The sequence below is a fragment of the Triturus cristatus genome, chromosome 5_2 (assembly GCF_964204655.1).
Source record: "Triturus cristatus chromosome 5_2, aTriCri1.1, whole genome shotgun sequence".
NCBI lineage: Eukaryota > Metazoa > Chordata > Amphibia > Caudata > Salamandridae > Triturus > Triturus cristatus.
The window spans coordinates 650,066,324-650,210,502 of NC_140588.1; positions in this window are offsets into that span (position 1 = coordinate 650,066,324).

Sequence of the window (144,179 nt, forward strand, 5' to 3'; positions counted from 1 at the left end):
CCAATCAAATCTCTTTTTTTGCAGCTCACATGGGATCCGCGCCCTCTGCGCTTACGCAGCATGCACCCAGCACGCATCCGCGAAATTGAATTAAAAAAAGTATAGGATTAGATGTAAAAATATATTAGTTTTAAGACTAGTTTAGAGTTTGTCTTCAATTAATATTCACATGAAATACATATATATATATATGTTTTTTTAATGTTAAATATTTTGCGGGATCCGTGCACCTACCGCGTCATAGACGCAGATGATGCATCGTGGAAGCGTTTAAACGTCGCGTTACGTACATCGAACATGTCGCGTATAGGCAGGGAGTCGCGTACCTGTCAGATTGCGATCGCGCACTAAACACGTACCCAACGCATACAGTGCGCGGATGCTTTCGCGTAGGGATCGAGAACGGTGCGCATAGGGTGCGCGGATCCAAAAACATTGAAAAAAATATGTAAAATAAAGTTTTGAACATATAGTTAAAGAAATATTTTTAAAAATATAAAAAATATGTTATAAAAACCCAATAAAAACAAATAATATTTTGTATTTTTTTAAAGAATTAATTAAATAAATACATTTTAAAAATGGTTATAAAAAAGAATTTCAAAAAAACATAAGAAATTGACACACTGAAATTGAAAAATATAGGAATCCAATGAAAATCATTAAACATGATATCTTTAGAGATAAGTTATAGATAGGAATTAGCATTTAAAAAACCTTTGAAATTCACTGAAAAAACCATAGGTTTCATGCATGTTATAGTTAGGAATTGGCATTTAAAAAACCTTTGAAATTCACTGAAAAAAACAAAGGTTTCAGGGGCGTTGTAGTTAGGCATTGGCATTTAACAAAACCTTAGAAATTCACTAAAAAAAACATAGGTTTCATTGGCGTTATAGTTAGCTGGACTTTTCACTTGTACAAAACCATTGAAATTCCCCTGTTATAGTTAGTTCAGCTAACTATAACTCGCGCTCCCGCAATGCACTGCTGATGACGTCACATATTACATCACTCATGACATGGTCAGTGACATCACTGATGATACCACTGATGACATCTCAAATGACATCACTGATGACATCACTGATGAAGTCATCCATGTGATAAATTAGTGCATCTTGCCACACCCTAATATAACCTTTGATACACCGACTCAAAATTTCAGATGGCCATTTTGAAAACCATAGATACTCCAATACCAATAACTACATACCCACTCATTGACTCTTAGGTCTACATACACCTCCACTCACTCACCTGTACAGTCACTCATACTTACAGTCACTCAGTACAGGACAATCATATGCATTTATACACCTATATAGACACTCACACACCACCAATCATCCATTGAGGTACTGACACACCTAGTCATTCATGCAAATAATTAATTACAGTCCAATTTACTCACCTATACAGTTAAATACACTCAAGTTCACTTACTCATAAAAATACTAACAAATTCTGACGCTCTTATACAGTTACTGATACAAGCACACATTCATCCATACAGCCACTCCCAAAATCACACATTCTCACATATAAATAGTTATATACTCTTACACACATATACACTGTGTTTCACATATGTAGTTACTGACACATGTAAAACAGAGATATACATTCAATCACTAACACACCCTTACATACAGTCACCCAACCATACAGTCCATCACACATGCACTTTTAAAACCATGCACCCACTGAATCACTCACTCAGACATCTATGCACAGATTCACACACACCCTACCCACACAAACACTCAGGCACCCATACAGATACTCAGACAACCAATCAATAACCCATATAGACACTCATATAGCTATTCACAAAACCATGCAGCCACTTATACACCAACACACAGACACATACAGATATTCACACAGTTTAGTCACTAGTCTGCAGTAAGATACATTTAATGACTCACTTATAGAGTCAGTTACGCACCTAGAAAATCACCCATTCACACGATTATACACCCACTCATTCTTCCATAGGCCTTTCACTATAAATAAATAAAAACGTATTTAAACTTTTCAGAAAAACACACATTCACTGGATGATGTCATCAGTGATGTCATTTGAGATGTCACCAGTGATGTCATCAGTGGTGTCACTGACCATGTCATGAGTGATGTAATATGTGACGTCATCAGCAGTGCATTGCGGGGGCGCGAGTTATAGTTAGCTGAACTAACTATAACAGGGGAATTCCTAGGGTTTTGTATGATGGAAATGTCCAGCTAACCATAATGCCCCTGAAACCTATGTTTTTTTTAGTGAATTTCTAAGGTTTTTAAATGCCAATTCCTAACTATAACGCCCCTGAAACCTTTGTTTTTTTCAGTGAATATATATATATATATATATATATATACATATATATATATTCAAAGAAAAAACCATAGGTTTCAGGCACGTTATAGTTCGGAATTAGCATTTAAAAAACCTCAGAAATTCACTGAAAAAACCATAGGTTTCCGGGGTGTTATAGTTAGCTGAACTTTTCACTTGTACAAAACCATTGAAATTCCCCCGTTATAGTTAGTTCAGCTAACTATAACTCGCGCGCCCGCAATGCACTGCTGATGACGTCACATATTACATTACTCATGACATGGTCAGTGACATCACATATGACATCACTGATGACATCTCAAATGACATCACTGATAACATCACTGATGACATCATCCAGTGAATGTGTGTTTTTCTGAAAATTAAATATGTTTTATATATGTATATCTCAAGGTCGATGGAAGAATAAATGGGTATATAAGTGTCTAAATGGATGATTTGTTTTTGAAAAATTGATTGTGTAACTGACTGATTAAGTGTATCATAGTGAATACATGGCTTAGTGAGTAATGTTTAAATATGTAAATATCTGCATCAGTCTCTCACTTTGTGTATAAGTGGCTGCATGGGTTGGTGAGTAGCTACATGGGTGTCTATATAGGTTATTAGTTGGTTTTTTCAGTATCAGTCTGAGTGTCTGTATGGTTCGGTGGGGGGTATTACGTAGTGCATAGGTGCATGAATGAGTGACTCACTGTTTGTATGTGTTGAAGACAGCATATGTGCAGGACTGTATGGGTGGATGAGTGTGTGTATGGGTGTGTTACTGAGTGAATGACTGTCTCAATAGTGTCTTTATGAGTAACTACATATGTTTTAAACTAGTATATGTGACTATTGGTGTATATAAGTGAGTATATGTGAGAGTGAGAGATTGAAAGAGTTCCTGTATGAATAAGTATGTGTTTCTATAAGTGATTGTTTAAAAGACTAAGTATGTGTAAATTCCCGTAGAAGTAAGTGTGGTGGTGTGTGTATAACTGTATATGCAAGTAAATGTATGTTTCATTCTTTATTAGCATGAGTGACTATGTGTGTGAGTAACTCTATGGATGAGTGGCATTGTGTAACAGGATGTATAGGTGTATAAGTACATATGATGAGTGAGTACATGTATGAGTGACTGTATAGGACTGTTGGTGAATGAGTGTATGTGTATGTGGATCTTACAATTACTGAAGAGGTTGTTGTAACTGGTATTGGTATGTCCATTGTTTTGAAAATTTTAGTCTCTATTTTTGAATGTGTGTATCAAAGGTTATATGAGGGTGAGAGGAGGTCTGCCACTCTATCACAAGGATGATGTCATCAGTGATGTCATCAGTGATGTCATTTGAGATGTCATCAGTGATGTCATGAGTGATGTCACTGACCATGTCATGAGTGATGTAATATGTGACGTCATCAGCAGTGCATTGCGGGCGCGCGAGTTATAGTTAGCTAAACTAACTATAACAGGGGAATTTCAATGGTTTTGTACAAGTGAAAAGTCCAGCTAACTATAACACCCCTGAAACCTATGGTTTTTTCAGTGAATTTCTGAGGTTTTTTAAATGCTAATTCCTAACTATAACGTGCCTGAAACCTATGGTTTTTTCTGTGAATTTCAATGGTTTTTTAAATGCTAATTTCTAACTATGCCTACAGAGATATGACATGTGAAGAAAGAAGAAAAAATGCACAGAAAGAAAAAAAAGAAGTGCAGAAAGAAGCAACAGAAGTCCTCAAAGACGAAGAAAAGTGCAGGAAGAAGGATAACGTGCAGAAAGAACAAAAAGAAAAGCAGAAAGAAGCCTTGTTGCAAAATTATCCTGTACCCTCAACTTTTTCAGACGGATACTGGTGGTAACTGAGTCTGACTAACCAGTCCTAGAGCCAGTGTTATGTTAAAAGACACTTAGAATACAGTGAAAACACCTACATACACTAGGGAACATTATGCGTTGGGGTCCCCCTGTGATTAGCATGACCTCCTCTGTAAGCCCCAAGTATATAATAGGGCAGGGAGATTAAAACTACCTCTTAAAACAGGCCACAGGGCGTTTTTGCACACGTTAACTCAGGCCCCGTCCCCTCCCTTCACCACTGTGTAAACACGCCCTGTGTCCGTTTTTAGTTGGGAGATTAAGTTTATTTGAATCCTGAGGGTCCCTAGGATCCAACTAGCCCACTAGGTACCTCCAGTAAGTGCCACAGAGCTGCGTTGCAGAGAGGTGTAAAAAGTGGCACGGCCTGGACCACCTCTCTGCTATGCAGCTCAGTGGCGCTTACTGGAAGCACTTGGTGGGCTAGTTAGCCCCCAGGGGCCCTCAGTATTGAAGGGAAATTATATCCCTAATTTAAAACGTGCCCTAGTGCGTGTTTGCACACGTCACCTCAGGCCCCATCCCCTCCCTTCACCACTGTGTAAACGCGCCCTGTGGCTGTTCTAAGTTGAGAGATTAAGTCCCCTTGAATCATAAGGGTCCCTAGGGTCAAACTAGACCACTAGGTACCTCCAGTAAGCGCCACAGAGCTGCGTTGCAGAGAGGTGTAAAAAGGGGCTTGGCCTCAGAACACCTGTCTGCAGCGCAGCTCCCTGGCGCATACTGGAGATGCCTGTTGGGCTAGTTGGCCCTCAGGGACCCTCAGTATTGAAGAGGAATTAATTCCCCAACTTACAACTCGCCAGGGGGCGCATTTGCAGAGTGCTGCAAGGAGGGGGCGTGGCCTCCGGCACGATGCCAGTCTTTTATTTATTTTAATTTTTTAAGAAGGGGGGCTGTGTGGTTCCCCTTCTTATTCTAATTTATTGGCCCTGATGACCCCATCCCCCAGGGCCTGTCTCCTAATTATATTTTTTTGACCCCATTCCCCAGGGCCAGCCACTGTGTTTTATTATTTTTAAAAAATATATATTTATAGACACACCTAGGACATGCTGGACAAACCGTACGTACCTATCACCATGACGATTTGCATGATATTCATTAAAAGGCGACTATGCATACAATGAATCCACGTGGAATGTATTTACATCACTAGTGAAGCTCTGACATGTCTGATGCCCTACCGTGCCTAATCCCGGTAGACACCCTTGTCGTTTATTTATACAAACATGGGTAGCTATTGACGGGCACATTTAATACACATGCGCACCAAGCCATTCAAAGGGGATTTGACAAAAATTCGAACAAAACTATCCAAGAAACCCCCCTCACGGTTAATAAAACACACATCCACTGCCGGATGTGTAATACTTTTTATTTTACTCTCTGGAAAGGGGACGAACATCACTTGAGAGTCACAGCACGCTCCTGGCAGAGCCCAATGCTGTGTTATACCCACCATTGCCTGCTGAGTGCCACACACCTCTGTGTTGTATTCCACTAGCTAGTGCATATGCTATGACACTCTCTAGCCCATGTGCACTGTAACACCACCCCGTGAATATGTCATGCCACACTTGTCTTCGCACGGATCATATTGCCCCATCTAACGTGCCTTCCTCGATGCCTATGTTATAACGCACAGTGCTATGCCATACATATTACAATCTGGGATCCATATCTTTGTCACAGTGCATATGCAACGATACACTCCCCAGCACATATTTTATATTACAACTTTAGAGACTAGTTAGGTTACACAACACTGCCCTGTGCATATTACACTCCAAGGCGCATATCGCATAGCACGAGCTAGTGCCTGTGCTATCTCGCGCTCTCCAATGAATCTGTCATTGCGCACAATGTATTGCATATTATATTTCACGCCCGGTTCATCTTATATCACACTTTTTGGTGCATAGTTTATACCATACACTATATCTAGTTTTCATTTTCAATCTTGCTCTCAGGACTATGTTCTATATAACTCTGTGTTCACCTACCCTTTTCACGGGCATTACATTTTGCGATAGGGGGTGGAGGGTCAGGGGGTGTTTCTGCCAAGTGAGCCCGGAGTCACAGTCACAAACGTCCTCTTCTTCCTGAATAAAAGTGAGATTATGCTGCATACTTGTTCATATTTTAAGTAGTTCGCACAGACACACGTTTTAAAAACAATAAAGTTCCTAATACCCGCCTTCTCTGAACAGTTAGCTTGCTGCCCCATCCCCCTCCTCCCTATCCTCTGTTGTGTGAATCCATGGACTAGCCTCCTCCCTCCTGCCATGCATGGTCTGATGTGCTGCCACTGCCCTCAATTTAGTATGATGTACCTTTCCACTCCTCCTGCCCTCCATTGCCCAATTATATGCCCCATCATTGACCTCCTGCTTAAACTCTGTGCTTAGCTTGCTGCCCCTATTCTCCTTCCCCCTGCCCTCCGATGTCTTTGTGCATGCCCCTGCTCCATCCTTTTTGCCCACCATGATCCATGGACCTGCCACTCCTATCTACTCTGAGTGTTCTGTTGAGCTGCCACTCCACTCCCACCTGCCTAGCATTGTCAGATGACTGTAACCTGTCCCTGCCACCTCTACCCTGCCTGTCCACATGCCATGCCCCTATCCTCTTCCTCCTGTCCTACATGGTCCCATGTACTGCCACACCCTTCTGCCCTCCCTGGTCTGTTGTGCTGCAACTGCTCCTCCTGCCTGCCCCGTGTGGTCTTTTGTGAGGCCCCTTTCCCTGAACTTTCTTGTCTGTGCACAGGTCCTGACCCTCCCTTCTATCCTCCATTGTCCTTTGTGCATGCCCCTGCACCCTCCTTCTTGCCCATCATAGCCATTGTGCTGCCACTAACCCTCCCACTTGCCATGCATGGTCTTCTGTGCTGCCATCGCCCCTCCCACATTCCCTGTGTGGTCAGTTAGCTGCCCCTGACCCCCTCCCACCTTCCCTCCATGGTCTGTGTGTATGCCATCACAGTCTCACTGTTGCTCTTCATGGTGTGCCTTGCTTCTAGTGCCCATCCTGCCTGACCTCCATGGCTATCTTGCTGCTCCTGCCCTGCCCCCTTGCCCCCATCCCTCTGTTTACATGTGCAGGCCCCTACTCCCTCCCTCCTGGCTTGTCTGTTCCATTGTAATGCCCCTGATCCATCCCTCCTGCCCTTTATGGTCTGTTATGCTGCAGCTTTCTCTCCTGTCTGTCCATTATGGTCAGCTAGCTACCATTGCCTCTTGCCCCTCTGTTCTCTGTTGTCCATGTGCATGGTCCTGTCCCCTCCCTCTTGCTTTCTATGGATTGTTGTGCTGCACTCCCGTCCCGCATGCCCTGTGTGGTGTATTGTGCTGCTGCAAACCCTGATGCCTGCCCTGCAGGGTCGGTTTGGTGCACCTCTCCATGTCCCTCCTGTCCTCTGTTATCCAAGTCCATGTCCCTACCCCATTTCCTTCCATGATCCAATGTACCATACTTGCGAACATTTTGAACTTGGTAAGAGGGAGATTTTGAAAAAAAACTGGGGTATTGATTTTCCCCTTTGAGTTACATTGAAAAAGAGGAGATTGTAGACAGGAGACAGATCAAATAAAGCCCATTTGAGCTTAAAAACATTGGACGTTTCCTGGCTGAATCGGGTCTGTTGGCATGTATGGTTGTACTACCATTGCCTCTTCCTTCTGCCCACAATGGTCTATTACATTGCCACAGCCTCTCTTGCAAGTCCTGTATTGTTGGTTTGTTGCCCCTGCCCCCCTTTCTACTGCCCTCCATAGTCTGTTGTGCTGCCACGGCCCTTCCTGCCTGCTCAGTGTGGTTAAATTGTTGCCTTGGCACCCTCCTACCTGCCTTCAATTTTCAGAGTCCGTGCCCCTGGCCTCTGCCTCTCAACAGTATCCTAATGAACAACTAGATTGCTAACATTCTATATTTATTACAAAAGTGTGGAACGCCTGACGTCATCTTGATGTAATCAAAACTGTAATACCTAGAGCATTTCCTTTAGAAATTACATATATGAGAGGGTCTTATTGGCATCAAAATTATGGTTAGTGCTCTAAAAGACTAAAATAAGGACATATTTTCTGAGTTTTCAAATAGCGACAAAGCACTTTTAAATTATTTGTTATCTTTATGTTTTTTTATCCAGTTGACCACTTGATTAAATGTTGCACTTAGGGGAGAGGATGTGGTGTTCCTTCCAGAACTGCAGACTTTGCAACTGGGGAACCAGGTTGGAGTTTCTGCTTCAGCTCGACATTCTGTGATTCTGGTCAAATCACTTAGTCTCCCCATGTCTACAACCAAAATGAATTTGTTCTTGTGTGATGTAACCAATGCTCATGTAAAGCACTCCAATACCTGACAAGTCTGCACTATATAACACTGCAAAAACACAAAACAATAAGTGTTTTGCACACTTCTGTCATTGGGCTATATTTGGGCTACATCTGGGTGATTTTGGGCTACATTTGGGCTCTTTTGTCTCCGGTGGCCATCTTGGAAGATTTATTTGTTATGAAGTTTCCTAATTTCCTCATGTACTGCAGTCTCCTCAGTAGGAAATGTTTTCAGTTTTTTACTTTGATTCTATCATGAAGGTATTCAGATATGTCACACATTTGCCATAAATTCTGAATGTTAGCACTCTAGTTGCTCATTAGATCACTGTAGGAAAACTACTGTTCACCATGGAAGTCTGCTCCTTGTATTAAAAGTGCATGTTTCAGTCTGCATGTCAGAATTTTTTAATCAAATAGAAGAGGATTTGAGAAGTCACTCAAAATGTGCCCTCATTTTCTTTCTTCAGCATTAATCATAATTTCTAAGGCAAAATGAACCCCCTCATTGTGTTCCTTTTTAAATTAAATGTTTTAAGTGTTACCAGTTTATTCCAATCAAGATGGCTTCAGGTGTGCCATACTTTTGTCATAATGAAGACAGTAAGCGCTCAAGTTGTTTTTAAGAACACTCTGGGACATTCTGTCATTGGGCTATACTTGGGCTACATCTGGGTGATATTTGGGCTACATTTGGGCTCTTTTGTCTCTGGTGGCCATGTTGGGAGACTTATTTGTTATGAAGTTTCCTAATTTCCTCATTTACTGCAGTCTCCTCAGTAGGAAATACTTTCAGTTTTTTACTTTGATTCCATCAAGAAGGCATTCAGATGTGTCACACATTTTCCTAAAATTCAGAATGTTAGCACTCTTTTTGCTCATTAGATCACTGTAGTAAAGCTACTGCTCACCAGGGGAAACTGCTGCTGGTATTGAAAGTGCATGTTTCAGTCTGCATGTCAGAATATTTTAATGAAATAGAAGAGGATTTAAGAAGTCACTCAAAATGTGCCCTAATTTTTCTTTCTGCAGCACTAATCATACTTTTTATGGAAAAATGAACCCCCTCATTTTGTTCCTTTTTAAATTAAATGTTTTAAGAGTTACCACTTTAATCCAAGCAAGATGGCTTCAGGTGTGCCATACGTTTATCATAAGTAGGACTGTTAGCGCTCTAGTTGTTCTTTGGAACACTCAGGGGAGCTGCAGTAGAACACAAAGGAACCAACTGACAGTCTCTGCCCTTGTTGGATGTACATGTTTTACTGAGAATGTCAGACTTCATTCTCACATGACTGAGAAAGATAATGTGAATTTACAGAACATAAGCTCTCAGTTTAGCTTATAGATCACCTTCCAAACCTCTGTGGGAAAAGCATGAGAAAATATTTTTCTCTCAATCATGATATCCCAGCAGAAGGCTTTTTCACATGGTGAAATCACCTTAGAACATACCACAATTCCTAAAATGAGTATGGTACCATCAACAAATGATTTATTATGTAACTAAAGTCTTAAAACCTTCTATTAACTGCAATGCTTTTTAATGAGGTGCTATCGTGTATATTGGTCCCAAGATGGCAGCCAACACTTCTTGGATGAAGTGCTGACAGCCCATCAGATCTCAGGATGAGATGTGTGGTTAGGCTCCGCCCACATATATAGATGATTTTACTTGTGATTTTCTCTGGAACTACTGAACAGATTGACACCAGACCTGCAAAAGGCACATCCCTGAGCTGAGGACTACCTCTCTGCCAAATTTCAAGTAATTCTGTTCAGCCGTTCGGGCTGTACCTTGAACTAAAGGTCCCTATGGAGAATTGCATGGGGAAAACGTGTTTTTGGACCCGCTTTTTTTCTCAGGCCCCGCTTGATGAATCCCCCCGAGACTTTCAGGGTAGGAGCGGAGCGGAGCGCCCCACCTATTTTGAAAAATTCAAGAGGATTCGTCAACCGGCGCCAAAGTTATTCCAAATAGAATGTTGCGGATTTCCTATGGAAACACGGTCCTAACTATAACTATCTACTGGCGACCGCCAGTAGATAATATATATATATATATTTTTTCACTGAAAAAACCATAGGTTTCACACACGTTATAGTTAGGAATTAACATTTAAAAAATCTTGCAAATTCACTGAAAAAAACATAGGTTTCACACATGTTATAGTTAGCTGGACATTTCGCTCGTAAAAAACCAATGAAATTCCCCTGTTATAGATAGTTCAGCTAACTATAACTCGCGCGCCCGCAATCCACTACTGATGACGTCACATATTACATCACTCATGACATGGTCAGTGACATCACTGATGACATCACTGATGATATCTCAAAGGACATCACTGATGACATCACTGATGACATCATCCATTGAGTATGTGTTTCTGAACAATTTTAATATGTTTAATATATATAGGGAAAGGCCTGTTGAAGAATGAGTGGGTGTACAAGTGTGTAAATGGATGCTTTTCTGTGGTGAGTAACTGACTCTATAAGTGAGTCATTAAATGTATCTTACTGCAGACTAGTGACTAAACTGTGTAAATGTCTGTATGTGTCTGTTTGTTGATGTATAAGTGGCTGCATGGTTTTATGATTAGCTATATGAGTGTCTTTATGGGTTATTGATTGGTTATCTGAGTATCTGTATGGGTGCCTGTGTGTTTGTGTGGGTAGGGTGTGTGTTACTCTGTGCATAGATGTGTTTCAGTGGGTGATTCTATGGGTGCATGGTTTTAAGTGCGCATCTGTGATGGACTGTATGATTGAGTGAGTGTATGTATGGGTGTGTTAGGGATTGAATGTATATCTCAGTGGTACATTTGTGAGTAACTACATATGTGAAAGGCAGTATATATGCGTGTAAGAGTATATAAGTGGGTATATGTGAGAGTGTGTGATTGTGAGATTGGCTGTATGGATGCGTGTGTGCTTGTATCAATTATTGTATAAGAGCGTAAGAATGTGGTACTATTTTTAAAAGTAAGTGAACTTGAGTGTGTTTAACTGTAGGTGAGTAAATTGGACTGTGTTTAATTGCTTGCACGACTGAGTAGGTGTGTTAGTAACTCAATGGATGATTGGCGGTGTGTGAGTGTCTTTATAGGTGTCTAAATACATATGGTAGTCTTGTATGGAGTGACTGTAAGTATGAGTGACTGTACAGGTGAATGAGTGGAGTTGCATGTAGACCTAAGAGTTAATAAGTGAGTATCTAGTTATTGGTATTTGATTACGAATGGTTTTGAGAATGTAACTCTGAAATTTTCAGTCGGTGTTTGAAAGGTTATGTTAGGGTGTGAGAAAATGTGGTAATATATCACATGGATGACGTCATCAGTGATGTCATTTGAGATGTCATCAGTGATGTCATGAGTGATGTCACTGACCATGTCATGAGTGATGTAATATGTGACGTCATCAGCAGTGGATTGCGGGCGCGCGAGTTATAGTTAGCTGAACTAACTATAACAGGGGAATTTCATTGGTTTTTTACAAGCGAAATGTCCAGCTAACTATAACATGTGTGAAACCTATGGTTTTTTCTGTGAATTTGCAAGGTTTTTTTAATGCTAATTCCTAACTATAACATGTGTGAAACCTATGTTTTTTTCTGTGAATTTGCAAGGTTTTTTTAATGCTAATTCCTAACTATAACATGTGTGAAACCTATGGTTTTTTCAGTGAATTTCAAAGGTTTTTTAAATGCTAATTCCTAACTATAACCTGTGTGAAACCTATGGTTTTTTTCAGTGAATTTGCAGGGTTTTTTAAATGCTAATTTTCAAATTTATTAATTTTTTTTTAGATTTGTTTTTTTAACAATATGCTACCTATGTATATAATCATAGATTTACTGTATCCTGCAATATGGAATGGCTCACCTTTTTAAAAAAAATGTTTAGATATAGTTGAACAGCATAGTTAATATCTTCTACAAACCTTTAAACATTTTTAAGGGATTTTTACCGTGCGCGCACCATAAGCTTACGGTGCGCGCACGGTACGGTACAAGTACGGTGCGTGCACGTAGTTTGCATACGTACGTGCTCTGTGTGCGCATGCGTACGCGATTTACGTACACATGCGTACTTCGTCTGCGATGTGTACGCGCGGGCTCCGTATGCGCATGCGCGCGTGTTCTTTTTGCGCATGCTCGCGTGCTCCTTACGCGGGACCGCCATACGCGCATGCGCGCGTGCCCCTAATGCGCATGTGCGCTTGCGTCGTACGCGCGTGCTTCTTACGCGCATGTGCGCGTCTTACGTGCGCGCATGCGTACTTGTACCGTGCGCGCACCGTAAGCGTACAGTGCGCACACGGTAAGTCATGTGATCAAGAAACAACACTTTTCATTGGTCAAAGTTCTTTCATTTCCAGAAACTTCCAACACCACACCCATCCCCTCATTATTTCTTCGGATTCCCTGGGAGAAGGAGCTGAACTGTTTTTGTGATACAATGGCAGAGCAGCAGTCATCTTCTGGGAGTGAGCAGGAGAGCCTTATCAGACAGAGACAGAGGAAACAGAAAGATTCTTTTGTCTGGCAATATTTTACATTTCCAGAGGGGCAGAAGAAAGTCAATGCTCCAAAAGTCACCTGCAACCTTTGTGGGCGTGTCTTATCTAGAGGAGATCCTAAGAAGAAGTACTCTTTTAGTATCTTCACTATGTTCAGGCACATTAGGGATGTACATCCTGCGACTTTTGCTCGAGCTACTAGAGCAACCCCTCCAGCAGCTCAGCTGAGCACATCCGCAGAACCTCATCCGAGTACATCATCGGCAGCTCAGCCGAGCACTTCCTCTGCGGTGGGAGCGTCACCCTCTTCTGCTCCTCTGGACATTTACCCTAGGTTTGAGAGGGTGCATATACGGTGCAATACTTGCTATGCTCTTATTGCTTTTGGGGAGTCCAGTATTCCCCTAATAGATAATAAGATACAGCAGCACAAGTGCGGCACCATATAATATTGCCATTCTTTCCTTCCTCTGTCCCTGTATTAACACAACAGCTCTTTTTAGAGCCACCTTACCTCTTAATTTTTTTATTTTTTTTATAATTCTTTTTTATTTTTTTCCCACCGTGCACTTGTGTTTTTTTAAAAAAATAAAATGTTTTTTTCACCCTTCATGATCCTTGAGGCACCACAAGGGGAATGAGAAAAGCAGAGCGAGGAAAAGTGAAAAAAAGGGAGCATGAAAGTAAAGGGGTGAGAAATATAGATATTTCAAACTTACCTGACCAACAAAATAACTTAATTATAAATGAATGGTTTTTTTTAATTTCTAGAAAAAAGGATTAATTTTCCTAAATTTTCTTTCTCAATCTGAAAAAAAAGAAAAAATTATTAATATTTAATAATACATTTTAGAATACAGTACACATATTTTCATATTTAACAAAGTAATTTTTTGCCCTTTTTTTGCTGTTTTCAGACTATATTGAATTTCACTGCAAATTGTGAAACCAATTGAATTCATCACTTAACAGCGGGCAAAAAAATTTGCAATCTGAAAGATTGTTTAAAAAAAGCCCAGAATCTCTTCTCAGTAAAACATACCTTTATAGAATGTAACATATTTAATAAAAATATCATCTAAGAACAATAACTTTTTGCAATAAATATCGTCTGTAAATCTTGTTGCTTAAGCACATACACCAAAATAATATCTGTCAAAGAAGTCCACAAGATAAATTTTTACTTTTCCATGAGGCCAAATGGTAATTTTAAAATTCTTTTTTGATGAAATATCCAATGGTAATCCAATAAAATCGCAATAATGGTTTGTTCAGATGCTGCAATTTGTATCTAAAATTTTGGTTTCAGAAAAATTAAATAGGAATTTGGTAAGTCTGCAGGAAAACGTTGCTTGAAAATCAATTGAGAATCATTACAGTGTCCAGCCTTTTTCACATTTTAGATAAACTGTGTAATGACCAGAAGTTATAGAAGGTCCATCATGGAAAATGATTGCAACTGCAACAAAAGTTTTTCCAGATATTGATAATTGATGCCCTGTAAACTTATTTATTAAAGTGTCCAATTTTGTACCATCAGCTCTACAACGTTGCATCATTAAAATTAAATACTGTCCATATTTATTTAAAAATAACGTTGAAAACATGTCTGATTTACATTAAGAACATTCCATGTTGTGATTGGCATCTTTAACTAATTTACTAAAAGTCACTGATTTACTCTCTGGTAATGTTCAATATATGAACCTTTCAGAATCAACATTAGAGCTGCATGTGTTGAAACAGGTTTTTACAACTATGTTCCCATTTATAAGAGAGACCAAACATATTTTCTCTTTCTACCCCTTCATCTTCCAGTACCATAAGCATATACATCAAGAATTCCTGTGCATCTTTCTGGACATTTTGAGTAAACTGTGTACATCCTGAACATACATCTAAAACTTTTCTAACATCAGAAGCACTTTCTATTTTAGTTTTATCATTACTCAGCTTCTCAAAAAGAAAACTCAGCAGAGAACAGAATCTTTTTACATGATTTAGTATTATCTGCTCTTGCAAACTTTCAAGATAAAATACAACATTCAGCACTACATTAGCGTAGCAGTTGACACCAGAGCTATTTTCAAAATGACAACCAACAACCTCTTCAACATTGTCCTTTTTCTTTTTGCTTGGAATCACATCACTCTCCTTTTGTTTTCTCTTCTGTACATCCTCATTACAGATATTCTCAATTCTCCTTTTCCGACAAACAACACGTTTTTCAAACACAGGATACTGACCTAAATGAGGAGCATAGCTTCTTCTTAATCTATTATATTCCTTTACACAGTTTGCATCAGCACTAACTTTTGAGTCATCAAAGTCTATCATGAATAAACCAGATCATTTTTTCACTCGTGACAAAGCAACATATGCCATACCTTCTTTAAACACAGTAGATCAAATGTTTACAAAAGCACTATCTACAGTTAATCCTTGAGATTTGTGAATAGTTACAGCATATGCCAGAGAAAATGGAAACTGCTTCCTACGTACATATAAGTCTTTCACAAGCAAGAAACAAACTGAACAACGACAAATGTCTTTAACCTCTTCAATCTGATCAAATTTTATTTTAAAAATTCAATTCCAACTTTTTTCTGGTAATTAACAAAACCCACAACTCTACCCATAGCTCCATTCACGAAACCTTTCTCTACATCCAAATTACGTCTTAAAATTACTCGACAGTTCATACATACATAAAGATTCTTTGCTAAACCAGCTGTTTTCGAGATGTTTTTCTCTAGAGAATCCAATTTACTTGTCAATATGCTTGTCAATATAATAGTTATTCCTTCCTGTTGTATTTTATCCACAGCTTCCAATTTGACAATATCTTCATTTTCCAATTTCAAAAGTTCTTGATTGAATATAGAGCATTCATGTAGTGTTGGCATTAAGCAGATTACAGTATTTTTTCCAGCAATTTCCTTGTATATTTTCTCTGGAACAATTTGTTCTGTTGGGAACAAATTACAAAGCAATCAACTCTGTAAAGCTTTTCTGCCATGTTCTGTGAGTAGTCCAATTCTGATATCTTTGAGAATACTTGCATAATCATCATCATTTGCCTGCCGCATATTGGTAATGAGTTCTTTATACTCAAAGTATGTCCAAATATTCACATTACCTATACTTCCTAACGACATTTTCCTGTCTTCATGTGTAAGGGTTTGAAATACTGGTTGTCCTTTAACTGGAGTGAGCTGCAGAAGATCCCCAAAATCTATAACATGTTTTCCTCCAAATAGCACGTCATAGTTTGTCTTTAGAATTTGCTGCATTCTTAAATGCACAAAGGCAAGCATTAAGTTTGATACCATGCTTACCTCATCAATGATGAGAACTTTCATTTTTTTCAATACTCTTGCAACTTCAAAACATGCTTCTCCTGTTAGCTTGTGGTATTGTATTTTGTTTTCGTGCTCTACTGGTAACATTAGCAAACGATGGAGGGTAATTCCTTTTATGTTATATGCTGCTAACCCAGTTGGAGCAGTAACAACACAAGACAAAGTTGAATCTGTTTTTTGCTGTAGGTAGCTTCTAATTACTTTAATCAGGAAACTTTTTCCAGTTCCGGCTTGTCCACTCACATACATTCTGATTGGTTCAAACGATGTGCATGAGCACTCTTTATTTTCATGTAGTAATCCATGATCAATTTGTTTTATGACTTCGTCATAAATTTGTTTTTGTTCATCATTCAGTTGCTGTTCCAAACTTGGTAAGTTTATTAAATCTTCCTGACCTTGATTCATAGCTGTTTCCACTTCAGTCATGGCTATTGCAGCTTCATTTTCTACGATTTGTTGTCCTAGGGGATCTTGACTGAGCGTCCCAGAACTTTGACTGTCTTGAGAACTGTCTCTAGCTACTTCAGCTGCAATTGTTGCTTCTTGTTCAATTTCTTTATTTAACATTTCTACATAAGTTGTGAAAGTACTGCATTCGATGGTATCTTTGCATGCATTAAGGAATCTTCAGAGATTTGAAAATGTCCAAGTAATTCATCCTCTGAGCGCCATGGTTTAAACAACTGTAAAAGTGCTAAGTGGTAAAATTCCTTCTTGTCAGTAGTGTCGCAACTCAGCTTTCTGTGATTAATCAAACTTCCTTTTGTTTGTTTTACCAAACATCCTTCCTCACCAATGACTTTATATTTTCCATTGTTGATGTCTTCTGTGGCATTCCGTTTATAAATGTAGTTCTGCAGTACTTCATAGAGACACATGTTCTCAAGATGATGACTTCTCTTTGGGTAATATGTGTCCAACATGTTTGTTCTTAAAATGTCTGTACTTTCAGGTTCGTACTCTGCTAAATATTCAATTTCTCTAATAGATTTCAGTACCCGATTTCTCATTCCTGCAAGGCCTAAACTTACCCAAATTATTCTTCTGGATTTGGAGTACAGACTTGCAGATGATAACCTATCTGAGCATTCGTAGGATCCAATTTCTCGATGCGATAACATCTTTAAACTGAAACTGTATAGCTTTTTGCTGACAGTCTTCTCGTGAGAAATCTCTTCCCACATTTCTTTCAATTCCGTTTTCTCAGATTTAGTGATGTAAGATGTGACATATCGAGCAACAGCAATAGAATTGTCAGCTACATACTGTATATCCATGTTAGCATTCCACATGGATAAAATGACTGGGTTGTAGTCATTTATATATTTTGACTCTTCTTTTCTTCTTAGGTTGTAGGTATTCTTAGGTGATTTTCTTGTAATAGTATGTTGCACAGCTGACATAAAACTGTTTACTCTTCCTTTTGAAAGAAAAGGCCGTGGAAATCCAAATCGACATTTTGTGTAGAATTTATCTGTACTCTTGTACTTTCGTCAACAGTATTTCCCACACCGATGACTTTTGGAAACGTAATACTTGCTCTTTTAAGTTTTTTTCTTCTGTGCTTTTAGGCATATCCTTCAATGAAAGATAAAACTGCATTATCAGAATCTGTTCCAAATTTTGGAGCATCCTTGATCCACAACAGCATATGAATATGAGGAGCACCTCTTGCTTGGTACTCTTTTCTCCAAAAGAAATCCACAACTTCTCCAAGAGGTGGATTTTTTTATTGCAGATGAAGGACATCATAGCCTCAAATCTGTGATTAAAATATCTGCAAACATTAACCTGATCCAATGAGCACAATTCTCCTGCTGTCTTGTATTGGATGTTTTCAATATTTGAATTTGCCTCTCGAAGAAAATCCAGTAAATCATCCCAAGCGTACTCTGCACAGCTTAGGGTAAGGAACCATGTAGGAGTTCCTAAATTCCGTAACATACATTTCAATTCTCCATGGCGTCGGTACCAATATTCATTAGTCCCACGCTGACAAGCCATCAGATTTAATAATTGTGATTCCAAATGATCATCTCGCTGTTGCTCTTTGTTCAGAAAATCCTTTGCAGACACATTATGTAGATGTACTCCAGTTTTCAAAATGTGCTGATAAGTCACTTTCAAATAAAAGATGGAACAAATAAGGAATACTTTGACGAAATCTTGGATCTTCTGCATATAACCTTGTAGTCCGATACTCAGAAGCAGGAATCTGTACTGGACGTTCATCATATCGTCCACCTTTTCCTGTAGGAAACAGCTGGGGAAAACAACGAGCTTCCAAGCTCTCCTCCCATACACTCACGGGAGTTCCTTTAGCTTTTTTCATCTGAAAGAGATCAATAGTGTTTCCCATAACTTCTTTAGAATGAAGAGGATGTATGCTGAAATGTTCATAAATGTCTTCTTCTTTTGACTTATCCACTTTTTCAATTTGCCCAGCTGGTATTCCTGAGTGTGCTAGTAAAACGTCTTCATCTTCTTCCATATAAGTTGATTCATACCATTTATTATTTCTTTTCAAATATAAATTTGCTGTTTGTACTTTTCGTACATCCACCAGCTCCTGCCAAATGTTCTTGTTCTTTGTAGGTACACCATTAACCAGAATAACTAATGGTTCACTTTCCAAACTATCTGCATCAATTGTTTCAATATTTTTTTTCAAATCTAATGGCAAATAGACAACTCTTCATTTTAAACCTCTTTGTAAATCTGAAGGAGGTAATTTGCCTGTTTTGGGCTCCATACGAACTATAGTCTGAAAAGGATGGACACATTGAATGAGTATAGACTCATACGTATTTAAATCACTAAGTTCTGCAGGAATTTCAACCAATTCTAAATTATTATGTACAGCTCTTGCTGGCATTTTCTTTTCTTCTAACTTGTTCTAACAGTATTTACAAATACGGTGATATTCACCCAAATCAAAACAATTTTCCAGAAACAAATATGTAGCAAAATCCATCCACTTAGTATTATTTTCTTTTTCACTTTTTTTATAGAGATCAACATACCTTGTTTGATTTTTATAATGGCTTCTCCGGCAACAAATACAAGTAATATTTGGTCTTTCATTAGAGATGATAGTAAATTTTGTCATTTGATCTTCAAATGTTTTACTAACAGTGGGTTCTACATTCTCTTCCACATTTTCTTCAATAACTGTGTCATTTCCTGCACTTTCTTGTTCCGGACCAAAGTAACAAAACTCAATATCCTCACAAACCTTCTTCACATCTGTTACAGATCCACGGAACAAAGCATTATTCAACTCATTTAACTTTAAAGCTGGACTTTTAGCAAAATACAATCTTCTCACAAACTTTCTCATCTCAGTATGATGAACAGCCAGCATCCTAAAATGGTGAAAATCACTTTGGCAAACTTTCCTAGAAAGACAAGCCAGAGAATGTCCTTGCAAACCAGTATTCTCTCTCACTCTGCATGGATCTAGTCTTTGAAGCACCTTAATCTTCTGTTTTACACTTTTTCTTACTATATTCTCTTAGAAAATCACAAAATTTATCAATTGATTCCTGTCGTACAGTACAAATACTACTACAATTCCAAGTGTACACTGGGGCTTTAGGACGTCTCCCCATAACCTCATCAGCTAACACTTCTTTCTCATTTCTTGGAACCATTTTCTCCTTTTCCATTACACAACCATCCTTAACTTCATAAGCTCGACCACTGGTGTCAACTGCATGCAGCAAACTATTACTTTGAAGATAACTCTCTTCATTAAAAAATGGTTCAGTACTTGAACTATGCTTCCATTCTCCTAAGAACACTTTACAAAAGTTTTTTTTTTCACTTCTCTTTTGCTTTTTGACTTCATTACATTCACTAATTTATCTAATGTACGGATCCTGTTCAAAATTAAAATGAATAGTTTTCTTTTTAATTCCAGAGCCTTGACAACAATTGATTCAATATGTTTCCTTTTCTTATAAAATTTGGCTTTCTTCCTATATTTTTTCACATCCTTCAGCAAATTGAACATCACTATTCTCTCAAACATTTTTCTACGAATGTTTTTAAAATCTATTTTTCTTTTTAAATCATTCTTTCTTACTTCTGATTGTACATTAGCATTTAGTATATTCTGTCGATTGTCTGGTTGTTTTCTACTTGAAACACTATTTCCAGTGGATATATTTCCTACATTTTTTCTTTGCTTGAAGATATTTAAAAAAAAATCCTTAGTCTGCTTACCAGAAGGCTTTTTCTTTTTTCCAACATGAGGTTCTTCAACTATTTTTTTTTGTCCAATTATCTTCAAATATACATTGTTGCTGTTCTTTTCTCTTTCTTGATTTTATAGGCATCTTTAATTTATGTCAGTGTTGTTCAGCAATACCTGAAAAAAACAAAAAACAAAAAAAATACCTTTATGTAATTTATATATATTACTATATTTTTTAAGAGCTTTTCAAAACATATAATATGAGCTATCCCTTTCCTACGACTGCAAGTCTTACACAATAAAAGCTACACAAATTAAATCTCTGACAACAAATTCCTGTGTGCACACAGACTCATGGTGTGATTCTAGGCAGAAAACGATTTTTCATTGGCAATTTCAAAGCACATTTACTACTGTGGTAGAGCAAGTGATAATTACTGTAAGAGTCTGACACATTTTCCTTATAGTTTAGAGAGGTAGAAAAGAGCACATGTCCTAACAGCTACTTGAGAGCATGAGCATGTGGAACCTGAGTAAGTGATTAGACTAGAGCAAAGGAAATGAGCCTTGGTGACATTGAATGTGTTAGCGTTACACACTACTATCTGAAATACCACACAGTGCTGAATAGTAAGCATGGGAGTGCAGGAGAAGCACCTGCCTGTGTCCTAAGAGCGTGCTTCTGGAGACTGTGTATTGTCAGGTGCAAGAGAGATCTGCATGGACGCTTGCAGAACTGCATGAAGACTGCACAGATGTATGTAAGAGTAAATGTGGGGTAAGGGTTAATTGCAGTTTGGAACATGTAGGATCTACCTCACCCATGGCAGGTGTGGAAGGAAAATCTACCCTGTTGTTTTCAAATGTGTTAGCATTTGCCTCTCATTTGTGAGATAGTGATTTCTGCTGAATGCAAACCATCATAGTTCAAGAAAACAAGCTGCCCCTTTCCTACGGATGCATGTCTTACAGTACAAGAGCAACACAAATTAAATCTCTGACAACAAATTCCTGTGTGCACACAGACTCATGGTGTGATTCTAGCCAGAAATCGATTTTTCATTGGCAATTTCAAAGCACATTTTCTGCTGTGGTTTTGCATGTGATAATTACTGTAAGGGTCTGACACATTTTCCTTATAGTTTAGAAAGGCAGAAAAGAGCACATGTCCTAACAGCTACTTGAGAGCATGAGCATGTGGAATCTGGGTGAGTGATTAGACTAGAGCATAGGAAATGAGCCTTGGTGATGTTGAATGTGTTAGCGTTACACACTGCTATCTGAAATACCACACAGTGCTGAATACTTAGCATGGGAGTGCAGGAGAAGCTACTGCCTGTGTGATAAGAGCGTGCTTCTGGAGACTGTGTATTGTCAGGTGCAAGAAAGATCTGCATGGACGCTTGCAGAACTGCATGAAGACTGCACAGATGTATGTAAGAGTACATGTGGGGTAAGGGTTAATTGCAGTTTGGAACATGTAGGATCTACCACACCCATGGCAGGTGTGGAAGAAAAATCTACCCTGTTGTTTTCAAATGTGTTAGCATTTGCCTCTCATTTGTGAGATAGTGATTTCTGCTGAATGCAAACCATCATAATTCAAGAAAACAAGCTGCCCCTTTCCTACGGATGCATGTCTTACAGTACTAGAGCAACACAAATTAAATCTCTGACAACGAATTCCTGTGTGCACACAGACTCATGGTGTGATTCTAGGCAGAAATTGATTTTTCATTGGCAATTTCAAAGCACATTTTCTGCTGTGGTTTTGCATGTGATAATTACTGTAAGGGTCTGACACATTTTCCTTATAGTTTAGAAAGGCAGAAAAGAGCACATGTCCTAACAGCTACTTGAGAGCATGAGCATGTGGAACCTGGGTGAGTGATTAGACTAGAGCATAGGAAATGAGCCTTGGTGATGTTGAATGTGTTAGCGTTACACACTACTATCTAAAATACCACACAGTGCTGAATACTTAGCATGGGAGTGCAAGAGAAGCAACTGCCTGTGTTCTAAGAGCGTGCTTCTGGAGACTGTGTACTGTCAGGTGAAAGAGAGATCTACATGGACGCTTGCAGAACTGCATGAAGACTGCACAGATGTATGTAAGCGTACATGTGGGGTAAGGGTTGATTGCAGTTTGGAACATGTAGGATCTACCTCACCCATGGCAGGTGTGGAAGGAAAATCTACCCTGTTTTTTTTAAATGTGTTAGCATTTGCCTCTCATTTGTGAGATAGTGATTTCTGCTGAATGCAAACCATCACAGTTCAAGAAAACAAGCTGCCCCTTTCCTACGGATGCATGTCTTACAGTACAAGAGCAACACAAATTAAATCTCTGACAACAAATTCCTGTGTGCACACAGACTCATGGTGTGATTCTAGGCAGAAATCGATTTTTCATTGGCAATTTCAAAGCACATTTACCGCTGTGGTTTTACAAGTGATATTTACTGTAAGAGCCTGACTCATTTTACTTATAGTTTAGAGAGGTAGAAAAGAGCACATGTCTTAACAGCTACTTGAGAGCATGAGCATATGGAACCTGGGTGAGTGATTAGACTACAGCAAAGGAAATGAGCCTTAGAGACATTAAATGTGTTAGCGTTACACACTGCTATCTGAAATACCACACAGTGCAAACCATCACAGTTCAAGAAAACAAGCTGCCCCTTTCCTACGAATGCAAGTATTACAGAACCAGACCACCACAAATTAAATCTCTGTCAACAAATTCCTGTGTGCACACAGACTCATGGTGTGATTCTAGACAGAAAACAGAATTCCTGGGTGATACCAGTGCACCTTGACCTATTTTGAAGACATACTCCATATTATCTGACAAGTTCATGGCAGTTAAATTTCTTCCAAACCATAAAATGTAAAACACAACTTTAAAACAAGAATCTCATTTACATTTTTTTTATCAATATGCACCACATACATCCTCTTTCAAATTCATAACTCACCTTTAAAAGTAGTTAGTTGAGAAAGAAATGTGGCACAAACACAGCAGATTATCAGAGCCTGAATCTCTGAACTGTACACCTCTCAGCAGAACCAGTAAATGGCAATGTTTCCCTCTCTTTTTTCACAAATATACATGTTAACGTCAAATCATAGTGCTTCCCACATTTTTTCAAATGGGAACACACATTTCTATTGGTTGCAAATTTCAACCCTTTTCCAAATGATTCCTACCCCCAACATGACTTCTGCCTGCGACCATAGCAACAGGTCATGGAACACTGGTGTGAGCAGAGAGGTCAGAAGTTCAGCACACAATGTTTCTAATCCAAAGAGCAAGAGTGCTTGACTTTTCAAACCTAACAACAAATCTTAAGTAATGTTCTATGGGTACACATTTTTCTGAACCAATACAAAACATGCTTTTAAAAATTTAAACTAACAGCCTCGTTTTTTGTGTAGAATGATCTGAAATAGCCAATGAGCTCTTCGTATTTAAAAAAAAGTATGTAAGCCTCCATTTTACAACTATCTTTCTTTTCATACTGCCATTCTACTGATAGACACCTTCTGAGTGCATCCAGATCTCCTTGAAAGATGTTCACAGTGTGGATTGTAGGTCATAGCTATGTATTCTGGAGTGACAAGTATGCAGAAAAAAGAGGTATTTTCAAAGATCTTGCTTTGCCAAATGTAGACATTAAACGGATTGGTCAGAGAGGGTTAAAGTGGCACCAATAATGCCCTTGGTGAAATCCTTTCTACATCTCCCACAGCCTGACCTTTTAATTGTGCACTGTGGTGGAAATGACCTAGGCACTTTAACTGGGGTAGGTCTGGAAATGCTTGTTAAGGACACCTTTGTGCAATTGATGTCACTTTTTCCACAAACTACCTTTGTATATTCTGATATATGCCAAAGGCAAAAGTGGAACTGGTCCAACCAATATTGTCCAAAGATTGACAAAGCAAGAAAGCACATCAATAAGTCTGTTTCTGCTTTCCTCAGAGACTATGGTATGGGTTCTATATACCACAACAACTTGCGTCACAACATGCAAGGCATTTATAGAGGAGACGGTGTTCATTTCACTGATGAAGGCAACAGAGTCTTCCTCTTGAACTTTAGACTCTGCATCGGTACTTACTTGTAGGTACAAAAAACACTCAATAAACACAACGGCTCTTTTTAGAGCCAACCAACATCTAAACACTTATACTTGATTTTTTTATCAATTTTTTTATGGACTTTTTGCCACCGTGCGCGCACCGTGAGCGCACCCCGCGATATTTTTTTAAAATGTATTTTTTTTTTTTGACACCTAAGAGGTCTTTCATGGTCCCCCTGACAAGGCCTAGAGGGTCAGGAACTCTCTACCCTACCCCCTTTTCACGTTTTCCTCTTTTGTTTTTAACTCTCTTCTACCTCTAAAACTCAAAATGGCGGACAGGGGCTCTAAAACTCAAAATGGCGGACGGGGGTGCATTCACCGTGCGTGCACCCCGCGATTTTTTGACAAAAAATAAAAAAAAAATGTCACCCTTCGGGGTCTTTCAGGGACCCCCTGACAAAGGCTAGGGGGTCAGGAAATCTCTACCCTGCCCCCTTTTCACGTTCGCCACCTTCCTTTTCCACTCTCGCACTGAAAACAAACAAAATAGCGGCCAATACTTCCTGATTTCGACCGATTCGAATGTTGACTGACATAAATCCACCAATCAGAATTACGCTCGCGCACGTTAGGGTGCGCGCACCGTGCACGTACCGTGCGCGTACGGTGCGCGCATATAGATATGTATGTGCTTTTAACTGCAATATTCTTAGGAACTACTGAACAGATTGACACCATTTATGCAAAAGGCACATGCCTGACCTGAGGACTACCTTTCTGCCAAATTTCAAGTAATTCTGTTCAGCCGTTCGGGCTGTACCTTCGACTAAAGGTCCTATGGGAAAATGCATGGGGAAAACGCATTTTGTGACCCCCTTTTTTCTCGGCCCCCGCTTGACGAATCCCCCCGAGACTTTCAGGGTAAGAGCTGAGTGGAGCGCCCCATTAGTTTTGAAAATTTCGCGAGGATTCGTCAACCGGCGCCAAATTTATTCAAAATAGAATTTTCAGATTTCCTCTGGAAACATGGTCCTAACTATAACTATCTACTGGCGACCGCCAGTAGATTATATATATATATATATATATATATATATATATATATATATATATATATATATGAGTTTATATGCAACCCAGTAGCGGTCACCACTTCATAATTGAATCAGATCTGAGTTTCCATAGGAAATGCTGTTTTTGTTTTGTTTATAGCTTTGACACCATTTAAAAAATCTTCACAAAACTGTTAGAAAGTGTTTTTTTCACCGAGTTTGTGCATGGGGAGGTTAGGGGTTTTTCCAAAATGCGGGGGCTGAGCAAAGAACGGGTTCCCGAAATGTAAAATCCCCATGCAATTTCCATAGACTTTTGTCCGAAGTATTTTCTCAAAAATTGCTGAACAAAATGACACCAAATTTGACACTACTCTTGTGAAGCCATTCCATAGTTTTTGAACAATTAAGGTACAAAAATATTTGTATATCTAGAAAGTTGGATCTGAGGGAGTCCAGCCTGAGTCTTAAGGGAGTATCAATTAAAAATAGAGCATTTTGATTGACCCTGGGAGCTTTTTCCCTTGGGATAATTCATGCAGGAGTCAGACTCACAATGGAGAGCGTGCTGTGATTGGCAGTCAGCAGCATGCATTTTTTTTGCTGGCTGCCATTGCTGGACTCAAGGACTGCGTACCCTGTCTTGAAGTAAAAAACTAAATATACAAGGAGGCAGGGTAGGGATACCCTAGACCTTTAGGTGTTGTGGGGGGAGGCTCTGAGGGACGCTCCTGGGACCAATAGAAAAAGAAAAGTGGCTGTTTTTCAGAAATCTTGCAGGAAAAACAGAAAATGAAAATGGTTGCTACCAATTTTTAAATTAATTATATAGGGAAGAGGGCTCCCCATAATCCCTTTTGGGCCTTAGGGGCCCTGTCCCCGGTGACGGGTATATTAATGCAGGGGAGGTTAGTTCATGGCTCTCCTCCCAGACCTAATGTTGACTCTGGGTATCCCATCCTCTGGGGCCCGATGTATTAAGGGGAGGGGGCACATGGCCCCCCTCCCCAAATCTTGTTAGCCCCTCAAATCCCAACCTCTAGGCCAAAATTCTAAATGAAAGGGGGGTGGGCAACGAGATCTCTCTCCTCAAGCCTAAAGGGGTCGCAGGGACCCCATGGCACTGGGCTGTATTCAAAAATAAAGAGAAGAGGGGAAACAGAGAGATGGCAATAAAAACTGTTGCTTAATAAACATACTAACAAACACAGTACAAGACAACACATTAATCATTGGCCGTCTGCAATAAGTTGCTCCTTCAGTTCATTGTATAATTAGTTAATTTTATAGATTCAAGAATCTACGTCTTCATCTGCAATTTTGCGCAGATCAGGTTCTTAGTTACACAATTTCATGATCATCAGGATTTGAGTTCAATGTGGTTCTTCCTCTTCTACTCTATCCTCAAATATGAATTGGCAACAGTTTGGTATAATATAGACTTCCACATCAGACTCTTCACCATCTTCTTTGAAACCCAAGGTGATGTATACTTTCTGTTTGGGGTTTTCTTTCTTCTTGGTCTCTTAGCAACAGGTGATTCACATTCACTATTTTCATAATCAACGTGTAATATTTCTGGTACTTCTCTGATTGACTCAGATTTTTTATTCTCCCAATATATGCTTTTGCATGTTCTCCTTGCTGCTTAAGTCCACTTATCACTTGATGCGCTCTTTTGACTCTTGCTTCTTCACTTGTGACTTCTGCTGAATCTTTCCATTCACAGTTGAACTTGTACTATCAGCATCAGCAACTTGACTCACAGTGAATTACTACTTTCCCTTGGGGGCTTTGGAAACTCACATGTCCAGCTGGATTTGTTTATGAACATGGATTAGAGACAGTTTCTTGCTGATCATCACAACGTTGCAACAGTTCTTCACTCTGATTGTAAAATTGAAAGTGGCCACTTGTACCTTCACCAGAATTTTCAATTACATCAGCATCATTAACTTGACCAGTTTCACAATTCACTTCTCCATCTTCCCCATCCTGATCTACACTGCAAACTTGAGCATGACTCTTGAAACAGTGGTTGTGGTCACAAGAACAAGAGGAAGTGCATCTGCCCACTTGGGATTTATGATAGCGCACACCTTAGCCAGATTTCTTTTAATAGTACCCTTATTTTTTTTCCATGATTTCTGAAAATTGTGACCGATAACTGCTGTGGAACCTTTGTTTGATTGAAGTGCCAAACAAAATAAATTAAGGATTTCATTCTTAAAATTACTTCCACAATCTGTCTCAATTAAGTTGGCAGGTCAAATCAGGGTATTACATTTCTCAACAAGAGCTTGTCCACTGTCATACTATTACTTCTCCTGGTTGGGTAGTCCTCTATCCATTTAGAAAACAAGCAGATAATCAGGGGAACATCATTAAGCCCATTACAAACAGGCATTCCAATGAAATCAGCTTGAGGTTCAGTAAATTGTCCTTCTGGTTTCAATATATGTCTCATTACAACTAATGCCTTCTTTACCTGATTATATCTTTGACAAGTAACATAATTCTAGCAACATTTCAGAATTTCAAATTAGACCAGTACTTTTTAAAAGCACAAGACATAGAGTCCTATGCAATGTGTGTATGGCCATGCAACTACCTGGCCATAGAATGTTGCATGGAGTCCAGGAGTACATATTGGTTATAATGAGTAACCCATATATCAATGAAATTTCTCCTACAACCAGTCAATTCCACCTCTTTCTCCGGTACTTACTCTTGGATATCACTCAATTCTCGTAATGTGGTTTATATTGAATTTAAATACAAACAATTGACATAATTAGCATTTTCAGCAGATCTCATGTTCAGTTCAGATTGTTCTGATTCTTGTACTGTAGATTGCTTATTTAATCTCACAGGGTTTTCAAGGGAACAGTGCTTTGACACTTGATCAGCATAATTATTGAAGGACGTGCTTGACTGCGTACATAAAAAATAACAAACAGAGCATGAATATGACGAGACATCCCTTTTGAACAAGATGATGTTGAGGCCTAACTGAGTGCTGGTTAGCAAAAGCCAGGAAAAGGTACTTTAACAGGTGTTGGGCCTGGTCCCTCTGCAGGGTCACCCCAGATGTTTGCCTCCCTCTGCCTACCTTTGCTGTGCCTGTTTTTGCTGGCCCTGAGGACTCTCTGCACTTCTTTACTGCTAACAGGTGGTAAAGGGCTTATGCTCTCCCTAAAACATGACAATATTGGCCTACACCTAATACATGGTAATACATATACCAGGGTCTTCAACTGCTGCTATTGAACAGCAGCACTCATTGTGCCACCCATTAAGATAGCACTATAAAACATGTCTCAGGTCTGCCACTGCAGCTTCTGTGTACAGTTTTAAACTGCCATTTCAACCTGGCATTTTAAACCCTTTGCAAAGCCTAAACCTTACTTTTTAATACTTGTAAGTAACCCCTTAGGCAGACCCTAAACGCACAGGGCAGGGTTAATTCTATGACATATGAGTTTTACATGCTCTGGCAGTGAAACACCCCTAAAGTCATTTTTACTGATGTAAGGCATATATCTCCCATTGACTAACACGGAGATTGTTTATTACATTTATTGCTTGCTAACTTCAGATTGTGAACATATGCTGTTTACACTCAAACTAATGGTAATTTAAAATAAATCAGACTTTAAGTTAAAATTCTAAAACTGTCACTTTTAGACAGTTTATTTTTGTGTCCAATCAACTGTACCTATCTGCCAGAGCCCTGGGTCACATGACTTGTAAAGGCTTTGCTGTTTGGGTTAGTGTATCACTTCCAGACAGTGAGACAAAGGGGGCTTCGGTGTGGACAGAGTATACACTCCTGACTGGATGGGTTGGCAGGGGCTGTACCAAGACTCACTAATACTTCAAAGACTTCCCTACAGCACACACAAAGGCATCCAACACCAAGCCTGCCTGCCTTTTGTCAGCCTAGATAGTTTGGAACTTGGACTAGGTGCAGGGGAAGAACTGACAAGAACCAGGTTTTGGGGGTAGGTCAAGGAATTCTCCAACACAAAGGCTAAAACAGAGTATGAAAGAAGGACCTCCAAAAACCCCTCATAAGGACACTCCTGGAGCTGTGGAAGATTCAGAAGGATTGTCGGAAGAAGGAAGTTTGCATGTGCTTTTCTTGCTCCCAAGCTACTCAAAGTGACTCCAACGGTCAGTTGGTTGACCTCCTGATTGAGTTACAGGGACAGAACAAGCTTCCAGAGGCCTCTATGAAACTGCCCAGGTGACCAAGGGCAACTGGACCTGTCTGGACTTGCCCTGCTTCTGAACTTTGCTATAGTGATTCTTGAACCCCAAGAGGTTCTGGGCCCTTGGATGGCATCAGTGAGAACTCCTCCAAAAGAAAAAGTTGAAATCTTGAGGTTAGGGCTCTTCATGACTGCGACCAGTCATTCATAGCAAAACTCTGCCATCCACAACGACCACCAATGCAAAGCTCCGGTGTGGCCTGCTCTTCCTACCTACTGCAACTGCCACAATGCCTAGCAATGAGAGGCCTGAACTTTGTGCCTTACAGTGACCATCCATGATGATCAACCAATGAGAATCTCCAGCACAAACAGCTTTTCGGGCTACAGCCATGACCATTCGCAACACTTGTCCTGCTCTTCACCCAAAAGCCCAAAAGTCTCCACCTTGCGGCCACCTCCAATTTGAATGGAACTCATCACACTGGACTTGAGAAGGTAATTCTTCTGCTGGACTATCCTGGTCCCTTTACCTGACTCATGCTACTTCCCGGTAGACTTGAAATTGTGACTTTCTCACGCTCTAAAATTCAATCGCTCTGGTTCTGCTGATTGAGTTTTTGTTATCCTGGTATCATTATATTTATTGAAATTTACTTTAAATTGGTTTGACATTTTTTGTGTATTAACATTATTAGGGTTTGTGTGAAACTTAAATATTTTACACATAGCCACTAAGCTAAGCCTGACTGCTTTTGTACACAGCTACCAGAGTGTAAAGACTAGAGTAATTTAGTGACTGTTGTGGTTCATCCTGACTGGGATTGTGGTTGTTGCCTTTTCACCCTCCTTCAACCAATAACCCATTTTTTAGCATCCTGATCCATGGCCTGTGAGGATCCACACTGGCAGCCCATTTTCTTTTTTGTAGAGTTTAATACAGCGCGAACTAGACCCGAAGATATCCGGTATCAGAGCGCTTTACGTAGCACCAGTTTTGTTACATGAGGACACATTCATTTTTGTTAGGCACGGGGAGATTACGTGATTTGCCCAGATTCACAGGATGTTGAGCGTTGTTGCAGAGGCTCAGACCCGGTTACCCAGCTTCGACGTCTACTGCTCTAGCCGTAAGGCAACATCCTCTCCCCGTAAGGGCATCTGATCTATGCCTGAAGAAATATAATCAGATCAACTCCATTCTGATGGAATTCTATTGGCTCCTCTTGCTGGTTTACACAGTCTAAAGAAATCAACTTCATCATTTACGAATACGTCGTGACCAGCAGTCCTATTTAGCTTTCGGACAAACTCACCATCTCAGGAGGTTCTTGGCACACCTGCCGCCGGGACATCATCAGAATAAGAAGTGTCAAAAAATATCTATGCACCCTGGATCCTGGTATCCATCAGGACCACCCCAATTTTGCTCCAATTTAGGAAAGAGTTGAAAACTGGACTCAATCATTGACTTTATACTTACCTTTCACCCTGTACAGCACTCCGCTGTCTTTTGGCTAGACTTATGCTACTAAAAAACATATACTATGTACTATGTACATATATACATACATACATACATTCATACATACATACATACAAACATATTTTCACCACCCACATATTTGATTAAACTGTATGTCTGCATATAACATCATATGCCATGTCTGAATACAGTTTTTAGGTTGCTTCTTTAGCACATGGTAGTGCAAAGTGTTCTGACACATAGAAAGGCTCCTTTTATATATTAGATATGTAACCACCATATGGCCCACATAGTGGGGTGCTTAATGTAGAGGAGAAGGGGGAAGCACCTTGAAGCAAATCTGCCTTTTCTGCATGGTAGCCCGAGATTTATTTTCTTTTTCTGGACCCTTTTATTGCAGGCTACAGTGCTCTTAACCACAGTAGTAAATTGTCTGTGCTTCCACTCTACAATATGTGCAATAATTTAAAACTCCATATTTGGCCTAGTAACCTTCCCTATAAGTCTGTTGTTTATGGTGCCTAAGTGGTGCCTGTGGAATGGACAGTTAAATGTCAGATGTGTGGTTGCAATGTATATTTACACTACCCACTTTTGTCACAAAAATATATTTCTGCAAGGAGCAACACTGGCTCAGCCAACAAAGTTTAAATGGACTATAGTGGCACATGGCAGGGATAAATGCCTTTGCCATGTAGGGAAATCCTGTTTTTATATATTCAGAAATCATCTCTAACGTGTGCCTTGTGAGCCCACAGGGTAGGGTGCTAAAATATACAAATAAGACACACTACATATTGGGGTTAGTGTTGACGCAAATCAAAATAAATCACAAATACTATTTCACTGTGTAGGCCTGGTTAAAAATTCCTTAATAGATTTAGGTGACATTGAAGTAATTATTTTCCATCTCCAAGTAGGAAAGTGATAGAAAAATGTTTCAAAGTTATACCGACTTACTTTTTTTACAACTCAGAATTAGTGGTGAGGCTGGAGGAATGGTTGCTACTGGTTGCAACCATTGGCAATCTCTCCCGCTAGTATTCCAACCAATTATTTTTTATCCACTATCCCTATCTAGACAGAGGCCTACCTTACGCAATTAGTAGTGATCTGCTGTTCATTGAAACAGTATATCCTGAACTGTTGTGCAAGATCACCTCAAGAACGAAACACAAGCAAGCCGAAGCCATAGAATCTTGGTGTCTTTTGCAATGTGTTTTTCAATTTGTGTTCGTCAGGCTTTCATCTCCATTGTTTATGCAGTTTGAATGCCATTTATATTCACTCACATTCTTCAATATGTACTTCATTTCATTGCTGGACTTTGATCAATGTACCAATTCTTAACTCATTAAAAGGCTATTTCAGTCTATTGAAGATGACTTCCAAGTTCATCCTGAAAAGGTTTATTTAATATGGTGTCCATTTCCTGTTCCCATATTGCCTTAAAGACATTTTTTGATTTAAGCTTTGTGCATGTCTTCAGACTCACAGGTAATTGTAAAAAATAATACATATTTTTTGTGAAATTAGAATCCTCACCTGTCATGGAGAGAGAACTACATTATGCCATTGTTTGCTTAAAATTCAGTCAGTCAGTCAGTAAAAACTTTATTTCGATCACTATAGATCAAAAAGTACTAAACAAAACAAACACTTACAAACACAGATAATACAACATGAAACTTTAAAATGCTCATTTATCGGTCCATTACAATAGCAGCAGAGTCAAAAAATAGAAAATATAATTTTAAAAGACCACAGAGATCCACCATACAAGTACTTTTCTTTTTTTTTAAATAAGTATAAAATACAATAAGATGCCGATTCCGATCCTGTAAAACCCGGGTACAAATGGTCGTATGGAGCGTTTTATCCGTACGACTCGTACCCGGGAATTCCACCGTACAAACCAGCAAGTACGATTCGTACAGAAATACCATTTCCGTACGAATCGTAAAAAACACCGTACGGCTAAAAAATACATACAATTCCGATCCTGGACAGCGCGTACGCGACGTCCGCACACAGTCAGGCAGTGTTTTACGGACCAGCAAGTACAATTCGTACCTACAGCACTCCACACGGCTATATTTTTACGGGTGCCAAAAAGCGCCGGAAAAGCTAAGTACACTGCAATGCACGAGGAAAAGGGACCTGCTACGCGACGTACACGCCATCACCCACATCGTACGTGTCATCATGTACGGTGCATACCCCAACATTGCATATGTATGGCCCGTACCCCCCACCCCCCGTATGTACGGCCCGTACCCCCCACCCCCGTATGTATGGCGCGTACCCCCCACCCGCGTATGTACGGCGCGTACACTCCACCCCCATATGTACGGCACGTACCCCCCACCCGCGTATGTTCGCACCGTACCCCAGGCGTACCCCCACCCACGTATGTTCGCACCGTACCCCAGGCGTACCCCAATCGTCGTGTATGTACGGTCCGTACATACGCGAGGATTGGGGTACGCCTGGGGTACGGTGCGAACATACGCGGGTGGTGAGTATGCCTGGGGAACGGTGCGGACATACGCGGGTGGGGGGTACGCCTGGGGTACGGTGCAGACATACGGGGGTGGGGGGTACGCGCCGTACGTACGGGGAGTGGGGGAAACACGCCGTACATACGCGGGGTGGGGGGTACGGAGGGGTGGGAGGCTGGGGGGGCCGTACAACTCGTACCCTGGGCACAAGTGTAGGGCTCGTACAAAGTTCTCTCCGTACGGAGCCTTTTCCATGCGCTTGTGTTTTCGGACGGGCAGTACGGATCGTACTTGCGCGCTCGGAGTTCTGTTTTATGATTTGTATGTAAAACTGTCCGGGGACGTCTCGTAGACTTTTCCCGAGGCAATTCGTATGTATTTTTCACGTACGAATCGTACTTCGCCGTTTGTACGGGACTTGTACGATTCGTACATAAAAAAATACGGATACGAGTCGTATGGGAAGAAAAAAAACAGGATCGGAATCGACCCCTAAATGTTAAAAGACATAGATCAGCTGAAACTTGTCTAGATGGCACAACACATTATAAAGGGACCCTTTCAAATGTAGGCGGCCTGAGGACTACCAAGAGAGCACTTAGCACGCCTGCTCCACATTGCCATTAGGAGCTTGACCATACAGAACACAACATGTATCTGACTGCAGTATTCTGTACGCCTCCTGGTGTTTCCTAACTTCCAGTTTTCTGCAAAGTGAAGATATCCATTTAGCTCGAGACTGTGTATACAGAGGGCAAAAAAATAAAACATGCTCAAGTGACTCGGGTCCTCCCAGGCATAAAGTACAGTTCCCATCCACCATGTCCAATACTTTGAACCACTTCCTTTTAAACGTTTTTACAGGTAGGCACACATACCTGAACTGTAAGTATAACTTCCTTGCTAACGGAGGGACAATTTCATCTATAGTGCTCTCAAATAACAAGGTCGGTTTAATATCAATAACAGCAGCAGAGAGTAATCCTTTGCACTTTTGTTTGTTGTCAATCACAAGACTACCACAGTAAACAGCTTGGACACTGGACTTTTGGATTTGACACAGGGGGCCCGATTCACAAAACTAACTTAGGACTCCTAACTTTACTACTACTAAACTGAGAAAAATCCTAATTTTAAGGCTTTCGGTATTCACAGAAGGCATTTAGGAGTCCTAAAGATAGGAGTCCTAACTATACTACTACTAAACTGAGAAAATCCTAATTTTAGGACTTTTGGTATTCACAGAAAGCATTTAGGTGTCCTAAATAGGGGTGGGCAGAATTTGCGAAAGTGACTTTCGCAAATTATCGCGAAAATGTTACAAATCTCCGCAAACACGCGGAAATATCGCGAAGATGCAGAAGTTTTTTTCCCACCCGTTCGTGGTATTTTCTGCATGGTCGCGGCTCGCCAACTTACCCATGTGGTTGCTTGCAGGCACGGCCATCTTGTTTTCACTCTTCTCGCGGTGCATGATCGCGAGAAGAAAGACGTGATCGCGCGACCAATGACATTACTGCGGGCGCGAACTGTCGCGAGACAGTGCAAATGGCTACCAACAATCCAACATCTTGTGGAGAACGCGACCGGATCGGGAAAACTTGTCGGCAAACGCGGGGATTCAGGTAAGGCGATCGTGCGCGCGCGAGAATGTATTATTTTACAGCGCGAGCAAGAACCAAATTATCGCTAAGCTGCGGAATGCGGAAATTTTGACATTTTCGCGGTCTCCGCAGAACACGAAAATGTCAAATTATCGCAATTTCCGCAAGCGGAACGGAAATTTAGCCCAGGCCTAGTCCTAAAGTTATGACTCCTAACTTCTGTGAATACCGAAATGAGTAAGTGCCTTCTGTGAATACCAAAATGAGTAAGTGCCTTCTGTGAATACCAAAATGGTAGTAAGTTTAGGATTCTGTCTTAAGTTAGTTCTGTGAATCGGGCCCAGGGTCTCTAGAAGATCCCAGTATATGTAGAGGCTTAACTTCTGTAAGAGGGCCTTAGGAGTCCAAAGCCACAGGATCTTACTTACAGATTCTGGAGATATTAAATCACGAAGACCCACCCTACCTGTGGTGCCCAACATAAATTCTTTGTAAGTTTCAAACCAGGATAATTAAACTCAGCCACTACTTCTAAAGGGATGTCACACACAAGCAAACTGCTTCCTACACTGGGTTGTTGGTCTGGAGGAGAAGATCATTCATTTGGTCTTGGAGCCATTAAGCTCCAATCCCCGTACCAGGCAAAATGCCTGGAAGTCATTCAGCAATTGCTGGAGCCCTGAGGCAACCTAGAAATAACCAGGGTATCATCTGCAAAGAGGAGTGCAGGTGCCGTCTGCACTCCAATTTTGGTGTTTCACACCCATCCCTGCTCAAAGACTTTATAACATCATTTATATACAGAATGAACAGTGTGGGTGCTAATACGCACACCTGTCATGCCCCTTTGTTGATGTCGATGTGAATTGTTTCTGTTAATGCCTGAGCCTCCCCCACCTTACTTGGGCCAGGGTGTCAGCATGTAAACTTTTTAAGATGTTCAGAAGGGGTGTCGGAACTCCTGTTCCTTCTAAGACTCCCCATAGCTTATCTCTTGGAACCATGTCAAAGGCGGATCAAAGATCAACAAAGACAACATATAAGTTGCCCCTGTTGATGGTCACTTCCCTTCAGTAAATACAAATAAAGCAAAAAATCTGGTTGATAGTCCTCACGTTTGATCTAAAACCTGCCTGCTACTCTGAGATTATATTCCCCTCACAAATCCAATCCTGAAGATGATAAAGCACCTGCTTACGAAAAAATCTCTGAAGGGAGTCTATGAGAATAATAGGACTGCACTTCACTGGAAGTGAACGATCACCCTTCTTAAAGAGGGTAACAATTTTAGCTAGCTTCCACGAGTGGGGGATGTCCATACCAGCTAGGATACTGTTCGAGAGCAGGTTAATATATGGAACCCAGATTTCTGTGTTTTCTCTATAGAGATCACTAGGTATCCTATCAGGACCTGGGGTACAGCCTGGAATGCAGGAATTGATTGCCTTTAGGGTCTCACTTTACGAAAATTGCAAATTGCTGGGCTCAACGGGGACACCACTATCTAATAAAACACCACTAGCATATACGGTGATAAGATTATTTGAGTACAGGTGACTAAAGTGCATTACCCACTTGTCTAGTTGAATGCAGAAATCAAGTGTTGGCTTGTTTCCACTTGAGGCCACAGCCGCAACTCTCCAAAATGCCTTGCCGTTCTTATTTACCAAAGCTTCATTCAAGTTCAACCATAACAAATCTTCCCACTCCCTCTTTGCATTTATAAGCACTTTCTGATGGTGTGCCCTAGATTTGACGATCTCTACTTGAGATCCTGTTTAGATCGACACAAGGAGCTCATCTTTGGCCATTCTATAAGCACCATTGTACCAAGACTCAAGCTTTGAACGATGTTCCCCTTTTCTTCTTACCTTTCCAAGCACTTCGCTTATTTCCCACCCTAGCTTGTGGTGGCTTTTCACCAGTTCCTCATTTCTCAGCTTTCTGTGTAGTTTGGACAGATACTCACAGTCTGCAATGACAATTATCTTAATGATGTTGAGAGCTGAAGGATTCTTTGTTACCCAGTCCCACCTAATTGATCTAAGATTATTGGTGGGACGGAATTCTCCTATCTCACAGTTCACCCTCCCCCATGATGTGAAGTGGTTTTAATACATAATGTCATACTAAGGGCGTTATGGTCACTGTCTACTCGATCTATCACTTCCATATCCTTGATCGCAGGCTAAAGCTCGACATTTACCAAGAAGTAATCTATTCTGCTACAGTGGCCAAGTCTATTAAAAGTGGTTTTACCTTGCTAATCCAAGGAACATCTGCAATTTGCTGCTCTAAGATCGAAGTTAAGTGTTAGTGATGGCAACTGACCTGGTTTTGGAGTCCATCTTACTTTCAGGAGTTCTAAGTGTGGTATACCCCATTGGTTGTCTATCTCATATGTTAGATCTTATGGGGAAGCAACCATTGGTTCAAAAGTTGAATTAAAATCTCCTGCCACCAAGCTGGGGTCTTTCCCCCCTTGCTTCAAAAGCAGTTGCTTTAAGTGGCTAATGGTTGTTGTTTCCTATATTTTTAGGGATAAGCCAGAAGGAAACAGTAGCCTAATAGCTAAAATATCTTTAGAATCACAAGGCAAAATGTTAATTCTACATTGAAATGCAGTTTTGATCTAGAGGCCCAGGCCCCCTGAGGGCCGACTCTTTGTGGTTTTGGTTGTTTCTACACAGAAAGTTGTATAACCACTTCTATAAAAAGGCAGAAGACACCATGTTTCCTGAAATAGACATATATCGAAAATATCAATTAATTTGCCTCACTCAGCATCAAGCAATAGTTTAGCTATTCCTGCTCCATTCCATGAAGCAATTATTACCAGGGTTCCGACATCTGTTCAACAATCAGTGGAGTATAGTTAGCATTGATATTTCTATCGGTAATCACATTGTGGGATTTCATTGCCAATAGCACCTCCTGCATATTCGAGCAATTGCTATAGCACCCTGAGTTGTCCTCCCAATCCTTAGGGTGTTTCTCTGCTTGTGACAAATGTATCAACAGGCTCCTTGTCCCCCTCTCTGCACCTCTGTACAAACAGTTTAAGGTCATAGGCTCCAGTCATGGAAAAATCTTCCTAGTTTCATTAGTCTCTTCTCATGCCCCCCTATCTGCCTTAGCACACTGGGGTGTCAAAAGTTCAGCCGGGTCACAAAATGTAAGTTGTATGGTAGTGCTTGCAATAGAGATCGTTCGGGATTCAATTGCCATTAGACCCTCCACTAGGTCATTCATTGCAAAAGAAACCCAAATTAAATCTTGCATGCCATCCGGAGATGAAAGCCTCTCTACATTTAAAATATCACACCTGATGATCGACTAACAGTGTTTGATTTCACCCAACCAGTACAGCTGTTTCACGTACACTTCCCCCCCCCTCAGGGCATTATTCCCCTTTTTGGTTGCTTCACCTCTTAGCCACCAGGGATTAGCAGGGAGGGGTGCACAAGGCCCATGTGTCCCCCTCCACTGCTCTTTTCTTTTATCCCAGGGCTTTTCATACCATCTCCCTGCATACGACTACCATGATGGCACTCCTTTGTCACTTATTTTCAAACAATTTTGCATCACAGGTAAATCTAGAGGAGGTTGAAGAACCTTGTTTGGGCAGGGGTGGCACACATCCAATAGACTGTGTGGGTTTTTGACTTTGCGACTGCTAGTATTTGATCTCCTCCTGCCACCTCCTTCCCCGCCCATACAACAGCACATATAGTTTTTGATATTACCCTCTCCAAGCTTTCCCACAGTGGAGAGGATAATTTTAACCTGGACTTTTAGTTCTTCAATACCCCCATCAAACTCTGGAGCATTGTGATAGTCTCAACATTCATACAATCCCTCCTTATAGTTGCATGTCTCTCAGATTCAATGTCATCTGTGCTCAGGATAGAATATCAATTGCTACATTCAATCCCTGGTACCACTTGTGTTACTAACATTCCCTCGGGTCCAACAACGTGTGGTGAACCTTTAATCTCCTTAGGCACAGGGAACTGAGAGTTCAGAAGTGGTTTCTCAAACATTTGTGGACTCGTTTTGCTGTATCACTGGAAGGAACCATTAAAATCAGTTTGGTTGACCCAGGTTTGGATGAAATAATGTCAGTGCACTCTAACAGTAGCAAGTCTATCCTATCTATTCTATCCTATCTATTACACGGCTATCCCCTTTCCTATTTAGGGTTTCTTGTAAAGACATATTGAAGTTTATGATGAAAGTACTGTGAGTAATATACTTGTGGTAGACTTTCTATTTCTAGTTCACAGACAAAGCACCTCATTTACAAAAATATGCCTTTTTGCTGCACAGAGCTGAACCGAGATGCATCATTTTAAAAGCACAGGAATGCGTTGTATTAACATTAACACAATGCATCTGTATGCTTTCCCCTGTGCTGGCGCACATTTGACTGCCAAGCACCAGCATTATGTTGCAAGGGTGCCTGCGTTGTTGGGATGATTTGTTTTTGTGCAGGAATGGACATCTACCTGCACAAAAATAATCATTGATGGCATTTTCTTCTTCCTATGTGTGCTGCAGAATGCAGCATGCTGAGAAAGAGGAAAAAAAAGGAAAAATAAAAGTATTTCTCCTCTCAGAAGTATTCCCAGCTTTACCAAACTTTGTAAATCTGGAAATGTGTCAGGCTCCATGGATGTTCGTGAGGATGAAACTTTCACGCAGAGTAATACGTGAAAGGGGGCCATATTTACATGGCCATAAAAAGTTGCGCAAGGTGGCTTTAAGTGGCCTTGTAAATATGGGCAGGCACACTGCACACCCAGTTCACCAAACACAATCTCACAATGGCCTTGCAAATGTGGCCCTGAGTCTCTAAATATCATTGGCATATTCCAGAGATTTACTGCAAAATCACTGACTTTCTGGTATGCCAAAAGCTTCTGGAGTCTTGCAGCCTGGCAACAGCCAAATATTAAATACATGCCAACCTGAGTAGTCTCAATTGTCTGCACATAGAAATTATTTTTCACAGAAAACACCACCCAATATTGTGCATTTATATAAATGCTATTCAAATTTAACTTTGATCTTTCTTCCCTTTGTAAAATAAAAAAATAGTCAATGGCTAATTAAATTAAAAATGTCATACCTACCTTTGCATGTCTTTTCAGATGCATTCAACCATCCCTAATACAACAATGGGTGCCAAAACACATTTATGTGTTGTATGTCCTCATCTCTTGTTGTGTGCCGTCTTGTTCTGAATACTGCTTTTGTCTATGATCTGCTCCTCACCTTTTCACCACAGTGTTGTCTCTAAGTGTGCTTTCTCTGCACTGAGTGGATCCCTGATATCCTGATTCTTCTTTTGGAGGAAGAGCCAGGCTCAGTGTGGTCAGTGGTGGCTTTGAAATGGCTTGGTGCTCACTGACTTGGTGGAACATCTATACTAATACACTGCTATATACATCACTGCAAATAGTGCACAATGCTGCAGCTCAGACTGTCACCGGTGCCCATAAATTGAACCATACTAAACATACTCATAAAAGCAAATTAGGGTTATCTAGATAGACCTGTTTGAACTACCTACTTTTGTAAACATAATTACGTCATCAGTGTTCCTCACCCTGATTCTTTCATACCTGACATGAGGATTCCCTCCAAAATAGAAAACATGTTATTTCATGATTGGGAAGAGGGCTTGTAATAAGTGGCAAACAACGTCAATGTTGAACATGAAGCTTTATTAAGATAAGCTAATAGTACCCCCGACTGCTCCAGGCAGGAATAGCTCAAACAACAGTCACTTTCTCAAACTCTGTGATTACAGTGTTCCAGAGCAGAATGTACGGGTCATTGAGGCTGCTCAGTGCATAAATAATAGAAGACAATACTACAGGGCTGTTTTCAGTTTTTCACCAAGTGGCTTTAGCCCTTCCTACCCTTCAATAATGCTGGGCTCCCATACTTTACCGATAAACCCACGACCACCACCACCACACCCCGGTCCCATTGGCACTTCCTGTCTGTTTTTCGTCTCAATCCAGGGACAATGACCTTTGCTTTGAGGTGAGCATTTCTATTTCTTATTACTTTTTCTGCTTTCATGGTCATGCGCACTTTACCATTTCCACTGCTTTTAGCTGGCTTCACTCAAATTGTCTTCTGCACAGTTCAGCCTGAGGTCACCCTAACTCATGTGCTCCAGCTGGATTTGTTTGGGAAGTTATGTGGGACCATGGACAAGAGTGATACATTGCTTTAAAGGACTATTCTCTCTTTGCCCCCCTTTTTTGTGTATTTTGTCACATGATTTTGGCATGAACACGGCACCTATCCCAATCATAATTACTCTCAACCAGGCTTACCATGTTTAAGCAAGTTCCAGTTCATCAGATCCAGTCTGTAGCAGGATTGTGTTGTAATTTCCATGAGATAGGGGTGATTGTGAGAAATTGGCCTGATATATGCTGTCCACTAGTTATAGTGGGCACCCTGTATCAGTCCAAACAACCCCTTATTGGTTATAGGTTAAAGGCAACCTTTATTGTAAGCTATCCTAGTGGTAGCTATAGAGAGAAGCCTTCAGGCTAAGTTTTGAAGGAATGTAAAGCATCTTGTTTTACCAGTCTATAATCTTTTCAGTCACTAAATGAAAGATATCCACACCAGGTATATATATAAAATATATGTATTTATTACTAAACACACCCTCCTAGTCTCTTTATGAGACTAGAGGTCAAAACACATAAGTTACACTTCAATCATCACAGTAAAATAGCACAAATACACTTCAGGACCTAGGGGTGAGCCAAACCATATACTAAAATAGTGGTATAAGAACCACTACTTAACTAGACACAAGGTCTAGAGCCTGTAGAATCTCCGGGACCCCAAGCAACCACCCAAGGTAGTGACACAGGGGACCCACGGGGGCCGTGTGCAGTGTGTGAACACAGCCGCGAGCTCCCGTTAGCTTCTATGGGGAAAGTCGTGGTTAGATTTTTAAAGATTAGGGACACTTAGAAATGAGTCAGGACCAAACCCTTTTGGACTTAGGAAGTTCCGGAGTACTTGTGTTACCTCACCCAGGGAAGCTGGGTGCATAGGTGTCTTTTGGTGTCGGGTCGCGTCGTGGATTTCAATGGGAGCTGGCAAAGAAGTGCTGCTGCCGTGAAGATGTGAAGTGGCCAAAGAGATTCAAGTCTGGATCGAAGATGAGAAGAACCTGAAAGCAGAGGGGACAGAGACTGGGTCACTAGCCAGTGACCAGGAAGGCGAGGAGCAGATGCCCACCGATATCGGGTGATTTCAGGTGAAAGAGGTGAAGCTTGACTCTTCAGCCACGAGGACCAGGAGGTGTCAAGGACAAGCAGGAGCTGGATTCAAGCTGTCCCACAAAGGATGTCGAGTGCTGCAGCATTGGTGCCCAGATTGAACACAACAAGCCTTGGCAACAGCAACCCACACAGAAACGAGAAAGATGATTCGGTGCAGACCAGCAAGGTCTGTGGGACTCACCACTTGGTTGGGTATCAGGGCACATCTGGAGCAACCACGGAAGCCCAAGGAACTACAAAGTAACCCCCTCAGGGACCCACGAGTCAACGGACTGGAAATCGCAAAGGGAACTCGAGACAAAACACAAAATGGCGACCCACGGGTCACTCGGAATGACCAGGTCAACAATCTTCTGTGGATTTAGTGCTCGAGCTGGGAGCTACAAGTTAGCCCAAGCACGACTTCAAGAGGCATCGAGAAGTCAATGCACTTGCAAAAGTGCACGGTGACCAGGAGTTCTGGTTCCACGCTACTCACTAGGGCTGCGGGTCTCAGTTTTGCTGGGGACTCGGGTCCACCTCTGAGATGTCTGGAAAGCCTCTTCCTGGGCTGCAAATACTTCGGAGTACGGTGGGATCTTCGATAATGCAGACCAGCAAATTGCTTCTTTGGTGCCTGCCAAGCAGGGGAGTCACTCCTTGGCCCCAAGGGAGATTTCTTCAGTCCTCTGGTCTTGAGCAGAGCGTCGAAGGTCCAGGATTTGGCTTCAGAGTTTTGTCCAGGGTAATCTAAAGTTCTGGTTGCAGATGTTCCTTAATTATACCTAAGGAAGGGGTTGGAATAGCTCTGGGGACCCACCTACGGGAGGGTTTGGAAAGAGAGGTGATTACACCCTTTCCTTTGTCCAGTTTCTTGCCAGAGCTGGGGCTGGAAGCCCCTGAACCGGTTTGAGCTGGACTATGCACAGGGACACCAAATGTGCCCCCAGTGCAGGACTTCAAAGCACTCAGAGAGTGCTCCCACCCAGCCCCAATACACATAAGCCTGGCTGGGAGGTGGTTACACCTCAATGTGACAGGAAACCTACTGTTCAGGCCTCCCCTGCTGGAGTTTCGGTCAGCAGCAGGAGGCCAGACCCGTGTCTGTGGCTGCAGCATCCATTTTGTGATGCCAGGGCTCTATTAAGTTTCTACCGGGTATACCAGTGCTGACATGTTTCTCCCTCTAAAAGGGTGGGATCATACACCCACACCAGTTACTGGTGTGGGGGTAGGATTCCAAGGTGTTTGACACCAAACACGACATGTTTCCGTGCAGCCAGCCCAAAGTTAGCATTTACAGTTTGGTTATAATGCACTTAAGAGTATATGGTCAGGCTGCACTACTGACAACCCCGGAGAAGAGATTCCGAAGGCTGCTGAGGGGATCAGCTCATGCCTGGGCACCCCCTAACATATAACCAAGCACCCTGCCATTCAGGATTGATAAGGCTGCCATAGGGGTGACTGATAGGTTTGTATGTGCAGTATATGGTGAGATATAGTGAACCTATATCTCAGTAAGGGGTGCATGCACCACCTTGCTCAGGCTGCAGTAGCAGACCTGTGGTGTCATTTTGAGTGGTTTTCCAGGGGTGGCATAATACATGCTTCAGCCCCTGGTAGGCCTCTGGGGTACCTATGCCGTGGGTACATATCATACCATATACTAGGGACTTATAAGGGCACCTCAGATCCAATCTGTAATGTACCTAAAGTACATGGAAACATTTTAGAGAGGAAGCAGCTAGGCTGGGGCCCTGAATAGCAGAGTCCCAGCCAGACTAAAGTCAAAAAACAGTGAAACATCAGCAAAAAGTGGGGGAAAACATGTGAAGCAGATCCTACTCTCCTACAGTGATGTTGCTTGCATGCATAACGGTTTTAGGGGCATATTCTCAAGGAGTTTTCTCCGAGTAAACAGCACTTTATCTCAGCCAAAGTTGTGATAGATATACCGCCCTATTCACTAGCTGGTGCTAACAGCCGATATCGCCAGTTTTCCTGCAATAGCAGCCACAAAAAACATCGCCACAGATGACACCAGCAACTAACGCTAATGAGATGCAGAGTAGGTGTTCCTGTGCAAAAGGCCTTGACAAAACCAACTCGCAACATTCTCAATGACCAGCCAGATCTGCGATAAGATCACAAAACATGCGATAAGGCGCGTTAGCAGCAGGGAATTAACACCTGCTCTTTCCTGGTATTAAGTCGGACGATAACCTGCACCAGAAATGGAACCCCATCCCACAGCCACACCTGAAGAACAACAAATGCCATGGAGCTCCTGATCATGCAGCTCGGACACCCAAGAGGGCCACAACACCCACCGCCACCACCTCCAGGACCCCCCCAGACAAAGATATTTTACATCAACTTTACGAAATCATGAACAAAACAATTCGCCTGATGTCGCACAATTACAACAATTACATTCATGTGTGGTCAGAGAAAGGAGAATCATTCATTCATCTTTGAATTTCCAAACAAAATATTTCATTCAAATTTAACTCAAAACAACTATTTGGAATAGTCATGGTGGGTCTTCCCTGGACAATCTGTAAGTCACAGCCTGCAAGACAAAATTCAAGATAAGAAGGTGTGTCATGCGCTCATCAAAGGACAGAGAGAGAGAGAAAGAGAGAGAGAGAGGGAGAAAGAGGGAGAGAGGGAGAGAAAGGGAGAGGGAGAGAAAGAAAGAGAGAGAACGAGAGAGAGAGAGGGAGAGAAAGAGAGAGAGAGAGGGAGAGAGAGAGAGAGAGAGAAAGAGAGAGCGATAGAGAGAGAGAGAGAAAGAGAGAGAAAGAGATAGAGGGAGAGAGATTGTACAAGGAGCGCAAGGCCGCTCAGGCTCTTGTATCATTCATGCCAACTGTTGTGTGTGTATCGCTATTGGTGCACCATAAGCCTAATGTCTAGCCTCAATTGCAGCGCGAAAGCCACATCACATTTCCAGAATGCAAGCAGTAGTCAAACTAACATTAGGGATGCCAACACACTTCCTTAGCACACATGACTTCTCAATGTTGATTAACAAAGTAAAATAATACACGAACAGTTGTAACATGAAAGTAAATCAACAGCACAAAGCAAGTATCTTGGAATCTTTGGTCTTTAATTATTTTGTTGATTCCTTAGTTATTCAATCTTGTGACTGTTTGTGAGCCCAAAGCCAACACGTGTTTCGTTGCTTCTCGTTATATTGACTTGCGACTTTCTCAAGGCTAATTGAGAAATAGACCACAGTCACTATTTGAGTAATAGTTAAGCAATATGTTGACCACTTTACGACATTCCACCTATTATCCTCCACTGTGACTTAGTGCACATCAGAAAATACGGTGATAATTCTATTTGAAAGCAATAAATGCCAAAACCAAACTTATCTACACAATTTGTCCTCCACAGTGACTAGTTAAGCACCAGTGGAATAAGTGCCAACTTGAGATACAAAACTTTTCACAAGAGTTGTTCAGCTTACTTCATATTTGTCTTACGTTCAAGGCATCCTAGTATTGGTGAAACAAATACCTGTGACACGACCTCATTCATTATTATGGTGTATTATGTGTCTGATTATATCTAATATGTAATCTATTCACCCGTATGGACGCTAACCATAATAATGACACCCTAGAACCAACAACTAGATTGACCAAATAAGTGCACTGTCACCCACACATATGTAGATAAACTTAAACAAATCCATTTTCAGATCACAAATATCACCATCATTCTTTGGACAGAATCCTAGTCCCTTTGTTAACAGTGAGAGATCATTGCTAGTCAAGTTCTTATTGGACAAATTCATTACATTGACATCATTTACTTCCTCTGATTTCAATAGAGTGTTCTCATGCCTGGCCTGTCTTCTCCTGTTGCCCCCTCTTTTTCCCCTCATTGTTTTGGGCCTACAGCTGGACGCCTGTTCTGTTCTCTGTTTCCCCGTTTGATGCGCTGTACCTCCTTTAAAAAACAGTTCTCACTGTTTGCAGTGCCTGTCGAGTCCTCCCCTCTATCTGATTCCCCTCCGCTCGCTACTGGTGTGTCTAGGGATGTAGAGCAGGAGCTAAGTGATACCACTTCCTTGGGTTTACTTTGTTTGTCCCTATTAACTAATTCATCATACTTTCTGGCGAACGTAAAGATGAGGAGGAAATCAGTTACCTCAGGATAGATCAACCCAAATACCTGTGCATCTATACACTTCCCAAAGTCCACAAAGAGCTCCCATTCCCACCAGGGAGACCTGTTATTTCAGGTAATGAAGGACCAACTGAAAGATTGTCAGAATATGTTCACATTTTCTTAAAGCCCTTGGTGAATAACTTACCGTCCTTTATTAGAGATACCAAACATGTACTAGGTATATTATCTGATCTTATGTGGGAAGACAACATGACATTAGTAACCTTAGACGTCACTTCTTTGTTCACAAGCAGTAAAAGAGAGGATGGACTTAGGGCCATCAGGAAGATGCTGAGTGTTAGGTCAGCCAGCACTTGGGAACACACTGAAATGATCATTAATATGATCAAACTCATCCTTGACAACAATATTTTCATCTTTAAGGACTCTTGGTATAGACAGAAACAAGGAGCTGCCATGGGCTCTAGCTACTCACCTTCATATGCAAACCTTTTCATGGGTTGGCTAGAGGAGGTGTGGATCTGGGGCAACATGGGCAACCAATGGAATGACTCAATCTTATATTGCGGCGGTACATTGACGATTGTCTAATGGTATGGACGGGTGACCACACTAAACTGGAGGAATTTGTCCAACACCTCAACAGTAACCACTTCAATATCAGATGCACTTATGAAAAGAGCAAAGTTAAGATTTCCTATCTAGATATAGAAATATATACCAAGGAAGGCAAGCTACAGAGTCGGCTTTACAGAAAGGCCACTGCATGCAATTCTATATTACATGCTTCGAGTGCACACCCTTCACATCACATTAAAGCAAACCAATATGAGAGCTTATTCGAGCGAGGCGTAATTGCAGCCAGGATTCTGAAATTGAAGAATGTGCAGAGAATATGGTGAAACGATTCAGAAGGAGAGGATACAACAATCGAGTTCTTGACTCTGCTAGATCACGTATTAGTAAAATCAAAAGATGCGACACACTAGCTGAACGTTCTGAACAACGTTAAAAAAACAAGAATGACACAATAAGAATAGTTACCAACCACAATACTTTATCCAAAGTATTAGTGAAAAGCCTTAACAGACACTGGCACATACTGAAGGGGGACACATCTCTTAACGATTATATCAAAAACAGACCAGACATTACATACAGAAGAGGCACCTGTCTGAGAAATTTATTGAGTCCTAGTTACCGCATCCCTAAAAAAAAAGTGAATGGCTAACGACGAGGACTATATGATTTTATGGATGCGGACACTGTGTAGCGTGTAAATGGGCAAGTAATGGCTAAAAGGAGTTTGGGGGCCCTGGTGACAAATTATACAAGACTCAGACTAACATTAACTGCAACACGAAATATGTAGTATACATAATTGAGTGCAGATGGGAAAGAAAATATGTGGGCAGTACAATATGCACCCTAAGAGAGAGAATGGGGGAACACATCAGGGCGGTTAAACAGTGCTACTTAAGATACCCTTTAGCTGCACACATCTGCCAATGCAAATCACAGGGTAGAAATAAGGACTTCAAGTTCTATGGAATTGAAGAAACACCTAGACACCCTCGGGGGGGGTAATTGTGAACTCATGTTGAGGAGAAATGAAGCAACCTGGATCTTGAGATTACGGAAGACTGAGTTGGGTCTAAATATCGATCAAGAGCTACATTATTTTCTAGGGTCTAGATAATAACATGTAACCTTCTCAACTTTACCAATATACATGATTATCCGGGGTTGCCAGAACAAATTCCCACTGTATACTGTTTAATATATTGATTGCCTGCATAACAATGAAAAGATATAGAAAAAACAATATTATTATTCTCAACCAATATGTTATATATGTACTTTTCAAGCACCTGAAATATACTGAGAATTGGTGGTCTGTAATTAATTTAACTGAAAACGGCAATGTATGGGCTTCTAATGTTAAACCAAATGATGCAATGTAATACGGATGTAATATGAGTGGGGACACTAGACTGATTAATTAATGGGTAAAAATTAGGAGGCGGAGCACTTACACATAATGTAAATTACACCATATGCTAAGACAGAAAGCGATGGGTAGAATTTTTGATTGATAATACTCTTCTTGCTGGACAGAATATAATAAGAGGAATTTACCTTCACTTCAATCATTCAAAGTACTCTTATGGGGAATCTTAATAATGTTATTGGTAGGTAGGGCAAGATTCATATGTATCGATAATGACTTTATTAGTCCACATGGGTATTTTACCATCACAATATGGAGATTGGTTTAGTAGGATTTGCAGGAGCTGTTGTATTGGATGACCTAAATGAATGAAGGGAGGACAGATCTCGCGTTTTTAATCGCACATGGTTTTTAATTGTTTTAAAGTTGAAATACACAAAGTAGGTGGCTACATATAGATAAGAATCTATATTTCGACAATTATTAATTTCGAAAGTAAGTTATTCGATAATTGTTTTTTATTTCACTGGGTTGAGTTCTGTAATCATACGTCCTCTAAGATACATTTTTCGGCAGATTTAGACGATATATATTTTATTCGCTGATTGAATACATGTACTAGTGGGACTTTCAAGATAGTGCCCACTATTCACCTTTTTAGAAGCGATGCATGATACACTTGCGGTCACGTGTTATGGGGGAGATTTAAAAATACGGAAATGGCGTCCGATCAACCTCGTACTCGATTAAGACGGCGTGAGGGGGCGGTTATAACGAGGCTCTTCGAATACATTGCGCTATTAAGATTAAAACGCACATACCCTTTCACCTTAGGACGCACATGTACTCTCATAATTGGATCCTGCTTATTATTCCACATCTTATATTTCGGACGTATGCTTTAATGTGAGATATTTTAGTCTCCGTATCTGAACCATGTTTACGAAGGGTTATTTAGCCCGTACTGCAATAGAATTCTAGTTAGGTGGCATTAATATTACTAACTGGCTTACCCAACTTTCGGTTATCGCATAACAGATGGGCTGAATTATTTTTTCCACCACTTTATATAACACTGGATTGATAAGTAATTAGTAATATACTATGGCAACGCGCTACTTACTTAGATTATGCGAATATGGTCCGATAAGAAATGATTTTGATACTAGAGAGATTAAGATAGCACTTATAGTCGAGATCATAGCCATAGACTGCCTGTTCTTGTTTGTGGAATGAATACTAGCGACTGCTCATATATTTATTTTAGTATGGATACAAGATACTGGATCCAGCGCACAGAATTATAGGTTCGTTCGCCAGCATATACCCACACCTGAGGTCTGTGTGGGTCGGAATTAACACCACACTTAAAGTAGGTACCATGGCAATTTCCCAGAGTATCTGATTTAACTGAATCAATGCACCATACTTTAATAGAGCAAGTATTAATTGCTATTCTCTCTACTCCCTTGTGGTTACACCTAGAGGTTTGAAAAGAAAAGATTAAGGTCTGTGCAATGCTATCCTATCTATCTACATATGTGTGGGTCACAGTGCACTTATTTGGTCAATCTAGTTGTTGGTTCTAGGGTGTTATTATTACGGTCAGCGTCCATACGGGTGAATAGATACATATTAGATATAATCAGACACATAATGCACCATAATAATGAATGAGGTCGGGTCACAGGTATTTGTGTCACCAATACTAGGATGCCTTGAACGTAAGACAAATATGTAGTAAGCTGAATAACTCTTGTGAAAAGTTTTGCATCTCAAGTTGGCACTTATTCCATTGGTGCGTAACTAGTCACGGTGGGGGGAAAATTGTGTAGATAAGTTTGGTTTTGGCATGTATTGCTTTCAAATGGAATTATCACCGTATTTTCTGATGTGCACTAAGTCACAGTGGAGGATAATAGGTGGAATGTCATAGAGCTGTCAACATATTACTTAACTGTTACTCAAATAGTGACTGTGGTCTATTTCTCACTTAGCCTTGAGAAAGTCGCAAGGCAATAGAATGAGAAGCGATGAAACACGTGTTGGCTTTGGGCTCATAAACAGTCACAAGATTGAATAACTAAGGAATCAACAAAAGAATTAAAGACCGAAGATTCCAAGATACTTGCTTTGTGCTGTTGATTTACTTTCATGTTACAACTGTTCGCGTATGATTTTACTTTGTTAATCAACATTGAGAAGTCACGTGTGCTAAGGAAGTTTGTTGGTATTTGTCGCAGCCCAGGCTGCTGATTAGGAGAGGTGGGTGGTTCTCTCCTCCATTTAGCACTGTACTAATTGGTAGAATTTAAAATAACTCCAGTGAATATTTCTAGCAGTGCGCTCCCTATGTCCCATACCACTAATATTCTGTGTAACTAACATTAGGGATGAAAGCTCCTTTGTCTCAATACATAAGGCAGAAGGACATCTGCACCTCCAACCTTGGTCTGGCATGTGGCTGGCACCCCCTGAGAGAGATACTATGTCAGGTGATGATGACTCCCACACCACGCACAGAGCTAATGAAATACCAATGTATCCACACCCCACACACAGAAGTCCTTGCTTGAGGTGCTCCTACATGGGATGCCCTTGACACTTACGTACTCAACAACTCATACTTCCAAACGTTGCACACACATACGACTCATTACTCCGAGCTGTGGCATATCATCCACATAACTGCTGCAGATAAGAAGAGTGCCGGTTCTTTGAGAGCCACCAACGCAATGGCAGGACATCCTGGGCAGATACATAACCCCTGTCAAGTGGAACTGTATCATGCACATGTGCGGCATTTGTTGGGGGCACTGCCACTGGCAGTGTTGTGCATCAGTTACCGTCTGAGCTTCCGTCTTGGGTATGTCACCTGCATCCAGCCCTGATTCAGCTGTTGATCATGCACATTCGAGTGGCCCATGGATGTCTGCCTATCCAACACAACAGTAGCTGAACTGGATTATAACTTGTGTGTGCGTCCCATGTTGGCCCACGACCAGGAGTGGAACCGTGATACCCATGCATGGGATGCCTTGATATCTGGCGTATGTGCTGGCAGTTGGGCATGGGAGATTGCACAAGTCCTCGTGTGCAGTGACCACATTGAGGTGCTCCACTATTGGGCTGTGTTACGGATTGGTGAAACGGCGTGGACAAAGCACATCTGTCCGGATTAGTTAATGAATTGGCTTGCCCTCATTTTCGTTGAACTCGACAACGACGTGCTCTTGGAACTGATTGCCCAGGAAGCTGCGCTCGCATTCATAGACGACTAAGTACGTTCCTCCAGAAACAACTGATTGTAACCCAGAGCACAGGTCCGAACACCTTGTTGTATCTTGGAGGAATGGTCACCTATCCCACCACAACAGTGGTCATGTCTGCATTCGCCTGGACTCAGAATGCATGTGGGTTGACACACACCTGTGCAAGATGAGTTAGTCCCATGGGCGGAGCTGCACAGCGTCGTTTGGCAACGTTCCTAAATCTGACATACTGCTGGAGGGAGAGTACACACATGGCAATGTACTACTACATGTGACCTTGTTGGACCCTTTCACCTGCTCACTGTCAGCAGAGCAGACAGTCAGCACAGTCCGGTGGTACAGCACTATGCAGATCCCATGGGCTGTGAGTCGTGTCCCCTGACACGGGGCAATGAGCATTCGCCAAACATCACATGACTCGTCCAGCAAGGCAAGGTGGGCTAAGACCATTGCCATCCGTAATGATTGGTGTTCATTTTTGCCTCCACATTTCTTACACCTCTACATGTTCCTATGCTGCCTGTTAGTGTCTGAAGCATTGGTCTGCATGTTGTGGCCCTTGTCTTGCCCGTACTCACACACACATGCTAATAAAGTCTACGCAACTTCACTAATGTTCAACTGGGATGAGTGTTGATTAGAATGACAAATCGTGTGCCTCAACGAGCATTGTCCGTACACAGGGAGGGACTGACTGACGTATTTCACTTGGGGGTGAGTCCCTATTGACCGCTCCACCTCTGTGAGCCAGACATTGTGGTTGGGATAGTTGCTGGTAGACCTGTGCTCTTACGTGTCTTCAGCAATGTGAGTATGGTGTTCAACTTCTTGCCATGTGGATCAATGTGATCCATCAAAACAGGCTGTGTCCACACAGTTGAGTGTGAGTAGGTATGCGAAGAGATGTTCTGTTGCCACATGTAATGGGGACACTACTTTGGGCCTGCTACTAAATTTGACATTTTTACACACAGCCCTATACGATACATGGACGTGGGGCTACGTTGGAGGGTTGCGAGATTGTTGTTCATGAGCAATGAGGCCACAGCTAGTTCACACCTTCACAGTCATCTAATTGGCCACGTGGGTCAGGGTCAAACATGTGCATTGATGTCATTTCCCAGGGTGTACCTTTTTGTGCAATCAATGTCCCTACATTCATCCATACTTTTTTATGGGATTGAACATAGACATGACACATCTGTGTGATTTGGAATGTTTTATTCACATTCTGTGGTGTGTCGGAGCTGGTGCAGTACATGGCCATGCAAACCACACATTCCATGGACAACCAGAGTCCTTTGGGGAATGATAAGTTAATCGGAAAAGGAAGAGTTCAGTCCACAGCCTGATTGCTGTGTCATTGGTAACCAGAGCAGATATGGCAGTCCATAACGGGGTCCAGATGAATGTCGCAGAGTGTTTCAGGGAACAGTGGAAGGTGTTGTTCCAGGACATGATGCAGAGGGCTGAACCAAGCAGGAACAGGCCATATGGCGGGAATGAATGCTATAATCTCCTTTTGCACATAGAGTCTTTACCATCCACATCTTAGTCCTCTAATATGTCTTCTGTGTCAGGTGTGTCAAGTGTGTATGGTGGTGTTATGGCTGCATCACTGTGTGCCACATCAGGGGGCAGAGATGTGTGTGTCAAAGTTCCTGCAGCAGTCATCTGGGACAGGCTCTGTGGCAGCAATGTCAAGATGAGGATCTGCATGGCATGGAAGATCCCAGCTCCATCTCGCTGGTGTTCAGCCGTTGTCCTTCGCAGCTGTGCCAACTCTGTCATGTTATCGCTGGAGCCTGTCAGACTAGATAGTTCTTGTATTCGAGTAATGGCTCCAGCGAGGTCAGCCAAGGATTGTTGTAGAGCATGGAACGGACTGTGGGTGTCCGTTAGGGACCGTAAGTGGTCCCTGATGGGACTTATACCCCACGTTTGGAATCTAGTTGGGCTGCCATGAGGTCGAAACCCACCCGCACCTGTTCAGCCAGCTCCTTCTGGCAGTCTAACACACGGCGTTGGAATGCCATGTGTCTTTCTGTGAGGTAGTGGGAGCCAGCCGTGGTGGTGGCTGCTTCCTGCTGTGTGGTCTGTACAGGAGGTGGGGTCACCTCGATGCAGCTGGACTGACTTGCTCCTGGAGGTGGGGTGTGGTGGCTGTCCACAAGCCGTTGGAGGGTGTCGGAGCACATGGTTAGGCGGTCCTCTTCATCATCACTGAAGAGATGTCTGGTCTGCTCTGCAGGAGGTATTGATTGTCCCTCTGCAATGTAAAGGGGAGATGCAGGTTAACAGTGTGCTCCATGTATGTTGACACATTGTACATGTTTACAGACAGACAGCATGACTATGTACATTGTGACTGTTTTCGAGGAGTTGGCTATTTGATGGTAGACAGTGGACATTTCGACTACATGATGGATGTGAGGTTGTACTCGTACATTATCATCTCACAGTTTCCTGCTATGCCAGATGTGCCCGTGGGTTTCCCCTAGCTGCCCCGTTCCCGCCGCTGCTCGCAGCTGTGCCCCTGACCACGAGGCGTGGTCTCAGCTTCTGGATCGCAGCGCCGCCTCCTGCTGCCTGCGTGACCTTTTGCTCGTTGCTCCTGCCTCTGCACTCTCGTCTGTCCCCCCTGTGTTGGGGCTGCTTTCCCCTGCTTTGCCCAGCCTTTCTATCTTTTTGTCAGTCTCTTGCCCAGTCTGCCGTTTTTCCCGCCGTTTTTCCCGCTGTGCCCCCGCCACCTCCCCGCTCCCCGCCGCTGATCCCCTGCGGCCCCGCCGCCCCCCTCCACCTGGAGCCTTCCCATTCGCCGCCCCGCTCCCGCCTCCCAGCTGCCCCTCCCTCGCTCCGCCCCCCCCACTCTCCTCTTATGGCAGAGTGGCGAACGTGCAGCGGGTGCGCCGAATGAGCGCCAAAGGTGCGCCAAAGGTAAGCCCGTCTGCGCCCGTCCGCGCCTGGACCGCGCCCAGTGCCAAGACCTCTGGCCCCCGCAGACCCCAGCCCACCCGCCGGATGTACGACACCGCCACCCTCAACGCACTCAACACCGGCCGAATCCCGGGATGCTACCGAGCCACCCCGAGACGAACCCATGGACCCTTCAGCTGTCACGCCTGCAAGTTCTCCTGCATCCGGACCTGCCCCGCACCAGCACCCGCCAAGCCGACCACCAGCAGCAACCACCTCAAGTGCATCCTACTCAACACCCGCTCCGTCCACAGACACACCATCGAACTCTGGAACCTCCTCGACACCACAGCTCCTGACGTCGCCTTCCTCACGGAAACCTGGATGAACGACTCCTCAGTGCCCGACATCGCCATCGCCATCCCAGACGGCTACAAGATCGCCCGAAGAGACCGAGGCAACCAGACCGGAGGAGGCATCTCCATCATCTACAGGGACACCATCCGCTTCATGACCAACACCGACGACACCCTGACAACCGCCGAACACCTGCACTTCCAGATCCACACAGGCACCCTCATCTACCGACCCCCGGGACCACGCACACGATTCAGCGAAGACATCGCCGACTTCATCAGCCCGCACGCCCTCCCCTCCGCGGACTACATCCTCCTGGGGGACATCAACTTCCACCTGGAGAACAACAACGACCGCAACACCACCACCCTGCTTGACAACCTCGCCAACCTCGGACTCAAGCAGCTGGTGACCACCCCCACCCACCTCACCGGACACACGCTCGACGCTGTCTTCTCATCCAGCAAGGACATCGTCTTCAGCCACGCCACTGGACTCCACTGGACGGACCACAGTTGCATCCACTTCACCTTCAGAAGATCCACGATCCACCACCACCAGCAACAGGTTGCTCGTAGAAACTGGAACAAGATCACAGCAGACCAGCTCGCCGCTTCCCTGAGCCAGCACCCTCCCGCCAGCTCAGCGAACCCCAGCCAGGCCGCCCACAACCTCACGAAGTGGATCAGCAACTGCGCAGATGACCTCGCCCCACTGAGGACCCCGCCTAGCAGACCCGGCAGCAAGAAGGCTCCATGGTTCACCGACGAACTCAAGAGCTCCAAGAAGAACTGCCGAGCCCTCGAGAAAGCCTGGAGAAGGGAGCCAACACCGGACAACATGACCAACCTCAAGCTCGCCACCCGGAAGCACCATCAACTGATCCACGCCAACAAGAAAACAGCATTCAAGGACCGGCTGGACAACAACGCACATAACTGCAAGGAACTTTTCAACATCGTGAAAGAGCTCTCCAACCCCAACGCCGGAAACAATGACATCACCCCATCGCAAGACCTCTGCAACTCCCTCGTCTCCTACTTCCACAACAAGATCGCGGACATACACAACAGCTTCAGCCCACAAACAACGCTCCCAACGACCGCACCAACACCCCCCACCACCACCCTCAGCGCCTGGACCCAGATCAACACAGAAGACACCATCTGCACGATGAACTCTATCCACTCCGGATCTCCGACCGACCCCTGCCCCCACCACGTCTTCAACAAGGCCGACGCTGTCATCGCACCCCACCTGAGGGACATCATCAACACCTCCTTCGACACCGCCACCTTCCCTGAGAGCTGGAAACACGCCGAACTCAGCGCTCTACTAAAGAAACCAACAGCGGACCCCACCGAAATTTGGCTAAGTATTCTTTCACAACTATGGGGCATATTTACAACGAGGCGATAAAAAATTATCGCCGCTTTAGCGGCCGTTTTCGGCCGAAAAGCGGTGATAATTTTATCGCTATATTAGCAAGGTCACGCTAGCGCGTGAAACCTTGCTTTAGCGTGGGGATTTCTAACGCCCAGCTTTGCATCTCTAATGAGATGCAAAGTGGGCGTTCCTGACCTGACATGATAGGAGAAATGTCGCTAAGCGACATTTCTCCTATCATCAAGCCCCACGCTATGAAGCATAGCGTCAGGAAAAGTAGCGATAACACCTGTTATCGCTACTTTCCTAACACCTGCTTTAGGACTGACTTAGCCATGATATCCTATGGAAGGAGTATATCATGGCTAAGTTTGTGAGTCCATATCAACAAGGTAACGTGAGATCATCGCTGGGTTTCCAGCGATAATCTCACGTTAGCCAGTTAGCGCTAGGATTTTTATCGCCGATGAGATAAGCGTTGCTAATAGCACGCTATCTAAGCGATAAAAATCGGCGCTAGGAATTTTCATCTAGGTAAATTTGTTTGCTGCTTGAAATGTAGCATTACAGGATGTGGTAGCTATGAAAGTGCAGCAACAATGTCGGACGTATGCATTTATGGTTATGGGAAAGTATTATAGGTACTTGAACTTAAAAGTACTCCAGTGACTGACAGGAGTAAGTGTGCATGAAGGGCTGAAAGGTAAAGGATTATAAGCACTTTTTATAGGCTGCATATTGCAATATTTTCTTTCTAAAGGGAACATGATTTCTCTGAAGAGAAAAAAAGGTAACGTACAAATGGAAATTGTTCTCAATATCCACTAATTCAATTTCTTATCTGATGGAATATCTGCATCAGTATATTTTGCCATGTAAGTTTAATTGTGAAAGCATAAGATATTCATAAATTGACACACGGTCTCCTGAAATACCTAATGAATCTCCCAAATGTCAGAACTGTACTTCAAATCCGGAAGTAAACCTATAGTGTATTGTGTTTTTTTAACAATGTCTTCTGTATTTAGACCTCTATGTGGGCGCACAAATGTGTCTGAAAATATATTGTGATATCTAACTTTGTGAGTGTTCACTGCCTTCACAAAGGCTTTCCACTTTCCAGGAAACACCGATGTTCACACCCCTTCTGTTCAAACCCCTCAGGCTACTATGCCTATAACCTGGTGAATATTTCCTTTGCTGTATTTCATGTGCCATCACTATAAAGCCCTTGTGAAATGACAAATGGGCTATGCACTACATTTGTGGCTCCCTACATACTGCAGAATATCTCCTGCAATGGTGGATTTTCCATTTGACTAAGTTCCATCTGTGGGTGTGGTTGTCCACTGTTGTTGATATTATCAATCAGGGCCTAGGTATTAAAATCACGTGTGGTATTTCCTGAGCACATAATTTGAAATTAGATGGAAAAAGTTAATCTGTCATCAGGTTGTATTACAGCGATGAGTTTAGAACTATGGCATGTGGATACTTTGATCAGTGAACAGCTAACATGTTCATTCATATTTGCTGTTTGAGGTATAGAAAATTATGCGAATCTATGTTTTTTCATCCGAGCCGAAAATGTCCCTGAGCTAGCCTAAAATCAACATAATCAGTCAATCAAAACATTTGTAGAGCGCACTATTGACCCTTGAGGGTCTCAAGGTGCTGGGGGGAAGGGGTGCTGCTTCTGCTCGAATAGCTAGGTCTTGAGAAGCCTCCTGAAGGTTAGTGGTTCCTGGGTCTGGCGTAGGAGGATGGGGAGGGTGCTCCAGGTCTTGGCGGCGAGCTGGGAAAATGATCTACCATAGGTGGTCGCTCTTCAGATGCGGGGGACAGTGGCAAGGGCGAGGTCGGAGGAGCAGAGCTGTCGGTTCGGGGTGTAGAAGGTGAGTAGTCTGTTGAGGTATGCCGGTCCGGTGTTGTGGAGTGCCTTGTGTGCGTGGGTGAGGAGCTTGAAGGTAATCCTCTTGTTGACGGGAAGCCAGTGTAGGTCTCTCAGGTGTGGTGTTATGTGGCAGTGGCGAGGGATGTCGAGGATCAGGCATGCAGAAGCATTCTGCATGTGTTGTAGTCGTTTCAGGAGTTTGGCCGAGGCTCCTGAGTAGAGGGCATTTTCGTAGTCCAGCTTGCTGCTGATGAGGGCCTGGGTGACTGTTCTTCTTGCTTTGGTGGTGATCCACCTGTAGATCTTGCGGAGCATGTGGAGGGTGTTGAAGCAGGAGGATGAGAAGGCGTTGATTTGCTTGGTAATGGAGAGTGTTGAGTCGAGGATAAACCCCAGGTTGCATGCGTGGTCGGTGGGTGTCGGTGCTGCTCCCAGAGCGGAAGGCCACCAGGAGTTGTCCCAGGCTGAGGGAGTGGAGCCGAGGATGAGGACCTCTGTTTTGTCCGAGTTCAGCTTCAGACGGCTGTTCTTCATCCACTTAGCAACGGCTTTCATTCCTTCATGGAGGTTGGTTTTGGCGGTGAGGGGGTTCTTTGTGAGAGAGAGGATCAGCTGGATGTCGTCGGCATAGGATATGATATTGAGGTCGTGTAGTCGGACGAGGGCGAGCGGTGCCATGTAGATGTTGAACAATGTTGGACTGAGGGATGATCCTTGAGGTACGCCGCGGATGATCTCGGAGGCTTCAGAGCGGAAAGGGGGAGGCAGACGGTTTCACCGATGTCCAGCAGGGTCCTGATGTCATCGGTGGCGGTGATGAGGGCAGTCTCGGTACTGTGGTTGCTGCGGAACCCGGACTGGGACGGGTCCAGGATGTTGTTCTCCTCATGGTAGCGGGTCAGCTGTCTGTTGACGGTCTTCTTGATGACCTTTGCCGGGAAAGGGAGCAGGGAAATAGGCCGGAAGTTCTTGAGGTCCCTCAGGTCTGCCTTGGGATTCTTGAGTAAGGCGGTGATCTCAGCATGCTTCTAGCTCTCCGGGAAGGTCGCGGTCTCGAAGGAGATGTGGTGCGATGGCGGCGCTGGCTTAGTTGAAGATGTGGTGTGGGCATTGGTCTGACGGAGAGCCGGATCAGATGGTGTTCATGATTTTGAAGGTGTGGTTGTCGTTTATGTAGGCAAGCAGGGGATTGATGTGGGTGGTGGCCGCGGGGTCTGAGGTGTCGGTGGGTGTCGGGGAGGTCAGGTTGTTGAAGCTGTCATGGATGTCTGTGATCTTGCGATAGAAGAAGGTGGCAAGGGAGTCGCACAGGTCTTGCGATGGTGGGATGTCGTTGGTGTTGGAGCTGGGGTTGGAGAGTTCCTTCACAATGTTGAAGAGCTCTTTGCTGTTGTGCTTGTTGTTGTCGAGTCGGACCTTGAAGGAGGCCCTTTTGGCGGATCTGGTGAGGTGATGGTTTCTATGGATGACGTTCTTGTGGGCTGCGTAGCTGTCTGGTGTCTGTTCGTGGTGCCATTTCTTCACTAGTGTACAGCAGGTTTGCTTGGAGGCCTGGAGGTCTGCGGTGAACCAGCTGGCTTTCTTGTTGGTGTGTCTGTTGGAGGGTTTCTTGATCGGGACAAGAGTGTTGGTGCAGTTGTCGATCCAACGCCTGAGGTTGCGAGCGGCTGGGTCAGCGTCGGTGGGCTTCGGGCGAGGGTGGTGTTTAGCTGGTCTTCGGTGATTTTGCTCCAGCTGCTATGGGGGTTCTATTGAGTGCGGTGGTGCATGGTGGGTTTCTGGTAGGTGAAGTGGATGCAGTGATGGTGGTTTCAGTGGAGCTCGGTGGTGTGGCTGAAGGTGACACGGGGGCTTGCGGAGAAGATGGGGTCAAGCGTGTGGCTGGCGAAGTGGGTGGGCATTGTGACGAGCTGTCTGAGTCCGAGGTTGGCAAGGTTGTCAATCAGGGTGGTGGAGTTAGTGTCATTGTTGTTCTTGAGGTGGAAGTTCAGGTCTCCAAAGAGGATGTAGTAGAGAGGAGGGCGTGCGTGCTGATGAAGTCAGCGATGGAGTCGCTGAACTGAGGTCGGGGTCCGAGGTTCTGTAGACGAGAGTTCCTCTGAGGGTGGTATTGGGATCGGTGTGGATCTGGAAGTGCAGGTGTTCGGCGGTGCTGAGGGTGTCGTCGGTGTTGGTCGAGACCCTGAGGGTGTTCTTGTGGATGATGGCGATTCCACCTCCTATTCCATTGGTTCGGTCCCTGCGGGAGATCTTATAGCCGTCCGGGATGGCTATGGCGATATCGGGTGCCGAGGAGGTGTTCATCCAGGTCTCTGTCAGGAAGGCGACCTCCGGGGAGGATGTGCCGAGCAGGTCCCAGAGTTCTACGGCGTGTTCGCGTGCGGAGCGGGTGTTCAGTAGTATGCATCTGAGGCGGTTGCATCCTGTCACGTTGGGCGGTGTGGCGGCTCGGAGGCTGGTGAAGCTGCAGCTCTAGCAGGAAAAGGGTCCTTTGGTGTGCTTCGGGGTGGTCAGGAAGCAGGTGTGTGTTTGTCAGGTGTTGAGTGCATGGAGGGTGCTGGCGGCATAGCGGCGTCTTGCGTCGTGGTGTTCGCGGGGGCAAGGGGGTCTGGCACTGGGCCTGGTCCAGGCGAGGACGGGCGCTGACGGGCTTGCCTTAGACACGCCTTTGGGCAGGGCCACAGGGGATGCAGCGGTGGGAAAGCGGGAGGGTAGAGCGGTTGGTGGATACAGAAGGCAAAAAAGGGGTACAAAACAATACAACAATGCAAAAAGAGAGTAAAGGGCAAAATACAATTACTCACAATACAGGAGCAGAAGCACAATTACGGCAGGGCCAACAGAGAGAAAAGGGGCAGATCAAGCGCACGGCCTACCACTGGCCACCAGGGATGAGGCGCAGGTGGTAGCCTGCAGGTGGAGGCGGGCCTCGAACTTCAAGCAGGCAGCAGCAGCGGGCTCAGGTGCATCGACACACAGGTGGTGCTGTGCGGTGTGGGGAGTGACCTGCCTGAGAAGCATTTTATGTATCAAATTTTTAAGTTCTTTTACTGATGAATCAAGCAGATTACTGAATTTGAGCCAGATATGCATCAAACAAACCAATACTAAAGTGAAGATCTAGTTAACATTGGTTACAACACCTCAACAGAATCCACTTAATTCACCCAAGAAAACACTATTAAAGAGCAGTTATGGCTACAGACTAAGACCAACACAGCACTGAAATATGAAAGTTCTAATTGAGAACAAAAGTCATAATACACACAACTGCCATACAACCATAACTCACACTATTCTAATGACCTTATAATAGTTACACAAACAAATACCAACGGCTAAAGTGAAATTTAATTCAACAAAAACACTCTTGTGAGTTTGTTTGAACATACATTGAAGTGTTATAACCTACACTAACCATAATCTTAGTTTAAATGGACTCTACTGTATAACATGGTATTCCAATGCCAATCCAGTCTATGCCACTCCACCATTCACTATTCGACTTTATGCCACTCCACTCTACTGCACTCCACTCTACAGGATTCCACTGTAAGCTACTCTACGGTATTCCACTTCACTTTATGTCACTCCACTCTACACCACCCCAATCTGTGGTATTCCACTGTACACTATTCCACTCTATGACATTCCACTCTGCACCACTCCTGTCTATGCCACTCCACTCTATGATATTCCGCTGCATGCCACTCTACTCTCCGCCACTCTAATGTACACCACACTTTGCAACTACACTACATGCCACTCCACTGTATGTTATTCCACTCCCACAATATTCTCCTGTATGCCACTCCACTGCATGCCACTGTACTGTATGCCATTCCACTCTATGACATTCCAGTGTACAGTATCCCACTATATGCCACTTCATTCTATGCCACTCCAGTATATGCGACTCCACTATAATATGCCACTCCACTGTACGCTATTCCACTGTACATCACTGCACTCTGTCACTCTAATCTATGTCAGTACTCTATAAGCCACTCCACTATACACTATTCCACTCCACGCCACTCCACTCTGTGTCTCTCTACTCTCCACTATTCCGCTTTATGCAACTCCAATCTATGCTATTCTATTCTTTACCATGCCACTATCCCCCACTCCACTCTCTGTCACTCAACTATACGATATTACAGCATATGCCACTCCACTTTACACAACTCCACTCTAAAGTATTCCACTGTATGGCACTCCACTCTACTGTACAACATGCTAATCGACTCTACGGCCCTCCAGTCTAAAGCACTCCTTCGTATGCCACTCCACTGTACTATACAGCATGCCACTCCAATTTATGACACTTTACTTGACTCTGTGCCAAACCACTCCATTCTACTGCACTCCATCTCACTCTACTCTATGACATGCCACTCCAGTCTGACACTTTACTCCATTCTACACTACACCACTCCACTCTACTCCTCTCTACCCAGCTGTTTGACACTTTAGCCCTACTCTATGCCACTGGATGACATTCCAGTCTACCACAAGACTCCATTCTCGACACACCACTCCACTCTACAAAACACCTCTCCACTCTACGATATTCCACTATGCACCACTATACTGTACACCACTCCACTCAATGATATGTCACTGAAGCAAATCCACTGTATGCTACTCCATTGAATGGCACTGCACTGTACTCCACTTCAGTTTACACCACTCCACTCTACACTATGTCTCCATATGCTACTTTCCAAGATACTCTACTGTACGCCACTCCAGTGTATGCCACTCCACTCTAAGCTATTTCTCTCTACGCCACTCCACTCTATGGCACTCCACTCCACACCACTCCTGTGTCTGCCATTACACTCAATGATATTCCACTGTATGTCATTTGACTGTACACCACTCTGTGCAATTCTACTCTACATTATTACACTGTATGTCATTCCTATGTATGCCACTCCACTGTATGCTACTCCACTCTATACTTTTCTTCTCTATGCCACTCCAATGTATGCCATTCCAATCTACACCATTCCACTCTACACCACTCTACTTCACGCCACTCCACTCTATGCCACTCAAATCTATGCCACTCCAATCTACAACATTCCACTTCACACCACTTCTCTCTATGCTATTCTACTCTACTCGACTCCTCTCTATGCCACTGCAGACTACACCTCTGTAGTCTATGCTATTCCACTCTCCATCACTCTACTCTACACTATTCCACTCTTTGCCACTCCACTGCACACCACTCCACTCTACACCACTTCACTTAACAACACTGTACTGTATGACACAACACCCTACAACACTTTACTCCACTGTACTCTATGACCTTCTACCTAATGACACTCCACTCAATGACACTTCAATCTATGATTTTAAAACCATTGTAACTCATGCACCTCCATACACATTGTTGGCAACTCGCTAGCCACACTACATGCACTGTTTATACCCTTTTATATTACATCACTTGTAGCATGTTAAATCATAGCATTCCTAGCAAGACTCATGACATAATTAATTAAATCATTGTTAAAACACTGTGCTTAGTAGAGTGGCAAGTCATAGTTATTGTAGTGTGGCTAATGAGTTGCCAACAGTGTAAACAGGGGTGCATGAGCTATAGAAATTTTAAAGTGATGCGTCAATTATACATTTATGGTAAAACTATATCTTTAGGATTTCTAATGTTTGTGTAGTTTAAGTTTGATTTACATAGAATGAATAAATAAAGGTTTCCTAATTGCAACTAAGCTTTAAACATTGTATTTTCATTGAAAATACATATACATTTATAATCTTAAGTTTACAAGTGAAATTAGTCGGATGAGTGTCAACTTCCTTGATGTAACAGTATATATTGAGAAGGGAAAAGTGGAAACCAAATTGTACAGAAAGCCAACCTCAGGCAATACGCTGCTACACACTCATAGCTTTCACCCGATTAATCTAAAGAGAAGTATTCCTTATGGGGAGAGTTTAAGATTGAGGCGAAATTGTAGTGAACCAGAAGAAACCAAAAAAGATCTTAGTATTTTAACAAAGAGATTCAAAAGCAGAGGATATCCAGATGAATGGATTGATAGCGGAATTAGCAAAGCCTCAAAGGAAAAGAGGGAAGAAATTCTCTTTGATGTTAATAAGTAAAACATAGAGGGCAAGGATCAGTGCAGATTCATTACAACGTTTAGCAAACAACATGATGAAGTAAGAAGAATATTGAAGAAACATTGACATGTTTTTAAAAATGATCCTTTGCTGGGCAAACAGGTTACAAAGAGACCACAGATCACTTTCTGGAAAGTCAGGTCATTTAAGCAAGCACTAGTGAGCAATCTCCTAAAGAAACCACAGGCTAAGGAAACATGGTTAAACAAGAAGCAGGGATTTGTCAAATGCACAAAATGCAAGGCATGCGCACATGGAATCAATACAGAGCAGTATAGAGTAGGATTAACCAACAGAATGATTAAGATCAAAGGAAAATATACATGCAAAACCAATTTTGCTGTTTACGTACTGCAGTGCCCATGTGGCCTGCGTTACGTTGGCAGCACAATCATAGAAGTCCATAAGCGCATCCTACAACATTTGAGGGCAATAAAGAATGGGGATAAGACATATCCGGTGGCCCGGCATTTTGAGAGAGTCCATAACAAAGACACAAGAGGTTTGACCTACTATGTTATCGATTCTATATTGCTGAATGTAAGAGGAGGTAATAGGGAGAAACAGTTGAGGAGACTGGAATCTCGCTATATCATACAATTAACTTCAAAACAACCAGGAGGCCTGAAAATGGAAGAAGACCTGCATACACATTTATAAAAATTGGAGAGTAGAAGCGTCGCCAGGATTAATAATGAGATGTGTTTTTATGTAAATAAAAGAAAAAGAAAGAATATAAGGGGCATATCAACAACAACCGGCGATAATTATCTCTAAGCGCACTTAGCGCTAGGATAATTATCGCCGGCTAGCGTGAATTTTTATCGCTGAGATAGTGTGCTATTAGCAACGCTTATCTCAATAGCGATAAAAATCCTCACGCTAACAGGCTAACGTGAGATTATCGCTGGAAACCCAGCGATAATCTCACGTTACCTTGTTGATAGGGACAGGCAAACTTAGCCATGATATCCTCCTTCCATAGGATATCATGGCTAAGTCAGGAAAATACCAGACGTAAAAAAACAGCGTTAACCGCGGTTAGCGCTGCTTTTTTTGTCTCTAACAGGGTTAGCGACATTCTTGATAATAGGAGAAATGTCGCTTAGAAACATTTCTCCTATTATTTTACTCTGGAACGCCCCCTTTGCATCTCATTAGAGATGCAAAGGGAAGCGTAGAGTAAAAGGGTGCTAACATGCAAATTTGCATGTTAGCACCCTGTTGTTGATAGGGCGCTAGTTTTATCTCTCCTTTTTTGGCCTTTAAAGCCAAAAAAGCAGAGATAAAGCCCTTGTTGATATGCCCCTTAGTAAGTCAGACTCGAAGAGAAAAGAAGGTCAAAATGATGGTGAAAAGTCTCTTAATGCATGGATTGATGCCCACTTGGGCATGATACAGCGATGTTTTAATATATATTTTAATATATTTATTATATAATTTATATATTTAATATATTTAACAAATTTAATAATTTTAACAAAATTATGGTCATACATGAAATAACATTAGTAGCGCGATGGTCCTGTTAAAAAGTATAGGTCTGCTCACATGAGCTCAATCATAAATATATTGTTGTCGAAATGTCAGTGAAATCTAATAGAGTTTGACAAGGACCAACAGTAACATTGTAACAGTGTTATTGTTGAAGCGTCAATAAAGCACGCTAGAGTTTGATAAGGCATCGCGCAGGAGACAACTGTAGAAAACAGTCATTTTAATGATGCTGATTTTCTTTTACAAATGTTATTTCATTGCCAATGTTAATACTATGAATTATGAATGCAAAATGGATAGTTTTCATTGATAATTTGAAATGTCAAGTTAACGTCATGTAGAAACTACGAGTCTGTTTTTCACTTCAGTCACTTTAGTAGTTTTATGGTATCACCAGTGAGCAAGACTGTTTACAGTCGAAACGCGTTTGGTGGCGGCAGAAAATAAAATTTAAAAATCGCACATGGCGTCGTTATCCTTTTTGAATAATTAAATAGGACTCGGCTCGAGGAGTCCAAACAACGACGCAACTCTCGGTCAGGAGGGGCAAAGAATACTCGAGGGAAACGAGAGAATTATATATATATATACATATATATATATATATATATATATATATATATATATATATATATATATATATATATATTACCTACTGGCGGTCGCCAGTAGGTAGTTATAGTTAGGACCACGTTTCCATAGGAAAACCTCAACATTCTATTTTGAATAACTTTGGCGCCGGTCGACGAATCCTCGCGAATTTCTCAAAATAGGTGGGGCGCTACGCTCCGCTCCTACCCTGAAAGTCTCGGGGGGATTCGTCAAGCGGGGGCTGAGATAAAAGGGGGGTCCCAAAACGCGTTTTTCCCATGCATTTTTCCATAGGACCTTTAGAACGAGCTACAGCCCGAACGGCTGAACAGAATTACTAGAAATTTGGCAGAGAGGTAGTCCGTAGGTCAAGGAAGTGCCTTTTGTAGGTTTGGTGTAAATCAGTTCAGTTGATTTTGAGAAAATAGCCTTTAAATCAATATATATATCTGAGCCAGCTTACGGTACGCTTACCGTACGCTTACGGTAAGCGTACGGTGGCGTGCGCGAGCGCGATTCTGATTGGCTCTTAGATCTTAGTAAACATTCGAATCGGCCGAAACCAGGAAGCGGCGGCCGCCATTTTGTGTATTTCACTCTGAAAAAAAAGAGTGAAAACAAGGAAAGGGGGCAATGAGGAGAGTTACAGACCCCCTAACAATTGTAAGGGGGTCAAAGAAGGACAGAAAAGTACAAAGAAAACATTTATTGATTTTAAAAAAAATCACGGGGTACGCGTACGGTAAGCTCACGGTAAGCGTACGGTAAAAAAAATAAAAATAAATAAATGAAAATCAGATTTAAGAGTTTAGAAATTAGGGAGCTCTAAAAAGAGCTGTTGTGTTTATGGAGTCATTTTTTTAGTGGTACCTACAAGTAAGTACCGATGCAGAGTCTAAGGTTCAAGAGGAAGACTCTGTTCCCTTCATCATTGAAGTGCACACCATCTCCTCTATAAATGTCTTGCATGTCGTAACGCAAGTTGTTGTGGTAAATGGCACCCATACCATAGTCACGGAGGAAAGCAGAAACAGATTTGTTGACGTGCTTTCTTGCTTTGTCAATCTGTGGACAGAAATGATTGGACCAGTTCCATTTTTGCCTTTGGCATATGTTGGAAAACACAAAGGCAGTTTTAGGGAAAAGTGAAAACAGTTGTGCAAAGGTGTCCTTCATAAGCATTTCCAGACCTACCCCAGTCAAAGTGCCTAGGTCATTGCCACCACAGTGCACTATTATGAGGTCAGGGTGTTGGATTTGCATGAAGGATTTCACCAATGGCATCAATTGGTGCCACTTTAACCCTCTCTGACCAATCCATTTAATGTCTACATTTGGCAAAGCAAGGTCTCTCACCATATCTGTTTTCTCTGCAAACTTTTCACTCCAGAAGACATAGCTGTGCCCTACAATCCACACTGTGAACATCTTCAAAGGAGAACTGGATGCACTCAGGAGGTGTCTTTCAGTAGAATGGCAATATGAAAAGAAAGACAGTTTGGAAATGGAGGCATACATATTTTTTACAAAACAAAAAGAACTGATTGGCTGTTTCATACCATTCTAGAAAAAAAACTAGGCTGTATGTGAAAATTAATAGAAGCATGTTTTGTATTGGTACAAAAAAATGTGTAACCAAAGAACAGTACTATGGATTTGCAGTTAGGTTTGAAAAGTCAAGCACTCTTGCTCTGTGGAATTGAAACATTGTGTGTCGAACTTCTGACCTAACTGCACACAGCAGTGTTCCATGAGCTGTTGCTATGGTAGCAGGCAGAAGTCAAGTTGGGGGAAGGGTACTAGGCAGAAGTCAAGTTGGGGGCAGGGTACTTTTGGAAAAGGGTTGGTTTTCAACCAATAGAAATGTGTCATTACATTTGAAAAAAAGGGGGAAGCACTGAGATTTGAAACTTACATGTATATGTGTGGAAAAATAGAGGGAAAGTTTGCCATTATCTGGTTCTGCTGAGAGGAGAGAGGTGTACAGAACAGAGATCCTGGCTCTGATAATCTGCTGTTTGAGTGACACATTTCTTTCACAACTAACTAATTTTAAAGGTGAGTTTACAGTTTGAGAGGGGATGTATGTGGTAACTTAAGAAATGAATAATAGAAATGGGAATTGTTTTTGTTGTAGTTACACATGGTGGATTCATAATGTGTCAGTCTGTAAAAGAGATTTTCACTTGGCCCGAAAAAAAAAGAGCAGTAAGTGTGCTTTCAAATTGGCAAAGAAATTTCGTTTTGGCACTAATGTGAAAACATGACTCTGTGTGCATAGAAGAATTATAGGCAGAAATGTATTGCGTCTTGCTCTGGTGATTTCACAGTTGCAGTAGATGGAAAAGAGGAGCGAATATTTGGGGGAAGAAGCAGAGGTTTAGCACACACCCATGTGCTTGCCATGTATAGTCATGCACAGTAATTAGAAGCGAGTGGGGTTTTCAGGTTTAAGTCTGTAATGCAAATACATTCAGCATCACTAAGGCTGGTTGCCCCTGCTGGAGTGTAGGCAGTCACAGAGAATACACACGGTGGTGGTCTGAAAAAAAAACAGCTTGGACATGTGCATTTAAATAAATTTAAAAAAAAGGTTTCAGAATGTGTCAGTCTGTAAAAGTGATTTCAAAGTGTAAAAAGAGATTTTCACTTGCCCCCGAAAAAAAAAGAGCAGTAAGTGTGCTTTCAAATTGGCAAAGAAATTTCGTTTTGGGACTAATGTGAAAACATGACTCTGTGTGCATAGAAGAATTATAGGCAGAAATGTATTGCGTCTTGCTCTGGTGATTTCACAGTTGCAGTAGATGGAAAAGAGGAGCGAATTTTTGGGGGAAGAAGCAGAGGTTTAGCACACACCCATGTGCTTGCCATGTATAGTCATGCACAGTAATTAGAAGCGAGTGGGGTTTTCAGGTTTAAGTCTGTAATGCAAATACATTCAGCATCACTAAGGCTGGTTGCCCCTGCTGGAGTGTAGGCAGTCACAGAGAATACACACGGTGGTGGTCTGAAAAAAAAACAGCTTGGACATGTGCATTTAAATAAATTTAAAAAAAAGGTTTCAGAATGTGTCAGTCTGTAAAAGTGATTTCAAAGTGTAAAAAGAGATTTTCACTTGGCCCGAAAAAAAAAGAGCAGTAAGTGTGCTTTCAAATTGGCAAAGAAATTTCGTTTTGGCACTAATGTGAAAACATGACTCTGTGTGCATAGAAGAATTATAGGCAGAAATGTATTGCGTCTTGCTCTGGTGATTTCACAGTTGCAGTAGATGGAAAAGAGGAGCGAATTTTTGGGGGAAGAAGCAGAGGTTTAGCACACACCCATGTGCTTGCCATGTATAGTCATGCACAGTAATTAGAAGCGAGTGGGGTTTTCAGGTTTAAGTCTGTAATGCAAATACATTCAGCATCACTAAGGCTGGTTGCCCCTGCTGGAGTGTAGGCAGTCACAGAGAATGCACACGGTGGTGGTCTGAAAAAAAAACTGCTTGGACATGTGCATTTAAATAAATTTAAAAAAAAAGGTTTCAGAATGTGTCAGTCTGTAAAAGTGATTTCAAATTGAAAAAAGAGATATACACTTGCCCCCGAAAAAAAAAGAGCAGTAAGTGTGCTTTCAAATTGGCAAAGAAATTTCGTTTTGGCACTAATGTGAAAACATGACTCTGTGTGCATAGAAGAATTATAGGCAGAAATGTATTGCGTCTTGCTCTGGTGATTTCACAGTTGCAGTAGATGGAAAAGAGGAGCGAATTTTTGGGGGAAGAAGCAGAGGTTTAGCACACACCCATGTGCTTGCCATGTATAGTCATGCACAGTAATTAGAAGCGAGTGGGGTTTTCAGGTTTAAGTCTGTAATGCAAATACATTCAGCATCACTAAGGCTGGTTGCCCCTGCTGGAGTGTAGGCAGTCACAGAGAATGCACACGGTGGTGGTCTGAAAAAAAAACAGCTTGGACATGTGCATTTAAATAAATTTAAAAAAAAAGGTTTCAGAATGTGTCAGTCTGTAAAAGTGATTTCAAAGTGTAAAAAGAGATTTTCACTTGGCCCGAAAAAAAAAGAGCAGTAAGTGTGCTTTCAAATTGGCAAAGAAATTTCGTTTTGGCACTAATGTGAAAACATGACTCTGTGTGCATAGAAGAATTATAGGCAGAAATTTATTGCGTCTTGCTCTGGTGATTTCACAGTTGCAGTAGATGGAAAAGAGGAGCGAATTTTTGGGGGAAGAAGCAGAGGCTTAGCACACACCCATGTGCTTGCCATGTATAGTCATGCACAGTAATTAGAAGCGAGTGGGGTTTTCAGGTTTAAGTCTGTAATGCAAATACATTCAGCATCACTAAGGCTGGTTGCCCCTGCTGGAGTGTAGGCAGTCACAGAGAATACACACGGTGGTGGTCTGAAAAAAAAACAGCTTGGACATGTGCATTTAAATAAATTTAAAAAAAAGGTTTCAGAATGTGTCAGTCTGTAAAAGTGATTTCAAAGTGTAAAAAGAGATTTTCACTTGGCCCGAAAAAAAAAGAGCAGTAAGTGTGCTTTCAAATTGGCAAAGAAATTTCGTTTTGGCACTAATGTGAAAACATGACTCTGTGTGCATAGAAGAATTATAGGCAGAAATTTATTGCGTCTTGCTCTGGTGATTTCACAGTTGCAGTAGATGGAAAAGAGGAGCGAATTTTTGGGGGAAGAAGCAGAGGCTTAGCACACACCCATGTGCTTGCCATGTATAGTCATGCACAGTAATTAGAAGCGAGTGGGGTTTTCAGGTTTAAGTCTGTAATGCAAATACATTCAGCATCACTAAGGCTGGTTGCCCCTGCTGGAGTGTAGGCAGTCACCGAGAATACACACGGTGGTGGTCTGAAAAAAAAACAGCTTGGACATGTGCATTTAAATAAATTTAAAAAAAAAGGTTTCAGAATGTGTCAGTCTGTAAAAGTGATTTCAAAGTGTAAAAAGAGATTTTCACTTGGCCCGAAAAAAAAAGAGCAGTAAGTGTGCTTTCAAATTGGCAAAGAAATTTCGTTTTGGCACTAATGTGAAAACATGACTCTGTGTGCATAGAAGAATTATAGGCAGAAATGTATTGCGTCTTGCTCTGGTGATTTCACAGTTGCAGTAGATGGAAAAGAGGAGCGAATTTTTGGGGGAAGAAGCAGAGGTTTAGCACACACCCATGTGCTTGCCATGTATAGTCATGCACAGTAATTAGAAGCGAGTGGGGTTTTCAGGTTTAAGTCTGTAATGCAAATACATTCAGCATCACTAAGGCTGGTTGCCCCTGCTGGAGTGTAGGCAGTCACAGAGAATACACACGGTGGTGGTCTGAAAAAAAAACAGCTTGGACATGTGCATTTAAATAAATTTAAAAAAAAAGGTTTCAGAATGTGTCAGTCTGTAAAAGTGATTTCAAAGTGTAAAAAGAGATTTTCACTTGGCCCGAAAAAAAAAGAGCAGTAAGTGTGCTTTCAAATTGGCAAAGAAATTTCGTTTTGGCACTAATGTGAAAACATGACTCTGTGTGCATAGAAGAATTATAGGCAGAAATGTATTGCGTCTTGCTCTGGTGATTTCACAGTTGCAGTAGATGGAAAAGAGGAGCGAATTTTTGGGGGAAGAAGCAGAGGTTTAGCACACACCCATGTGCTTGCCATGTATAGTCATGCACAGTAATTAGAAGCGAGTGGGGTTTTCAGGTTTAAGTCTGTAATGCAAATACATTCAGCATCACTAAGGCTGGTTGCCCCTGCTGGAGTGTAGGCAGTCACAGAGAATGCACACGGTGGTGGTCTGAAAAAAAAACTGCTTGGACATGTGCATTTAAATAAATTTAAAAAAAAAGGTTTCAGAATGTGTCAGTCTGTAAAAGTGATTTCAAATTGAAAAAAGAGATATACACTTGCCCCCGAAAAAAAAAGAGCAGTAAGTGTGCTTTCAAATTGGCAAAGAAATTTCGTTTTGGCACTAATGTGAAAACATGACTCTGTGTGCATAGAAGAATTATAGGCAGAAATGTATTGCGTCTTGCTCTGGTGATTTCACAGTTGCAGTAGATGGAAAAGAGGAGCGAATTTTTGGGGGAAGAAGCAGAGGCTTAGCACACACCCATGTGCTTGCCATGTATAGTCATGCACAGTAATTAGAAGCGAGTGGGGTTTTCAGGTTTAAGTCTGTAATGCAAATACATTCAGCATCACTAAGGCTGGTTGCCCCTGCTGGAGTGTAGGCAGTCACAGAGAATACACACGGTGGTGGTCTGAAAAAAAAACAGCTTGGACATGTGCATTTAAATAAATTTAAAAAAAAAGGTTTCAGAATGTGTCAGTCTGTAAAAGTGATTTCAAAGTGTAAAAAGAGATTTTCACTTGGCCCGAAAAAAAAAAGAGCAGTAAGTGTGCTTTCAAATTGGCAAAGAAATTTCGTTTTGGCACTAATGTGAAAACATGACTCTGTGTGCATAGAAGAATTATAGGCAGAAATGTATTGCGTCTTGCTCTGGTGATTTCACAGTTGCAGTAGATGGAAAAGAGGAGCGAATTTTTGGGGGAAGAAGCAGAGGTTTAGCACACACCCATGTGCTTGCCATGTATAGTCATGCACAGTAATTAGAAGCGAGTGGGGTTTTCAGGTTTAAGTCTGTAATGCAAATACATTCAGCATCACTAAGGCTGGTTGCCCCTGCTGGAGTGTAGGCAGTCACAGAGAATACACACGGTGGTGGTCTGAAAAAAAAACAGCTTGGACATGTGCATTTAAATAAATTTAAAAAAAAAGGTTTCAGAATGTGTCAGTCTGTAAAAGTGATTTCAAAGTGTAAAAAGAGATTTTCACTTGGCCCGAAAAAAAAAGAGCAGTAAGTGTGCTTTCAAATTGGCAAAGAAATTTCGTTTTGGCACTAATGTGAAAACATGACTCTGTGTGCATAGAAGAATTATAGGCAGAAATGTATTGCGTCTTGCTCTGGTGATTTCACAGTTGCAGTAGATGGAAAAGAGGAGCGAATTTTTGGGGGAAGAAGCAGAGGTTTAGCACACACCCATGTGCTTGCCATGTATAGTCATGCACAGTAATTAGAAGCGAGTGGGGTTTTCAGGTTTAAGTCTGTAATGCAAATACATTCAGCATCACTAAGGCTGGTTGCCCCTGCTGGAGTGTAGGCAGTCACAGAGAATGCACACGGTGGTGGTCTGAAAAAAAAACTGCTTGGACATGTGCATTTAAATAAATTTAAAAAAAAAGGTTTCAGAATGTGTCAGTCTGTAAAAGTGATTTCAAATTGAAAAAAGAGATATACACTTGCCCCCGAAAAAAAAAGAGCAGTAAGTGTGCTTTCAAATTGGCAAAGAAATTTCGTTTTGGCACTAATGTGAAAACATGACTCTGTGTGCATAGAAGAATTATAGGCAGAAATGTATTGCGTCTTGCTCTGGTGATTTCACAGTTGCAGTAGATGGAAAAGAGGAGCGAATTTTTGGGGGAAGAAGCAGAGGCTTAGCACACACCCATGTGCTTGCCATGTATAGTCATGCACAGTAATTAGAAGCGAGTGGGGTTTTCAGGTTTAAGTCTGTAATGCAAATACATTCAGCATCACTAAGGCTGGTTGCCCCTGCTGGAGTGTAGGCAGTCACAGAGAATACACACGGTGGTGGTCTGAAAAAAAAACAGCTTGGACATGTGCATTGAAATAAATTTAAAAAAAAAGGTTTCAGAATGTGTCAGTCTGTAAAAGTGATTTCAAAGTGTAAAAAGAGATTTTCACTTGGCCCGAAAAAAAAAGAGCAGTAAGTGTGCTTTCAAATTGGCAAAGAAATTTCGTTTTGGCACTAATGTGAAAACATGACTGTGTGTGCATAGAAGAATTATAGGCAGAAATTTATTGCGTCTTGCTCTGGTGATTTCACAGTTGCAGTAGATGGAAAAGAGGAGCGAATTTTTGGGGGAAGAAGCAGAGGTTTAGCACACACCCATGTGCTTGCCATGTATAGTCATGCACAGTAATTAGAAGCGAGTGGGGTTTTCAGGTTTAAGTCTGTAATGCAAATACATTCAGCATCACTAAGGCTGGTTGCCCCTGCTGGAGTGTAGGCAGTCACAGAGAATACACACGGTGGTGGTCTGAAAAAAAAACAGCTTGGACATGTGCATTTAAATAAATTTAAAAAAAAGGTTTCAGAATGTGTCAGTCTGTAAAAGTGATTTCAAAGTGTAAAAAGAGATTTTCACTTGGCCCAAAAAAAAAAGAGCAGTAAGTGTGCTTTCAAATTGGCAAAGAAATTTCGTTTTGGCACTTATGTGAAAACATGACTCTGTGTGCATAGAAGAATTATAGGCAGAAATTTATTGCGTCTTGCTCTGGTGATTTCACAGTTGCAGTAGATGGAAAAGAGGAGCGAATTTTTGGGGGAAGAAGCAGAGGCTTAGCACACACCCATGTGCTTGCCATGTATAGTCATGCACAGTAATTAGAAGCGAGTGGGGTTTTCAGGTTTAAGTCTGTAATGCAAATACATTCAGCATCACTAAGGCTGGTTGCCCCTGCTGGAGTGTAGGCAGTCACAGAGAATACACACGGTGGTGGTCTGAAAAAAAAACAGCTTGGACATGTGCATTTAAATAAATTTAAAAAAAAGGTTTCAGAATGTGTCAGTCTGTAAAAGTGATTTCAAAGTGTAAAAAGAGATTTTCACTTGGCCCAAAAAAAAAAGAGCAGTAAGTGTGCTTTCAAATTGGCAAAGAAATTTGAGATATAATATTGTGATTATACTCCTGAAACAAAAATATCAGACGGTATTTTAAAGAAAAAAGTATTGTTTTTAGATGATATTTTTTTAGAATAATATGCATTTCTGTAATGATAAGTTTAAGTGAGAAGAGATTCTGGGCTTTTTTAATACAATCTTTGAGATTGTTATTTTTTTTTGCCCGCTGTAAAATGATGAATGCAATTGCTTTCACAATTTATAGTGAAATGCAATATATTCTGAAAACAGCAAAAATAAGGCAAAAATATTTTTTGGTAAAAAATGTAAATATGTGTACTGTATTATAAAATGGTTTAAAGATATTAATACTTTTTTCTTTTTTTTCAGATCGATATAGAAAATTTTCGTAAACTACAACCATTTTAAAAACTATTTTTTAAAAAAACAAATGAATAAATATTTTTTTCAGTGAGTATGGTAAGTCAATAGTAATAATTGTAGTCTCTCAAGGACCTTGTAATGTGAAAAATGATTTTTAGTGTTTTTTTTAAAAAATAAAAAAAAAGGTACGCTTACCGTACGCGTACGGTAAAAAAAAAAAAAAAAAGTTTTTTAAAAAAAATGTAAAAAAAAGATGAAAGATAAGGTTGGCTCTTAAAAGAACCGTTGTGTTCATGCAGGGACAGAGGAAAGGAACCATGGGAAAATCATTCAAAGCTACAAATGTGCTGATCTATTTTGTTATTCACTAGGGAAACACTGGTCTCCCTATAACAAATTAGAGCTTTACAAAATGTGCAATGAATATCAACCTTCCGAAATCGAGGGTTCATTTCCAGAGGGCCAGCAAAAGGAGATTCTCCCCCCACAGATGAAGGGCTCACCTGAGCTGCAGAAGAAGGAGTAAGCTCTGCAGGTGATGGTCCAGGCTGAGCTGCTGTGGATGTACTGGCTCGTCTTTCTGAAGAGTTACCTCCAAAAAGTAGAGCATGTGTCCTTTTGTGTACATCCTTGAGGTGCCTCATCATGGTGTGATTCCCAAAGGAATACTTCCTGTCAGGATTACCTCTAGAAAGTACACGCTGACACAGCTTGCAAGTAACTAAGGGTGCATTCACCTTTTGCTGGCCTTCTGGAAAAGTAAAATAATCCCAAACATAAGAAGGTTTTACTTTCCTCGCTCTCTGCCTCAAGACAGTGCTGCTGGTGCTAGCCTCACTCTCAGAAGAGCTCTGCTGTTCTGCCATCGTATCCCAAAGACAAACCAGCTCCTTCTCCCAAGGGATCACAAGCAGAAATGAGGGGAATGGGTGTGGTGTAGGAGAGTTCTAGAACTGAAAGTAGTTTCAACCAATCAAAAGTTGTGTTTCAAGATCACATGACCTACCGTACGCTTACGGTACGCTTACGGTACGCTTACGGCAAAAAGTACGCGTGCGCGTAAAAAAGACACGCGCTTGCGCGCATGCGCATAACAGTCATTTCCCGGCACTTCCGCGTAACGTGCGCGTGTTGCGTAAGCGCGCACGCGTCCCACGCGCAGTACGCGCGCTACGCAAAGTACGTAACTATACGCAAGCAGCGTAGATAGATTACGGACGTTGCGTAAACCGTACGCTTACCGTGAGCTTACGGTACGCGTACTATAAAAAAAAAAAAAAAAAAAAAAAAAAAATCTGGAAATAAATTTTACTTGTTTATTTTAAAAAATTTATATAAAATAAATATTTAATGATTTTAAAAAATTAAGCATAGTCTTTATAAAAGGTAAAAAATTAAATTAAAAATATGTTTGAAAAAAATGAAGAAAAAAAAAAAAATAGCATTTAAAAAACCTTGCAAATTCACTGAAAAAAACATGGGTTTCACACACGTTATAGTTAGGAATTAGCATTTAAAAAACCTTAGAAATTCACTGAAAAAACCATAGGTTTCACACACGTTATAGTTAGGAATTAGCATTTAAAAAACCTTAGAAATTCAGTGAAAAAACCATAGGTTTCACACACGTTATAGTTAGGAATTAGCATTTAAAAAACCTTAGAAATTCAGTGAAAAAACCATAGGTTTCACACATGTTATAGTTAGCTGGACATTTTACTCGTAAAAAACCAATGAAATTGCCCCGTTATAGTTAGTTCAGCTAACTATAACTCGCGCGCCCGCAATGCACTGCTGATGACGTCACATATTACATCACTCATGACATGGTCAGTGACATCACTCATGACATCACTGATGACATCTCAAATGACATCACTGATGACATCACTGATGACATCATCCTTGTGATAGAGTGGCAGACCTCCTCTCACCTTAATATAAGCTTTGATACACACATTCAAAAATAGAGACTAAAAATTTCAAAACAATGGACATACCAATACCAGTTACAACAACCTCTTCAGTAATTCTAAGATCCACATACACATCCACTCATTCACCAACAGTCCTATACAGTCACTCATACATGTACTCACTCATCATATGTACTCATACATCTATACATCCTGTTACACAATGCCACTCATCCATAGAGTTACTCACACACATAGTCACTCATGCTAATAAAGAATAAAACATACATTTACTTGCATATACAGTAATACACACACCACCATACTTACTTCTACGGAAACTTACACATACTTAGTCTTTTAAACAATCACTTATAGAAACACATACTTATTCATACAGGAACTCTTTCAATCTCTCCCTCTCATATATACTCACATATATACACCAATACTCACATATACTAGTTTAAAACATATGTAGTTACTCCTGAAGACACTATTGAGACAGTCATTCACTCACTAACACACCCATACACACACTCATCCACCCATACAGTCCTGCACACATGCTGTCTTCAACACATACAAACAGTGAGTCACTCATTCATGCATCTATGCACTACGTAATACCCCCCACCGTACCATACAGACACTCAGACTGATACTCAAAAAAACAACTAATAACCTATATAGACACCCATGTAGCTACTCACCAACCCATGCAGCCACTTATACACAAAGTGAGAGATACACTTAATCAGTCAGTTACACAATCAATTTTTCAAAAACAAATCATCCATTTAGACACTTATATACCCATTTATTCTTCCATCGACCTTGAGATATACATATATAAAACATATTTAATTTTCAGAATAACACACATTCACTGGATGATGTCATCAGTGATGTCATCAGTGATGTCATTTGAGATGTCATCAGTGATGTCATGAGTGATGTCACTGACCATGTCATGAGTGATGTAATATGTGACGTCATCAGCAGTGCATTGCGGGCGCGCGAGTTATAGTTAGCTGAACTAACTATAACGGGGCAATTTCATTGGTTTTTTACGAGTAAAATGTCCAGCTAACTATAACATGTGTGAAACCTATGGTTTTTTCACTGAATTTCTAAGGTTTTTTAAATGCTAATTCCTAACTATAACGTGTGTGAAACCTATGGTTTTTTCACTGAATATATATATATATATATGCAAAAAAGAAGAAGAGAACTCTGGGTAGTTTCCCAGTTTAGGTGGAAGGCAGCTTCTCTATAAAGCACCCTCAACACCAGCGACACTCTAGATTAGCTCACCTCAAATGTCTGCTTTTCTGTGAAAGTTTTTATGCATAGAATTAGCACAGTGCTATCCATGCCGAGATAGCAAGAGACGAAGTCTTTTGCCATTTCTACAGCAAAGTCTTTGAGCATAGGAATAGCACAGTGCTATCCATGATGAGCTGTTAAATGGCAAAAGCCATTTACCACTTCAGGCACAGTATGACAGCTTTGGATTGGTAAAATACCATCCAAGCCAACCTGAAATGAATAAAAACAACCCCTGATAAGTGTTTCCCTGTCATTACAGCTCTTCAGAGAGGTTTAGCTTTGTCCAGACACAAGGGAGCACCCAGTATATTTCAAAAGAATAACATATATATATATTTTAGCAGGTTCACCCCTAAAGTTTTTGACTGTCTCCTAGCCTTTTCCCTGTGTAGTGTTGGTGGTTTTAGGCCTCCAGGCACTTTAGCACTGCTGTCCAGTGTTAAGTGTGTGTGCTCTGTGTTACATGTAGTGAGATTGGCCTGCCCTCCCATAGTAATGCATGGGGGATTCCCTGATGAATGTGTGTCAGTGGTAATTCCTGTTATGAGAGGAGCAGTGTGGTCAAGTCTGGTATGTATGAAATTGTGAAAATAAATGTTGCGCAATGGTGTGCGCTGATTTATTATGGGTATTTTAGAAATGCCACTTTTAGAAGTTGGCATTTCTGTGTGCTATGTGTCTGCCTGCCTGATGTGAATTGCATGTCTGGCTTGTGAGTGACAGGAGCTGGAGGTGTGTGTGGCTCCAGGAGGGGCAGGGTGAGTCAGCGCTAGGCTGAATTGGGACGTCTGCATTCTGAGTAGTGGGAGGGGAAGTCCCTGGTTCCTGAATATGATTGTGCCCGCCCTAGTGAATGCTGGCTCCGCCCACCTGTGGTGTGTCTGATGACGAGCCCCCACCTAACAATAGGAAAGAGGAGCCTGATTATATCTTTGGCCTCTTTCCACAAAAACATTTGTAAAAAATTGCAACCTTTTGACTACTTTGTACATAGCAGGGTGATCCGTCAAGCTGGGGATGAGAAAAAGGGGGCGACCCAAAACACGTTCCCTCCATTCATTTGTCCATAGGAACTTTAGGTACTACTACAGCTCAAAACACTGAATGGATGTACACCAAATTTGACAGAAAGCTATACCTTGTTAAAAAAATAATGATTTTTGTGTTTTGGTGTAAATCTGTTCAGGAGTTTCAGAGAACATGTATGTTTCATGCTGCGGAGGATCTGTGGAGATGACAGATTTCAAAGTGAGATCTGATTGGCAGCCACCACCTCAACCAGGAAGTGGTAGCACCCATCTTAGGACTTACAACTCAGTACCAAATCCTAAGAAAAATGGCAAAAAGTCATAAAGGGGCAGAGCAAGGATACCCTGACCCCCTAGGCCTGATGGTGGGGACCCAGAGGGACACCTCCTGATTCAAAAAATTAGTTTTTTGAACATTTTCCTGCATGTTCATGGAGTATCTATTGCTTCTTTTTTAAACCCCCATTTGGACCTGGGCCCATGTGCACAATCTGATTTTTTGGGGTTCAGGGTATGTGTGGTTCCCTTCTCCAGGCTATATTTGGCCCCAGGGACCCCATCCCCTGGATCCCACTGCATTACTTAAGTGGCGAGGTCTGCATGGTCCCTCTCTTTGAGCCTCTAAAAGCCCTAGGAACCCCAACCCTGTGAAGCATTAATGGGCCAAGGGACCCCAGGCCCAGGGGTCTGCTCATTAGCTATATCCCAAGGAGCCCACCCCCGGGACACAGCGGTTTCCCTGCACACACCAGTACAGGGCTGGATTTACATATGTAATTAAATATTACTTTTTAAAAACCAAGACATACACACACAAAAAATAGGTTGAAGTAATGTTAAAGTTAGATGAAATGTTCAGTAACAACGTAACAAATTAAACACTAAAAAACACTGAAATTCACAGTTATAGTTATACCAAGTAACCATAAGTAATGCCCTAAGCTAAGTATAACTTGTGCCATCGCCATGCATTGCTATTTGCCCCACATATTACATCACTCATGACATTATCTATAACATCATTAGTAATATCAGTGCAACATTTGCATTGAAATTATTGATGAGAAAACTGTGTATGGCAGGGGCACAGCTTTTAGTTACTGCATGGCATGAGTTATAGTCACTTGAAATTACAGTAACTATTACTTGTGAATTTCTGTGTTTTTTCAGTTTAAAACATTACGTTGTGACTTAGCTTTTCACCTAACTTTAACGTTACTTTAACCTATGTTCTTTTCAGTGAATATATATATGTATATTACCTACTGGCAGTCGCCGTTAGGTAGTTATAGTTAGGACCTATTTTCAATAGGAAATCCGCAACATTCTATTTGGAATAACGTTACCGTCGATTGATGAATCTTCGCGAAATTTTCCAAACTTTTGGCCAGCTCCGGTCCGCTCCTATTCTGAAAATTTCACGGTGATTCGTCAAGCGAGGGCCGAGAAAAAAGGAGGGTCCCAAAACACGTTTTCCCCATGCATTTTCCCATAGGACCTGTTGATGCAGCTACAGCCCGAAGTGCTGAACGGAGATACACCAAATTTGGCAAAGAGGTAGTCCTCAATTCAGACTCGTGCCTTTTGCTTAAATGGTGTAAATCCGGTTAGTTGTTCCTGAGAAAATCAAAAGTAAAATCACATATATATCTGGGCGAAGCCTAACCACACATCTCATCGTGAGATCTGATTGGCTGTCAGCACTTCATCCAAGAAGTGTTGGCAGCCATCTTGGGACCAATATACATGATAGTACCTCATTAAAAAGCATTGCAGTTAATAGAAGGTTTTAAGACTTTAGATACATTATAAATCATTTGCTGATTGTACCATACTCATTTTAGGAATTGTGGTGTGTTCTAAGGTGATTTTACAATGTGAAAAAGCCTTCTGCTGTGATATCATGAATCATGTTTGAGAGAAAACTATTTTCTCATGCTTTTCCCACAGAGCTTTGGAAGGTGATCTATATGCTAAACTGAGAGCATATTTTCTGTAAATTCACATTATCTTTCTTAGTCATCTGAGAATGAATTCTGATATTCTCAATAAAACATGTACATCCAACAAGGGCAGAGACTATCAGTTGACTCCTTTGTGTTCTACTGCAGCTTCCCAGAGTGTTCTAAGGAACAACTAGAGCGCTAACAGTGCTACTTATGACAAACATAAGGCATACCTGAAGCCATATTGGTTGGAATAAAGTGGTAACTCTTAAAACATTTAATTTAAAAAGGAACAAAATGTGGGGGTTCATTTTGCCATAAAAAGTATGATTAGTGCAGCAGAAAGAAAAATTAGGGCACATTTTGAGTGACTTTTCAAATCCTCTTCTATTTCATTAAAGAATTCTGACATGCAGACTGAAACATGCACTTTCAATACCAGCAGCAGACTTCCCTGGTGAGCAGTAGCTTTACTACAGTGATCTAATAAGCAACTAGAGTGCTAACATTCTGAATTTATGGCAAATGTGTGACACATCTGAATGCCTTCTTGGTGGAATCAAAGTAAAAAACAGAAAGTATTTCCTACTGAGGAGACTGTAGTAAATGAGGAAATTAGGAAACATCATACAAATAAGTCTCCCAAAATGGCCACCAGAGACAAAAGAGCCCAAATGTAGCACAAATATCACCCAGATGTAGCCCCAAGTATAGCCCAATGACAGAATGTCCCAGAGTGTTCTAACGATCAACTAGAGCGCTAACAGTCTTACTTCTGAAAAAAGTATGGCACACCTGAAGCCATCTTGATTGGAATAAAGTGGTAACACTTAAAACATTTAATTTACAAAGGAACAACATGAAGGGGTTAATTTTGCCATAGAAATTATGATTAGTGCTGCAGAAAGAAAAATTAGGGCACATTTTGACTTCTCAAATCCTCTTCTATTTCATAAAAAAATTCTGACATGCAGACTGAAACATGCACTTTGAATACCAGCAGCAGACTTCCCTGGTGAGCAGTAGATTTACTTTACTACAGTGATCTAATGAGCAACTAGAGTGCTAACATTCAGAATTCATGGCAAATGTGTGACACATCTGAATACCTTCCTGATGGAATCAAAGTAAAAAACTGAAAGTATTTCCTACTGAGGACACTGCAGTAAATGAGGAAATTAGGAAACTTCATAACAAATATATCTCCCAAGATGGCCACCAGAGACAAAAGAGCCCCAATGCAGCACATATATCACCCAGATGTAGCCCACATGTAGCCCAATTACAGAAGTGTGCAAAACACTTATTTTTTGTGTATTTGCAGTTTTATATAGTGCAGACTTGTCAGGTATTGGAGTGCTTTACATGAGCATCGATTACATCACACAAGATCAAATTCATTTTGGTTGTAGACATGGGGAGATTAAGTGATTTGACCAGAATCACAGAACGTTGAGCTGAAGCAGAAACTCCAACCTGGTTCCCCAGTTGCAAAGTCTGCAACTCTGGAAGTAACACCATACCCTCTCCCCTTGGATGCAACATTTAATCAAGTGGTCAACTGGATAAAAAAACTTAGATTACAAATAAATTAAAAGTTCTTTGTCGCTATTTGAAAACTCAGAAAATATGTCCTCATTTTAGTTTTTCAGAGCACTAACCATAATTTTGATGCAAATAAGACCCTCTCATAAATGTAATTTCTAAAGGAAATGCTCTAGGCATTACAGTTTTGATTACATCAAGATGATGTCAGGCGTTCCACACTTTTGTAATAAATATAGAATGCTAGCAATCTAGTTGTTCATTGGGATACTGTTGAGAGGCAGAGGTCAGGGGCACGGACTCTGAAATTTGAAGGCAGGTAGGAGAGTGCAGAGGCAACAATTTGACCACACTAGGCAGGCAGAAGGGCAGTGGCAGCACAACAGACTATGGAGGGCAGTGGAAAGGGGGGCAGGAGCAACAAACCAACAATACAGGACTGGCAAGAGAGGCTGTGGCAATATAATAGACCATTGTGGGCAGAAGGAAGAGGCAGCGGTCATACAACCATACATGACAACAGACCCGTTTCAGGCAGGAAACGTCCAATGTTTTTAAGCTCAAATGGGCTTTACTTGATCTGTTTCCTGTCTACAATCTTCTCTTTTTCAATGTAACTCAAAGGGGAAAATCAATACCCCAGTTTTATTTCAAAATCTCCCTCTTACCAAGTTCAAAATGTTCGCAAGTATGGTACATTGGATCATGGTAGGCAGGAGGAATTGGGGTAGGGACATGGACTCGGATAACAGAGGACAGGAGGGACATTGAGAGGTGCACCAAACTGACCCTACAGGGCAGGCATCAGGGTTTCCAGCAGCACAATACACCACACAGGGCATGCGGGACGGGAGTGCAGCACAACAATCCATAGAAAGCAATAAGGAGGGGACAGGACAACAGACAACAGAGGGGAAAGAGGCAATGGTAGCTAGCTGACCATAATGGACAGACAGGAGAGAAAGCTGTAGCATAACAGACCATAAAGGGCAGGAGGGACGGATCAGGGGCATTACAATGGAACCGACAAGCCAGGAGGGAGGGAATAAGGGTCTGCACATGAAAACAGAGGGCTGGGGGCAAGGGGGCAGGGCAGGAGCAGCAAGATGACCATGGAGGTCAGGCAGGATAGGCACTAGAAACAAGACACACCATGGAGAGCAACAGTGAGACTATGATGGCATACACACAGACCATGGAGGGAAGGTGGGAGGGGGTCAGGAGCAGCTAGCTGACCACACAGGGAAGGTGGGAGGGGCCATGGCAGCACAGAAGACCATGCATGGCAAGCGGGAGGGTAAGTGGCAGCACAATGGCTATGATGGGCAAGAAGGAGGGTGCAGGGGCATGCACAAAGGACAATGGAGGATAGAAAGGAGGGTCAGGACCTGGGCACAGACAAGAGAGTTCAGGGGAAGGGGCCTCACAACAGACCGCGCGGGGCAGGCAGGAGGAGCAGTTGCAGCACAACAGACCAGGGAGGGCAGAAGGGTGTGGTAGTAAAATGGACAATGGAGTACAGGAGGAAGGGGATAGGGGCATGGGATGCGGACAGGCAGGGTGGAGGTGGCAGGGACAGGTTACAGTCATCTGACAATGCTAGGCAGGTGGGAGGGGAGCTCAACAGAACACTCAGAGTAGATAGGAGTGGCAGGTTCATGGAACATGGTGGTCAAAAAGGATATAGCAGGGGCATGCACAAAGACATCGGAGGGCAGGGGGAAGGAGAATGGGGCAGCAAGCTAAGCACAGAGGCTAAGCAGGAGGTCAATGATGGGCCATAGAATTGGGCAATGGAGGGCAGGAGGAGTGGACTGGTACATCATGCTAAATGGAGGGCAGAGGCAGCACATCAGACCATGCATGGCAGGAGGGAGGAGGCTAGTCCATGGATTCAGACAACAGAGGATAGGGAGGAGGTGGATGGGGCAGCAAGCTAACTGTTCATAGAAGGTGGCTATTAGGAACTTTATTGTTTTTAAAATGCGTGTATGTGCGAACTACTTAAAATATGAACAAGTATGCAGCATAATCTCACTTTTATTCAGGAAGAAGAGGACGTTTGGGACTGTGACTCCGGGCTCACTTGGCAAAAACATCCCCTGACCCTTCACCCCCCATCGCAAAATGTAATGCTCGTGAGAAGGGTAGGTGGATGCAGTGTTATATAGAACATAGTCCTGAGAGCACGATTGAAAATCAAAACTAGATATAGTATATGGTATAAAGTATGCACCAAAAAGTGTGATATAAGATGAACCGGGCCTTGAAATATAATATGCAATACATTGTGCGCAATGACATATTCATTGGAGAGCACGAGATAGCACAGGCACTAGCGCTTGCTATGTGATATGCGCCTTGGAGTGTAATATGCACAGGGCAGTGTTGTGTAACCTAACTAGTCTCTAAAGTTGTAATATAAAATATGTGCTGGGGAGTGTAATGTTGCATATGCACTGTGACAAAGATATGGATCCCAGATTATAATATGTATGGCATAGCGCTGTGCTTTTAACATAGGCATCGAGGAAGGCACGTTCGATGGGGCAATATAACCCGTGCGAAGGCAAGTGTGGCATGACATATTCACGGGGTGGTGGTACAGTGCACATGGGCTAGAGAGTGTCATAGCATACGCACTAGCTGGTGGAATACAACACAGAGGTGTGTGGCACTCGGCGGGCACTGGTGGGTGTAACACAGCATTGGGCTCAGCCAGGACCATGCTGTGACTCTCAAGTGAGGTTTGTCTCCTTTCCAGAGAGTAAAATAAAAAGTATTACACATCCGGCGGTGGATGTGTGTTTTATTAACCCTGAGGGGGTTTCTTGCATAGTTTGGTCGAATTTTTGTCGAATCCCCTTTGAATGGCTTGGTGTGCATGTGTATTAAATGTGCCCGTCAATAGCTACCCATGTTTGTATAAATAAACAACAAGGGTGTCTACTTGGAGAGTACCCACCAGCGGGGGCGCCGGGATTAGGCACGGTAGGGTATCAGACATGTCAGAGCTTCACTAGCGGTGTGAATACATTTTACGTGGATTCATTGTATGCATAGTCGCCTTTTAATGAATACCACACAAATCGTCATGGTGATAAGTACATACGGTTTGTCCAGCATGTCCTAGGTGTTTCTATAAATATATATTTTTTTTAAATAATAAAAATCAAAGGCCGGCCCCGGGGGATGGGGTCCCCGGGGCCATAAGTGGCCTGAGGAGGGGGGCAACACAGCCCCCCTCCTAAAGAATATAAAAAAAAAAATAGGCCATGACCTGGGGGTTGGGGTCCCTGGGGCCGATTAAGGCCTTGGGAGGGCCAAATTAATTTTTTTCAACAAAAAAAATTAGGGTGCAGGCCCTGGGGGATGGGGTCCCCAGGGCTAATAAATTAGAACAAGAAAGGGGTCCACACAGCCCTCCTTCTAATAAATAAATAAATAGAAGACCGGCATCGCGCCGGAGGCCACGCCCCCTCCTTGCAGCACTCTGCAAACGCGCCCCCTGGCCAGTTGTAAGTTGAGGAATTAATTCCCCTTCAATACTGAGGGTCCCTGAGGGCCAACTAGCCCAACAGGTATCTCCAGTATGCCTCAGGGAGCTGCGTTGCAGACAGGTGTTCTGAGGCCACGCCCCTTTTTACACCTCCATGCAACGCAGCTCTGTGGCGCTTACTGGAGGTACCTAGTGGGCTAGTGTGACCCTAGGGACCCTTAGGATTCAAGGGGACTTAATCTCTCAACTCAGAACGGCCACAGGGCGCATTTACACAGTGGTGAAGGGAGGGGACGGGGCCTGAGGTGACGTGTGCAAACACGCCCTGTGGCGCGTTTTTAAGTTGGGGAAATAATTCCCTTTCAATCCTGAGGGACCCTGGGGTCCAACTAGCCCACCAGTTGCTTCCAGTAAGCACCACTGCTCTGCGTTGCAGAGAGGTGGTGCAGGCCGTGCCACTTTTTACACCTCTCTGCAACGCAGCTCTGTGGCGCTTACTGGAGGTACCTAGTGGTCTAGTTGGACCCTAGGGACCCTCAGGATTCAAGGAGACTTAATCTCCCAACTTAAAACGTCTACAGGGCGTGTTTACACAGTGGGGAAGGGAGGGGACGGGGCATGAGGTGACGTGTTCAAACGCGCCCTGTGGTGCGTTTTAAGAGGTAGTTTTAATCCCCTGCCCTATTATATACTAGGGGCTTACAGAGGAGGTCATGTTAATCACAGGGGGACCCCAACGCATAGTGTGCCCTAGTGTATGTAGGTGTTTTCACTGTTTTCTGAGTGTCTATTAACATAGCACTGGCTCTAGGACTGGTTAGTCAGACTCAGTTACCACCAGTATCCGTCTAAAAAATTTGAGGGTACAGGATGATTTTGCAACAAGGCTTGTTTCTGCTCTTCTGTTTGTTCTTTTTGCACGTTATACTTCTTCCTGCACTTTTCTTCGTCTTTGAGGACTTCTGTTGCTTCTTTCTGCATTTCTTTTTTTTTCTGTGCGTTTTTCCTTCTTTCTTCACATGTCCTATCTCTGTAGGCATAGCTAGAAATTAGCATTTAAAAAACCTTTGAAATTCACTGAAAAAACCATAGGTTTCAGGCACGTTATAGCTAGGAATTAGCATTTAAAAAACCTTAGAAATTCACTGAAAAAACCATAGGTTTCAGGGGCGTTATAGTTAGCTGGACTTTTCACTCGTACAAAACCATAGAAATTCCCCCGATATAGTTAGTTCAGCTAACTATAACTCGCGCGCCCGCAATGCACTGCTGATGACGTCACATATTACATCACTCATGACATGGTCAGTGACATTGTCAGGACTCCAAAGGATGGCTTAACAGTAGCGGGCACAGTGTTGGGCGGAGGTCATGGACTAGGAGAAAGAGTACGGGCCAGAGGCAATGGCTGGACCAGGTTGAATCGGAAAAGTAGTCTAAAGATGGCCGCCGCCTTCTAAGCATCGCGGCGGTCTAGTTTATTTCTTCCCCACAGGTGCTCAGAGGCAGTTTGAGGCACGCGCGCTGGAACAAACGCGCACTTCACCAGAGAATTCACGAAGTACGCAGGGTTAATCTATCTCTCCACGGAATTAGTGTAGAGAATATCTCGTCGGGCTTTCGTCCGGTTTTCGTCCGCTACCTCCGTCGGAAGTAGTTAGGAAAGAAAACAGTTAGCGTTCATACCGAGTATATTGCCAACAAGGAGAAGTTGCTGAAGCGACAGTTGGTGGCGCCTCTTCCCAAGTGATAAACCAAGGCTGGTGTAAGAAACTCGTCGAAGAATATCCTGGGCAGAAAAGAAGTTATAAGCTAAGTGATCTATAGAATTGATAGAAGATGTCAAGACATATGTGAATATTGTAAATAATATAGACTTGGATAGAACGTACAGAAAGATAAGAAATACGTCAAAATTCCTGCAAGAAAAGGGAAGAACGTTAAAACATTTCTGAGAGGGAAATACGGTGCAGCTAGAAAGGTCTTAGACTCCCACTAGCAAGGAATTCAGTAACATTTTATGAAGAGTATCTACAGAAATAAGTACACACACTCAAGTAAGTAGATATGCTAATTCAGAGAATAGGAGAGCATAAGGGTAAATAAGGAAATACTTACTTTCAGTGATATCTTGTTGACATGTGAATTCCAGAGTGTTATTTTTCAAGATAAAGAAAATAAATATATATATAGGAGAGGCACAGTGCCAGAAACGAAGGGTAGGTTAAGATCATAGGAGCAGAATAAAAATTGGAACACAGTACATGTAGGATAAATGTATAACTTGATGCTTGATTTCTAGGTTCTCTCGGTTGACACGCAGTCTGCGGATAGAATCAAGAAGCAGACGTAAGAGAGAGAAGACCGTTTCAGGACCAGTCTCTTCTTGTTTATTATTTTATCCACTCCCCTTTCCCCCCCGGGGGTAGATTTGAGGGTCTAGATATTTAACTGGCCCGCAAAAATATCCTTGAAGGGGAGTTGGGAATCAGCATCTCTGTTCCTGTGCAAGACATCAGAAAGAAGAATCTCGTGGCCCTGACAGAGTGAAGTGCCCACGTTTTTAAACTTGCACCTGAGCAGAGATGGCTGAAGGAATAAATTTACAAACCTTAGGAGTAGTGTTAGAAACAATACAGAAGGAGTTGGTGGCAGTAAGAGAGGAAAATCAGAATCTTAGACAGGAGGTGGTCAATTCAAGAAAGGAAACAGCGGAACTAGCTCAGAAATTGAAACAACCATTTAGTACAGGACGAGAAACTTTAGACCCTCCTATTGAAGGCCCAAGTAGGATAGCAACACAAGTAATTAATTCTCTGTCCCCGGTTATACCATTAGCCCCCCAGAGCGATTTAGTGGAGACCCACAAAAGGCGCAGATATTCATCACACAGTGTTCACTACACTTCATGTGTCGCCCTTCAATTTTCCCAGATGCGCAGTCAAGAGTGGCCTTCGTGCTATCCTACTTAAGTGGAGATGCGGCGTCCTGGTCTATGCCCTTGGTTTCCCGAGATGATCCCCTGCTGCATAGTTACGAAACATTCAAACAAGAATTTCTTCGGATCTTTGACAGACAAAGAATCTCTCAAGTGGTTGATAATGAATTACTAGACTTAAGGCAAGGAAACCGAGATCTAGTGGCATACTTAGCACAGTTTAATAAGCTGGTTTTGGAGACTGACTGGCCGGAGAGTAAAAGAGCTGCAGTCTTTTACAGAGGTTTGAAGGACGAAATCAAAGATGTGTTGGCGCAAATTCCGAATCGACCCACCGAAATTTCAGAGCTGGTAGACCTGGTTTTAGAAATAGACTTCCGTCAAGGAGAGAGAAAGGGAGAAAAGAGAAGAGACTTTAGAACAATGACCCCACGGTTTGACCGGGCTCGGTCAGAAGGTATCAAGATTGCGGACGGACAAATGGTTTCGGAACCAATGCAAATAGGAACAATAAGGGGTCCGTTGACCAAAGAAGAAAAGGAAAAGAGGAGAACAGGCAATTTATGCATGTACTGCGGCTCCAGTGGACACTTCGTTAGGGGGTGTCCGAAGAAACCAAAGACTCCCTTCAAGCCTAAGGAAAACTTGCAGCACCACCTGTAGCGGGAGTTGGACCGGTGGATGCTAATGAAAAATCAACTCCGACAGAACATCAAGTAGCGAATACCCTGCAATCATCTGCCCCACACTTGATCTTATCTATGGTGATTAAGTTCCGGCAAGTAACGTTGACTGAGGTTTCGGTAATGATAGATTCCGGAGCCACCGGAAACTTCTGTGACTTAAAATTTGCAGCCAAGGTAGGGTTACGAGCAATATTAAAATCTAGGAGCGAACCCGTCCGGGCTGTGGACGGAATGAATCTCTCCTCCGGACCCATAGTGAGCCATACAGAGCAAGTGCAGCTAATTTCCAGCGACGGACACCAAGAAGTGATTCAGTTCAATTTAATTGACGCACCCCAGTTTCAACTTATCTTAGGCCTACCCTGGCTTACAGAGCACAACCCAACAATCAATTGGAGCTCCAGGACAATAGTAATGGACTCGGAATACTGCAAGAAGAATTGTTTTGAGACAAAAGAAAAAACCAATGGGAGTAATCCCGCTCATTCCTTATGTATGACTGCAGCGTCTGTTTGCGTGATTAATTCCCAAGAAATTCCAAAAGATTATCGAGATTTTGAGGATGTGTTCAACGAAACGGAAGCAGAGCAATTGCCACCTCATCGGGGTATGATTGTAAGATAGACCTGGAACCAGGCTCTAATCTACCTTGCAGTCGAGTTTATGCTTTAACAGAAAAAGAACATTGTCATTTAAAAGAATACTTAGATAAATATCTGGCAAATGGTTTCATCAGGCCATCGCAATCTCCTGTGTCTTCGCCTTTATTTTTTGTGCCAAAGAAGGAAGGTGATTTGAGAACTTGTATTGATTATCGCGCGATAAACAGGATCACCAAGAAAAATCGGTACCCACTTCCACTCATTTCCGTCCTATTGGATCAGGTAAAAGGAGCACAGATATATACCAAACTCGACCTTAGAAGAGCTTACCATCTGGTCCGTATGCGTGAAGGAGATGAGTGGAAGACGGCATTTAGAACGAGATTTGGATTATTTGAATACCAAGTCATGCCACATGGGCTCTGCAACGCTCCGGCTGCCTTTCAACATTTTATAAATGACATCCTCCATGAATACATTGATCAGTGTGCAATTGTGTACATTGATGATATTCTGATTTACTCATCCGACAAGAGTAAGCATCGAGGGGAAGTGAGAGGAGTTCTACAGAAGCTCCGAGAAAACAAGCTGTTTGTGAAACTAGAAAAATGTGTGTTCAACGTTTCCCAGGTGGAGTTTTTGGGCTTTGTCCTCTCACCAACCGGAATAAATATGGACGAACGGAAAATCAAGGCAGTGGTCGATTGGAAATCTCCCGAAAGTGTTAAGGAAGTTCAGAGCTTCATAAGGTTCGCAAATTTCTACAGAAGGTTTATAAGTGAATTCTCACGAAAGATACTTCCTCTTACAAAACTACTCCGGAAGGGAGTTCACTTTGATTGAACAGAAGAAACTGAAGAGGCCTTTAAATCCCTGAAGAAAGACTTCACCACAGCACCAATACTTTTACATGCTGATCCCTCGGAACCATTCTATGTTGAAACAGATGCTTCCGATTTAGCAGTCGGGGGAGTGCTATCCCAACGACACAAGGAAACGGGCCAGTTGCATCCAGTTGCTTACAGATCAAGAAAATTGACGTCAGCAGAAGTGAATTACACTATAACGGAGAAGGAGTTATTGGCCATTAAAGACGCCTTTAAGGAGTGGCGACACTACCTCATGGGAGCTAGGCATCTAGTGACAGTTTTCACGGATCACCGAAATTTAAAATTTCTGAAATCAGCTAAGACACTATCTCCAAGACAACTTTGATGGTCATTGTACTTTGCCGATTATGACTTTGTAATCACCTACCGACCTGGGGCTCAGAACGGGAAGGCTGATGCCTTATCCAGACAAGGAACCAATAACCAAAAGAGTAACACAGAAAATCAAACTATAATTCCAAGTACCAGAATCATTGGCGCCATCACTTTAATTGACCTGAAGGAACAAATAACCGAAATCATGAGTCCAGAAGATATGCAAGGAAGGGTTGAAGAGGGTGCTGGAAGAGAGATCCAACATCAATTGCCGTATTTTAAAGGAGCCTTGTATTTGCCTACCAAAGAGTTACAAAACCAAGCGCTGTACGAGTGCCACGATGCTCCTTTAGCGGGGCATAAAGGAGAAGCGAAGACTGAAGAATTAGTTAAAAGACTTTATTGGTGGCCTCAGATGACCAGGGATGTGGAGAAGTACGTAAAGACCAGTGAAATCTGCGCTCAGGGAAAATCTGAACGGCAAGCCCCTAAGGGGTTTTTACAACCCTTGCCTACACCACCTTTTCCATGGCACACAGTTACATTAGACCTCATTGTAGATTTGCCTCTTAGTCAAGGTTTCAACACCATCCTAGTGGTGGTGGACACATTTACTAAGATGACACATTTCACGGCTCTAAAAGGGGTTCCCACAGCTAAACAACTTGCTAGATATTTCAGTACACAGATTGTGAAAATTCATGGCATCCCGAGGGTTGTTATCTCAGATAGGGGTGCACAATTCGTATCTCATTTTTGGAAGGCTTTTCTGAAAGGGTTGGGAATCGAAGCTAGGTATTCAACCAGTTATCACCCAGAGACAGATGGGCAAACAGAAAGGGTGAACCAAGAACTAGAGCAGTACCTAAGATTGTTCCTGTTGAAACAAGAAGGAGAGTGGGCAGATTATTTATGGGCTGCTGAGTTTGCGCACAACAATGCCAGGAATGTCTCTACAGACTATTCCCCATTTTACCTGAATTATGGCCGACATCCAAATTTCACTATAGGGCAGACTGATATTCAAGTTCCAGCTGTAGAAGACCTAGTATCACATTTAAAACAAGTCCACCAGACGGTCATACACAATTTAGAACAGGCTAAGAAAAAATATAAGACCTATGCAGATAAAAAGAGACGTGAGGGCCCTCCCTTAGAGGCAGGCGATTGTGTTTGGTTAAGTACAAAGAACCTTCGGTTAAAAGGTAACAGAAAATTTCAACCTAGATTTATAGGGCCTTATCGGATAGAAGAAAAGATGTCTCACGTTACCGATCGGTTAAAACTGCCCACCAAATTGAAGGTTCATCCAGTTTTTCATGTGTCCTTGTTAAAAAAGGCTCCACTGGAACTGCGAAAAAACTTGCCTCCGAAACCCATTCCATTAGAATCTGGAGTAGAATTTGAAGTCAAGGAGATTTTAGATTCAAAGGAGGTAAAAGACAAACTGTACTATTTGGTTGACTGGAAGGGCTATGGGCCAGAGGAGCGATCTTGGGAATTGGAGTCAGATATCCATGCTCCAAGATTAGTTAAATCCTTTCATCAAAGATTTCCTACAAAGCCACGATTGAGAGGACCTCCTTTGTTGGGGTGTACTGTCAGGACTCCAAAGGATGGCTTAACAGTAGCGGGCACAGTGTTGGGCGGAGGTCATGGACTAGGAGAAAGAGTACGGGCCAGAGGCAATGGCTGGACCAGGTTGAATCGGAAAAGGAGTCTAAAGATGTCCGCCGCCTTCTAAGCATCGCGGTGGTCTAGTTTATTTCTTCCCCACAGGTGCTCAGAGGCAGTTTGAGGCACGCGCGCTGGATCAAACGCGCACTTCACCAGAGAATTCACGAAGTACGCAGGGTTAATCTATCTCTCCACGGAATTAGTGTAGAGAATATCTCGTCGGGCTTTCGTCTGGTTTTCGTCCGCTACCTCCGTCGGAAGTAGTTAGGAAAGAAAACAGTTAGAGTTCATACCGAGTATATTGCCAACAAGTAGAGAGTTGCTGAAGCGACAGTTGGTGGCGCCTCTTCCCAAGTGATAAACCAAGGCTGGTGTAAGAAACTCGTCGAAGAATATCCTGGGCAGAAAAGAAGTTATAAGCTAAGTGATCTATAGAATTGATAGAAGATGTCAAGACATATGTGAATATTGTAAATAATATAGACTTGGATAGAACGTACAGAAAGATAAGAAATACGTCAAAATTCCTGCAAGAAAAGGGAAGAACGTTAAAACATTTCTGAGAGGGAAATACGGTGCAGCTAGAAAGGTCTTAGACTCCCACTAGCAAGGAATTCAGTAACATTTTATGTAGAGTATCTACAGAAATAAGTGCACACACTCAAGTAAGTAGATATGCTAATTCAGAGAATAGGAGAGCGTAAGGGTAAATAAGGAAATACTTACTTTCAGTGATATCTTGTTGACAGGTGAATTCCAGAGTGTTATTTTTCAAGAGAAAGAAAAGAAATATAGAGGAGAGGCATAGTGCCAGAAACGAAGGGTAGGTTAAGATCATAGGAGCAGAATAAAAATTGGAACACAGTACATGTAGGATAAATGTATAACTTGATGCTTGATTTCTAGGTTCTCTCGGTTGACACGCAGTCTGCGGATAGAACCAAGAAGCAGACGTAAGAGAGAGAAGAGCGTTTCAGGACCAGTCTCTTCTTGTTTATTATTTTATCCACTCCCCTTTCCCCCCCGGTGGTAGATTTGAGGGTCTAGATATTTAACTGGCCCGCAGAAATATCCTTGAAGGGGAGTTGGGAATCAGCATCTCTGTTCCTGTGCAAGACATCAGAAAGAAGAATCTTGTGGCCCTGACAGACATCACTCATGACAATCACTGATGATATCACTGATGACATCATCCTTGTGATAGAGTGGCAGACCTCCTCTCCCCCTAATATAACCTTTGATACACACATTCAAAAATAGAAATTAAAATGTTCAAAACAATGGACATACCAATACCAGTTACAACAACCTACTCAGTAATTGTAAGATCCACATCCACATCCACTCATTCACCAACAGTTCTATACAGTCACTCATACATGTACTCACTCATCATATGTACTCTTACACCTATACATCCTGTTACACAACGCCACTCATCCATAAAGTTACTCACACACATAGTCACTCTTGCTAATAAAGAATCAAACATCCGTTCACCTGCATATACAGTTATACACACACCACCACACTTACTTCTACAGAAACTTACACATACTTCGGGCACCTTTTGCACACGGGGTGGGGAAAGTGTGGAAAAGTTTTTTTTTTAATTATTTTTTACCGTACGCATACGGTGAGCGTAATCGGCGTTTTTTCGAAAAAAAATAAAATTGGCGACCGCCAGTAGGTAATATATATATTAACTACTGGCGGTCGCCAGTAGGTAGTTATAGTTAGGAACAAGTTTCCATAGGAAGAGCATTTTTTCATTTGCTTATAACTTTGGCTTCGTTTGATGAATCTTCATGACATTTTTCAAACTAATTCTTTGTTCATATCAGCTCCTATGTTGAAAGTTAGGGAGTGATTCGCTAAGGGGGGGCCGAGAAAAAATGGGGGTCCCAAAACGTGTTTTCTCCATGTTAATTTCCGTAGGAAACTTTAGACAAGGCTACAGGTCGAACAGGTGAACATAATTACCCCAAATTTGGCAGGGAGAAGGGTCTTGGTCGGGAAAGCACACTTTTGTTTATTTGGTGTAAATCTGTTCAGTAGTTGTGGAGAAATATCGAAATTTACAGATATCGATATTTGGGAATTCTGCCCTCTGATTCGCTGAGGGGTTACGAGCACAAGCTTGCTGCTTATTGGCTGCGAGCGGCAAAAAGAGTAGGAAAGAGGAGGGTAGGTGTGCTGTGAGGTCTGTGGGGTGGTTAGGGTGTGCTATACAGGGAGTGTGAAGCGATGTATTCACCCCTACCAGTGTAAAAGTGCTGTTTTGCCCAGAGTGTGATGGTGCTGAGGTGAGGTGCCGCTACACTCCGGGATGAAACCGTGAGCTGATTGCTGTAAACTGATGTGCTCTGGGTGCTGTAGCATACTGGCCGCTGTAGCATAGCTGTGCAAGTGGTGTTAGTATGGGTTTAGACTATAGCGCTGTGAGCTCTGTGGGGTGGTTAGGGTGTGCTACACAGGGAGTGTGAAGCGAAGTATTCACCCCTAGCGGTGTGAAAGTGCTGTTTTGCCCAGAGTGAGATGGTGCTGAGGTGAGGTGCCAGTACACTCGGGGATGAAACCGTGAGCTGTAAACTGATGTGCTCTGGGCGCTATAGCATACTGCCCGCTGTAGCATAGCTGAGCAAGTGGTGTTATTATGGGTCTAGACTATAGCGGGAGTGGGAAGCAAACTACTCACCACTACGGATCTGAAGACTCAAATGGAGTGTTTTAGCAAGAAGGAATAAAGAAATAATCGTGAAGAATATAATGCAGAATGTTGCAATGCCACAGAAGACAAATGGTGAAATCAGTTGTATTTAAGAAAGGGGCTGTGTGGGATAAAGCGATGGACTCTGCAAGTTATATAAAAAGTGTATTTATTTAAGTGCCATAAATGGAACCACTGGTGCAAGAGCTAAGGCATCCAGCGGAGGCAAACTCCAACTGCTTTTGCTGTATTCAAACCTAAGCTCCTGCATCAGTCAGTTCCACATTACATGTTACAGTTCCATGTGACATAAACAATACCTATTAGACATGAATGACTGTAAATTGTAGAATGAAAATAAAGGTAGGATACGATTACCACACTGTGCCAACCAGTTCCTAAACAATGCCGTGTTTTATTATCTTGATCGCCAGCTCGTGAGCAGAGGCTGAGTATGAGCTAATTTGTGTGAAAGGACTTCATGGGTAACAGGCAGGCAGAGAGACGTGTGTACAAAGAATAGATATGGTTTCAAAATGGATGTCGGGTTTTGGCTAATTTAGCAAGTAAATAACATATTTGCATAGGCCATACATCATCCATCCCTGGTTAGTGTGGAGACGTAAGGGCCAATAATGAAAACAGAGTTCAAATGCCTAAGCATACTTAGAAAGTTATTATTTGAAAATAGTTCAATTGAAGTGTATTAAAAAATGTAATAGGAAAAAATCAAAAAAGTTGGGAAAAATCAATCCAAGAATAAAGTGAATTTCTTACAAGTCTTGGAGATTGCAGTCCGGAAGTTCTTCAGCGGCTTGAGATGCGTAATGTTCCAAGAGGCGATTGTTGCCACCCAATTCATATCCTCGAAGGGACAGTAATGTTCCTCGAATGTTGGAGAGGCAATTTGAATTGGCAGGCAATCTGCGATGTTGTCAAAGGTCGCACATTGCAGGAGATCTTTCGCGGCTGCGCAGAAATCCCATTACGCCAGGATGCCTTTTTGCGTTGCATCTGCCATTGCTCCACTGCCCGAACAATCAAGTTCATGGTTTTCAAGATACTCCATTACCTGTTGGATATCGGGAGCGTTTACTGGGATCTTGGCAAGGCATAGATCCATTCGCCAGTCGATTGGGCAAGTTTTGCAATAAAAAGATGGTTGCATGCAGATTGTATATGTGTAAATAAATGTCATGTTGTAGTTGGCTCCGATAATAGATAGAGGCAGGCAGCCGAAAAGTTGTTCCATTTTTTCATGGTATTGATGTAGCTTCGCGTATTTTGTCGGACATGCTTGTTACCACAGGGAGCGCAGCCATTTTTAACAAGCTAAAATAGTAGTAGGATGGGCGCAAACAGAGAGGGAATTATGGGCACTGTTACTGTTATTCCAGAGATGATCGAATGAATGAAGTCTGGTATTAGACTAAAAACTGTTTGAAAGCCTGTGAGAAGGCCGGAGTAGACAGTGTTAAAAAAGTGTGCCAGACCTTAAATGTCAGATGTGTTGAAAATTGTGTAACAATTCACAAAGTGCAATAGGAGGTTCTTATTTAAAAGGGAGTGTATTTTACTTGAAGTTCTTGCTAGCTGCAGTCGATAAATTACTTTTGGAGAAGTGGGGGGGCACTTCTGTTTGAAACAAAAGCGCTTTCAGTTTGCTCCGTTTAATAAAATCTGTTTTCAAAGTGGGTATTGAAGGCCAAGTTGAACTGTGGGAGTTACTTTGTGTGGGTGGAAATAGACATTGCCAGAGGAAGTTATCCGTTTTAAAACAGCAAGGACATACGGTATGCCAACTCACATTGCGTAGCACTCCATGTTATTAAGAAGCAGATAACTGCCATTAGAAAGCTGTGTGAATGTTGGTCTGATTGTGGGAGTTGGCGTGCTTTTAAGAAAGCACGCAAGATTGGGGGCTGTAAGCTTAGAAGCGTCGTGCAGTTGGACATTCTTGCATTGTAATGAATGACTTCCATTGTGGTCCCACTTTTCACCTGTGAGAAAAACTTTGGTATCCTCTATAAGACATGTAAATGGGAGAAACCACTGCTCATAAATAAACACGCTACCTTATATAATCACATAAAACATGACAAACAACATGTACACTTAGCAGACACAATGACACTATGTACTGTAGGAAGCGTGGCTAGCCATGTACACAAACCAAACAGAGCACCTCTGCCGCATAATGCAGAATGTGGAGAGAGATGGGAGCAAAGTATGTGCGAAGGTGGCAAGTGATTCTCGATTATAAAAGTATACAATGCAAAGTGTTGAGGGGATGTGCCAGACAGACTTGAGTATGCAGAGCACAGACATGTACATGTCAACATACACTGATGGTCTATTGAGTGAAGTGGACAGTGGGTGCAACCATGATAGTACAGTCAGTAGGGAAGATTAGGAAAACATAGCGCGTATGTGCCCCCTCTCCCCCCCCAAATCTTTAGCATAGTGGGCTGGCTCAGCGTCTGCAAGGCTAGCGTAGGGGTATGAATAAAAGGAACGTTTCTCTGGGTGTGGTTCTCTTCCGGAATGGCGAACGTGTCTGCCAGGTCTGCGCAGCTTACACAGCCACGAGGCTGACGCCGTGAGTGAAGGTGGCTGCGGGAAGAATGCTCTCAGCCTGCTGGTACCCAAAAACCGTCATGGCCGCTGCAACGCACATATGCCCCACAGTTCACCTTTGACACCGCCGTATGTGAAAGAGGGCCCACCATGTGCCGGCGGAAGCTCCTGTGCGGAGGTCTGCGAGCTAGGACGGCTCCTGAGATAAACGCTGGCTACCGCGACACAGGCAGACAGCACCCAGCCTGAGGCTCAGCACCGTGGAGTGCTCTGTATACTACTAAAACAGTAGTCCAACAGGTACCAACAGTGGAATGGTGTCTTTATCCCACAATGGATGATGTTAGAGCAACATCTGAGAGTGGAGTTGAAGGTACTCCCTTCGACCAGGTGCAAGCAACTCTAGGTCCCAACAGTGGAACGGTGTCTTGATCCCAGAATGGACGATGTCCGATATTACCTGCTGCTTGGTTTTCACAGAACTCCCTCCGTTGAGGTGCATCACACTCTGTGCTTCCGTAGCTAATTACTGCACATGATCACTGGGCTTGACTGACTGCAGTCGCTGGAGTACACTGCGGTACATCAGGTCTGAACAGTGAAACGGGGTCTTGATCCCACAATGTATGATGTTAGAACTGCATCTGAGAATGGAGATGAAGATACTCCCTTCGAACAGGTGCTACCAACTCTACGTCCCAGCAGTGGAACTGTGTCTTGATCCCAAAATGGACGATGTATGATATTATATGCTGCTTGGTTTTCACAGACTCTCTCGATTCAGGTGCATCAGACTCTGTGCTTCCGTAGCTAAGTGCTGCACATGATTATTGGGGCTGGCTGACTGCAGTCAGTGGAGTACACCGCAGTACATCAGGTCCGAACAGTGAAACGGGGTCTTGATCCCACAATGAATGATGTTAGAACTGCATCTGAGAGTGGAGATGAAGGTACTCCCTTCGAACAGGTGCAACCAACTCTACGTCCCAACAGTGGAACGGTGTCTTGATCCCAAAATGGACGATGTCCGATATTTCCTGCTGCTTGTTTTTCACAGAACTCCCTCCGTTGACGTGCATCAGACTCTGTGCTTCCGTAGTTAACTGCTGCAAATGATTATTGGGCTTGGTGACTGCAGTCGGTGGAGTACACCGTGTTACAGCAGGTCAGAACAGTGAAACGGGGTCTTGATTCTGTGATTGAGGATGTCAGAAGTTAAAGCTTGTGATGATCTGTGTGTACCCCCTCCGATCAGGTGCAACCTACTCCGTGCTACCGAATCCAACGGCATGTGGCTGTGAGGCATTAATGAACATGGCCTCTGGCCTCCACTGCAGTCAGCAGGGCTTACAATTCAGATCGAGTGGTGATTGTTTAATTACAGAATCCAGTAGGCAACTACCTACAACGTCTATTGAAATATACACAATAGCCTTTTAGTATACTTGCTTGAAGAAGTTTTCTAAGATGACTTATAGGTCTAGTACAATGATCAAATTCTTCTTGGTAGTGGTAAAGAACACTGAATAACAGTGTACACAGTGGACAGCAGAGATCGCAATTCGAATTGTTTTGATTTATTTATAGCAGAGTTTTGTGTAATTTATGTTGTTGTATTTTGTGAAGAGGAAGTGCGAAAAAGTATTCATGGAAGACTGTGCTCACTACTTCCTTCAATTTACCCTGCAGACAGCAGTGTTCACAATTCAAATCGAGTTGCTATTGTAGATGACTCAGTCCTGTAGGCAAAAGACATTCCTCCAGTGCGCACTCTCCGCACCACGCATACGCATGATCGGAGGGTCCACACATGGTTTTTCTTGCTTCGCGTATGACAAACTGGGCAGCTCAACTCAATGCCACGTGGCTGTGGGCCCTTGCTGACCGCTCTCTGGCCTACACTGCAGACAGCAGTGTTTACAATTCAGATCGACTCGCTATTGCAGATGATGTAGTGTTGTAGGCAACAGACATTGCTCCTAGTATGGCCCACCCGCAGCACGCATCATCTCTGGCTGTGCACATGCTGAATGCTTTTGATGTGGCTATCTGAATGCACTAGACCTGATGGACCCTTTATAATACAATCTTTTTGTGTATTATTTCAGATCAACTGCCTGTATCTCAGTATACCACAAGTTATGATTCTTTTACAATAGAATCTTTTCTGTATTATTTCACATCTAGTGTCCCTACCTTACTGCAGCACAAACTATTGACCATTTTATTATCGAATCTCTGTGTGTGATCCAATGATTACTGTTGTAGTTGATGCTAGCAGCAACCATTCCCTGAGGGCTGGTTACCCCACACGCATTCAGCACAGACGTCACTGGATATGTGACCCTGGTAATAAAAAGGAGTCGAGCGCACGTGCCCATACCCACTTCTACTATCTATCTGTGTCTGTGTGTTCATTATCTATGCATGATACTCCCCCTGGGCCGTACCACATTACATTGTGCTGTGGACAGCATATGCAACCATGTTACCTCTGGCAGTGGGGAAAAGTTCTGTAATGTAGCTTTTAGATACATGGCTATCACAGGTGGAAGGCTACTTTACAGAGGATGAATATTGATGAAGATGATGGTTGCATGGTGTGTGTAGTGTCAGATATATGTATATAGCAAAAAGTTTTCAAAAAAGCTCTGTAAGCAGAAGAGGAGTCTCATCAAACGCTGTAAAGAGAATGACTAAAATGGGGGGGGGGGTCCTCCAACTGTTACACAGGCAAATGTTATGAACCAATCAAATGTTTTTCTTTAAGGTCACATGGAAATCGCGCACCGAGCGCGCAAGGAGGCCGCACCCGGCGGAGTTTTGAGAAAATATATTTACCATAATATAAGTTTATTACAGTTAGAAATATATAAATGTTTAAAATATTTTAGATTATCGCTTGTTCTCATATACACTTTAAACTTATTTAGATATAGTTTTGAGATGAAAAATGAGGGAATGGCATTCCAGGCGCGACACCATACGTCTATGATGTAACACAGGGCCTGGCAGCGTGCATTCATTGCATATGCAACGCGCAGCGGGCGTGACCCCATACATACATGACGTAAGGAGCGGCTTGGTACTGCGTACCCTTCGCATACCAGAGTTGCAGCTAGCGCGACCACATACGTATATGATGTTACGCGGGACGTGGTGCCACGAACCCATCGGATACGAAATGCGCATCCTTTATGAGTTTAGCAATATGGAGGATAGGATTCGCGTGCTGATGGAGCTTGATAAACTACCGTTACGGGACTTCAGTTTTCTTTAAATAAAATAATAAAAAAACAATATACATACTTTTTTAAGATATAAATATATAAGGATAATAGAGTTCCAAAATAGAAAATATATAGGTTTTATAAATATTAAAATATGAAATTAACATTTAAAAAACCTTTGAAATTCACTGAAAAAACCATATGTTTTACAGACGTTATAGTTAGGAATTTGCATTTAAAAAACCTTAGAAATTCACTGAAAAAAACATGGGTTTCAGGGATGTTATAGTTAGTTAGACATTTGACTCATATAATACCAGAGGAATTCACCCGTTATAGTTAGTTGAGCTAACTATAACTCGCGCGCCCGCAATGCACTGGTGATGACATCACATTTTACATCACTCATGTCATGGTCAGTGACATCACTGATGACATCACTGATGACATCTCAAATGACATCACTGATGACATCATCCACCTGATAATCCGATGCACATACTGATGGCCTAATATAAACTTTGATACATGCACTCTAAAATACAGGCTACTATTTTTGAAACCATACACACAACAATGCCAGATACTACATACCACCCATTATTTCCTAGGTCTACACTCACATCCACTCACTTAAACATGCAGTTACTCATCAATACAGTACTATAATATGCACTCATACACCTTTTCACAGAAAAAAACATAGGTTTCAGGGGTGTTATAGTTAGCTGCCCATTTCACTCATACAAAACCATAGAAATTCCTCCGTTATAGTTAGTTCTGCTAACTATAACTCACGCGCCCGCAATGCACTGCTGATGATGTCACATATTGCATCGTTCATGACATGGTCAGTGACATCACTGATGACATCACTGATGACATCTCAAATGACATCACTGATGACATCATCCACTGAATGTGGTTTAGTTTGAAATTTAACTATGTATTATATATATACCAATCTGTATTGAAGATTGAGTGGATATATAACTGTCTGGATGGAGGATTTAGTAGCTGTCTGACTGTCTTTTTAAGTGAGTAATTAAAAGTGTCTCACTTAATACATGGATTAGTAACTAAACTATGTGAATGTGTGCAGCACTGTCTCTGTTGTTGTATAACATGCTGCAGCAGTTGGTCACTAACTACATGAGTGTGTATATTAGTTATTGATTAGTTGGGTGAGTATTTGTATGGGACACTGAATTTGTGTGTGGTTGGATGGGGTGTGTGTAACTCTATGCATAGATGTGTGAATGGTTGATTGACTAGGTGTATGTAAGAGTGCATGTGGAAACAGTTGTTTGGGTGACTGAGTGCATTTATTTGTGTGTTGGTGAGTGAAAATATGTTTTAGTTGTACATCTTCAACAAAGTAGAAAAATAAAAGGCATTGTATGTGAGAGTTGGTGTATATAAATAAGTATGTGTAAGAGTCAGTGATTGTGAGAGTAACTACATGAATGAGTGTATAATTGTAATGGTGCTTTTTTAGCATATTAACGATGAGTTACTATGTGTTTGAATAAATGAGGTGTTGTTGGATAATTGTGTAAGTGAGTAAATTTAAGTGCGATACATTTTTTTCATGAGTGAGTAGGATGACTGCATAACCGACTAAGATGACTGCTGATGTGTCAATGTCTATATATGTGTATAAGTGCATTTGAGAGTGTTCTATTAATTAATGACTGCATGTATAGATGATTCTGTTGTTGAATGGGTAGTTGTGTGTGTAGACTTAGGAATCAGTGAGTGGGTATGTAGTAACTGGTATTGGTATGTCAATGGTTTCAAATATGGTACTCTGTATTTTACAGTGAGTGATGAAAGGTTATACTAGTGTATGATGAGGTGTATCAGATTGTCAAGTGGATGATGTCATCAGTGATGTCATTTGAGATGTCATCAGTGATGTCACTGACCATGTCATGAATGATGCAATATGTGACATCATCAGCAGTGCAATGCGGGTGTGTGAGTTATAGTTAGCAGAACTAACTATAACGGAGGAATTTCTATGGTTTTGTATGAGTGAAATGGGCAGCTAACTATAACACCCCTGAAACCTATGTTTTTTTCTGTGAATTTCTAAGGTTTTTTAAATGCTAATTTCTAACTATAACATCTCTGAAACCTATGTTTTTGTACTGATTTTCTACCGTTTTTTAACTGTTTATTTATAAATATTTTATTCATTAAATAACATTATATATTTTTCTGCAAATTGCAAAAAAAATGTTTTCATTAAAACTGAAATATTGATTAATTTTCTTGTTTTCATTTTTTATTTTAATATATTTATGTTATTTTCTTTAAAAAAAAAATCAAATTTTTTTCGGAGTCGCGCATTCAAAGTGTACACATCACGGTGGGTGCGCGCATTCTAGCTGCCTTTTTAGAAAAGTCATAAAGGATCCGCGTATGGAGTGCGACGGCTGCGTGTTTTTCAGCTACATCATATACATTTAATATCACGTGATATGCACGATTGGTATGCGACCAGTCTGCAACTCCTGCTCCGCGCATTTGCGACATATGCACATTACGGTACGAGATGTTTGCGCGGTTGCGGGTCCCGCGTGACATCATATACGTGCTGGGGCACGCTGGGTGTATGTTCCAAAATGATATGTATGTGTCTTCAATATACATATTAAGGCAAGAGATTATCTAAGATATTCATCAAAATAATATATTTGTACTTATAATAAACTTATATTATTTTTAAATATATTTTCGCGAAGTCAGGTGCATGCATCGTGAGCGCAGAAAACCAGGTCAGCAGAGCTGCTGTAGAGCCAGAGAACCAGGTCAGCAGAGCTGCTCTAGAGCCTAAGAACTAGGTCAGCAGAGCTGCTCTAGAGCCAGAGAACCAGGTCAGCAGAGCTGCTGTAGAGCCAGAGAAACCAGGTCAGCAGAGCTGCTTTAGAGCCAGAGAACCAGTCCAGCAGAGCTGCTTTAGAGCCAGAGAACCAGGTTAGCAGAGCTGCTTTAGAGCCAGAGAACCAGGTCAGCAGATCTGCTTTAGAGCCAGAGAACCAGGTCAGTAGAACTGCTCTAGAGCCTAAGAACCAGGTCAACAGAGCTGCTCTAGAGCCAGAGAACCAGGTCTGCAGAGCTGCTGCAGAGCCAGAGAAACCAGGCCAGTAAAGCTGCTTTGGAGGGAGAGAACCAGGTCAGCAGAGCTGCTCTAGAGCCAGAGAACCATGTCAGCAGAACTGCTTCAGAGCCATAGAACTGGGTCAGCAGAGCTGCTTTAGAGCCAGAGAACCAGGTCAGCAGAGCTGTTGTAGAGCCAGGGAACTAGATCAGCAGAGCTGCTCTGTAGCATAAGAACTAGAGCCAGAGAATCAGGTCAGCAGACCTGCTGAAGAGCCAAAGAAACCAGGTCAGCAGAGCTGTTTCATAGAGAGAGAGAGAACTAGGTCAGCAGAGCTGCTTTAGAGCCAGAGAACCAGGTCAGCAGAGCTGCTCTAGCTGACACAGACTGACTGACACTGACTGACTGACACTGACTGATTGACACTGACTGACACAGATTGACTGACACTGACACTGACTGACACTGATTGACTGACACTGACTGACTGACTGACACTGACTGACTGACTGGCACTGACTGACACTGATTGACACTGACTGACACAGATTGACTGACACTGACTGACTGACACTGATTGACTGACACTGACTGACATTGATTGACTGACACTGACTGACTGACACTGACTGACACTGACTGACACTGACTGACTACTCTCTACTACTCTACTACTGACTCTCTACTACTCTCTACTACTCTCTCTCTACTACTCACTCTCTACTACTCACTCTCTACTACTCTCTACTACTCTACTACTCTCTACTACTCACTCTCTACTACTCACTCTCAACTACTCACTCTCTACTACTCTACTACTCACTCTCTACTACTCACTCGCTACTACTCTCTACTACTCACTCTCTACTACTCTCTACTACTTACTGTCTACTACTACTCTCTCTACTACTCACTCTCTACTATTCACTCTCTACTACTCACTCTCTACTACTCTCTACTACTCACTCGCTACTACTCTCTACTACTCACTCTCTACTACACTCTCTACTACTCTCTCTCTCTCTACTACTCTCTACCACTACTGTCTACTATTCACTCTCTACTACTCACTCTCTACTACTCTCTACTACTCACTCTACTACTCTCTGCTGCTCTCTACCACTCACTCTCTACTACTCTACTACTCTCTCTCTACTACTCACTCTCTACTACTCTCTCTCTACTACTCTCTACTACTCACTCTCTACTACTCATTCTACTACTCTCTACTACTCACTCTCTACTACTCTCTCTCTACAACTCGCTCTCTACTACTCACTCTCCACTACTCACTCTCTACTACTCGCTCTCTACTACTCTCTACTACTCACGCTCTACTACTCACTGTCTACTACTCTCTACTACTCTCTCTGCTACTCACTCTCTACTACTCTACTACACTCTACTACTCGCTCTACTACTCACTCTCTACTATTCTCTACTACTCACTCTACTACTCTCTCCTACTCTCTACCACTCACTCTCTACTACTCTACTATTCACTCTCTACTACTCTCTTTCTACTACTCACTCTCTACTACTCACTCTACTACTCTCTACTACTCACTCTCTACTACTGTCTACTACTCACTCTGTACTACTCACTCCCTACTACTCACTCTCTACTACTCTCTACTGCTCACTCTCCACTACTCATTCTCTACTACTTGCTCTCAACTACTCTCTACTACTCACTCTACTACTCACTCTCTACTACTCTACTACTCTCTCTACTTCTCACTCTCTACTACTCTCTCTCTACTACTCACTCTCTACTACTCTCTACTACTCACTCTTTACTACACACTCTCTACTACTTGCCCTCTGCTACTCACTCTCTACTACTCTCTAGTACTTACTCTACTACTCACTCTCTACCACTCTACTACTCACTCTCTACTACTCCACTACTCTCTTCTACTCACTCTCTACTACTCACTCTTTACTACTATACTACTCTCTACTACTCTCTCTCTACTACTCACTCTCTACTACTCACTCTCTACTACTCTCTACTACTCACTCTCTACTACTCTCTCTCTACTACTCTCTACTACTCACTCTCTACTACTCTCTACTACTCACTCTCTACTACTCTCTCTCTACTACTCTCTACTACTCACTCTGCTACTCACTCTCTACTGCTCTCTAATACTCTCTCTCTGCTACTCACTTTCTAATAGTCTCTACTACTTACTCTCTACTACTCTTTACTACTCTCTACTACTCACTCTACTACTCACTCTCTACAACTCTCTACTACTCACTCTCTGATACTTTCTCTACTACTCTCTACTACTCACTCTCTACTCTCTATTACTCGCTCTCTGCTCTCTACTTCGCTACCTCTCTCTTCCTCTCTCTACTACTCTCTACCTCTCTACCTCTACCTCTCTACCTCTACACCTCTACCTATACACCTCTACCTCTCTACCTCTCTGTACATGCACACATGTGCACATATATAAATGCATATATATGCATATGCATTTATATATATGTATGTGTATATATATATATATATATTCACTGAAAAAACCATAGGTTTCACACATGTTATAGTTAGCGGAAATTTTACTGATAAAAAACCAATGAAATTCCCCCGTTATAGTTACTGCAGGCAACTATAACTCACACGACCGCAATCCTCTGCTGATGCTAATACTGTATTTAGACACTTATTTGCCCATGTCTTCTTCCATACATTTTTAGCTATACATATATTACAAATATTTTTTTTTCATAAAGACACATATGTCATCAGCAGAAGATTGCGGTCGCGTGAGTTATAGTTGCCTGCAGTAACTATAACGGGGGAATTTCATTGGTTTTTTATCAGTAAAATTTCCGCTAACTATAACATGTGTGAAACCTATGGTGTTTTCAGTGAATTTGCAAGGTTTTTTAAATGCTAATTCCTAACTATAACGTGTGTGAAACCTATGGTTTTTTCAGTGAATTTGTACGGTTTTTTAAATGCTAAGTTACTTTACGCCATTCGTGGCGTGTGCGCCCACTTAACGCAGTTCGTTCCGTGCGCGCACCGTGCGCGCACAGTAAGCACGCGGTGCGCTTCGCGCACCGCGCGCCCACTTTACGCAGTTAGTGCCGTGCACGCACGGTGGGCACGCGGTGCGCTATGCGCACCGCGTGCCCACGTTACGCTAGATGGGCCATGTACGCACGATGCGCTTCGCGCACCGTGCGCACATGGAGGACATATGATGCACTTCGTTTTGAAAGGTAATATTTTAATTTTTCGTAATTTTTATAAGCCATGCACAAATGGTGCCCTTCGGGCACCATTTGCACACGGGGTGGACAGAGTGTGGATAATTTTTTTTTTTTTTTTTTTTTTAAATATTATAGTTTAGCACTTCTGTTATAAGCCATGCACAATTAGTGGCCTTCGGCCACCAATTGCACACGGGGTGGGGAGAGTGTGGATAATTTTTTTTTTTATATAATTTTTTACCGTACGGTAAGCGTAATCGGCGAAATTAGCGAAAAAAAAAAAAAAACGTTTTTGGCCTTGGGGGATCTTTGGGGACTCCATCAACATGGCTATGTGTGTGGGAGCTGTCTAAACAGCCCCTTTACATGTTTTTATGCTTTGTATTTTCATCATCACTCTCAGTGCGAGAGAGAAAATGGCGGCCGCCGCTTCCTGGTTTCGGCCGATTCGAATGTTTACTAAGATCTAAGAGCCAATCAGAATCGCGCTCGCGCACGCCACCGTACGCGTACGGTAAGCGTACCGTAAGCGCACCGTAAGCTGGCTCAGATATATATATTGATTTAAAGGCTATTTTCTCAGAATCTACTGAACAGATTTACACCAAACCTACAAAAGGCACTTCCTTGACCTGAGGACTACCTCTCTGCCAAATTTCAAGTAATTCTGTTCAGCCGTTCGGGCTGTAGCCCTGTCTAAAGGTCCTATGGAAAAATGCATGGGAAAAACGCGTTTTGGGACCCCCCTTTTATCTCAGCCCCCGCTTGACAAATCCCCCCGAGACTTTCAGGGTAGGAGCGGAGCGTAGCGCCCCACCTATTTTGAAAAATTCGCGAGGATTCGTCGACCGGCGCCAAAGTTATTCAAAATAGAATGTTGCGGATTTCCTATGGAAACGTGGTCCTAACTATAACTACCTACTGGCGACCGCCAGTAGGTAATATATATATATATATATTGTTGGACTTGGCCCTTGTTGCAGGGTCATCCCTAAACTTTTTGCCTTCCTCCGGTATTTTTTCTGACCTGGTGTTGGCTGTTTTATGACTCTGGGCACCTTACCACTGCTGACCAGTGCTAAGGTGCATATGCTCTCCCTATGGTAAAATGTATACATTGATTGGTGTCCATGTTTGGCTTATTCGGTTTACTATCAGCCCCTAGTAAAGTGCACCAGGAGTGCCAGGGCTTGTAAATACGAATGCTGCTGGTGGGCTTGCAGCACTGGTTGTGCCACCCACAGAAGCGGCCTAGTAAAATGTGTCTAGGGTCTGCCATTGCAGACCCTGCGTGCAGTCTGGGACTGTCGCGCTGACTGCGCAAGTGCCCCCACTTGCCAGTCCCTGAACCTTCCCTTACCTACATATTAGCCACCCCTCTGGTAGGCCCACGGGCAGGGTGCATTGTAGGCATAAGGTAGGACATGCCCTGATGTGTGTGGCATGTCTTAGTAGTGAATTACAGCCATTTTCGTTCTTCACTATTGAAGGCTACCTGCTCTCCATAGGCCAGAATGGGCTGCTGGAGTCGCTACACTCTGTGACCCCAGTGGACTCATAGAGCATGGTAGAATGTCAAGTTTAGTATGCCTGAACTCAGAATAATAAAATACTTCTTGTAGTCAAGTTTATTTTAGTATCCTGGGTTTGTAAATGCTACTTTTAGAAAGTTAGTATTTACTGACCTGACCATCTCAGTCCGCCTCTGCTGTGTGTGTGTGTGTTCTGCCCAGCAACAGTAAGGAGCAGGGTGGGGGGATCCCCAGAGACAGGTTGGCTGCCAGGTGGTGGGTAGAGAGATTACACCAGGATGGGTGGGAGGAGTACACCTTGACTCTTGAATAGACCTGTGCTCTGCCACCACAAAGCCGGCGCCACCCCCTGTGGGGCGGCTGATGTCTCTGCCCTGCTGCTGAAAGGAAAGAGCAGAGTCACCATAACAAAGTGCTCCAGAACTGGACTGAGCCAGGCCTAGGCCCCCTGGCGCTAAAGAACAAAAGAATCATGGTATAAAAGTAGGAGCCTGGCTCCTAAGAAATCAGAATCCTGTTTTACCACAAAGAACCTCTGCCCGACTAGAAGGAGAAGAAGACGCTGGAGGAGCTGGCCTGCTGCTTGCCTTGCTGAGAAAGGAGAGGAAGAGACTTACTGAAAAGACTTTGCTACTTTGTGCTTGAACATTCTCCAAGGGCTTGATCTGAGCTTGCCCCCTGAACTGAACCCCAGGAACAGTGGGTTCTCTGTGCTTCTTGCTCGTCCTCCAATTCGAGCCGTGTGTGCATCCCGCTGGAAAAGAGACTGCGCCCCTCATCGCCCCTCCTAGGGCCGTGACACTCAGGAGCTCGCCTGCCGCAATCCCGTGAGAGCCCCGCTCCGTCCGGAGCCGCTCTCTGTCCCCGGGCCAGGCCGCCTGCACCCCTGTCACCGCCTGCCATTGGAGTGCGCTGAACGCGCTATCACCCCTCCTGCCGGAAGCCGTCCGACGACTGTGATCTACGCCGGGTCATCCAGCTGCACTGACTGTGCCCTGTGACCCCGCTTCGCTATCCCCGGACATCTCAGGCCGCGCCGCCCCCGCTGTGGAGACCCTCCTGCACTGCCGTGCTAAAGGGTCGCTGGCCGCGCCTGCCTACGTGCCCACACCTGCTGATTGAGGACCCAAGAACACTTCCCAAGCTGAGAGTCGCACCGACCTGTGCCGACTCTCCTAATCACGAAAGAAGTCCAGTATCGGGCTCGGGGCCCGCAACGCCTTATTTCCCCGTTCGCAGGAACCGATCTCTGTGAGTACTGGAACTACGAGTAAAGAGACTACGAAGTATCCATTTGAAACTACGAACCAAGAACATTTGCCTGCTGTATAACCTGGTGGCCTAGCGACAACGTTATTGGTCTTGTGATAAGTCTGCTGAGATATATATACCTTATTTTTACATAAAGAATCGTATTTTTATATATATCCAGGTCTGGTGTCCGTTTCTGGGGGGATTGATGTATTTACTGGGTGTACGATTGTAAGTGCTTAACCAACAACGCCTGAGGAATCGCCTTGGCTGCTCACGCCACGCACCTAGAGGGTGAGCAAGGGTCATTCGCGAGGGGTTATCCTGCGCCCTGACGTGGAGGAGAGGGTTCCTGCTTGACACAAGGGCAACCTTGCGCCAACCAGAGATCCCCGACTCTAACATTGTTGGCAGCGGTGGGGATTTCGGATTTGCACTTGTAATTTGCATACAGTGAATTATTAATCACCAGATAGTGAGAGCAGACCAAATAACGCAGCCACAGGTTTTTCATTTGTGAACTTTGTTGAGACATCTGCCATTACTGCAACCATGCCTGGCTCACTCTCCGCTGGAAGAGCACTCTCTGTGATTTCCGGAATAGATGAGGTGGATTGGGAGAGACTGGAAGGCTACACGATAGAGCAATTGAAAGGCTACAGTGTAAAATTCCGAGTTCCCCATGCTGGATTCAAGAGGAGAACCCAGTACGCCAAGGCGCTGAGAGCCTGGAGGGAGTCACGAGACCCACGGAATGCGGGGGACATCGTTCCACCCGACAACCTTGAGGAACCCAGCAGAGTCCGGTCGCCAGAGGAGCTGGCAGACAGGGCAGCAGACAGGGCGCATGCAATGGAGATGGCAAAGTTGGCAGGACAAATGGAAATGGAGAAGCAGAAGTTGGCCTTGGAGGCACAACGACGCCAAATGGATCATGATCTAAAAATGAGGGAGTTGGATCGCAAGATCAAGAGTTTAGACCGTTCTCCCTCTGGTGGCAGCAATATTGAGTTTTACAGTGCTGAGAGAGTAGTACGCACACCCAGAGATGTGGCGCCTGACTTGAAGGAGGGGGTTAACATACACCAGGAGGTTCAAGGGCATGAGGTAGCTCCAGTAGTGCGCAGTATCCCTGAAGGGAATAGGGTAACTGGCGCAGGGGTTCATGGTCCTAGTGGAGGGAGGGACACTCTACTGACTCTAGCTGAGAGGTACAGGGAGAGGGGTTCCCCCAAAATTGAAGTCCTGGTGGGTGATTGTGAAGACCGCCCAGAAGAGTGTGGGTTGTGGGACAGAGACAGTCCGATACTGTCTTGCCAGTCTCAGGAGAGTGGTGTGGAGTACGTGTGTGAGGCACTGGATGGTAAGGTGAAGGATAGTTTGGTTAACCCTGCTAGGGGGCTGTGTGATCCAATTGTGGGAGAGCATATTTTAAGTCCCTGTTTTCCAGAGCTATGCCAACACCTGTTGGAGAGTGAGTTCTCTGACCGCAGAGAACTCACATTGGAGGCAGACCTGTTGGTGGATTCCAGAGGGTCTGGAGAGGCATTGGGGAGTGACCCTGTGGGGAGTGGCTCAGGTATCTTCCAACCCAGAGTGGTGGAAGTGGTGCAGAGTAGCCCAGCTAGGTCCCATGGTAGTGGGAGGGGTGTAGGGGCTCACGTCCTGTCTCAGTGGAGAAGGAGTGAGTGTGGGGCTGCGTGCCCCCGGGTGCCCGAAACCCAGTCTCAGAGCCTGGATGGTTCTTTAAGGGAACACCAGGTGGGGAGCCTAGTCTGTCCTGAGGGGCTGCCCGTCGTGCGGGATCCCCTAGTGTCTGGTGAGCTAGGAGTGTCTGTAATCAGACCTCCATCAGTTCTGGTGTCTGGCAGTACCGCTCCAGTTGGGAGGGTGCAGAGGTCCAGATTGAGGGGTGAGAGGGGGAAAGAGTCCCCAGTGGAAGAACCAGGGGGTCAGGGGCCAGCCAGAAGGGCTGCGTCCCCCGTGAGTGACCATGGTGACACCACTTCTGTCCTGGGGGATCTTCAGGCACTGTCAGATGGACAGGGGTCGGGAGATCAGCGCCAGGCAGACTGTCACACGACACATGAGATATGTGTCACCCTCAGGGGGGGCATGCGTGCTCCCCGGGAAGTCCTGGTGCGCCAGGCGAGCGTTCAGCCGCATGGGTTGGTCCCAGGGTTGGGAAGCCAGGTTCAGGTGTTGTCTGACCTGGAGGGTGGGACTACTGTAATCAGTGTCCTGACCCATGTTGCTTCTGGGGGTACCACGCCAGTTGGGAGTGGGCAGTACTCTGGAAGGGGGTGCAGAGGGAGGGAGTCCTCGCCTCTGACCCCGGCTCAACTGACAGGTTTAGACCCTAGGTTGGAGGGCCAGGTTCAGGGTGTCCCCCCGGACCTGGACGCCCAGTTGCAGGATAGAACCCCTGAACTGGTGGGCGAATTGCGCAGGACACCTGCCCCAGGTGCCCTGGCAATTCTGGAAGGGGGTACCACTCCAGGTGGGAGGGTACAGAGCCCCAAGGAGAAGGACCGGGTGTGGGAGAGGCCACCCCAGTCGTGGGTCCAGCCGCCGGGTACAGTCCTGGGGCTGGTGGGTCAGTGCCAGGATGTCATACCTGACCTGACAAGGGGGAGAATGGACAAAGGGTGCCAAGCACCTGGGGCTACTACCCCCCGCTCCCTGGCGCCACAGAGGATTGAGAGCCCTGAGAGGCATACGGCCTGGGCCTCATCCCTGACTACTGTCAGTGGCCACTGTAGCATTTTGCTGTCTGTCTGTTGGGACACACCTGTGGGCCAGTTAAGGTTAGGTGCTGCACAGGTGGTGTCCACAGGTGAGGAGAAGGGTTACCCATGGATTGGCTTGGTGGGCCCTGAGAGTATGGACAGAGGGAGTCCGATAGGTTCAGATTGGTGTAGAAATGGAGTCTGCCCCTGCAGTTGCGGGCCAGGTCCTTGTTCTATCGCCCCATGCAGGGAAGACCATCACGGTGGTGATTGGCCTACCCTGCGTTTTGGCTGGAAGGGGGTTGTGTTGGACTTGGCCCTTGTTGCAGGGTCATCCCTAAACTTTTTGCCTTCCTCCGGTATTTTTTCTGACCTGGTGTTGGCTGTTTTATGACTCTGGGCACCTTACCACTGCTGACCAGTGCTAAGGTGCATATGCTCTCCCTATGGTAAAATGTATACATTGATTGGTGTCCATGTTTGGCTTATTCGGTTTACTATCAGCCCCTAGTAAAGTGCACCAGGAGTGCCAGGGCTTGTAAATACGAATGCTGCTGGTGGGCTTGCAGCACTGGTTGTGCCACCCACAGAAGCGGCCTAGTAAAATGTGTCTAGGGTCTGCCATTGCAGACCCTGCGTGCAGTCTGGGACTGTCGCGCTGACTGCGCAAGTGCCCCCACTTGCCAGTCCCTGAACCTTCCCTTACCTACATATTAGCCACCCCTCTGGTAGGCCCACGGGCAGGGTGCATTGTAGGCATAAGGTAGGACATGCCCTGATGTGTGTGGCATGTCTTAGTAGTGAATTACAGCCATTTTCGTTCTTCACTATTGAAGGCTACCTGCTCTCCATAGGCCAGAATGGGCTGCTGGAGTCGCTACACTCTGTGACCCCAGTGGACTCATAGAGCATGGTAGAATGTCAAGTTTAGTATGCCTGAACTCAGAATAATAAAATACTTCTTGTAGTCAAGTTTATTTTAGTATCCTGGGTTTGTAAATGCTACTTTTAGAAAGTTAGTATTTACTGACCTGACCATCTCAGTCCGCCTCTGCTGTGTGTGTGTGTGTTCTGCCCAGCAACAGTAAGGAGCAGGGTGGGGGGATCCCCAGAGACAGGTTGGCTGCCAGGTGGTGGGTAGAGAGATTACACCAGGATGGGTGGGAGGAGTACACCTTGACTCTTGAATAGACCTGTGCTCTGCCACCACAAAGCCGGCGCCACCCCCTGTGGGGCGGCTGATGTCTCTGCCCTGCTGCTGAAAGGAAAGAGCAGAGTCACCATAACAAAGTGCTCCAGAACTGGACTGAGCCAGGCCTAGGCCCCCTGGCGCTAAAGAACAAAAGAATCATGGTATAAAAGTAGGAGCCTGGCTCCTAAGAAATCAGAATCCTGTTTTACCACAAAGAACCTCTGCCCGACTAGAAGGAGAAGAAGACGCTGGAGGAGCTGGCCTGCTGCTTGCCTTGCTGAGAAAGGAGAGGAAGAGACTTACTGAAAAGACTTTGCTACTTTGTGCTTGAACATTCTCCAAGGGCTTGATCTGAGCTTGCCCCCTGAACTGAACCCCAGGAACAGTGGGTTCTCTGTGCTTCTTGCTCGTCCTCCAATTCGAGCCGTGTGTGCATCCCGCTGGAAAAGAGACTGCGCCCCTCATCGCCCCTCCTAGGGCCGTGACACTCAGGAGCTCGCCTGCCGCAATCCCGTGAGAGCCCCGCTCCGTCCGGAGCCGCTCTCTGTCCCCGGGCCAGGCCGCCTGCACCCCTGTCACCGCCTGCCATTGGAGTGCGCTGAACGCGCTATCACCCCTCCTGCCGGAAGCCGTCCGACGACTGTGATCTACGCCGGGTCATCCAGCTGCACTGACTGTGCCCTGTGACCCCGCTTCGCTATCCCCGGACATCTCAGGCCGCGCCGCCCCCGCTGTGGAGACCCTCCTGCACTGCCGTGCTAAAGGGTCGCTGGCCGCGCCTGCCTACGTGCCCACACCTGCTGATTGAGGACCCAAGAACACTTCCCAAGCTGAGAGTCGCACCGACCTGTGCCGACTCTCCTAATCACGAAAGAAGTCCAGTATCGGGCTCGGGGCCCGCAACGCCTTATTTCCCCGTTCGCAGGAACCGATCTCTGTGAGTACTGGAACTACGAGTAAAGAGACTACGAAGTATCCATTTGAAACTACGAACCAAGAACATTTGCCTGCTGTATAACCTGGTGGCCTAGCGACAACGTTATTGGTCTTGTGATAAGTCTGCTGAGATATATATACCTTATTTTTACATAAAGAATCGTATTTTTATATATATCCAGGTCTGGTGTCCGTTTCTGGGGGGATTGATGTATTTACTGGGTGTACGATTGTAAGTGCTTAACCAACAACGCCTGAGGAATCGCCTTGGCTGCTCACGCCACGCACCTAGAGGGTGAGCAAGGGTCATTCGCGAGGGGTTATCCTGCGCCCTGACGTGGAGGAGAGGGTTCCTGCTTGACACAAGGGCAACCTTGCGCCAACCAGAGATCCCCGACTCTAACATATATATATATATACATATGTGATCAAGACTCGCAGGAGTTGAAACGCGTTATGGTGGCATCTAAATAAAGAACAATTATTGGCACTAGTCCGTGGTCCGTGTCCCTGTGTTGCTGCAGAGAAAGCATAGACGCTGTGGAAATCGTGAGATATATATACATATATCAACATATAAATATAATCTGCATATCTATATAAATATCAATGCATGCAAACATATACATATACATATATGCATACATATGCATGGTCTGTACATGAAAATTTGAAAAACTCTAATACAAGTAAAGCTAAAAATCCACCTAATTAGAAACAGAATTGCTTTAACTTAAACGAGGGCGAGACCTATTGCATTTTCAATGCTCTTTTACTTTGATTCCATCAAGAAGGCATTCAGATGTGTCACACATTTTCCATGAATTCTGAATGGTAGCACTCTAGTTGCTCATTAGATCACTGTAGTAAAGCTACTGCTCACCAGGGAAGTCTGCTGCTGGTATTCAAAGTGCATGTTTCAGTCTGCATGTCAGAATTTTTTAATGAAATGGAAGAGGATTTGAGAAGTCACTCAAAATGTGCCCTAATTTTCTTTTTTCCGCACTAATCATAATTTCTATGGCAAAATGAACCTCCTCATTGTGTTCCTTTTAAATTAAACTACTCACTTTCTACTTCTCACTCGCTACTACTTTCTACTACTAACTCTCTACTACTCTCTCTCTACTACTCTCTACTACTCTCTATTACTACTCTCTACTACTCACTCTCTACTACTCACTCTCTACTACTCTCTACTACTCTCTCTCTACTACTCCCGCTCTACTACTCACTCTACTACTCTCTACTACTCACTCTCTACTACTCACTCTCTACTACTCTACTACTCTCTACTACTCACTCTCTACAACTCACTCTCAACTACTCACTCTCTACTACTCTCTCTACTACTCACTCTCTACTACTCACTCTACTACTCTCTACTACTCTCTCTACTACTCACTCGCTACTACTCACTCTACTACTCTCTAATGTTCTCTCTCTACTACTCACTCTCTACTACTCACTCTCTACTACTCTACTACTCACTCTCCACTACTCACTCTCTACTACTCGCTCTCCACGACTCTCTACTACTCACTCTACTACTCTCTACTACTCACTCCACTACTCACTCTCTACTACTCTACTACTCTCTACTACTCTCTCTGCTACTCACTCTCTACTACTCTCTACTACTCACTCTCTACTACTCACTCTCTACTACTCTACTACTCTCTACTTCTCTCTCTACTACTCACTCTCTACTACTCACTCTCTACTACTCTCTACTACCCTCTCTTCACTACACACTCTCTACTACTTGCTCTCTACTACTCACTCTACTACTCTCTCTCTACTACTCTCTACTACTCTCTACTACTACTCTCCACTACTCACTCTCTACGACTCACTCTCTACTACTCTCTACTACTCTCTACTACTCACTCTCTTTTACTCACTCTCAACTACTCACTCTCTACTACTGTCTCTACTACTCACTCTCTACTACTCTCTACTACTCACTCTACTACTCTCTACTACTCTCTCTACTACTCACTCGCTACTTCTCACTCTACTACTCTCTAGTACTCTCTCTCTAGTACTCTCTCTCTACTACTCACTCTCTACTACTCTACTACTCACTCTCCACTACTCACTCTCTACTACTCGCTCTCTACTACTCTCTACTACTCACTATACTACTCTCTACTACTCACTCCACTACTCACTCTCTACTACTCTACTACTCTCTCTGCTACTCACTCTCTACTACTCTCTACTACTCACTCTCTACTACTCACTCTCTACTACTCCCTCTACTGCTCTCTACTACTCTCTACCACTCACTCTCTACTACTCTACTACTCACTCTCCACTACTCTCTCTCTACTACTCCCACTCTACTACTCACTCTACTACCCTCTACTACTCACTCTCAACTACTCACCCTCTACTACTCTACTACTCTCTACTACTCTCTACTAATCACTCTCTACTACTCACTCTCAACTACTCACTCTCTACTACTCTCTCTACTATTCACTCTCTACTACTCTCTACTACTCACTCTACTACTCTCTACTACTCTGTCTACTACTCACTCTCTACTACTCACTCTACTACTCTCTCTCTACTACTCACTCTCTTGTGGAGAAGTGTGGCTGTGGAGAAGTGTGGCTCAATGATTAGAGCGGCAGACCCTGATGCAGAGGTCTAGCCCGGGACCAGGGTTCAATTCCCCGCATCGGCGGGTCTTGGGCTCAAAAATTCCACAGACCTGATAATTCTCGCCTCGGTGCCATTCCAATCATGGAGTCCCACTCTGCAACTCTGGGCAATAGCTTGCTTAATCTCCACAACGGCCCCCACAACGCTAAGGATGCCTGGCCTCCACCTTAGGGGTGCCCAGGAGTGGACGCCTCACAGGGAAAGCCAGGATGGGTTCCACAGCGGTATTCGAACAAGCGCCTTGAGACCCTTGCGGGTGAGTAGTGCGCTCTACAAGTATCAATTTTACTCTCTACTACTCTCTCTCTACTACACACTCTCTTCTACTTGCTCTCTACTACTCACTCTACTACTCACTCTACTACTCACTTGAAAGTGCATGTTTCAGTCTGCATGTCAGAATTTTTTAATGAAATGGAAGAGGATTTAGGAAGTCACTCAAAATGTGCCCTAATTTTCTTTTTTCCGCACTAATCATAATTTCTATGGCAAAATGAACCTCCTCATTGTGTTCCTTTTAAATTAAACTACTCACTTTCTACTTCTCACTCGCTACTACTTTCTACTACTAACTCTCTGCTACTCTCTCTCTACTACTCTCTACTACTCTCTACTACTACTCTCTACTACTCACTCTCTACTACTCACTCTCTACTACTCCCTCTACTGCTCTCTACTACTCTCTACCACTCACTCTCTACTGCTCTACTACTCACTCTCTACTACTCTCTACTACTCTCTCTCTACTACTCCCGCTCTACTACTCACTCTACTACTCTCTACTACTCACTCTCTACTACTCACTCTCTACTACTCTACTACTCTCTACTACTCACTCTCTACTAGCACTCTCAACTACTCACTCTCTACTACTCTCTCTACTACTCACTCTCTTCTACTCTCTACTACTCACTCTACTACTATCTACTACTCTCTCTACTACTCACTCGCTACTACTCACTCTACTACTCTCTAATACTCTCTCTCTACTACTCACTCTCTACTACTCACTCTCTACTACTCTACTACTCACTCTCCACTACTCACTCTCTACTACTCGCTCTCTACTACTCTCTACTACTCACTCTACTACTCTCTACTACTCACTCCACTACTCACTCTCTACTACTCTACTACTCTCTACTACTCTCTCTGCTACTCACTCTCTACTACTCACTCTCTACTACTCTACTACTCTATACTTCTCTCTTTACTACTCACTCTCTACTACTCACTCTCTACTACTCTCGACTACTCTTTCTTCACTACACACTCTCTACTACTTGCTCTCTACTACTCACTCTACTACTCACTCTACTACTCACTCTCTACTACTCCCTACTACTCACTCTACTACTCACTCTCTACTACTCTCTGCTACTCACTCTCTACTACTCCACTACTCTCTACTACTCACTCTGTACTACTCTCTACTACTCACTCTCTACTACTCTCTACTACTCACTCTCTACTACTATCTCTCTACTACTCACTCTCTACTACTCACTCTCTACTACTCACTCTCTACTACTCTCTCTCTACTACTCTCTACTACTCTGTACTACTCACTCTCTACTACTCTCTACTACTCAGTCTCTACTACTCTCTCTCTACTACCATCTACTTCTCACTCTACTACTCATTCTCTACTGCTTATTCTCTACTACTCTCTCTCTGCTACTCAGTCTCCACTACTCACTCTCTACTACTCTCTACTACTCACTCTCTAATACTCACTCTCTACTACTCTCTACTACTCACTCTCTACTACTCTCTGCTACTCACTCTACTACTCACACTTTACTACTCTCTACTTCTCACTCTCTACTACTCTCTACTACTCACTCTCTACTACTCACTCTACTACTCTCTCCTACTCACTCTCTGCTACTCTCTCTACTACTCTCTACTACTCTCTACTCTCTATTACTAATCCTCTACTCTCTACCTCTCTACCTCTCTCTACCTCTCTCTCTACTACTCTCTACCTCTCTACCTCTACCTCTCTACCTCTCTACCTCTACGTCTCTACCTCTACACCTCTACCTCGCTACCTCTCTCTACCTCTCTCTACACGCACACATATGCACATATATGCATATGCATTTATATATATGTATGTGTATATATATACATATTATCTACTGGTGGTCGCCAGTAGATAGTTATAGTTAGGACCGAGTTTCCATTGGAAATCTGAAAATTCTATTTTGAATAACTTTGGCGCCGGTTGACGAATCCTCGCGAAATTTTCAAAACTAATGGGGCGCTCCGTTCAGCTCCTACCCTGAAAGTCTCGGGGTGATTCGTCAAGCAGGGGCCGAGAAAAAAGGGGGGTCCCAAAACACCTTTTCCTCATGCATTTTTCCATAGGACCTTTAGTCGAAGGTACAGCCCGAGCGGCTGAACAGAATTACTTGAATTTTGGCAGAGAGGTAGTCCTCAGGTCAGGGAAGTGCCTTTTGCAGGTCTGGTGTCAATCTGTTCAGTAGTTCCTGAGAAAATAGCATTTAAAAGCATATAAATATCTATAAGCGCGCACCGTGCGCGCATCATGCGAGCACCCTAACGTGCGCGAGCGTAATTCTAATTGGAGATTACATGTTAGTCAACGTTCGAATCGGTCGAAATCAGGAAGTGTCGGACGCCATTTTGTTTGTTTTCAGTGCGAGAGTGAAAAATGAAGGTGGCGAACGTGAAAAGGGGGCAGGGTAGAGAGTTCCTGACCCCCTAGCCTTTTCTTTTTAAATCGCGGGGGTGCACGCACTGTGCGCGCACGGTGAAAAACCAAAAAAAATTAAAAAAAAAATTTAATACGTAGTTTACTGTAAAATAAATATATAAAAAAAATAATAATACATAAATAAATTACCATTTAAAAAACGTACAAATTCACTGAAAACACCATGGGTTTCACACACGTTATAGTTAGGAATTAGCATTTAAAAAACCTTGCAAATTCACTTAAAAAACCAAAGGTTCCAAACATGTTATATTTAGGTGGATATTTCACTCGTAAAAAACCAATGAAATAGTTAGTTCAGATAACTATAACTCGCGCGACCGCCACTCTATCACAAGGATGATGTCATCAGTGATGTCATGAGTGATGCCACTGACCATGTCATGAGTGATGTAATATGTGACGTCATGAGCAGCGGATTGCGGGCGTGCGAGTTATAGTTATCTGAACTAACTATAACGGGGGAATTTGATTGGTTTTTTACGAGTGAAATATACACCTAACTATAACATGTGTGAAACCTATGGTTTTTTAAGTCAATATATATAAACATATATATAATCTGCATATCTATATAAATACAGATATAAATGCATGCATACATATACATATATGTATGTTATGTACATGACTTTCAATGCTTGTTTACCTTGGTTCCATCAAGAAGGCCTTCAGATGTGACACATTTGCCATAAATTCTGAATGGTAGCACTCTAGTTCCTCATTAGATCACTGTAGTAAAGCTACTGCTCACCAGGGAAGTCTGCTGCTGGTATTCAAAGTGCATGTTTCAGTCTGCATGTCAGAACTTTTTAATGAAATAGAAGAGGATTTGAGAAGTCAAAATGTGCCCTATTTTTTCTTTCTGCAGCACTAATCATAATTTCTATGGCAAAATGAACCCCCTCATGTTGTTCCTTTGCAAATTAAATGTTTTAAGTGTTACCACTTTATTCCAATCAAGATGGCTTCAGGTGTGTCATACTTTTGTCATAAGTAAGACTGTTAGCGCTCTACTTGATCTTTAAAACACTCTGGGATTTCTGTCATTGGGCTATACTTGGGCTACATCTCCTTGATATTTGTGCTACATTCGGGCTCTTTTGTCTCTGGTGGCCATCTTGGGAGACTTGTTATGAAGTTTCCTAATTTCCTCATTTAGTGCAGTCTCCTCAGTAGGCATACTGTCAGTTTTTTACTTTGATTCAATGAAGAAGGCATTCAGATGTGTCACACATTTGCCATAACTTCAGATTGTTAGCACTCTAGTAGCTCATTAGATCACTGTAAAGCTACTGCTCACCAGGGAAGTCTGCTGCTGGTATTGAAAGTGCATGTTTCAGTCTGCATGTCAGAATTCTTTAATGAAATAGAAGAGGATTTGAGAAGTCACTCAAAATATGCCCTAATTTTTCTTTCTGCAGCACTAATCATACATTCTATGGCAAAATGAACCCCCTCATTATATTCCAATCAAGATGGCTTCAGGTGTGCCATACGTTTATCATAAGTAGGAGTGTTAGCGCTCTAGTTGTTCTTTGGAACACTCTGGGAAGCTGCAGTAGAACAAAAAGGAATCAACTGACAGTCTCTGCCCTTGTTGGATGTACATGTTTTACTGAGAATGTCTGACTTCATTCTCACATGACTAAGAAAGATAATGTGAATTTACAGAAAATATGCTCTCAGTTTAGCTTATAGATCACCTTCCAAACCTCTGTGGGAAAAGCATGTGAAAATAGTTTTCTCTCAAACATGATGCATGATATCCCAGCAGAAGACTTTTTCACATGGTAAAATCACCTTAGAACATACCACAATTCCTAAAATGAGTATGGTACCATCAACAAATGATTTATAATGTAACTAAAGTCTTAAAACCTTCTATTAACTGCAATGCTTTTTAATGAGGTGCTATCATGTATATTGGTCCCAAGATGGCTGCCAACACTTCTTGGATGAAGTGCTGACAGCCAATCAGATCTCACGATGAGATGTGTGGTTAGGCTCTGCCCAGATATATATGTGATTTTACTTTTGATTTTCTCAGGAACTACTGAACGGATTTATACCATTTAAGCAAAAGGCACGACTCTGAAAACCAAGGTCTACCTTTCTGCCAAATTTGGTGTAATTCCGTTCAGCAGTTCGGGCTGTAGCTGCGTCAACAGGTCCTATGGGAAATTGCATGGGGAAAACGTGTTTTGGGACCCCCTTTTTTCTCGCTTGACGAATCACCATCAAACTTTCAGGATAGGAGCGGACCGGAGCTTGCCAAAAGTTTTGGAAAATTTCGCGAAGATTCGTCAACCGGCGCCAGACTTATTTGAAAATAGGTCCTAACTATAACTACCTACTGGCGACCGCCAGTAGGTAATACATACAGTCACTGTCTGTCACTCATCCATAGAGTTACTCACACACCTAGTCAGTCATGCAAAGAATCAAATACATACCCATTTACTCATGTATACAGTTATACACACCAACTGTGTTATTTATTCACAGACCACATCACTTATTTATGCAGATACTAACACATACTTACTGTCTTATATAATCACTGATACAAGCAGACACTCTTTTATACACCCACTCTTCAAATAACTTACTCTCACGTATTGTCATTTATATACTCCAACACTCACATATACTGCCTTAAACATATGTAGTTACTCACACATATACCAGTGAGACATTCATTCACTCACCAACACACCCATACACACACTAACTCACCCATACAGCCCTCCCCAGATGTACTTTTGAATCCATACAACCAGTGAATCTCCCACTCAGACATGTATGCACACACACACACAGACACTCAGGCACTCATGCAGATACTCAGACAACAAATCAATAACCCATATAGACACTCATATAGCTACTCACCAACCCATGCAGCCGCTTATGCACCAACTGAGAAACTAATACAGACTTTCACACAGTTTAGTCACTAACCCATACATTCAGTAACACATTATACAGTCAGTCATGCACCTACTAAATAATCCATTCAGGGACTTGTAAATTCACTCTTTCTTCAATACACCTTGGCATAGATATATATGAAAAATATTTAAACTGTACAGAAACACACATTCACTGGATGATTTCATCAGTGATGTCATCAGTGATGTCATTTGAGATGTCATCAGTGACGTCATCAGTGATGTCACTGACCATGTCATGAGTGATGTAATATGTGACGTCATCACCAGTGCATTGTGGGCGCGCGAGTTATAGTTAGCTCAACTAACTATAACGGGCGAATTTCTCTGGTTTTATATGAGTCAAATGTCCAATTAACTATAGCGTCCCTGAACCCTATGTTTTTTTCAGTGAATTTCTAATTTTTTTAAAATGCTAATTCCTAACTATAACATTTGTAAAACCTATGTTTTTTTTCAGTGAATATATATAAATATATATAATTTTAGATATGTATATATATATATATATTATTTATTCTATCTGATATTTATCTGCCTTTAAAAACTCTACACAGAAATATATCTATCCATCCATCAATCCGTCTAGCTGTCTATCTATCTATCTATCTATCTATCTATCTATCTATCTATCTATCTATCTATCTATCTATCTATCTATCTATCTATCTATCTATCTATCTATCTATCTATCTATCTATCTATCTATCTATCTATCTATCTATCTATCTATCTATCTATCTATCTATCTATCTATCTATCTATCCCCACAAATACTAAAATGCACACACACGCGTTCAAGCACACAGAGATGTAATTTGTGAAGCTTGTTGTTTTTTCATCAGGGAAATTGATTGGGTGATCTATGTAATATAGTGCTCAAATCCAGTATGGAATTAACAGAAACCTTCCACAAGACTGTGATCTGATTAAAAAATCAATACAGGTATATGCTGTGTTGTAGCGAGCCACACATTTAATGTGATGTGTTTAGTGTGATAGACTTTCTAACATCATATAAGTAAGTGGTAATTGAAAAGTTTAAAAATAAATGTGCTGGGTAATGGGTTAAATGACTTAATACAGGCTTCTGAACTCTGGTTATGTCTCTCCTAAATGAGCACACTTAACAATTCAAGTCTTCTGCCATGATCAGCAAGAACTTCAGACTTCGCAAAGGCAAATGCTGCCTTTTCTGAATGCCCATAAAGTAAATTAATTGATGCCGACTGCATGGCTCCATATTAAGTGCTCTGCTTTGTTGTGAAGGGCATTTGACTTCCCATCTCCTGACGTTGTAAAGTAAGTGGTCTGGGTATTTCTGTTAAGTAACTTCAAGGCCCTGAAAATAGGGAACACCCAGGCACTGTTTCAGTATTGACTAGTGAAGTCGCAAAAAGGTTGTGTATTCAGTAAAAAGAAGAGTTACTATTTGGCTGTATGTGAATCACTAAATAAGAATCTTTAACAAAAAATATTTGCTACAGGATTTGCAACTTGCTAAAGCGAAGTAACTTGACTTTGACTCGCCATAATTTATAAATTCCCCAGCAACGGGAATTTGGTGACTAAATCACATAGGTGGGCCTGTGTCTGTAATTTCTTAAACTCTGTTGTTCCATTTCCTTATCATGAATAGAAATACAATTATATACAAAGCACTTATAATCATCATAGGAAAACATAACTTCCAGTAAAAATAAAAACCACAAGAATGAAAAACTAACGAAAACAAGCAAGAATTAAAACAATAAAGCTATAACTATGAAACTAAAAACCGGAATAAAACTTATTACAACTAGGATTGGACCTTTATAAGGCATTGTTCCCACAGGTGACCAACATTAGAAATAGTGAGACAACAAAATCCACAACAGGGAAATTCATGGAGTTGTGGAGCTGCACAGCATAGCAAACCGAATAACTGTGATCAGGAAACAGGTATAAGCCAGGCTTTCCTGAGTCAGCCAACCAGGGAACTAAAAACCAAAATGCTTAATAGTAAACAGATTGAAAGGGGAACACCCCCATGTGCACGCCTCCAGAGGACTCCCCTTCCACAATCTAACCCTGACAATCACAGATAATTGGATAATACAAAAGCATGCGCAGAGACACCTGATGAAAAGCATAGGGAGTTGAGAACCCCTAACTCCCGAAACCAGCAGTGACATTTGTTCAAAAGAAGCTATGCCTTGCACATCACTAACAGCGCATTCATGTCTCTAGGGCCATCCTTTCCCTTCTGTATTGCCCCTGGCATTAGGACTGTGGGTACTGCCACAAAACCATAACACAAGTCTGTCTGTATCTTTATGTTTGGCACATCCAGCGTTCTGGTCTGCCTGACCTCGCTGGATTGAATCACACATGATATCATTAAAAATTAATCTATAGATCTTGGCAGGTCTTAAGCATAAACAAGAGGGGTCGTAATTCCAGTTTTTCCATAACAGGGGGAACAACTACTGCAGGGATTGACAGGGGTCAAGTCAAGTATAAAAGTGAGGGTGAAATGACACCAGCAACAGCTAACGGTTTGTTCAGACATATCACATTGTTCTTTACAATGGGCCTTTAAATATGTTTTTGGTTTGTTGCCTCTCAGACGTTTCCGGTCAAGTGTCAAAGTTATTAAAAACACAAAAAGTGCATGGCATTTCCACCTTCAAGTACCGAGAAGTATTGAAGGTGGAAATAACATGCACTCTTTGTGTTTTTGATAATTTTGGCACTTGACCGGAAACGTTTGAGAAGCAATAAGCAAAATCATATTTAAAGGCCCATTGTAAATAACATTGTGATATGTCTGAACAAACCATTAGCTGTTGCTGGTGTCATTTCACCCTCACTTTAGTACTTGACTTTACACAAGCAGTAAAATCAGTATCCATTTAAAGGAGCACTTACAGCGGGGTCGATGGCTACAGCGAATCCCGCCTGAGTAGCCACCGGTGACCCATAGCCCTTCCCCTCATCAGTGGAGGCAGTGGAGACATGTACCTGATTCCAGCTAAAGGTGGTCGTGGACGGAGACGGAGGTTGCATTTTTCACGCTGCTGTATCGCAGACTGCAGTCTGCAAAAAAACCCAAATCTTCTGTTGCTGTGTGTCTTTGCACGATTTTCAGCCTGCTCCCGCCCGCTGGATGGAGTAAAGGAGCCGTATTGGCTATGTGAGCAGCGAGGACGAAAGACGACCGGTCAGGTCAGATACTGGAGCCGCTTCTGAGCTCGCGGGGCAAGCTCAGTGCTGAAGGTAATACCCAGCTGTAAGGCATTGCTGACGGTCTCCTGTGATCTCTTGCCTTTCTGGAGCCGTGTTGGAGCCATGTTGTGGACTCTCATCGGATGATTGCTGCCTGGGGGTTTAAAGGTTGTATCTCCTTTTCTTGAAATGTCTCCAAATATTAAAGGCTATTAGGGGATGGATACTACCTCCATGAGTATAACTGCAATAGAGACACTCTAAAGACGCATACTGCAGTGCTTGAAGTGCGAATAGCAGGAAAGAAAAGCTCAGATGGTATTTCCATGGGGAGAAGGAAGGAAGGGGAAGAAATAGAGACTGAACTTTCAAAACTGCAGAAAGAGGGTCAGAGCTGTGCCGCCTGACGATTTGCGATTGCTGCTGTTTGCTGAAGGTTTCTTTTTATTTTTTTTAAACTTTACATTGATATAACTTTTCCCCTTGCTGCTTTGGTTCACACCGGTGGATTAAAAAAAATTGGGAATACTGACCTCACACTAAATTTATATCCCAGACAGGCTGCTTATCTTACAATAGCCCAAATTGAGAGTGGGGCATTTTTACAAAAATGGGGAAATGTTTAAAAATTGCTAATCTGCTAACCTATGCTGACACAAGTGTGGGGCTCAAATCAAAGACTCGATCAACTCAAGCGAAAATGGCCTCAGCAGCGTTAAGAGCCGAACGCTTGCAGAAAACAAGTCAACGTTCGGCTACAATATCGAGCCCATTAATTTCTGAAGACGATTTGGCGGATCTTGGGAAGGGTACTGATGACGATCAGTCACTAGAAACCCCTGAAGCCCCTGAGACCCCGGTTTTTGGAGAAGACTAATGAAGGTCTTACATCTGAGAGATCAGCGGTGCCTCAAGGCGACTTAGTCTCAAAAGGGGCTATCTCACAGGACGGCAGTAAGGAGCTGGGTAATCCTGTGAATTCAGAAACGTGCCAAAATCAAGAACCTGCAATTGAGGGTTCTACTGGTAAACTCCTAACTAAAGCGAAGGAGTATCCCCTATTTCTGAAGTCCAGAACACCTCTTTCTCTTACACAACCTTCAGGTGTAGTGCAAGAACAAGAATCTTTCGGAAAAACACAAGCACATAGACTAACGGATGTTTCAACATCTATTTGTTACCCCTCGATTTCACCTTCAAGACCCCTGGATCATTCAAAAGGAGATCTAAGGGACGATCAGCCCTCGAGCTCCCTGGTAGAAACAACGACCTCAGCAGTCACTAGGGCCAGCTTTCAATGTGACATTAAATCCACTTTGAATCTCATCTTAGATGAGATACGAGAGATGAAAGTGACACCAGCAAATGAGATTGTGGCCCTACATCTTCGTTTGTCAAACATTAAAGAGGCAGTCGCCAGTTATCCAATGAGATTGTAGGCGGCTGAGTCTAGGATATCTTTTCTTGAGGATCGGATGACTGCGATTCAATAGCAGGCAACCATAGATAAAAAACAAAAACTTTTCTTGGAATGCAAGCTTGAAAAATTTGAAAATCATTCCCGACATTCCAATCTGCGACTGGTCACAGAGGGATGTCAAGGGACGCAAATGCTTCAGTGGGTGGAGTCATTCATTAAGGATAATGTGCTACCTGGGTATACGGAAGATCTTACCATTACAAGAACCCATAGAGTTCCAGGTCAGCTATTCCTGAACTCAAAGTTACCTAAAAAAATCCTGGTGAACTTTGCAGACTTTCGGATTAAAGAGCGAGTATTGACTCAGGCTATCCAAAAGAGACAGATTTCAACTCGAGCTGCCGTATCTTTTCTGATATGTCTGCAGCAGCGGCCCGCCGCCGGAAAGAATTTGTTAAACTTCTCTACCTGTTTAAAGCACAAGGAGCTCAGGATCCATAGCCCAGCAATCTAAGCTCCGGGTGATTGTACAAGGGAAATTTCATAAGTTTGCGAACCAGGAAGAAGCACAGGAGCTCTTTCAGAAAATCACCGCGAGAAAATAGAGAACTAAATCTAGTTGCCATCTGATATGGCTTTTGTTTTTGTCTTTGTTGCTGTGTGGTTTTTTTTTAGAGGAAGGAAAGTGGGAAAGAGGGGGGAAAGGGAAGATGTATGTTTCTATCTTTCTCATCATGAGTTAGGTAGGGGCAAGGGTGCAATAACACCGCACCCAGTCTGAGGGGTGGTAAATGGGAGAATGCAGGGGGTGTGGTGGGCGATTCCCCATCTGCAGGGGTGCACGGGGAGGGTGGGGTGTTAGGGAAAGAGGGGGAAAGGGAAGATGCATGTTTCTATCTTTCTCATCATGAGTTAGGTAGGGGCAGGGTCACTAAGGGTGCAATAACACGGCACCCAGTCTGAGGGGTGGTAAATGGGAGAATGCAGGGGGAGTGGTGGGCGATTCCCCATCTGCAGGGGTGCACGGGGAGGGTGGGATGTTAGGGGGTAGGATAAAGGAAAAAATGAACAGAAAAAGTATAAAGCTTACAGGATGAGTTTACAGGGGATGAGGAAATTCCAGTGATTGATTTGGAAGCAAAACAATGAGAAATGTAAGTTTGAAACAGTGGAAAAGAATGTGGAGGTCAACCAAGATGGAACCAGAAATGCAGAATATAAAAATAGTTATATGTAATGTTAATGGATTACTGAATCCGCAGAAAAGCTCTGCTTTTTTAGATTGGATAACTTACCTCTCTCCCGAGATTATATTTCTACAAGAAACACATCTTAGGTCAGACACTCCAAAGATATCACTTTCCAAGAAATATGTGCAGGCATATTTTTCATCTGCCAATTTAGCTGTCAGAGGAGTAGGGATCTTACTATCTAATACCCTTGATTGGCAGGTTGAGGATGTCAGGCGAGATGGTAAGGGAAGATGGCTTTGGCTGAAAATAAAGCTGGAGGAAACAGTGTTCAATTTGGTTAATTACTACAGCACTATTGAGGACAATACTGCAGCACTTGAGCAGATTTATCAACTGGCAGTACGAATGAAAGGCATATTAATTTTGGGGGGTGATTTTAATTTTATCCAAAATTTGGCACTAGACACATCAAATAAGGCAAAACGTCAGCTAAAGCCTAAAACCGCAAAATTAATAAACAGTCTCTCAAAAGACTTCTCCTTAATAGATCCTTAGAGACTAGGGCACCCCAGTTTCTTGCAATTTACCTGATACTCTGCAAGATTTAGATCAGCTTCCCGATTGGATTTTTTTCTAGTGGCTAAGCTAGTTGCCACCAGCCCAGCAGAAATACTTGCCAATTATTTTTCAGATAACTCTCTAGTTTCATTTACATTAAAATTAGGAATTACTCCAAAAAGGAGGCAAAGATGGCAGTTCGATAAATCCCTATTGCAAGGCACTACTTGGCTGACAGAAACCAGGGGGTTTATTAAGGAGTTCTTTCAGCTCAATTTAAATACAGCCCCTTTGTTTATGGTCTGGGAGGCATTCAAAGCTTTTTTTAGAGGCCAGAAAATATCATATAAGCCAAGAATAAATAGATTACGGAAACAAAGGATTCAGGCAATACAGACTGCTGTGGAAAAGGCTAGACTAAATGCAACCCTAACAGATGTACCGGAGCCCATCTTAAAAGAACAGCATCAAGGATTTCTTCCTGGTAGAGGAAATTACAGGAAGTAAGTCCAACCAACAAAAAATTTTAGAGGAAAGTCAGCAGATTGGTAGATTTCGGTCTTGGTCCACAAAAAGTCAGAAAGCTGCTCAATTAATTAGCCAAATTAAAAATCCTTCAACAGGGATGTTAGAAGATGACAAACAGGTAATTGTGGAGGTGTGTCTTGCACATTTCAATCAAATTTACGCAGAAACGCAGGCGATAGATTAGGTAGAATTGATGAGTTATTTTGAAGCATTAGAGCTACCTCAGTTGTCAGAGCAGTTTTCTGAGACTTTGAATGGTCCAATAGGAATTCCAGAAGTTCTATCTGTATTAAAAAGTATGCCCAATGCTAAGGCCTGTGGAGTTGATGGGATTCCGGTGGAAGTATACAAGGCATTTCAAGAAGAATTATTTCCCTTTTTAGTAAAATTGTTCAACCAAATAAAAGAAGGTATAGATGTCCCCAAAAGTTTTAAGAAATCAGTATTAGTAGATTTTCTCAAATAAGACAAAAGACCCCTGTGACCCCGGCTCTTATCATCCCATTAGTCTGTTAAATACGGACAATAAATTGCTTATGAAAATCTGGGCAAAAAGGATAGCTCCCTGTGCACAACAGCTGGTTCATATCGACCAAAATGGGTTTATCCCAGGATGATTGATGGCCTCCAATACGTACTTTCTAATACAAGCTATTGATTATTTCTCTATGAATAAGACTAATGCAGTGATTATGATGATGGATGCTGAGAAGGCTTTTGATTTAGTAGACTGGAGTGCCTTATTTTTCATTTTGGATACGTTTGGTTTTCCGGTACAATTTTTACAGATGTTAAAAGAAGTATACAGGTATGAGGAAGCCAAAATCATCATTACCGGATTAGAAAACGGCAAGGTTAATATTAAGCGCGGCCCACAGCAGGGATGCCGATTATCTCCCCTTCTGTTTTCTTTGTAAATTGAACCCCTAGCTGCTAGGATTCAGAAGAGCTTATTGATTTTGCCTCCCATCGAGGGAATGGCAAAAATTAAGCTTTATGCGGATGATATTATTTTATATCTTAAAGCAGGAGCACCTAATGTTCAGAAAGCTCTTGATGAATCTAGAGATTTACGCAATCAAGCATCAAGAATCAAGCAAAAACTGAAATTTTAACATTTAATGTGATGTCCTCCGATATTCCAGCTTCCATTCAGTTAAAGCCACCGCATCCAGTTAGATAACTGGGGATGCACGTTACAAATGATTTTGGCAATTATTTTCCTTAAATTATTATAGCATGCTCACAAAGGTGAAAAAGTTATTAGATAAATGGTCTCTGCTCCACTTATCATTAATAGGGAGGATTTCTATGGTCAACATGTTGGTGCTCCCTTTGTTTCTGTTTCTTTTCAGCAACCTCCCTTTGAAAATTCCGAATGATTATTTTAAGGAGTTACATCAAATAATTAGGAAGTTTGTATGGAATAATAAACACCCTTGGGTTAAGATAGCTACATTACAACTGGATGTAACATCAGGAGGATTGGCACTCCCCATTTTTCTACTTACTATCAGGCTTCCTTAGCTAACTTACTTTCCCAACTGGGTGAGGAAAAGTCAGTTTTTGACAATTTTCTGTTAATACATATGCTGAAGGAAAGTGCTATATATCTCCCTGTTGTTTTTCGTCTGGCGAAACTTCCTAAAAGACCCAGATATAAGGTGATACTGACATTAGCGGAAAGAACACAGCTGTTTTTAAGATCACAAGATATTCCAGCATTTCATGCATACACCCCTATTCAGGATTGTGCAGTAGGAGGTTTCATATTGTCTAGAGGGCTTTATCAAGTAAGGCAAGAATTAGGTATTGTTCAGCTTGGTGATATTTATAACCATGAAACATTAATTACCTGGGAAATGGCTCGATTGCAAGTCACTTCATTGACAACTGCCCTCCCTTTGAGTTTTCTTCAGTTAGTTAATTTTCTTAAAACTAATTATTCAATGATGGGTGAGATGGCATGTCAAATTGCCCAGCAGATGGCAAATAAAATGGTGGGGATTGGTTGTTGGTATTGGTTATTATAGCAAAAGGCCCATTCAGAAGAGATCCTCACGAAAGAGCTACAGAGAATTCATTTAGAGCCGGGTTGCAAGTTCATTGTTAAAGAATGGAAACAGCTTAGCGAGCTAGCAAATAAAGCACTTAGAGGTGCTACATACAAGAGAATGAATTTCTTATCCAGATGTCTATTATATTACACACCCCTGAGATTGTCTAAGTTGTTTCAAACATGCACAAACCAGTGTTTTCGATGTAACAAACAAGGTGATGGTGGTTGGGTCCATATATTTTATGAATGTGACAATTTACAGCAATTCTGGGAAGGGCTTTTTGCCAAAATCTCTCTGATCATGTCCTTGAGAAGTGAGCCTTCACCTATGTTGGTGTTATTTGGTTCCTCAGGGGAGGTGAAATGTTTAAAAAAATACCAGCAATATTTATTAATCTCCATAGCAGTTGATAGGTCACTTGTCCTTCAAAACTAGAGAACCAATAAGCAACCCAGTACCGAGCACTGGCTTAATAAAATGTCCAGGACTTTTAGATTTGAGGAAGCCTACGCAAAATGAGTAGGGGCAATTGTAAGATTTAGAGGTATATGGTAACCTTTTTCTCCTAATGGCTTTGCAGAGGAAAGGTGATTGCAAGATCCGGGTACTCTATAGGAAATTTTGCAATAGTTCTCGTTATTAGCACAATGCACTTTAGATAGTATGTGATCCTCCTGTATCTTCTACTAACATTCGCACATTGCACTTTTTAAGTGATTAGAGGTATATCTGCTGCTAGTCTTGTATGCACTCTAAACATAATGTTCCACGCTTTGATTTCGGTATCTCAAATCATAACTGTCATCTATTAAGAATGGATACATTTCAGGGAGTATTGCCTGAATATCGGCTATATCAAAATGTGGATTATTGAGAATTATGTTTCATATTCTTCAGATTAGAATTATTACGGGATTTTTATGGAATGGTTTTTATAGTGGACATTAATTAATTCAGATTTGATAATTTATTTGTAATGGAATTTACTGCTGTTACCCGTTATTTCTGTTTTTTGTTATTAACCCTGTGATGTTATATTGCCTGCCTGTTTGCTCTCGTTTGTTTATGTGCCTGTTCTAATAAAAAAATAAAATTACCAATAAATACTTCTCTACCAGTGTTATAAACATTGTAAATAGATAATAAAACCAGACCCAGATACATTGCATTAACACACCACTGGTCTATAAATTACTTATTTTTAAGATCATCTAGGTGGGACTTCTGCTTAGTATGACAATTTAAAGCTATGCTCAAATTGGATTAAAATTAGCACATCAGTAATAATTATGCCAATATCTTTCTATTGCAGTTGTAACTAAATAGTGTAAAACATAAGTTTAATCCATGTTGCTTCAATATACTTTACTACTTCCGGGCTTGACTGAATAGAGGTGCACTCATGTGGTTTGACTTCCATGTAAAGATGTAAGAATCTCATCATTTTCTTGGTCAGGTTGGCCGATTACTACTAATACCCCAGTCAGTTTGAAGGCCTGCTTGCTCAAAGACAAACAAGATCATTCACTGATTAATTTATCCTTTGGATTTAATTTAAAGTGATGGGAAGGAATGCATAATGAACAAACTATATCTTGATCAAACACCAGTGCCGTCATGGAATCCTAAGAATGCAGGGCGCCCAGACAACGCAGCTTGCCCAACAGGATTTTGTGTGAGTACAGGAAGGGGGCACACGGATTAGGGAGTGTGCTCACTGAGGACTTACCAACTCTTTTGTATCATTTAAACAACACTACAAATACGTTATAGTGTTGGCGCTGGAATTTAACCAAACTGCGACACAGTGGGAAGGAAGTAGGGCACGAATTGCCCAGAGAGGATGCATAGGCAGTGGGAGTGGTGCAGCATTTGCTATTCACATGCAGAATCACGTGATGACATTCATAGGGGCCCCCACCAGGGAAATGTATGGCAGCGAGAGGTCAACTTTAGAGGGTGTCCTCGTTTCAAGAAAGTACTCGGTTCCATCCGTCCATGTACTTGTCTGTGTTGTTAATATGCTTCACAAAACACCCACAAGCAATTAGGATTAAATGCAGTGTTTGTCCATGGTATCATGTAGTAGTGGGTTACATTTCAGTGCTGGTTACTGCCGGGACGAGAGAAGGCAGGGACTAGTCTATGGACCAGCTGCATCAGATGTGGTGACCCATGGTTGACCTAGAAGCTGGGACCCAGCGAGAGACCCTTAATGATAAGGTGAAGAAGGGAGGGGGAAGGATGCCTTAGATGAGGTTTGTAGGAAAATGTTTCCTACACTACCATGTTAATGAGAAAGATAAAAGACAGTGATTTCCGAGTCCGTAAGATCTATACCAATGTCACTGGGGGAGCACATAGTATATAAGTCAGGAATATGGATAAATGGGGCACTGACCCCAAAGACGCGATACAACAAACTATTATCTGGCATGCTATTGTAAGCAACTAAAACACATTTGGAGACATTGCACCCTGCCCTGTGGGCTGATTCGGGCCTACCCTTGGGGTCACTTATATTTATTAAAAAATAGACTTTGAGCCTGGCAAATGGATTTATCTTGCCAGGTCGAATGTCAGTTTAAAACTGCACACACAGTCTGCAATGGCAGGCCTGAGCCATGTTTAAACTTCTATTTAAGTAGGTGGCACAGTAAGTGGTGCACGCCCACTAGTAGCATTTTAATTACAGGCCTTGGTTAGAGGTACTACCACTTTACTAGGGATGTATAAGTAAATTAAATGTGCCAGTTGGGGATAAGCCAAGGTTACCATGTTTTAAGGCTTGAGCAAACACACTTTAGCACTGGTTAGAAATGGTACAGTGTGTAGAGTCCTAAGGCCTGAGGAGTAAAGAAAAATATTTGAGGGAAGACCAGTCTAAGGCTGACAGGTCTAACATGCATACATGTAAAAGGGAAATCTGAAGGAATACACACAATTTGCCTGCAGGTAAATGTATTAAGAAGATCATGCACTTAATGAAATAAATTGGCTCTAGGCAAACGTAAGAGGGATTTGTGTCCTTTCCTTGTCACACTTGGCATTGGCAATTTATACTTGAGTACAAGGCTTCCTGTAGCAGAGGTTGTACCATCAAGGATGGTCGACCGATTTATGCACATAGAAGAGGTCATAGTGATGAATGCATCACATTATGGAATGCAGTATGCTAAAAGCAAAAACAGAAGCAGACATGGAAATGATATGCCCTAGAGACATTGAATTGCATGCCATGTAGAATAGGTTGTCTGGCTGGACTAAAGGTGTCCCTTTTTAGGAGACCCAATGCCCTAGAGCCTGTCTTCACAGTAACAATCTGGATGGGTCCAGCTTCAGAATCACTACCACAAGGAATTGAAAGATATATACTAGAAGTTGGACTGGAGTGCCGCATTGGAGGTAGTCATAGAGTCACTGTATGCCAGATCTGTTGACAAGCTACCTCACAGTACAATTATGGTAGTGTCATTATGGTAGCATGAGATCTATCATCTATTCCAAAAATTACACAGAGATATATACAGGCCCCAAACTAGAGAGTCCAAGTTGGGATTACACGATTGTGCAATCGATAAAGCTAATAGAAAATGCATTTACAAAATATTTATTGGCTGCCCCTAAAAGCACGGCCAATTTTATCTGTCACTCGGAACTAGGCTTGTTGTATATTACAGATTTGATTAAAATTGAACTGTTGTTATTGTGGCACAAAGTATGGGCCTCTGAGGCTACTAATTTTAATCGGGATGTTGTCAGGGACTGCTTAGGGATTTCTAGGGTGACCGCTATCCCGTGGTTAAATTATATAAAAAAGTTCACGAGTGACATCGGCCACCCTAAATATTTTGAAAGTCCTGTCAGTATTGTTGCAATTCCAAGAAAGGAATTAAAAGCAATGTGTCTAGCACATCTACAAACCACTAGACTTACTCTGGTGATTGTTAAACCTACAGTACTAGACAATCAACTAATGCTATCATATTATGCCACACAGCCATATTTAGTTTGTGTACCGGGGAGCTATGATAGGATGCTCTTAACTCGATTTAGATTGGGGTCCTTTCACAGACTTTTAAGCTTCCCTACAAATAATGATTGGTCCAAAAATGTGGGTGTTTGCCCGTGTGTTGCTATATCGCAACAATCTACACTGCATATTACTTTATTCTGTAAGTTCTATTTGTACCCAAGAAAAATATTTTTAAAACCAATTTATAAAAATAGGGACTTGAGACAATGTCGCACAGCGTTCCTAGCGTTACAAATTTTAGATGATGAGCTGACCATGTTATCTGTCGCTTCTTATTTGAAAAATGTTATTAATGATAGAACATCTATGGGGGTATCTGAACACTGTGTAACTATCAATGTAATTTTTCTTCCCCTGAAAAATGTTTTTTAGAAATGCATTTTAATGAATCTTTAAAACTGTGCTTTTTGCTTTTATGATTTAGCTTTTAAATCGAATAAAGCTATTTTTGATTTGATTTGATTTGATTTGAGTCCAAGTGTGAGAGCTTATGTATCAAACCTTGTTCACTGGGCCCCTACTCAACTCTCAACTTTGAACTCGCAAGCATGCCAAAATAATGACAAATCTGGAACTCAATGGATGGATGCTCATGCCTAGGCCGGTGAACATAATTTTGAAATTTCTGGTGATCAAGCTTCATTAAAGAGGCCTTAGAGAATCTTCTGGCCACAGCCAAACTTCAGAGAAGAGTAGTTTGTAACTGTGCCTGCCAGAATAAGACTTTGCCTCACTTGAGTATAGAAATGATATAATGCTGACAAACTGTAAGAGAGACTTGCCATACACATCTGAAAGGGATTTAAAGTCTGTGGAAAGGTGCAGACATGTCTGATTATGAAGAGGAACAAATAGACCTCTTGGCTAACAGGAACATTGAAATATAGAACTCTACATAGCACTGAACATTAAATGCAGCATCTAACAAGAGGCCATTGCTAATGAATATGAAGGTTATGATTTTGTTTTCCTCCATACATGTTCTTTTAATTTTACAAGGCTATTCCTAACAGTCACTGCATTGTGAAAACATTCAAAGAGATGACTGGTGGATGAAACCTTAGCAGGTTTGCATTGGGCATCTCTAAATAAGCACTTGTGTCTTTTGAGGGAGCACCCCTTATACAATTACATTCAGATTATTATTAGAATGCTGTGCAGGGGGACTAGGACAGGGGTAGAGGTGACATGGCACTCTAGTATTGGCCCAGGTTATCTGACTTCTGGAACATTCTTCTCCCCTTTAAAAACTCTTGCACAAGGGAGAGGCTCGCTCTAGTCTGGTGATTTTTCTGCGCTTCAATAATGGACCGCGGGACCTCCATGGACAACTAGAAGGAAGAATCCGCTAAAGCCCAGAAAGAACAAGGTCTCCGCCCAGTTGACCCCAGAACCAGTGGGTTTCCTCAAGTGGGTCTCCTCAAGAGCCAGTGAGGCTTGGCCCCTTACACTCCCTGAGGACCTCTTGCAGACACAAACCAAGACCAGAAGAAAGGCTGGTGCAGGGGCTAGGAGAACCCTTTCCCTTTGGACTGCACCACTTTTGAAGTGAGGAGGTCTGCTACAAATGCCACTGGTGGCTGGAGCTCTCCACCAGGAGTAACATGGGCACTGGATCGTCAGAATCAGCCCAACGGGGCCTGAGAAAAAGGCATTTTAAAATTTGGTAACCTTTTGCGCAGTGATGAAGCGCATGAGACTTTTCCGCCATTTCACTTCATCCCACTGGGGTGGGCGAGGGCCAAGAGGTCGGTGCAGGATTCAGCATTTTATTTTTTGTTGGGAGTGGGCATGCCTATGGCTCTCTCCTCATACTCACTCCTAGCCCCACCACTTCCCCTGGATGTTCTTTTTGAAAAGAGGACCAGGACCCAATCTCCGGCCCCCTGAAACAGAGGCAATCAGGGGGAGCACTGTTGCATTCCCCTCAGTAGCGGTGGATTTGACCTGATCCCTGTGCCAGTGTCTCAGGCGAGCGTGGAATGACCGCATGGAAAGAGATTCCTGCCAGCAGTAGTTGGCAGGGGAGTAGAGCTGCAGGTTCCCACTGCTGCAAAGAAGATGCCACCTGTAAAGGAAGTCAAATGGGGCTGAAGTTCCATGGAGGCTATGCGGGTGTTCGGGTGGGACCGAGCACCCCCTCAAAAACAAAAAAAACTAAAGGAAATGCTACGTGGCTCTCCTCTACACAAGAGGAGAGCCGCTATTCAAATATTCAGTGCTCCTGGAGTAGCGCCCCATAAAGCCCTGTGAGGCTTTGCTGTGTACATGATTTTCTGCATGTGGTGGCCCCCAAGACAGGTGGGGGCACAACCAACGTTACCAAGGAGGCCTTGGGGGGGGGCTGAAGGAGTGCATCAGCTCTCCACAAGGAATTTGTAGATGAGTACTAAACCTACATTTGTGGGTTCAATAAATCCATGACCCCTCCAGAATATTTTTAGTGTTTTCAAGCCCTACAGCTTGGGAGTGCTGCGCTCTCTGCACGTTGCGTTTAAGGTTGTTGTGACCTGAAAGTGGTTAAAGGAGAAGCAAGTCTTGAAGCACCCTCTAGGGATCAAGTCTATAGTTATAATGCAATGTAAAGAAAATGTAATGTCCTCTTGGGGCTGCATATATAATTGCATTTTATGGATGGAAAATGTATAAGAAATACAGAAAAAAATGTGTTGTTCACTTTAAACTCTTTATTGATTTATTAATGTTGTCAATGGTGAGCGATCAAAGTGAAAACGCTTTATTAACAAAAAGTGTTTTTACACAGGATTATTTTTTAAATATTTGCATTTAAGTACGAAATCATGATTTTAACATGTGGTTTGTTGCTTTTGAACCTTGATAAAGCCACTAGACTTCTGTGATATGTTCGTATAATATGCAATGTCATCTATGGTATTTTCCATCTGTCAATGTACATTATTGCACAGTATTTAGCATTGTGTGTATAATAAATGTGCTTCTCTCTTTCTAAAGAAAAGGTGCTGACTGGAAAATCATCTTTTGAGTGTTATTGCGTGTGAGTGAATGGTGATTACTAGCCCAAACCATCCCCCCGAGTAGGACTTGGACTACTCTGCCTCGCTATCCTGAGAGAGTGAAGCGCTACAATAGGGTGCTTGGTTCCCAGTAAGGACAATTGTGGACCTATTACTTGTGCAGGCCACACAACTAATAACTACATTTCCTACAATCCTCAGACCAAATCCTATGATAATGCAAAAGGAGCTGATTACAAGTTTGGGCGGTAAGATAAGAAAAAGAAGCCCCTCCCCACTTCATTGACCATGAAATCTGCAATCATTACAGAGAACATAAATACAGCATTCCCCAGCAACACAAGCCAACAACACTAATTGGCAGTAGAATGATTGAAGGGACCTACAACCAGGGTTACCGGGGGCAATCCTAGAATTGTCTCCGAAGGTAGACATCTGCACAAAGTTGCGAGGGTGAGCAACACATTGACTTATGAGATAGTCATTTGTCAACACATCACCCAAAGGCCCTTTAAGAAATGAAGTCTTACATACCCAAGTCATCAAAGTAAGGAATAGTGGGGATACAGAGAGGAATGTTGCCAATTTATGTGGCTCTGTTTGGAATATGCTAGCAACCTCCTCTTCATACTTTTAAATCCTCCATTTCCCATGTTAGACATGGGGTTCATGGTTGGTTTAGGTATGCACCTAAGCCAGCCAGAACCCACCACTCTAGTCAGGGTAATGTGGTTACACACCCAAAATAACCCCTGCTCAACCCCTTGGTAGCTTGGCAAAGCAGTCAGGCTTATGCCAGAGGCAATGTGTAAAGCGTTTGCGCAACACTCACACACTAGTGACACACTAGGCACACCACAAAAAGAGACTCAACACAAGGTTATATAAAAATGTACTTTGTATTATAAAACACATAGACCACAGTTACATGAATCACTTTGCCAAATAGGCAATAGGCATAACAGCTTATGCAGTGTAATAAGGTAAATACCTATATGTTGCAAACATCAAAGAAATACAGTTCCTGGGCATTTTGTACAGTCACCTTCTATGTTACTCGTTATCCTGGTAGTGCAGGGCATAAACCAACATCTCAGCATGAATATTACAGGGAGCACATAATGAAAGACAAACACATAAATCACCATATGTCACGAGGAAACAACCAGTAGCACCACAGATTCATAGAGAACAGAGCTTCTGTGCTTCTAGTACACCCTCTACATTGATGTTGCTCCCCAAGCGGAGGTTACAGCGATACCTGCCCACCTACAACAGTGAATGTGGTACTATGGGGCAGCCCCAGCTTAAAGAAATGGGGAGCGCGGACCATCTGTCATCCTATTAGGGGCAATACAGTAAGTTAGCATCTCCATACATAAGGCCGGTACAGGTGGTCTGCTATAACCAAGCACACTTCGGGACCACGTGAGAGACCACCTCTGGTCCCTTCACTCAACTGCCAACTGCAGCTGCCCCCAACAAGTACTGGGAATGAGGCCACTGGCGAGTTCCTTCATAGAGGAAGCCCTAAGGGGCGATCGGGGGGCCGTTGTGGATTTTCCCTGCAATATGGAATCCGAGTCCCCCAGGTACGTCTCACCCGGAAAAAGAGGGGGGCCACACTATTGACTTGTCGGGAAGACTTCACTGGGTCCCCCGCATGCAGGGATATAAAGGGCCTTGGCAACCGGGCCTGCGGTATCCACCGGGTGTCTGTGCTGACTTGATGGCGGGCCCTCAAAACTTTGGGATTCGATGCAGCTGATAGGATGTACAGTGCCCTGACAAGAAAAGCAGCACTGGAGCACAAACACGCCGGTACACGAGTGACCTTGCTCGTAAGACTGAATGCTGCCCAGACTCCCTCTTGTAAATAAGTCCTCTGGGCTGGTCTTAGCATCTAGAGAGATGTTTTGGCACTACCACCCCGTAAGCCTACCAAGAGCAATTCCTATAACATTGCATATTTTCATGGTACTGTTTATGGATCACATCCATCATTCTAATGTTCGAGGAATTTCAGTAGTAGAATAAGGCAAACCTGTCTTCATCAAGCTAAGGCTTGTTAAACAATACATCTTTTTCTAGAGCAAGTGTTCTTATGTTTCCTATTTAAACCAGGTTCTAATGTTTTGTTTTTATTTTTTAAAACATTACATTAATGAGACTGGCCAGACTTTTTATTTTGAACCATTATCTTGAACACAGTTGTCTTGTGCGATGTGTAGTGTACACATAATTTAACTGGGTCACCGACAGGTTGTGAAACAAGTCAAAGTGATGAGCTATTACAATGCAATCTGACATCTTCAGTTATAACTACAAGCAGCATCATTAGTCACATCGGGTTGCTAAGGGCACTCTCAAAGAAGAGTGCCTTGTGTGATTGTAATTGTGTGGTTTTCTTTACAATTTACCAGCTAGAGCCTGAAGAACATCATTAAGGATGAATGAATCATACGCTCTGTGGGTGTTTGTTAGACAAGCACACACCTAACAGCGATTCTGGGACTTTTGAGTCTCGGTTTTTCATCAGCATAACTTGACGGCAATCTACCAGATCTGGAGTCATCATGAACGCATGCACTGGGGGAGAGCAGCACTGTGAGCCTGTTTTCAAGACATTGTACGTGGTTGCAGAAACATCACTTTACACCGTGTATTGGGATTATTGTCTCCGCAAAGCTTGGAGTAAGGGAGCTGCAACCATTACTCCATGTTTTACAGGCTGGGGTGTCCGAAGCTTATGTAGAGAAGT